We start from the raw sequence: 144,179 nt of genomic DNA, 5'->3' as shown, positions 1-144,179 counted from the left end.
AGGGGTGTTTTACGGTTGATCGTGTGGGACTCTCGGGAGGTTTAGCTTTATTATGGATTGGTGACATTCAGCTACAGATTAAGAGTTTCTCAAGGGGCCATGTTGATTCAGTTATCCTTTCCGACACTGGGATTGCTTCATGGCGTTTTACTGGGTTCTATGGAAACCCGATCGCTTCTCTACGGAATGATTCGTGGGAACTGTTGCGACGCCTTCAGGATCAGATGCATATGCCGTGGTTGTGTGCGGGAGATTTCAATGAAATTTTGTATGCCCATGAAAAATCTGGAATGGCGGAAAGAAGTCAAAGGCAGATGGATGGCTTCCGCCAGGTCCTTTCTGACTGTGACTTAGCTGATTTGGGTTTTGAAGGGGCGGCGTTCACTTGGTGTAATGGTCGGGCGGGGGCTGGTTTGATCCGGGAACGTTTGGATAGATGTGTGGCCAATGAGAGGTGGTTAAATTCTTTTCCGATGGCTCGGGTCTACCATTTGGGAGGTACATCATCTGACCATCTTCCTATATTATTAGATCTGGACGGGGTTAAAGCTCAGATGGCCCACGGGCCGAAATACCGAAAGTTGTATCGTTTCGAAGCAATGTGGTTGAGGGAGGAGGCTTGTGAAGGCATCATTACACGGGAATGGCACCAAGACAGTAATTTCTCCGGTGTTGAGCTTCTGTCTGGTAAATTGCGAGCTGTGGCTTCTCAGTTACAAGCTTGGAACTGGCAGGTTCTGGGTAATATGCAGCGTAAGCTGCATATAAAGTTGGCAGACATCCAACGGCTACAAGCTTTGCCGATTCTTAGTGCTATTGATTTGGAGGCGTTGCGTCGTGCCCAATTAGAGGTGGATGAGCTCCTTGAAAAAGAATCGGTGATGTGGGCTCAAAGAGCCCGTACAAATTGGTTAAAGGATGGGGATAGAAACACTGCTTTCTTCCATGCGAAGGCTTCCCAACGGCAGAAGAAGAAGGCAATTTCAGGCCTGGAAAATGAACGGGGTGAGTGGTGCTCGTGGCCAGCTGACTTGGAAGATATTGTGGTAGGCTATTTTCAAGACTTGTTTCACACCAATACTTCTCAAAATGTGGATGAGGTTGTTGACTGCATCAATACCTCTATACCTGCAGGAATGAGTCACCATTTGGATCGGCCTTTTGTGGCAGAAGAGGTTCGTCTAGCTTTGTTCCAGATGCACCCTACAAAGGCCCCTGGGCCTGATGGTACTCCAGCTCTTTTCTTTCAAAAATTCTGGGATTTGGTAAGCGGCGATGTGTGTCGGGCTGTTTTGGGAATTCTGAATGAGGGGTATGATGTTTCCGAAATCAATAATACTTACATTGTTCTTATTCCAAAAGTGAAACACCCACAATTGCCGAGTCAATTTCGTCCTATAAGCCTGTGCAATGTAGTGTATAAACTAGTTTCGAAAGTCTTAGCTAACAGGCTTAAGGAGGTGTTGGCTACGGTTGTGTCAGTCAATCAGAGTGCTTTTGTTCCCGGCCGGGCTATTACAGACAATGTTTTGACGGCGTTCGAAGTATTCCATTTCCTTAAGAATAAAAGATTGGGAACCGGGTTTTTTGCTTTAAAGCTTGATATGAGTAAGGCTTATGACCGGGTGGAGTGGAGTTTCTTGGAGGCGGTTATGATTAAGATGGGCTTCTCTTTCAAATTTGTTGGATTGGTGATGCATTGTGTCTCGAGTGTCTCTTATTCAGTGCTTCTAAATGGTAAACCCACACGTTGTTTTCGACCTTCGCGGGGCCTTCGGCAGGGGGATCCGATTTCCCCGTATCTGTTCTTGCTGTGTGCTGAAGCTTTATCGGCTCTGATCCGGCGGGCTGAAGTAGAGGGTCGCCTTTCGGGTATTTCTATTTGTCGAGGAGGGCCGCAAATTTCCCATCTTTTTTTCGCTGATGATAGTCTGTTGTTTGCTAAAGCAAATGACCAGTCGTTGAATACCGTTCATGGTTTGCTACGGAAATATGAAGTGGCCTCTGGACAACGGGTGAATTTTGACAAATCCGGGATATGCTTCAGTCCGAATGTACGGTTGGAGGAACAGGTTCGCCTTTCAGCTCTAGTGGGTGTGGGCCAATTGGTGACAAGCGGGAGATACCTGGGGATGTCGTCTGTTGTGGGTCGGTAAAAAAAGGCAGTGTTTGGTTATATAAAGGATAAAGTGTGGCAACGTCTTAATGGTTGGAAGGAAAAGTGCTTATCGGCCGCAGGCCGAGAAACTCTTATTAAGGCAGTTGTTCAAGCTATCCCAACTTATATCATGTCCTGCTTTGAATTGCCAGATGGACTGTGCCGTGAGATTAGTGGCATGATTGCCCGATTCTGGTGGGGTCAACGGGAGGAACGGCGTAAGATTCACTGGTGTAGTTGGCCAACCCTTTGTAAGGTGAAACCTGAAGGCGGGATGGGATTTCGATCTATTGTGGCCTTCAATAAAGCCTTGTTGGCTAAGCAATCTTGGAGACTCCTTCAATCCCCGAACAGTTTGGTGGCCCAGGTTCTGAAAGCCAAATATTACCCACAATGCTCGATTCTTGATGCACCTCTAGGGGCCAGTCCGTCCTTTTCGTGGAGGAGTATTTGGAATGCGCGTTCTCTATTGTTGGAAGGTTTACGGTGGCGCGTGGGCAATGGGGCTCAAATTCGCATTTGGCAGGACAAATGGGTTCCGCGGCCTTTTTCTTTCAAAATCTGCACCCCTCCTTCTCACTTGGACGTTAATGCTAAAGTAAGTGCTTTGATTGATCACGATGTTGGGAATTGGGATGAAGGAATGCTTGGTGCTTGCTTCCCACCCTCAGAGATTGAGCTTATTAAATCGGTTCCTTTATGTCCGCTGTTGGCAGAAGACATATTAGTATGGCATTATACAAATCAGGGCCAGTTTTCGGTTAAATCGGCATACCATCTTGAGATGAGTATCCGTAGCAGATCTCAGCATGCTTCGTCGTCGAATGGTGGGCTGGCTCGGGCTAGCTTTTGGAAGAGTTTCTGGAATATGCGGATCCCTGGTAAGATTAAAGTTTTTGGCTGGAAAATGTGTTTGGAAATTTTGCCTGTGCGCTCTAACTTACGAACTCGTAAGGTTTTAACTATGGCAGATTGTGGCCTCTGTCATCAGGCTCCAGAATCCACTCACCATTTTTTTTTCGACTGCCCTTTTGCCAAAAAGGTGTGGGCCTGCAGTAGGCTCGCGCTGGTTGTTCACCGGAAATGGTCTGGGACCTTGTTTGACTGGATTTCAGAGTTCATTTCATCTGTCGATTTAGTAACGGGGGAGTTGTTTTGGGTAATATGTTGGTGCCTCTGGACACACCGCAACCAAGTGGTGTTCAATAACACGGTCCAAACTGAAGCGGAGCTTGCTCGGTATGCATCTGACTATTATCAAGAATTTTGCACTGTCCAGACTCGTACTCAAGTGCCGCGGCCAGTTCTCCTGCCAATCCGTTGGACTCCTCCAGCAGAAGGAATGGTTAAAGTTAATTTTGATGGGGCTTGTTCTACTACTGATGGCTTCATTGGTGTTGGGATTGTGGCTCGGGACCATATGGGTGCTGTCATTGCTGCCATGTCAGCCAAACGGGGGTCAACGATGCCGGTGGATTGCATTGAGGCCTTTGCAGTGCTGGCTGCTATTCAATTCGCATTGGATCTGGGGCTCCACCACATAGTTCTTGAAGGTGACTCGATGATAATAGTTCGGGCCTTTCACTCTGCTTCGACATCCTTGGCTTCATTTGGGCATTTTGTGGAGCAGGCAAAATCTCTGCTGCCCAGATTCCATTCTTGGGCTGTTCAGCACGTGAAGAGGGAAGGAAATTCAGTAGCCCACTGTCTCGCTCGAATGGCTTTTTCTATGGATAATTTTTCCATCTGGCTGGATAATGTTCCGCCTTCTTTGCACTCCCTCGTTAGGAGGGAGGCGCCTCTTTGATTTGTTTCTTTGTTCCTATTTTGGCAATCTAAAAAAAAAAAAAAAAAAAAACCTAACTCTTATAAACATTTCTTCAACCATAACTCTTTTTTGCAAGCTTCTGTAATGGCGATAAATTTAGCTTTGGTAGTTGAGACAACAACACATTTTTGTAATTTAGATTGCCATGTTACAGCCCCCCTGCAAAAGTCATCAAATAGCCCGAAGTAGATTTCCTAGAATCAACATCATCGGCCATGTCAGAATCTGTGAACCCATCAAGCATCGGCTTATCATTCCCAAAACACAAACATACCTTCAAAGTCCCTTGAAGATACCTTAGAATCCATTTTACCGCTACCCAATGTCCTTTACCTGGATTAGAGAGAAACTGACTCACCATACCAACGGCGTGAGTAATATTCGGCCTTGTACAAACCATGACGTACATCAAAGAACCAACCGCTGAAGCATAAGGAATTTTCTACATCTTTTCCTTGTCTTTCTCACTTGTAGGACATTGATTCGAACCAAGTTTGAAGTGACCCGCAAGTGGACAACCAACCGGCTTCGCTTTATCCATGTTGAATTTCTCAATGAGATCATTAGTTTTTGGCTCCGGTTGATCACATTTACCAAAGTCTTCAATTGTTTGGTCTTCAAGAAACACAACATCACGGCTTCGAATAACTTTAATGTCAACTGGATCCCATAATCTATAACAAATTCATCACGCCCATAGCCAGAAAAAAATGTATTGTCTTGACTTGCTATCAAGCTTGGACCTCTCATCTTTTGGAATGTGAACAAAAGCTTGGCAACCAAACACTCTCAAGTGCTTATAAGACACATCTTTGCCAGTCCAAACTCTTTTGGGAACATTACCATTCAAATGATAGGAAGAAAACAAATTGATCACGTCAACCGCTGCCTTCATTGCCTCACCCCAAAAGGATCTTGGCAATTTAACATGTGAAAGCAGACACCTTGTTCTTTCCACAATAGTGCGGTTCATCCTCTCGGCAATGCCATTTTGTTGAGGAGTCTTCTTAAATGTCTTTTGATACCGAATACCTTGGCTACGACAATACTCATCAAATGGCCCAATATATTCACCACCATTGTCTGTTCGGATGCATTTCAATTTCTGCTTCATTTCTCTTTCAACCATGGCCTGAAAATGCTTAAACACATCTAAAACTTGATCTTTAGTTTTTAGTGCAAAAAGCTTAAACTTTTCTTGAATAATCATCAATGAAAGTAACAAAATAAAGTGCACCACTATGTGTTCTAACTTTTAAAGGACCACAAACATCCGAATGAATCAACTCCAAAACATTTTCTTTTCTAGAAGTAATATTTTTATGAAAAGAAACTCTATGTTGTTTATGTGTACCTTTCAAACTAGGTAGAAGCTCTTTTTTGAACAAAACTTGCAGCCATTTTTCACTCATATGGCCAAGCCGCTTGTGCCACAATTCGGTAGCAGTATTATCTTTAAGTGCATTGACAACATCTTTACAAAATTTTCCTTGCATCGAATAAAGTGCATGAGTCTTCTTGCACTTAGCCACCACCAAGGAACCGTTTGTGAGCTTCCATTTTCCATCACCAAATTTGTTGTTGTAGCCTTCATTATCTAGCTTCCTGGTAGAAATCAAATTAAGGCAAATGTCGGGAACATGCCTCACATCTTTAAGCAATAATTTGCAGCCCAAATTTGTTTCCAAGCAAACATCATCTTTACCAATAATCTTGGACAAACCTTCATTACTCATTTGAACACAACCATAATTTGCTTTGGTGTAGGTAGTGAAGAAATCAACTCGAGAAGTCATATGAAAAGAAGTACCAGAATCAATCACCCAGTTGCTCTTTTGACCCACAAAATTGACACAATCATCTTCACAAACAACCATGAGATCACCATCGGTAGTAACCGCCGTTATGTCTTCTTACTTTTTATCTACACTTTTGTCATGCCTTTTCTCCTTGTTCTTGAGATTTTGACATTCTCGTTTCATGTGCCATTTCTCATGGCAGTAATGACACTCAATGTCTTTCTTTGAAAAAGACCTATCTCTTGATTTGTCACGATTTTGATCACGACCATGAGGAGTCTTACTCTTCCCCCTTGTTTTGCTTCAGCCTCTCGCAACAAATGCTTCTGAATGAAAGGAACTTGTTGATTTTCTTCTAGTATCTTCATTTAATAAGCTACTAGTAACTTGGCTCATTGTGACAACTCCATTGGGTGCCAAATTACTAACTGTCACAACTAATAATATATACCTTGGAATAATAATACTCTTTATTATAGAAGCAAGTTGGCTAACAATACTCTTTATTTCAAAGCCTGCAACTCATCATCAAAAATATTTTTCATAGAAGTAAGTTGGTTAACAATACTCTTTATTTCATTCAAATGTTTCGGAATGGGGCTGTCATCTTTATATTTTAAATTAACCAATTTTCGAAACAGAAAAACATTATTTGTGGTTGATTTTCTATCATAAAGACCTTCTAAGTTTTTCTATAAATCATGTGCCGAAGTTTCAGCAGCAACATAATAAAACACATTGTTATCAATCCATTGACAAATAATACCAACGACTTTTCGATTAAGCCTCTTCTATTCATCATCTTTCATACCATCGGATTTGCCACTATCACCTTCAATAGGCCCAAACAAATCTTTACAAAATAATAAGTCCTCTATTTTAGTTTCCCAAGTTACCCAATTGCTTCCGTTGAAGCTAGACATACGACCTACATTCCCCTCCATTGATTTACACAAATAAATAAACCAAAATAAACCGTAAGCTCTGATACCAGTTGTTAGGAAAAATATATGAATTCCCACAAGCAAATCAATCAATGGAAATAATAACTAATGCGGAAAAATTAAATCAATAACGGCACAAGAATTTTTACGTGGTTCCCTTAATGTGAGGTACGTCCAAGGGACTGAAATTCGATTTCACTATTAACCAAAAAATTTCCAAACGATTACAAACGAAACATGAATGGTCTCACAAAACCACCATTAGGTGCATTCCTAATAATCTCAAATAATTAAAAAGAAAGACCTCACCAAATATATTAACAAAAGTTTTCGAAATAGAGTTGTAGAAGACCCAAAATAATAGACCCAAATCAGCCAAATCAGAAACAATAGCTGCAACTCCACCAAGTCAAACCCACTGACATTAACTTTAGCAGCAAGCACAATTTCTACTACAATAATGATAATCACATCTGCTCCAACACGGAGAAACAAAAATAATACCAAATATATTGTAACCCTAGTTGCTACCAAACTAATTATTAAATACCCATTGAGTTTCCAAAAGTTAGATATAATATATAAAAAATATATTAAAACCAACACCAAACCAAATTAAATATTTTAATAAATCAATTGGGTTCCATACTCCACTAAGGAGGTATACCCAATACGTTTTGATGATGTCTATTTATTGTGTTTCATTGTTATATTTATTTGACACAATATTTATATATTGCACATGATAAAATCCATAAACAAATCATTTGATATTTGTTTTATGCTTAAATAATCTTTATCTAATGCTATTTGGAGTTAATCTTGTGTTTTGAATGAAACTTGAAAGGTTTCAAGAGGTGAAATGTTGCATCAAGTGTCAACACTTTTGAGTAGCAAGGGTCAACACCTTCTGTCCAAGGGTTGACACCTTCAAACAGAATCTTCAAGCAAAAAATGGGAGAGCTGCAACTGTCGACCTCATGAAGCAAAGTGTTAACACCCTAGTTTAGAATTTCGAATCTTTAAGCGGGTTCTGACACATTCCAACGGTTATAAACGGCTATATTTGCGTTAAATGCTCTCCTACCTACCTCTAACGGTCAAAAAAAATTTGAGGGACTATAAATAGAAGATCTACACTCATCTACAAGAGAGAGAGAGAGAGAGAGAGAGAGAGAGAGGATACTCTCCAAAAGAGCAGACAAAATACAAGAATTTTGCGCTCTAATATTCATATATTCTCTATGGGTTTTAATTGTTTAAATCCAACTCTTTAGGAGTTTATTCTACAAAATGCTTTAAGCATTTCTCTGTACAAATCATCTATAAAGGGTTGTTATACCCATGTGCTTTATTGTGAGTGTTTGAGAGAAAAACACTTGAAGGTTTGTATAGCACCAAAATAGGGGCCGTATTGGTGGGTTTGTTTTTGGGAATTTTTTGAACAACCGTACGAGCATCTTTTGCGCATTGCATACGGCTTTACAATAAGATTGACCTTTACCTTCCATCGAACAAAAAGAAAAATAGGATCTATCAGACTCAGATCGGGAAATGATCAAATCACCACCATTCTTTTCGGAGGAGTTAAAAATACTATGATGGTTCCGATGCTTTATATATTTATTATTTATTGTTTTATTTATTTATTTGTCTTTGATTCAGCAATCCCAAAGTTTCTTTTTGATCCGATCAAATAAAAAGTAAAGAAAAAAGTTAAAGTTTGTGACGTTGAACTGGACTCCCGATAGATAAGATAAAATCGGAAATACCCTTTATCTCATAATACTCTCTCGATATATAAATATAATCTACTCTTTTGAAAAAACAAGAAAAAATTTTCTCATATTGAATTCGAAATGCCATGCTATTTTTACTTAATATTCATATTTCATATGGCGAAGGCATAGTTTTTTTTTTTTTTTTTTCTCAAAAAAAAACCTCATTGGCGCCAAGCGTGAGGGAATGCTAGACGTTTGATAATTTCTCCTCCAACCAGGAGAAAAGATCCCATTGAAGCAGCTAATCCCATGCATATTGTTTGTACATCTGGTTGCACAAATTGTACAGTATCATAAATGGCTACTCCAGGTATTATCTATTCACCAGGAGAGTTTATAAATAAATATAGATCTTTGGTATCATCTTCGATACTGAGATATACCATAAGACCAATAAGTTGATTCGAGATTTCGCTCTCAACCCCTTGACCTAAAAAAAGTAATCTTTCTCAATAAAGTCGGTTGATTAGGGTAAAATTGTATCCCTTAAAAACCGTACATGCACCTTTTGAGGCATACGATTCAAAAAAAAAAATTGCGAAAAAAAGAATCAATGTGTAGATTCCAGTCCTCTTTCTTTTTTCATAGTAGGCTCTTTCTAATAACGAAAGGACTTTTTCTTCAATTTTTCTATAAAGACGTTTTTTGGCTTCTTTGCTTATAATAAAAAAAAAGAATTCAAAACTTATCGAATTAACTTCTCATTGATGTATTGTTTCATCGAGATCCAATCCAAATCACGATGTCATTTTCTTGTTCCTGAATAGGCCTCTTCAATCTTTTTAGGTTTATACTCTACTCCGGGTAAAGATATGCTGGGAATTTTTTGAACAAAATCCTTGTTGTAAAGGACTTACAAGAACCCAGTAAACTTGCTAGTGTAAATCTATTCGGAGAATAGTAAAAATATTTGAGGGGAAGCCTAGAGAAGTGGATGTAGACTTGGGTTGAAGTCAAACCACTATAAATCTTGTGTTTGTTTCTCTCTCTATCTCTCATTTATATTTATACTTGCTGCTCTATTTTGCTTTTACTTGATTGCTCACACACATTATTGCTCATATTTTGTATTCATTCTTGTATTTTGTTTGAGTTGAACAAATTATTTTTATTAGGTTATTTTAGTTTAAGTTATATTTATCGACCAAATTTCCTCATCTTGTGTTGCCTTCCTAGGATAACACTGTCCATTTTTCATTTGGATAGATAGTTTAGAAAGGGAAGTAAAAAGATTTAGAGGGATAAAATTAGTTAAAATCATGTTTGGATTAATTTATAGGGAAAATTATTGAAAAGTCCCATTTTGGAGAGTTTTGATCTGAATGGTCCCTCGTTTTTTTTGATACACCATGAAGTCCTATTCGGGAGGAATATGACCCAATAGGTCCTGAAGGGGAATGTGGTGCGGATGTTGGTGATGATTTTGCCCCTTCATTGTTAGGGGTGGCACGTTTAGCAGGAATTTTGATTTCCTTCAATCATGTTAGGATTTTGATTTCTTTCCAAATGTTACTAGTTTATTTTTCAAACGTGACCAATACAGAATAAATAAATAAAAATTTAGTATACTTTTTCAAACGTGGCTAAATGTGGCTAGTGTTTCAAACGTGGCTAATACAGAACAAATAAAAAAATCAAACGTGGCTAGTGTATTTTCCAAACGTGGCCCTTAGTGTATTTTTCAAACGTGGCTAATATAGTAACAAATAACAAATTTTTTAGTGTACTTTTTTCAAACATGACTCTTAGTGTATTTTCCAAACGTGACACTTAATGTATTTTTCAAACGTGACTAATGCAGAATAAATACAAAAGCCTTTAGTGTATTTTTTTTAAATATGACTAGTATATTTTTCAAACGTGACTAATACAGTAAATCACATGGGCAAATATGCCAATTCCCATTCAATGAGACTTTTGTGTTTATTAAAATAAAATTAGGACTAATTGATCCACAAGTTCACTTTTTAGAATTTATGGGTCAATTACCCTAATTTATAATGAGGAAAACGGAAAGGCATGGAGGGATTATGAAGGGGGAAAAGTACAAACATTTTTAAGTCCTTCATTTCCTTCTAAAATTAGAAAGAAAAGAAAAAGTGATGTATTTCTTATAATAATATATTAAAATATTTAGTGAAGTATATATATCTTATTAATTAAATATTATCTAACGAAACAAAAGAGAGGAAACTTTCCCGCCCTTTCCTTCTCCTTCATTTCTTCCCTCAATAATTAAGGGGTTGTTTGAGGTGTCTTAAATAAGTGTATTTTTTGTCTTTTTAGATTAAAAAATTGAGGAAAAAAATATGGATGTTTGGGTTAACTTTTTGACTTTTTATAAAAAAATGTTTATTAAAAAATTGTATAAATTAGTGTGTAGTGAAAAATTAAGATTGGGAGTTGGGCAGCCGTAATTTTTGACTATTGTTGAATAATGATAGCTTTTTAACTTTTTGAATAACTTTTTGACTTTTTAACTTTTTCAGAGTTGCCAAACTTGACCTAACTATTCTCTTCACTTCTCTTTCCCTCAAGCCAAACAGAGATAAGTTACTCATATTGTTTATACGTTTTAGCCTCTCATTACCAAATTATGAATATCATATTTCACTTCAAGTCACACTATATTTTTGTATTTTTATTTTATGTTATTTGTTTTTTAGCATCTCACAAGGGAATGTAAGTGACTAAAAGTGGAGTATAAATACAAGTGTTCAACGTTCTTTCTCTTTTATTTGATTCAATGCCTTGAACATAAACAACAATATTATGATAATTACATTTGAGTAACATATTTTAAATAAAATTTAATACCTAGATTTCACCATTATAGCATCAGTAAAATATAAAATGCATAAACAAATATAAACTAAAAACTCTTAAATACCTATTCCACACCATAAGCGGTTGTCTGGGGTTGGTTTTTTCACTAATTTTTTTTGTTAGTTTTTTTTTTTAATTTTTGAAAATGTTTTTTAAAAGTGATGCACTTTTGGATTCTATTTAACTAGATGGACTGTTCAAGTAATTTTTTTTAAAAAAAATTTGAAAAGGACAAGAAAAAATCCTTTTTTTGTCTCCAATAAACTTTCTTTGAAGTATTTTTTACATTTTAGATTCGTTTGCACAACATGAATTTGAAAAAAAAAAAAATTTGACATAATTTTAAAAACAGATCATTAATAATAAAAAATAATTCAAAAAATAAATATGATTTTTTAGTCATACGTCAAACTCTTTGATTTTATAATTAACAAAAGATGGAATTTTAAAAAGTAAGTTAAGAATGATGGTAGGTCACGTCGAATCACATCACTCACACATTAAGTCCTGTTTGGCAGTCAATTTTTTTTTTATTAAAAATGTTAAAAAATTATAAAAAGTAAAAAGAAATTAAAATATCATATCATCTACGTTAATTAATTATTCTTTTCATAATTATCTATTCAATTAAAAAAATAATTCCAAACACTAACCCGTTAACTTTTTCTCACCTCATAGAAAATTAAGGGGTAATTACCTACACCATCCTTGAGATTTAATGAAATTATAAATTTTTCTCTGAGATTTCAAAAATTACATTTTGCCCTATCGCAATTAACGCCGTTAACGAATATCATAAATTGACTAAAATGCCCTTTTAACAAATAAGGGCAATTACCTACACTCCCTTGAGGTTTAGATAAATTACAAATTTTTTCCTGAGGTTTAACTAAATTACAGATTCCCCTTGAGATTTAGCTAAATTATCATTTTTAAATAAGTTATAAAATGCAAAATTAAAATGGAAATACACTTATCACACTACAAAAAATTAAGGTTTTAGAGACCAAAATTTAGGGACAAAATTATTTTTAAGGGACCAAATATTTTTGATGCAAAAAGTGTTGTTATTATATTTTTAGCAATGAAAATTAAACATTAATGATTAATTATTATCTTTTTGACATCAAATTTTTTTGTCTCAAAAAGTAAACCATTTTGAGATCAAATTATTTTGTTCCTAAAAGTCTATTTATTATTGACATTTTTTAAATTTTATCACTAAAAACCATATTTTTGACTTTTTAAGGCGATCTTTTAGTGATTTTTCCCACTACGATAGAAATTAATCCCTAAATGTCTTTTGTAACAAAATCTTCACTTTTAGAGATCAAAAAAATTAGTCCCTAAAACTCTTATATGTTATAATGTCAAGTGGTGAAAATATCATAAAATTAACAAATAATTAAATAAGTTAAAAACACAAGAAATGGCTTGTCAAAAAATTCTTAGAATATGTTTGATTTGAATTTTAGAAATTTATTTTTAATTTTTTTTAAATTAAAAATTAATTTGTTTAAGAAATAAAAAATAAAAAATAATAATTATTTTTATATAATTTTATCTTTTGAGTGGTTAGAAATAATTTTTACAAATTAAATATATTTTTCATATTTATTTTTATTAAATTAGATTTATTTTTTATTTTTGAATTCTATTTTTTTTTTCTAAGCAACAAATCAAACATAGTTTCAAAAACTTAAATTTTTTTTCATCTAACGTAATTCTTTTGTAAATTTTGCTGATTTATCAAAGGGATTTCAACAGGGGCAATATCGTCTATCAATTTATATTTTGGTAATGTCAGCTAACCATTCTTAACATTTAATTTATGGTAGGAGTTAAATTGTTATGCGGATATAAACTTCGGAGGCGGGATATAATTTCTGAAACCTCAAGGGAAAATCTGTAATTTAGCTAAACCTCAAGGGAGGTGCAGGTAATTTGTCCAAAATTAAAAATTCAAAAACTCACTAAAAAAAAGTCAAGTTGTTAAACGGGCACTAATTCTTTTGGCAACCCATAAAATATTTAATTTAATTTTTTAAAAAAATATATATTTTATTTTTGGAAAAATTACTCATAAATCCTATATGGAGGAAAGTTAAACCATTTAGTCCTATTTTTTGGGCAAATTTTTTGAGTATGATTTGATACCATATGAGTTTACATGAATACCCTTGGTATGATTGGTTTCCTAAATGATTGACTCGATTTTGTGCTGGATAAGGCAATGTTAACGTGTTGGTGGGGATTTTGATTGATTAACATTGATCTAATTGGTTTCTAAGAAAGATTGTGGGGGTATTCAGTGTTTTGTGGGTCATTGGTTCCTGTGATAACCGTTGTTCGTAACAGTGACCATTTGCTCGTCCCACTTACTGGGTTTATTCTGGTGTGTATTACGCCAGCGCAAGTACGATTTGTGGTGCCTATTTGGTGGGGTTTGTACTAGTGTGGATTTTTTCGTCACAATAGGTGAGTGTTTCTTATTATTTGGTGTTTTTTTTTTTACATTTGTATGTTTGTTTTCTAAATGGTGTTGATTCTAGGTGTCAGTGTTTGGGTTGTGGTTTTTGCTGGTTCATTTTTTTTCCTTGCTTGGTGAACTCAATGCGTGGTGTGTGTGGGTGGTTGTTTTAAATTAACATCACGAATGCCATGTGGAATGGAAGTTACTTTTTTGTATTATCGGGTTATTTTGCGATTGTAATGGGTTTGAAAATATCGGTGTCACAGGTATGGATGCTGGAATACTGTTGGTGTGTACTTACGGACATACCAATATTGTTCGTCGTTTGCATCTTGCATTGACGTTCGCACAGATTGTGGATGATATTTGTGAGAAATTTGATGGGTTGGTACTTAGGGTGGTACGTTTGTTTGTTGATATTCCCGAGTATAAGAAGTTTAAGGTTGGTAGTGATGATAACATCCAAAACATGCTGTGCCTTGGTAAATCGTTCGGACTAAATCATATTGAGGTCTTCATTTAGATACGAAGTGTTGGGGTGGATGGTAATTGTGGGGTGGTTGATTGTACAGAGGATGGTGGAAATTACCAGGATGGTATTCAGAATTTTGGTGTGGACAATCAGACGGATTTGTTACCAACATACTGTCCTAATAGATCAAAGACGTTTTTGTCGGCTCAATGGGCGTATGGGATTACCCATGTGCGACAATGTTTTGATGGCGGAGCAAATGAATTCCGTGAAGTTTTATTCAAGTATGTTGTGGAACGTGGATTCCAATTCAAGTACATTAAAAATGATTCCATTCGCATTACAGTTGTGTGTAAGTTTGCAGGGCCCACAGGGTGTACATGGTCAGTTCACGCCAAGATGTTACCACCAAGCAGTGTGTTATGTATTACGAGGTTTGATAGTGTGCACACTTGTGGCGTTGCTATATGGACTTATAGGAACCCACGTACGAGTTCTGATTTGGTATCTAATATTGTTACGGATCGGGTGCGTAATCAACCATTGACGTGCCCTACGGATGTGGTGTTTGATTTGAGAAACGAGTATGGATTGAAGATTAGTTACCAGGTGGCATGGTTGGGTGTCAAGAAAGCGAGGGGTGAAGTGTATGGGGATCATGCTATGTCATTCGACTAACTCAGGTGGTATAGCAATTCTGTTATGAAAAAAAATTCAAACAGTTACATTAACCTTGACTGTGAACAGCATACCGAGAGGTTCGTTCGGTATTTCATATCATTCCGTGCGTATATACATGGATTCAAGCATTGTCGGCCTTTGTTGTTTTTGGATGGAACGTTTTTGAAAGGCAAGTTCAAAGGTAATTTGCTTGCCGCTACTGCTAAAGACGGCAATCAAGGTAATTTCATGGTATCGATATGTTTCAAATTCAAAATTCCTAAAATAAATTTTCCCACACTATATTTTTCTTTAATCAGGTTGTCATGAAATTGACACCATTTTTGGTATTGCAAAACATATTCACATGGTTATTTCATTTTTTTTGAATTGTGTCATTTATGACATTACACATTGCAGAACCATTTATTGTTATAGTACATTAGACATTACACAACCTTTCATCGATATGTAATTGTCTTGCCAACAAACTGAACGTAGGGGTTTCATGTGTTTCATGCTTTGTCTGTAGGATTATTTTCTGTGGCGTTTGCGGCTGTTGATTCCGAGAATGCAGCCAATTGGAAATGGTTTCTTCGGAATTTGGAACAAGTTGTTGGTGGCAAGCGGACATTGATGTTCATATCTAACCGTCACGTTGGACTATTGCAGTCTATGCCAAACATATTCCCGTTGGCACATCACGTATATTGTTTGTTTCATCTCCAAATGAATTTATGAGACCGTATGAAATATGTGAATGCGACCCACAAAATTGGGTTGATGCGCAAACTGGGAGAATATGCCTACGCGCCCACTGTTAATTATTTCAATGAGAAAATGGATGTACTGAAGAAGTGCAGCCTGACTGTGATTGAAGGTTTCATGAAAGACTTGGACCCCAAACATTGGGCTGACGCGTATTTCTGGTAATTCACAGTCCGGCTAATGTACGATAATGAACTGTTGCTTTGTAGGCTCGTTAGGTGTTTTATATATATATATTTTTTTGGATTTTTTTTATCGTGTTTGGAATTTTTATACATTGATTTCGGTTATTTTCCAAGGGGCAACGGTACGGTAAGATGTGTTCAAATACTGCCGAATCCTTCAACAATTGGGTCGGTAAGGCGCGCCATCTTCCTATTACTCGTCTAGTAGATATGATACGGGTTCAAATAATGGAGCAGATGGCAGGCCGTAGAGTTAAATGCACAACATGGGCTGGCATAATATGTCCAAAAATGGAGAAGAAGTTGGTGGCGGCGTATAACGACAGCAGGACATGGTGTGTTAGTCAGGCTATGACGATGTGTATGAGGTTTACTCCCACTCATCGGTGTTTGTTGATGTGGCTATGCAGACGTGTTCTTGTTTTCAGTGACAGATAAATGGGTTCCTGTGCTCCCATGTTGTTGTCGCATTCCGTAATAGCGGGAGGAATATATATGATTTCATAAATTGTGCATTCCACATTGAAACATACCGGTCTTCATACAGCGAAACAATATATCCTATCCCAACAGTGGACAAACTGACTGGTACCCCAGCCGAATATATAATAGCTTTGCCGACAGTGAAACGTCCGCCGGGTAGGCCCAAACGGAAGAGGATTCCATCAAAAAGCGAGATAGTTCAACGTATTCGTTGTGGTCATTGTGGAAAATTGGGCAATCACAATAGGAAAACATGCAAAGAGCCGATGTAGAAAGATTGGTATGCTGTGTGATTAAATATTTTCCACAACGGGACGCTTTTTTGGACTACCGCATTTGTTTGTCGTTATGTTTTGCTAGGTGTTTTTAACCGGTAAACCATTTTATTGGTTTTTAGTTTTAATAAATGTACTGCTCCAAACTGAAGGCTAACATGTTGTGGCCTAACATTGACGCTTGTTTAGTGTATCGTAATTGGTGAGTTACATTTTATTCATGCGCTATGTGTCCACATTGTAGCAAACATGAAACCAAAACCCACTACTTCAGCTGATTTGTTTTACAGACATTCCAATCGCAATGAAAAACTACACAAGTCCAGGTTTATACTCAAAGATCACAATGAATAACCCACGGTGTTTTATTCACGTATAATTTACTCAAAGATCAATACTCAACAAACACGTTCCTTAATAGCATTTATCATTGCGTGTCAAATTTGAAACAGTTCATACCATATTTACATTCATGATGACTAAAAATCACCGAACATACCCACATCGTTTACATGCCTATTCAATGTGTAAACATACCATCAACCACAACTGAAATGAGTACACCATCATTCTCAGTTGGGGGGTGTAGACGTCCCCGAATGCCCCGGCAGGACGAGGTCCCGTTCCGTTCGTATTGGGTTCACTACAGTTCGGACTCTCAAATTGTCACGGTTCTTAATCTGAACCAAAGAGTCCAAATCCGGCAAATCGTTTTGAGAAAAAAAAGATTTTTAGAAAAGAAGTACCAAACATGGACTGCTTTGCCAGATACAGAGTCGCCACCTAAATATTTTATTTTGGAGAATTTAGGAAACCCTGACTCGGTGCCAAAGGCCACGTGTCCGTCATCACCAAAGTTGCCTCGACTCGGGAGCTAGGGTACGATTGGGGAAGGTCAGCTATGAGCACCCCCTCTCGCCCGATCCAAAGATCGGCCTCTACTAATCGTGATATCCGTTTTTGAAAATGTTATGTGTTCTTATCCCGATTATTAGCCTAGAATTACTATGTTATGCGCACAGCACAAAAGTATAGACTAGATTGCTTAATTTGGGAATAAGCATTGCATATCCGTTTGTTTTGGAAAAATGTTTTGAAATTTGCTACTCGCAAGTAGGCTAAAACACGGATTTCAATGAGTTATTCCAACTCAGACAATCCAACCTTCACCCACAGACATTCAAGCAGTTATATCACATAAGCAGCTAGCCTCATGGTAATCATGCTATTATGGCAACACTCATACGCATGCAAGGATGCTAAAGCATAAATACTTACATCGTACTCCGTGCCAAAACAAAGAACTTGTTAGCAATCAATGCATGATCCAAGTCCATGTTTAAATGTCTAATGCAATGCATACGGAATGTCACTAGAGTAGGCTCGGCTAGTCTATGAATGACATGTGAAAATGCACAAGTAGCATGTATTCAAGTTAGATTTGAAATACTAATGCAGTTAGCATGATGCGCCGAGCCCAGTGCATGCAATACTGATGAATGATGCACGCATGCATAGCATAAGGTATGCTAAATTAAACATGACCTATTACTAACCATCAAAGCAGGTAAGTAAAAGGGAGAAAGAAGTGGGGGTTGGAAGACATGCACACACTCACCCACACTTATTACAAATTCGCCCTCGCTCGGAGGAACTAAAAGAATAATACAATTCGAATGATGAATTAACTATCCTAGCTAATTAATTATTACAGACCAACTAAATTAATTAAACAAATTAATTAATTTAAGAAAGCAAGAAAAAGGGCCTCGGGAAGAGGGCTCAATGCACGCGTGCTCGGGTCTTGCTCGGAAGTCCACTGCCATGCGTAGGCTGCCTCTGTTTTCCCTGCTCTGCCCCTCTGAAGACTGCCAAAGTCTCAGGATGTGCTCACTGGATGTTAGGGAATGCCACCGGCTGGAGGGAATCATCATCGGCTGTGATTTGGTGTCGATCGGCCAAAAATGAATCCATCGGCCACATATGGATTGCCGGTCGGCACTCTGTGCAGTCGATCGGCAAAAAGTTCCTGCAGAATCTGTTTGACAGCAGCAGAGGACAGGGCTTTGCATGGCAATGCATTTCAAGCAATGTATGCACCGACCATATCCCTTGTCATGTTTATGACTCAAAGGGACATGGTCCTTGGTTCTCGGACCATCAAGCGCGTATTTCAATGCGTGATAGCCCAAGAGACCAAGTTGTGCATTTTTCATTTCAAATGTAATGCAATGCACATAGTCAAACCAAGGGGCTTCTACCTCTATCATGACTCACTTCAAGAGGCGAGGCAATGCATGCACAATGCAATGCAACCTAGGCATGCGAGCTAAGGATGCAACATGGCAATGCAATGTGTACATGCAAGTATGCAAGCAACCATGCAAGGTGAGCATGCAAACAAGCAAAGAGATGGATTTAAACATGATTAGGCAATTCTCAAACAAGCCTAAATCAGTGGCCAAAGTGCTCAAACATGGAGGCCAACACACGCACACACATGCACATGTTAAAGGGCTAATACTTAAGCACAAAAGGGCAACTCTCAAGCACACTTGAAAGAGACATAACATGGACAATTAGCATGTAAATTAAGCTTTGAAAATCATGCAAGAACATGGTGCCAAACCAACCCAAACAATGCAATCAAGGTATGCAGGCAAAGTCCAAGATTCAAAGCAAGCTAAAGGGGTATTGAACCACACTTAATAAGACCAAACATGGCATGGATTCAATGACCCAAAACAGAGTTTTATCACATAAAACAAAGCCCAAAAGGTTACTTAGATGGCATCTAAATGACTTGAATTCAAAAGCATGCACAATGACCAAAACATGGAGCATGCAACACAAGCCTTTGACACATCAAAGGGACCATGAAATGCAAGCATACAAGCATACTAAGTGGACTAAAATGACATGGAAAATGGTCCCAACCCACTAAATCAAAGCAAGTAATGCATGCTATATGTTCACACCCTTAAGGCCAACAAGCCAAAAATGCAAAGGGGCTATACAATGCATGCCAAAGTCGATCTAAACACCTAAGGACAGACCTTAATCATGGCAAAATAAACATGAAAGCTTCACAAAGCCAAGCTTAAAATATGCTAGAACAATGGTTTACAACCTAAGGCATGTTAAGGCAACAAAATGGCATTACAAGGCATGTATGTTAAGCAAGCATGGTGTACCAAAACTAACTTAAAACAATGCTATTTCATGGCGAAATAAGCATAAATAACAGCTAAGGCATGGTCAACAAGAGCCTTGTCACGACCCAAACCCGGTCCTATGGGTTTAGCACCGTAACCGGCCAGTAATCCGAGATTACCGAAGGCCTGCTTAACAGTAATACAGTAAAACAGAGTACAGGGCCTGGCGGAAGCCAATACAGTAATTAAACAATGTCCAATGAGCTGTGACAGTCTGTATGCCAAAAAGATTTTTCATGTATTCATACATACACAAACAGTACAGTCTATACAGAATTTACAATCACACAGTACAGGGACCTAATCCCTTGATAACAGTACGGTGAACATTCAGTCTATACAGAACAGTTAGACGACAGGCGGGGGAAAACAAACAAAACACCCCCAAGCCATAGCATGGCAACTCGGAACCTCGCAGTGAGGCACAAAGGCTGGCTTGACAAAACTGGAGTTACCCTGACGCTCCTAGCTCCGATCTGGTGCCTGTACACCTACATATATATATGAGCAGTGAGCTAAAGCCCAGTGAATAACATAATGCGTAAAGAGGTTTAGAATGAATGTCCTTACAGTAATGAAAACAGTCCAATTCAATCAGTATTTCAGTTGTTCAGTACAGTAAACAGTCATATGTGGTACATCCATTAGCATAACAGTAACAGTAGATCTTGAAAGACCGAACAGTAATGATGGCCATCAGTCAGTAAACAGTAGTGGCTCCACGAGGGAACCGACAGAGATCTCTGTAACAGTAACAGTAACAGTAAACAGTAGGTACTAAGGATGCCACAGTACAGTTCAGAAATAAAGGACATACATTCATTCAGTAATACCAGTTCAGTAAACAGTTCAGTTCGGTATTCAAAAGATATCAGTTGAACATATCTTTACACAATTGTTACTCACAGAGTTTGGGCTACAGTATGCTAGAGCGTGTCTCCCCAGTCGCCAACCCTACACAGTTAACAGATTGAACACACTAAGCCACACAATTGGGAACGGTAATAACTTAATCCCTAATGCCTCGGTGTGTTCTACATCTATATCCTCAACAAGATGCCTTAAACTAGGCCTAAGAATGCCTAGAATGGGATGAGGATGCTAAGATGCACATTTAAAAGCATTTTCAAAATTTTCAGGAAAACAGAGTTCCGCTCGAGCTCAGGTTTCCCCGCTCGAGCGGTAATGCAACAAAGGTACACGCTCGAGCGTAAACTTTTCCGCTCGAGCGTACTGTGAAAGTACTGGATGGGTGAAATCTCCGCTCGACGCCCGCTCGAGCGTGAGACCTGACTCCGCTCGAGCGCCCAATCCTCCGCTCGAGCGGACTGTAAAACAGTGCAGAGATACTGGATGCTCGAATTCTACGCTCGAGCGGCACTTCCTCCGCTCGAGCGGAAGTGCAGAATCTGGAAATTCCAGATTGCACCTCCAAGCCAAAAACCAAGTTCAAAAGCATTAAAACCGATCCTCTTGGGCCCATTTTCTGGAAAACATTTATAAACACATAGAATAACATGTTTCAAGCTCAATTTGAGAAATCAAAGCCCAAGGGTGTTTAATTCAAACTCAATTTCAAATCATTTTCAAGAACAATCTTCAAACATGACATGCATGATCTTAAATCATTTTCAAAGCTTCAATTTGATGCTCTAAGGAGCCAATTGTTTCCAAAACATGTTGAAAGCTTGGACCATCACAAGATCATGAACATGCATGCACCATTTTACCATGAATTCAACTCAAAACCCATTAATTCAAACATGCATGCGTGAAATGAGCTTCAATTCACCATTAATGAACCAATTCATGACTTAGTTCTACAATGAAGCATGAATCATGCAAGAACAACTCAAAACATGAACACGAAGACAATGGAGCTACCTTAAGTCTTGAATGCGAGATGAACAAGCTCAACTATGCAATCTTATGCTCTAAATCCTTCAATTTCCAAGCAATTCTACAAGTGAACTCAAGACTCTCACTTCCTCTCTCTCTCTAAATTCGGCTGAGTGCTCAAACAAGGCTGAGGAAATGTTTTGATAAAGCATACACAAGGCTTCAAATATGAGTAAACAAAGGCCCCACTAGATGGCAAAAGTGTAATTACGTCAAACTCTTTAATTGGCTTATTTTAATCTAATTTAATCATACCTAATCAGTTTTCAGATAATTATACCATAAAATCATATTAAATATGACGATCATAAAACACCAATCAATTTCTAATTCGGCCGCCGATAAGGCCTTCAATTAGCAGTTTAAACATATAAGCATGAACAGATATTCATACAGTCAAATAGATAGAATGCAATTTAACTAACATATACTCAAACAATTCAGTTCCAGTTTTCAGTCAGTCGTTTCAGTACTTTAATCAGTTCATTTATCAGTCGTAATTAGTTAAGTTATCAGTCATAACCAATTCAGTCATCGGTAATCAATGTTTAACGGTAATCAGTGGTGAGGGTTGTTACAGTCTCCCCTCCTTATAAAGAGTTTAGTCCTCTAAACTCGAGTTACCTTCATTCTGGAAGAAAACAGGGTTCAGTGGAAACAGTTCAGGATATCTTTTAGCCATGTCATCTTCCCTTTCCCAAGTGGAATACACGCCACCGTGGTTCTGCCAGTCAACCTTCACTAGCGGGATCTCCTTGTTCCTCAGTTTCTTGATTCGTCTGTTTACAATTTGTATAGGCCGTTCCTCGTAAGTGTAGTCATCACTTAACACCACATGAGTAGGCTCTATTACATGGAAAGGATCCCGGAGGTAGTCTCTCAACATGGAAATGTGGAAGACGTTATGCATATGCTCCATTTCAGGAGGGAGCGCAACTTGATACGCCATCGGATTAATTTTCTCAATAATCTCATACGGTCCGACGTATCTTGGTGCTAACTTGCCTTTGACTCCAAAACGAGTCTGGCCTTTCATTGGTGTCACTTTCACAAACACGTGATCACCTACTTCATACTCTCTGTCTCGTCTTCTAACATCTGCATAGTTTTTCTGTCTACTCTGTGCAGTTTTCAGTCTCTGTTGTATCAGTTTCACTTTTTCAGTTGTTTCATACACAATCTCGGGCCCAAGCAAAGGCCCATCTCCGACTTCTGCCCAGCAAATCGGAGATCTACATTTTCTGCCATACAATGCCTCGAAAGGCGCCATACCAATACTCGAATGGTAGCTATTGTTGTAGGCGAATTCAACTAATGGCAGATGATTTTCCCAGTCTCCCTGAAAATCAAGGACACACATTCTCAGTAAATCCTCCAGAGTTTGGATGGTCCTTTCTGATTAGCCATCTGTCTGAGGATGATAGGCACTACTCAGTCTTAGTTCAGTACCCAGTGCAGTTTGTAGGCTTTGCCAAAACCTCGATGTAAACTTCGAATCCCTGTCAGAAACAATAGACACAGGCACTCCATGTAGTCTAACAATTTCATCAATATAGATAACAGCCAATTTGTCCGCATTATAAATCGTCTTGACAGGTAAGAAGTGAGCAGATTTAGTCAGTCTATCAACAATAACCCAAATTGAATCCATACCTTTTCTGGAACGAGGCAATCCTATAATAAAATCCATCGTGATATGCTCCCATTTCAATTCTGGTATGGGTAGGGGTTGCAATAATCCGGCAGGTCATTGATGTTCAGCTTTGACTTGTTGGCAATGAAGACATTTGGACACAAAGTCAGCAATTTCCTTCTTCATTCCCTGCCACCAGAAATTCTGTTTCAGATCTTGGTACATTTTCGTATTCCCCGGGTGGATAGATAATTTCGAATTGTGGCCTTCTTGCAGAACCCTTCTTTTCAGTTCAGTATCATTCGGTACACACAGTCTTTCATGAAATTTCAGTACATTGTTCTCAAATTTGAATCCCGGTCTCGGTTTAGATTCTCTTTCTTCGATGATCTTCTTTAAGAAGTCATCCAGTTGCTGTTTCTCTTTAATTTCTTCAATCAGTGCCGGTTGAGCAGAAATAGCAGCTAAGGTTCCACCTTGTTCTCGTAAAATAATTTCAATTTCAGATTTTTCAAGGTCACAAAGCAACTCTTTCTGTCCGGTGAGCAAACATGCTAGATTTCCAATCGATTTCCGGCTCAATGCATCGGCAACGGTATTGGCTTTTCCCGGATGGTACAGTATCTGTAGGTCATAATCTTTAATCAGTTCTAGCCATCTCCGCTGTCTCATGTTCAGTTCTTTCTGTGTGAAGAAATACTTTAAACTCTTATGGTCGGTGTATACTTCACATGTCACCCCGTACAGATAGTGACGCCAGATTTTCAGTGCAAATACTACTGCAGCAAGTTCCAGATCATGGGTCGGGTAGTTCTTTTCGTGCGGTCGCAGTTGTCGGGAAGCATAAGCAATAACCTTCCCATTCTGCATTAAAACACATCCCAAACCCTTATGAGAAGCATCACTAAATACAGTATAACCATCCGTACCTGAGGGTAAAGTCAAAACTGGTGCAGTCACAAGTCGAGTTTTCAACTCCTGGAAAGCAGATTCGCTTTGGTCAGTCCAGTCAAATGGTATCCCCTTCTGAGTCAGTTGAGTCAACGGTAAAGCAATTTTGGAGAAATCTTTGACAAATCTTCTGTAATATCCAGCCAATCCCAAAAAGCTTCGGACCTCAGTCACATTTGTTGGTCTAGGCCAGTTCACTACGGCTTCAATTTTCTGCGGATCAACAGAAATCCCATCTTTGCTAACAACATGCCCCAAAAACATAACATGGTCAAGCCAAAATTCACATTTAGACAGTTTAGCATACAGTTTCTGTTCTCTTAAGGTTTGTAGGGCAAGTCTCAGATGATGTTCATGTTCTTCTTTACTCTTGGAGTAAATCAATATGTCATCAATAAACACTACAATGAAGTCATCAAGGTACGGTTTAAAGATTCTGTTCACAAGGTCCATAAATGCAGCAGGGGCATTCGTGACTCCAAAAGGCATAACTAAAAATTCATAATGGCCATACCTCGTTCTAAAAGCAGTTTTATCAATGTCTTCCGGTTTAACCTTCAGTTGATGATACCCTGATCTGAGATCAATCTTAGAAAACACTTGTGCACCCTGTAACTGATCAAATAAATCATCAATGCGCGGTAATGGGTATTTATTCTTCACAGTTACCTTGTTCAGGTCACGGTAGTCTATACACAGTCTCAGCGAGCCATCTTTCTTCTTTACAAACAAAACCGGTGCACCCCAGGGTGAAGTACTGGGCCTGATAAACTTCTTGTCTAACAGTTCCTGCAATTGCACTTTCAACTCCTTCAGTTCAGTTGGAGCCATTCGGTAAGGAGCTTTCGAAACTGGCTGTGTTCCGGGAATCACATCCACGGTGAATTCAATCTCCCTGTCAGTCAAATCCCCTGGCAGATCATCTGGAAAAACATCTGGGAATTCTCTGACTATAGGAATACAGTTCACATTAACATTATCATCAGTAGATACAGTCAGTACAGAACACAAATATCCCTTACAGCCCTTTCTAATCAGTTTAACAGCCTTCACAGATGAAATCAGATACGGGGGAGGTACTACTCCAACCCCATTAAACACAAATTCAGGCAGACCAGGTGGATGGAAAACAACTTGCTTGGTCACACAGTCAATAGTGGCATGATATTTTGTTAACCAGTCCATTCCCAATATAACATCAAAATGATCAATGTTCAATGGCAGTAAATCAATAAACAGATGCATATCCCCAACAATAATTTCACATGCGGGGTACATATAAGCACATGTCATGGATCCCCCTACGGGTGATGATACGGCTAGCAGATAGTTCATGGGTTCTAAGGGTCTATTCAATTTCCGTGAGAAAGCATGCGATACATAAGAATGCGTAGACCTCAAATCAATCAATACATATGCATTTTGTGTACAAATAGAGAGAATACCTGACACAACGGTCTCGGTATTCTGCACATCTCCCGGTACTAGTGCGAACACTCGGCCTTGCCTCACAGGCTCTTTCCCGGTAGCTTTAGGGTTAGGCTTTGGTGCTACAGTTGATGCTGCTGCGCTTGGCGTAGCCTTGCTATTAACTTGCGGTGCAGAGGGACAATCTTTAACCATGTGGCCCACCTTGCCACACCTGTAACAAGCTCCAGATAATTTGTGACAAACCCCCTTGTGCTTGTTGCCACATACAGAGCACGGTGGAATGAATCCACTCCCTTGGCTGGGGCTAGTTGTCGACCCCGTATTCTGTTTCTTGTTGGCCGGGTTGTGCTTGCCTTTCTTGAATTTAAAACCCTGCCTTTTACCATGCCATTCAGTTATTGGTGTTTCAGATTGTTTCACTGCTGCAATGTTCGACTCGGCCATCAATGCCCGGTCGAGAACACCCACAAAAGTCGGTAGTTTCAAAACATTTATTCGGTCAAGAATTGCAACATTAAGGCCGCCTTCAAATTTTCTGGCCTTCTTATATTCGGTATCCACCATGTGTGGTGCATATCTGGAAAGTTCAGTAAATTTTGTTTCATATTCGGCAACCGACGTGGTGCCCTGTTTCAGTTGTTCAAACTCAGTTACTTTCCTATCCCTGACACACTGAGGGAAATACTTTTCAAAGAAGGACTCCTTGAACTGAGCCCAAGTTATAACAGTATTTGTATCACGGATCAACATCCACCACCTTCTAGCTTCTTCTTGTAGGGTGAAGGTAGCTAACAATACTTTATTCGCTTCTGAGCACGGAAACACTTCAAATAATTTCTCTGTTTCAAGCACCCAAGCTTCAGCCTTTAGCGGTTCCAATCCTCCCTGAAAGGATGGTGGTTTCATCTTGCTGAATTTATGGGTGAGAGCAATAATATCCCCATCATTCACATTCGCATTAGGTTCCGGCTGTACCGGAGGAGGAGGTGGGGGTTGTTGGTTCTGTTGTTGCTCCAGTCTAGCAGTTATCAGTTCCATCATTCTTTCCATTCTTTCCATTCTTGCCTCGGTAGACGAGGATTCAGGTTCATTTGCATTGTCCATTTCACTATAAGCAGTTATAACAGTTATAGCAGTTGTAACATATACAGTTGCATATTTAGACAGTTATCTCATCAACATGTATTCAGTCATAACATAGCCACACACTTTTCAAGTTCATGACATGCCCTAATCACTTTCCTAGGACACCCTATAGCTCATTTGGACACGTGTGTGCGGTATAACTCGTGGTAAGTATCGCTCTGATACCACTCTGTCACGACCCAAACCCGGCCCTATGGGTTTAGCACCGTAACCGGCCAGTAATCCGAGATTACCGAAGGCCTGCTTAACAGTAATACAGTAAAACAGAGTACAGGGCCTGGCGGAAGCCAATACAGTAATTAAACAATGTCCAATGAGCTGTGACAGTCTGTATGCCAAAAAGATTTTTCATGTATTCATACATACACAAACAGTACAGTCTATACAGAATTTACAATCACACAGTACAGGGACCTAATCCCTTGATAACAGTACGGTGAACATTCAGTCTATACAGAACAGTTAGACGACAGGCGGGGGAAAACAAACAAAACACCCCCAAGCCATAGCATGGCAACTCGGAACCTCGCAGTGAGGCACAAAGGCTGGCTTGACAAAACTGGAGTTACCCTGACGCTCCTAGCTCCGATCTGGTGCCTGTACACCTACATATATATATGAGCAGTGAGCTAAAGCCCAGTGAATAACATAATGCGTAAAGAGGTTTAGAATGAATGTCCTTACAGTAATGAAAACAGTCCAATTCAATCAGTATTTCAGTTGTTCAGTACAGTAAACAGTCATATGTGGTACATCCATTAGCATAACAGTAACAATAGATCTTGAAAGACCGAACAGTAATGATGGCCATCAGTCAGTAAACAGTAGTGGCTCCACGAGGGAACCGACAGAGATCTCTGTAACAGTAACAGTAACAGTAAACAGTAGGTACTAAGGATGCCACAGTACAGTTCAGAAATAAAGGACATACATTCATTCAGTAATACCAGTTCAGTAAACAGTTCAGTTCGGTATTCAAAAGATATCAGTTGAACATATCTTTACACAATTGTTACTCACAGAGTTTGGGCTACAGTATGCTAGAGCGTGTCTCCCCAGTCGCCAACCCTACACAGTTAACAGATTGAACACACTAAGCCACACAATTGGGAACGGTAATAACTTAATCCCTAATGCCTCGGTGTGTTCTACATCTATATCCTCAACAAGATGCCTTAAACTAGGCCTAAGAATGCCTAGAATGGGATGAGGATGCTAAGATGCACATTTAAAAGCATTTTCAAAATTTTCAGGAAAACAGAGTTCCGCTCGAGCTCAGGTTTCCCCGCTCGAGCGGTAATGCAACAAAGGTACACGCTCGAGCGTAAACTTTTCCGCTCGAGCGTACTGTGAAAGTACTGGATGGGTGAAATCTCCGCTCGACGCCCGCTCGAGCGTGAGACCTGACTCCGCTCGAGCGCCCAATCCTCCGCTCGAGCGGACTGTAAAACAGTGCAGAGATACTGGATGCTCGAATTCTACGCTCGAGCGGCACTTCCTCCGCTCGAGCGGAAGTGCAGAATCTGGAAATTCCAGATTGCACCTCCAAGCCAAAAACCAAGTTCAAAAGCATTAAAACCGATCCTCTTGGGCCCATTTTCTGGAAAACATTTATAAACACATAGAATAACATGTTTCAAGCTCAATTTGAGAAATCAAAGCCCAAGGGTGTTTAATTCAAACTCAATTTCAAATCATTTTCAAGAACAATCTTCAAACATGACATGCATGATCTTAAATCATTTTCAAAGCTTCAATTTGATGCTCTAAGGAGCCAATTGTTTCCAAAACATGTTGAAAGCTTGGACCATCACAAGATCATGAACATGCATGCACCATTTTACCATGAATTCAACTCAAAACCCATTAATTCAAACATGCATGCGTGAAATGAGCTTCAATTCACCATTAATGAACCAATTCATGACTTAGTTCTACAATGAAGCATGAATCATGCAAGAACAACTCAAAACATGAACACGAAGACAATGGAGCTACCTTAAGTCTTGAATGCGAGATGAACAAGCTCAACTATGCAATCTTATGCTCTAAATCCTTCAATTTCCAAGCAATTCTACAAGTGAACTCAAGACTCTCACTTCCTCTCTCTCTCTAAATTCGGCTGAGTGCTCAAACAAGGCTGAGGAAATGTTTTGATAAAGCATACACAAGGCTTCAAATATGAGTAAACAAAGGCCCCACTAGATAGCAAAAGTGTAATTACGTCAAACTCTTTAATTGGCTTATTTTAATCTAATTTAATCATACATAATCAGTTTTCAGATAATTATATCATAAAATCATATTAAATATGACGATCATAAAACACCAATCAATTTCTAATTCGGCCGCCGATAAGGCCTTCAATTAGCAGTTTAAACATATAAGCATGAACAGATGTTCATACAGTCAAACAGATAGAATGCAATTTAACTAACATATACTCAAACAATTCAGTTCCAGTTTTCAGTCAGTCGTTTCAGTACTTTAATCAGTTCATTTATTAGTCGTAATCAGTTAAGTTATCAGTCATAACCAATTCAGTCATCGGTAATCAATGTTTAACGGTAATCAGTGGTGAGGGTTGTTACAAGCCTAAGGTAGGTGCTCCCTCTAGAGGCAAAAATGGTCCTTTTCAAGGACAACAAGGAGAGGGGGTGGCCCTCTCCTTCTTGGGACCTCAAGGCACCATCCTTACCACTGAAATCCCTCAAGATTTCAGTGGTGAGGAGGCCCAAACACCAAAGTCCCAGAGCTCACACAAAATAGCACAAAACAAGGGCCAAACAAGGCTTAAGAGGGGTCAAACAACCCCAAAGCTTAAAACACTCTTAACAAACTATTTAGAGGCCTTAAAAACAGAACTTTTATGTATTATATGCAAAGCCAAAAAACAGTTGCAAGATAGGTAAAAGTAGTGTGCAAAAATGGGGTAAAAAGGGGCTAGTTTCTTATCCTTGAAGTCCTCCTTCACAAATGATGATCTTGTTGCCTCCTTGAGCTCAAATCCAGTCAAGAACACCAAGAACAACCCTCTGGTCCCTCAACAACCAAGAGAAGGTGTAACACTATGTGTTTGTATGCAATAGTATGGACAAACACACACTAGACACACACAAGAGAGAGATATAGAGATAGGAAATATGTATCAACCCTAACCCTAATCCAGAGCTCCCTCTGAAATTTTTGTAACCCTAATGCCAAGAGAGGAGCCCTCTTCTTATAGGCAGCTCCCTCTTGTAAGGCTTCCAAAACAAGCCATCCAAGAGGGAAATCCCTCCATACACGTGTATGGAGGGGGAACAGAGTGGGTGCCAGCTATCACAGCTGGCACAAAATATCTACTAAAAGTAGATGAACAGTGATCGGCCATTCAAAATTTTCATTTTGGCAAAATAAATGGCCGACTGGCAACAAAGAGTGTCGACCGGCAATATACATTGCCGATGGCATAAAATCACTGGCCGGTGGCCTCAAGCCATGGCCGGTGATGTGTGGGGATGCCTCACAAGGCATTCCCTGTCCCTCCAAGGCAAAACACAAGTGTTTGGTGTAAAACCAGACACAACACGGTCGAGTCGAGAGATCCTGAGGCAAGGCGCGCAACCGAGACCTCCGGGAACTCAAGACGAACACAAACATGGATGATCACTGAGTGTTCAAGCGGTGACGTCCAAGTCTTGAGGACGGTCAAAAATGGGGTGTCTATAGGGGGGTTCACAGATAATTAATTTGACCCACAATATGTTCACTGTCCAACCAACCAAATACCATAACACGATCATATGTCCGCATCTACTTACAAATAATATGTTACACCCATGCCCAATACGTGCACTATTGTTGGTAAATTACCCGAAAACTACCATCATCGTTCCACTAGTACGTACTGGACTGCTCCTAACGTAGATAATTAAACTACCATTCAGAAGGACATTGACATAGCATTATGTAAACATTTCACAATGTATGTCACCAACACATTTGTACCGAATAATATTGCAGAAAAGATAATGTTTAAATCATTAACAAAACTAATATCACTGGTTAAAAACAAAAATTAACCGACCCACTACCAACAGAAAAGCCGTTAATCCAACATTCAGAACGCTGATCAAGTATCATATGATAATTAACTAAAAACATAAGCGAATATTACGTTAAACATTCGCACATGGAAAAATATTTGTTTAAGTCGCTACTTCAAAACAAAACTGTCAGTTTTGGGTTGTTGTTCGTATTGGTAATGTGGTTAGTGAACACATCTTACAGTGTCCTCGCGTGAAGTCCTCTTTCTGGGGCATTCAAGAATATTTCCATCATCGCAGCGCGGATACCAGTGGGAGTAAGACCATTCATTTTGTTATTGACATCTGCCCCGCGAATGTACTGCCTGATAATGAAGCAGACAAAAATCCCGCAGTCTGGCCTGCTTTCACAGATCTTGTTAATGAACTGCCACCATACAAATTCACAGTAACATATAAAAGAAAATAGAGACAATACTTACGACTTCAGACTTGTTGCGAGCAATCCATAACAGATGCAAGAGTGCCATTAAAATCATCTGACTAAACATCATTAGAGGCCACTCTTGGCTTCACAAATTTGTTATGATGATTGGCCACCCATTGTTTTTGTTTATCAGATAAATGTTTATTTCAGTTATGCGCGAGGCAATGTAAAAAATTACAACATAACTATTTATCACACATGCATATACAAACTCAACAGGGCAAAACTGCCATGTCAAAATCCCCAAAAAAAATAATAATCTTGCACTAACCACTTTTAGAGCCTCTTTGTAATGCTCATCTTGCACCCCACGTCTTGGTCTCATTGAGTTGTAATGTTTCCAATCTCCGCTCTCTGAATCGTATACCACGACAGACCAATGGTTGGCATGGTATATCGGGTAAACAGTGTATCTGCAGCTTCGCGCAGTCTTTGTGTATACGTTCAAGTATTTAGTTCGCTATAAAGCGCTTGTATTATGCATTATGTCTTGCACATATGTTCAACATCAACGCACCCCCATCATTTTAGCCTTCATACTAATTTAGGGTGGTGTGTTTCAATAACAATGCAGTGGTAGGGGAATAACGTACCGAACACACACTACTGTATACATGTGTCGCTCTCCTATGTTCTCTTCTTCTCGACACCGCCTTATGCATTTCCGTTAACAAAGCGGCGTAATCATCGATTACCTACACCACATGTAAACCATTAATATTTATTTGTACTGGTTGAAAAAATTTGTTACTATTTTGTCCCACAGTGCATTGTGTGATATCATTGCAAAATTGGATATGCCGTCAATCAATGTCCATATGTCTATAAGGGTAGCAAATGAAACAACGAATTCAACTAACAAAGGTAGAGGTAAGCGTACATTCCCATTGATCGAGTTCTGCTGCACCAAGTCTATGATGTCAATGAAGTGGATTTGTATCCCATTGTCACCTCCGTTCCATACTATTAACTTGTAAACCATAAACCAAATTTAAAATAAAAAAAACCAAACTACATCATTTGCAACTTCAAAATAAAAACATTATACAATTTTCTACACCTACAACTTACCCGTCTCTATGTAAGTTGTACATTTTCTCTAGTAGTTTGGCCCACACAACGTTCCTCCTACTCATACCAAAATCGTTCCATGTTTTATGATCCACCTCTACGTCCTCCACAGTGTATATCACACCGGGTTCCGTCGACTTACAAATCTTTACTTTGTCGCTCAGTTTGCCCCACCTATCTATGGGGGGATACTCATAGTCATACAGCCTGTATTCGCGCCTTGGCTTGTTTTTCACTCGTCTTACTATTGACATCATTTCAGCCTAGAACTTAGTTTGAAGTTATTGTCATGACAGCCATCTTCTACGCCACCAACATCACCACCAATTCCAGTAAACATAATTAGACCTGATTGGACAAAAAAAGGTTTGCTAGAACCATCTACACTTGTAATATTCAAACACACATATCCATCGGTACATTCAACACTCACTTCATCAGCCCAATCAATGCCTTCAGCAAGTTCCGGAGTTGTGATGGGGATGTTTTCGGTTCGTCCTGCAGTTGAAGATGATTACTACACAACTTCGCCACTCGTCACCTTGCCCAATCGATTCATTTCCTCCGACTGGATGCTAGTAGGTGGTTACTGCTTGCATTCATCATTCGCCATGGATTGCGTCACTACGTGCACCTCACGCTCATCAAGATTGTCTTCTAAATTGGTTACTTTCTCCTCCAACTGATGGACCAGCTTATTATGTCGTGCAATCTCAACATCCTTCCCAAAAATGACACTGTCAAATGCTATGAACATATTAGCAGTTTGTGCCCCAAGCTTTTTCTCCATTGATTCTACACGATCTTCTAATTCACGTACCCGTGCAGACTTAGTTCCAATTTCCCCATCCAATTCACTAATTCTTATTTTCAGCTTTGCCAACTGATCTTCTATCCTTGTTGGTTGGGTACGAATGACGTTACCATCTGGTGTTCTTGACAGTTCTAGAAGATCCGGGAAAAAAACTGGGCATAATTATGTAGATGCTAACATCTTCTCGTCCATTTTTTTCCTTACTGTTTGGCGTCCCGTCGTTTTTAGCCTCGGACTCAGACAATCCTTCTAGCTTGATGTGACCACCATTTGCTGAACTAGGCTGCCAAGAATTGAAGTTAGGCTCCGTAACGGCCACATCAGTCATATTGACATCAGTCCCTCGTCCATCCCCCATGGTATCTGGATCCACATATAGCATATTTGTACCACATTCAGTTGGCTCGTTGTCAATCACCACAAGTTTCACAGAATGACACTCTTTAATCGTTTCGAAAATTTTACTACAGTTCACCTACAAAAAACCCTAAACATTACACATTATATACCATATATGAAAACCAAACAATGTTTTTGCATCTGTTTTTTTGGCATACCTGAATACAACCTTCAACCCACAAGTTTATCCCTTTTAACCTTAGAATAAGTGTGCCAATATTCCATCGACAAAATCTGGGCATCACATTAGGCCTTTCTGGGGTCACAATGGTCGAATGTTCACATATGAGAAATTGCAAACACCGTAAAACACAAATCATTAAGTAAAGCCGTGAAAACCGTACAACATCGTATGTGTACCATGCTGCAAACTAGCATACAAAATGAGGTACGTACCAGCAATGCCACAACGCAACCAGTTACCCTTTCCGGCCTGCTGTGTATCTCATTTAGTGAACCAACTAGGGTGTTCCGGATTGTCGCAGTCCAGTCGTACAGTCTCAATGTTTCCAACTTGTCAATCACACGGACAAATGCCCACCCTATATGCTCGCTGCTAGTTGCAAAAAATAACTTTGTGCAAATGTAAAGACAAAGAAGTTTCGCCGCGTCTTCTTTATCACGCTCCGTATGACCATGGATTGCTTCTATTAGCTGATCCTTAATCACTTTCAAAAATAACCAACCAACATTCGGGCACCGTTGTTGCATGAAATCTGAAGGCCCTTTGACATATTGTGTCAAATCCAATTTGTCTTTCCCGCATTGGACCCCAAAAATCAATTGAATGTCATTGTTCCTCAATGGTAGCTTAGCACCACCAATGTAAAACTTCTCATCTTTTGGGTTGTAAGTTTGTATAATTCGGCACACTGTGGCATCACACTTTTTGAACGACTTTGGATCTAGCTGGTGAACACAGATAGCGTCAATCATCACCCAAAAGGGGGTTTTCTGTAATTGCCAAATATGCCTGTCACCCAACTCTAACTCAAGCACAGTGTTAATCACCTCCAATATATTAGACCAGTACATTAGCCTTGACGGGTCAACTTCAGCCTTATTACGACTACCAGTAGTCACTTTTTGTTTTTTGAATGCCAGTCATGATTACCTCTTCGGGGCCAATCTGGTTGAGGTTTGGCCAGACTGTTGCGACCATGGTATACTAGCATTGCTTTACCCATTTCTCCTCCCAGTACTACCTGAAATGTGCGTCACACATACATGTCAGTTTTTAATTCAAACCAACACCAACATCTTCTAAACATCATATCTAACATTACAACAACCCATTTAAAAAAAACAACCCCCTTTTACTCTACCACACATCCAGTTATTACATGTGAGTTAAACGTAAAACGGATGGTAATAATATCACGCACAACAACAACAACATATGCAAACCACCATACCTAACATTAGTACAACATGCCAAAAATCACGTTGTAGCGTTACTGTTGCTTGGGAATAACAAAAACTGAAAAACACATCACGTAGTAAATTCGATAATGTGGTGCACAACGTATACGTATGTTCAATAACTTAAAGTACATTATTTACATTATCACATCATACATTTCTTGTGAAGATCCACACCGCATACATTCACACGAACACTAAATGCAGCACGCTTAATCGACCAAACCAGCGACGATTCGAATTAATTCACTTTCATATGCTCGTTACCCTTCGCACGAACTCCCGCTCCAATGTTTGATAATGTGAAAGAACAATTTTTCCCAACTGCTTGCCATTTTGATTAATTAAACCCGCGCTATACATATAATTGCAAGCAACCATATTTACTGACAACATTCGTACTATGCTAACATTACATCCAGAAAACAACGCCAATCACGCAGCACACAACACAAATGTCAGGACGTTTCCACATAACACAACACATCCACCCAACCCAAACACACACTAATAGATAACTACATAACAGCCCAAATCACCCAACATTCATACACACCCCCAAAAAAACCCCAAACACATTGCACCCCCCCAATTATGTCACACTACCATTGACCTACCCACTATCCACCTACACACTAGCCCCCAAAACAACGAACATCACTGTCATTACAGTAACTTAAATCTGTCACACACCAGCCCAATACATTGCACCATTCACATTACAATTAAACACCCCAACCACACCACATTATAATAAACTCACAAATTTCAAACACCATTAACGCGGACTAACAACGCGACACAAATCGCATGACAACATGCTGTTAATAAGATATCACAGATATCAAAATACTCTCAAACATCAATCTAAAACAACAAAAACATAATCAGTGGTTCATATAAACAAATGAACAACCCTCCACATTGAAACATGTATCAATCATGCAGTTCACAAAACCCACTCCTACCATTGACACGGACTAACAACGCGACACAAATTTCACACTAACATATTGTTAATAAGATATCTCCAACACCAAACTGCTCTTAAACATGAACCATAAACAACAAAAACATAATCAGTGGCTGACACAGACAAATTAACAGCGTACCTGCCACCATTTGTAACAAACACAATCACCGCCGTCAACGAATAGAGGTTTTTTCGACCGGCGTACGACAACACAACAGCGACCCAGGCTCTCCAACCCTTCGACGTAAACACATTACCAGAAAAGGAGATCCGTATTTCCTAAGGTTTACGACGAAAACAAATTGGCACTTTACGATACCACTCTACACTGATTCAACATTGTAACAATCTAAAAATTTAAATTGTCCCTTAAATTTTATATTAGTATTATGGTTGTATGTGATAATATATTATTAAATAAATAATAATAAATATAGAATCTAATTTGGCATTAGATTATCAAATATGAGATTAATTAGGGATTATTATTTGGGGCCAAATTAATAAAAATATAGAATTATAATACTAATTGGGCCAAATTAAAGTTAAAGATAGTAAATAAATAAATATAAAAGTAAGAGTAAATAAATAATAATAATAATAATAATAATAATAATAATAATAATAATAATGGGTCTGGTAGTAAAATAAATAATTATTTTTTTGTTAGTATACGATAGAGTATAATTTAATTAGGAATTAATTTATTTATATAGTTATATTAAAAAATTGGGTCAAAATGTAATTATCTTAAAAATCTATTTTGATAAGTATAAATCATGAGCAAATCTTCGAGCTGCCACGTGTTTGGCCGGATGTGGCTTGTTTAGGGAGGAGTTGATCAACCTGTGAAAGAGAAAAAGGAAAAAAAAAAGAGAAAGAAAGGAGAAAGCAACTAGAGAAGGAAAAGAAAATAATGGAAGTTGAGAGGGTCTTTAATAGTAGAAGGAAAAGAAAATAATGGAAGTTGAGAGGGTCTTTAATAGTAGAAAGAAAAAGTGAGATATTAAAATTAAGGTGAGTTATATTATACTTTGAGTTACCATAATATATTTTACGTATATTTTGACTTAACATAATTTATTTTATACAAGTTATGTTTTATAAATTATTATAAATTATATTAATATTCCAAGTACGTGGATTATTTTCTGAACTCTATTTGCTTAAAATGAAATTCATGGATATGTTTGTTTAACTTTTAATGATTATTTGACTATGATCTTATAAATAATTATGTTTTGTAAGTACCACCACGAGAGTCCCGTGCCAATAAATTGTATTTTATTAGTTATATTAATATAAGTTATATTTTATAAATATTTCAGTTACGTGAATTAATTTATGAACTCTATTTATTAAAATGAAATCCATGGATATGTTTGTTTATATTTTAAAGAATATTTGACTATGACCTTATATACAATTATGTTTTGTAAGTACCACCACGGGGGTCCCACGTCTTGGGAACTTAAATAACCATTGATCTTTGTTTGACCACTTTGTGGCCCTCTGTTGTCATGGATCTATTGACCTCTGATTTGTGCGGAGCAAAGTGATATGCGGAAATAAGTGCTACACTATTGTGGGAGCCACCTTTATAATCCGTATGAGTCACCTCTTGAATCCGTACCTCTGTTCTGACTGTCACTCCTGTGACCTCTGTTCTGTTCTGTTTGGTACCATGGTTATGGTTGTTTATTTACATAATCTCAATTTTGTTACTTAAATGATTATTTGTTCAGACTAAGTTATCTTAAATATTTTAGTTACATAACTATCCGTGGTTATTTTGTGTCCCTTATACTCTTGGTATAATATTTCTCACTCTGCTATGTGCTTATAGTTGTTTACCAATTTTCATGAAACAATGCAGTTCAGAAATAACTTTTGGGAAAGTCGGGTTACGGAATAGACACACACAACACTTTTATGATATTTTTATATGTAAATATCGGCCTTTTGGTCAATAAATTTTGTAATAAAAATAGAAACTGCAACGATTATTTTGGTACCCTCACTTAACTATTATTTTTGCTCGCGTTTATTTGTTTGTTCAAGAATTGGCCGGAGGTAACTTCAGTTACTGACCATCACGATGCTTAACCCTTGGGTACAGAGAGCGGGTCGTGGCAAACGTTGCATATTACCAATGAATCACAAACTTGCCAACATTACACCATTAACATCGGAAATTATAGTTATTTCCATCTACGACTCTTCCATTGAAATGGGTTGGATGGAAAGCAACAAAACATTACATTAACGTTTTTGGGCATAGAAGTAAATTCCACATTGGGAAAACCCTCATGTACCCCTTATTACAAGTTGCCACACCCGGGGTTACACATATAATTTGGTCATTTACATTGGATTGGGACCTATTGGTTTACAAGATATAAAATAGGACCAACTGGATCAAAAGATGGGGATTTAGAATTTATTGGTGCATTTCTCTTTATTTTTTTATATATTAGAAAAGAAAAGAATAAGAAAACAGAACGCGCAACTTGAAAAAAAAAAACAAAAAAACAAAACAAAAACAAAAACAAATTAAGAGTTAGTTTGAAAAGTGATTTTTTAATTAAAATATAATGCGAAAAAAACTTAAATATTTAGGAATGATTCTTTAAATTTTTACAAAAAAACCCCTATAAATAGTAGACAAAATAAGAACGAATTCTTAAAAAAAAATTTTAATGAATTTTAATTTTTTAACCACTTTAGTTAATTGCCAAACTACTCCTTAGGTCTTATTTGTTAATAGGCTAAAAAAGTTAAAAACTCATTATAAATTATCACATTACTTTCTTTATTTATTTTTTTATATCTTTTTTATAAAAAGTTAAAAATTAATTAAAATAGTCAATTTTGAAACGAGCAAAAATCCAAAAAGATAAAATTGTAGAAATTTTTTTTATGTATAAAATAAGGGTTTGGTTTCTTTCAAGTTGGCCATCTCAATTTGAGAAAGCGTTTTGACTTGGTTGGCTTATTTCGGGATCAATTTTGATGATCTGAACTATTCACTTTTTAAGACTCGTTGAGTAGAATATTCATGCAAAAAAGTTAAGATGATTGAATATCGATAGTTATATATTTGAATCCAATTTGTATTATAAAAACCAGATGGTTATTATTAAAATTTTATTTCTCGTCATTTTTTTAAAATAAATATGATTCAAATATATAGCTATCGATGTTTAATCATCTTAATTTTTTATATGAATATTCTACTAATGAGTCCTAAACGTTGAACAACTCGAATTATCGAAATTCGTTCTAAAATTAATGTAATAAGTCCAAATACTCTTCCAATGACAATTTGAGAAAGATCAAACTCTAAAAGCAATTTTTTCATTGGATTAGACTTGTTTCCGGTCCGAATTAGATTAGAGCGTATTGTTGGGTCCATGGGACCCACCATGAGTTAATTTTAATAATTCGAACTGGTTAATGTGCAGGGATCGTCAAGTATTTCATCCCTACAAAAAATTACGTTGATTAGATATTAATAACTACTTGATGAGACCATATTTTTATCAATTATAAATATGTTTTTAAAAATAAATTATTAACAAAAATATGTTCTGATTAAATAATAATATCTGATTAATTTAATTTAATTTAATTTTTTTCACTTAACAAACTTACACATTAATCCGTAATGAGCTCCACACTACCAAACAACACGACTGGAGACAATTTGGATACGTTTTTATTCTAGGAATGTGCATAAGCTTGGCCGAGGACAGCGGGCAGTACTAGTAGATCCAGTCCAGAGAATCAAAGATCTATTTTAGGGAGATGATTATCATCAATTTTTTATGTGTGAGAAAAGTAAATTATAATTTAAAAATGAATTATAACCACTTCTCAAAAAAGTAAGTGAAACCAAATGGAACTAAGGTTAAGTTTGGCATAAATTAAATAATATAAAAAGTTAAAAAGTCACTATCCTATTTAAATCACATCATCTTATTTAAATCACATCACCTCTCTAACACATCATATCAAACCCAACCCAAACCCAACCCATATAAACCAATAAGTCAAAAAATAGATTTTTTTAGAACATCCCAAACCAACTCTAAATATCCCTATCTGCGAAAAGTTATTTGCTACTCTAACACTGCACTCATAATTGGTCACTTCACAGCTTATCTTTTGCAATTCAAAAATAACTTATTGTGTGAACTAGGGCCGGGCATTGGGTCATCTGACCCGCTCAAATCGCCCTATTCGATTTGAACCGCGCATGTATGGGCGGTTTCGCAAATACATTAGGGTAGGGTGCGGTTTAGATTTTATCTAATTTTCGAGTTGCGGGTGGGTTGCGGGTTTGACCCGCACCCGCCCAACCCGCCCGCATAAAGCTCTTTTTTTTTTAAAAAAAAAAAAAATCTGATTATTTAAAAAAATCCTTTTTTTTCCCTTCAAATTTGATCGTTAAAAAAAAAAAAAACACAATTTATATTTTTTTTTGCAAGGTTCATGAAAGTTGGATTGGATGATTCATGATGAAGTTTGATATCTTAAAAATGTTTTTATTTTATTTCATGGGCTTGAATTGAATGAAGTTTGGCAACAATTTTTTTTTTAATTACATTTTGGTTTTGGATGAATGTAAGTTAATGAATTTTATTTTTATTTATTTTTTTGCATTTTGGATGAATGTAAATTAATGAAGAATTACTTTCTTTTTCTTTTTCCTTTTGTATTTGGGTTAGGAATGATGAATGTAGGATTTTTTAATTTGGGTTAGAAATAATGAATGTAGGATGAATGCAAGTTAATGATGAATGTAGATTTTGAATGATTTGTTTAGGTTACGAATTGAGATGAATGCAAGTTAATGATGAAAGTAGATTTTGAATGATTTATTTAGGTTACGAATTGATTTTGTTGTGTTTTTTATTTTATAAGTTTTTTATAAGTTTTAATTCATTAATTATTAATGTTAGAGCATTTTAGAAAATGGGAGGAAAAAGGTCTAAAAGAAATATTGATAAAAAATAGAGAAAAAAAAAAGGTTTAACAAAAAAATTATGAAAAAAAATTCAATCCGCAAACCACCCGCAACCGCAAATCCTATCCGCACAAACCGCAAACCGCATTGCAGGCGGTTGCGGGTTGACTTTTCCTCAAACCGCATACATGCGGGCGGGTCTAAACCGAACCGTAAATTATCCCAAACCGAACCGCGGACACCCTGGTGTGAACCAATATGTGGAGCATCACGTGTCAATGTCCAAACTATTAAAATTGGGCTGTGGTGTTTATATTATTGTGTTGTTTTGAATTGTGTCAAAATTTTCTTAATACTGATTCAATTTATTTATTATTTTGTGTTATAGTACCATGTCATTTTCATTTTGTATTTAGGTCTTGTCGTATTAATGTGTGATATCAAAATTTTTTACCATTAATTAAAAATATTAAATGTATGAAAAAGATTTAAAAATTTCTTCTTAAGTTAAATTTAATAAAAATAATCTTTATTAAATGAAATTATTTATAAAAATATTTGATTTCAACTTAATTTCATTTTCTTAATTTATAAGAATTATATTTTATTATTATTTTTTTACTAGATTAACTCAAATAATAGACAAAAAAAATATATTAAGTTCAATTAAAAACAAAAGCAAAATTTATATTCATTTTACATACTTTTTAATAAATTAAATATAATAATATAAGAGATTAAAAAATATCAAATACTCTTTAATGAAAATAATATTAAAATTTAACTAATTTTTCATTATACGGGTTATTCGTGTCAATATTGTGTTAACAAATTTGACACTAATCTGATTTGTTTAATATACATATTATTAAATTGTATTATATGCATATTTTTATCAAAAAATAATTAATCTGAATTCACTAATTTCATTTGCGATTCAAGTCGTATTAAAAGTCACACCCTTACAGACTACCCAACCACTTTTCTCAACAATCCACAGATCGTTTTTATCGTTGTATGCCAGCGTCGGTGGTGGCTTCGTGCGGAGAAATGCGTGTCATAAATTATTATATATATATATATATATATTAACCATTAAATTTAATAAAAAATAATATTTTAAATATTTTATATACATACATTAATGACTAAAATAAAATATTATTTTAAAATTGATTTTACTTAATAAAAATAAATTAATGGTTTAAATTAAAAATAAATAAAAATATTATAATTTAAATTAACAAAATTAATATTTTATTTTGTTAAAAGGTTCAAACTTTTGAGTTTTTTTTTTTAAATGTAATTTCTCCTAAATAAAAGAAAATGAAATCTTGAACTCATATAAATTTATAATAAAGTAGATATAATGAATTTTTCTCAACATTTTTTTTTATACAAATCCTAATATCAAATAATAATATATGAACATCTATAAACATTAGTCTTATAAATACAGATCTGGCTAACAAGTGCTGTTTGAATAATTTAACAAAAAAAAAAATTAACGTCAAATGCATACGAAACTTTTTATCAATTTAAAAACACTTTTTGTTAAATTTTTTTCTTCTTCTAATTTTCTCATCATTTAAAACTGTATACATAAATTGTAATATTAAAAGTTTGTTTGTTTGTTTGCTTTTGTTTATTTTTGTCAATGATTTTTTTCTTTGAAATTTAGGCTTTTAGATTTTGTTCTATGAGACCAATCAAAAAGTGAAAAAAAAAAAAATCAAAAAATTTTAGAAAAAAATAAAAATAAAAAATAGTAATTTTTTTTGGCTTATTTTGATTTTTTTAAATTTTCTTTATAATTTTTCAATTTTTTTGGTATTTTAAATTTGTATAAATAAAGAAAGTAAATATTTTTCAATATAATTTTAAAATGGGGAAACTACCATTCAAGTAGGAATTTTTGAAATTATTACACACTAGTAAAAAAAAAGTTTATGTTTTTTTTATTTTAAAAAAAAAATTTCTAGGGGATTTTTTTTTAAAAGTCTCTAGTATTAAGATTTTATAATATAAAGCACACCAAATATTTTCATAATGTCTAAGGTCCCTCAATTTGATCTAGAGAAATTTCATCCAGAGAATTTCTTTGGACTTCCCAGAGAAATTTCTCTCCAGAGAAATTCCCATCCAGAGAAATTTCTCTCCAGAATTTCTCTGGACCTCTAAGTGTGAACGTGGTAAGAATGCAAGAATCAAACAACACTGATTTGCTTCTATTTCCCCTAACAGCAACAAGTTTAACTATTGTATCAACATCAAGGATACTTCTGCAAGCATGTTTGTGCACTTCATCCCATCATGTTTTCTCTTTTCAACATAATTTCTTGAAGCAAAGTATATCTATGCATGATTTGCAGCTAGAGAAATATTTTTCAACAAGGAACACTGATATTGTTTTGTGGAAGTTTGAGACCACCAAATACTACTGCATTGTCATTGATGCTCCTGGCCATCGTGATTTTATCAACTCCACCACTGGTAGTTTTGAAGCCGGCATTTCCAAGGATGGTCAGACGCCTGAGCAGCATGCTTTACTTGCCTTTACTCTTGGTGTCAAGCAAATTATGGGAATTTCTCTGGCCTTTTCCAGAGAAATTTTCTCAAGAGAAATCGGGAATTTCTCTGGAGAGAATAAGAGATGAAATCGAACTGCTTGAAGATTAGTGAGATGGCGTAGAGATCAAGTAGCGAGAGAGAGAGAGAGAGAAAGAGAGAGAGAGAGAGAGAGAGAGAGAGAGAGATCAACTTGAGCTGTGAGGAACTCATATTCATTTTCTCTGTATATTGGATGAGTCACATTATCTAAAACCCAATCTCTTTTGAAGAGGGGTTCAAACCAGAGAAAATTACACATGACAGAGAAAATTAAACATGGCAGAGAATTTCTCTTTAAAGAAATTCTAAGAAGGTCAGAAAAATTTTGGACTCCAATCTAGAGATTTTCTCTGAATTTTCTCTGGATTTCAAGTGAACTATAAAGCATTAAGTTTGTTTGGTTGCCAAGAAAAATAAGTGAAAAATAATTTCCATCCACAGAATACTATGCTAATTGATGATAAATACCAAGTTAAACCACATCTTTTTCCCTTTTCAAGCACAGTATTGTATCTTCATCATCTCAGAGAAATTCTCAAACAAACATTTTCAGAGATTCTCTCACTCAGAGAATTTCTCTGAACTCCACAACCCAGAGAAAATTCTCAAACAAATATTTCCAGAGAAATTCTCTCAACCCAAAGAATTTCTCTGGACTCAATAACCCAGAGAAAATCCCAGACAAACCTTTCCATATTGCCAGCACTTGTATTTGAACCCACAGTTGGAAGGCCATGGGAAAAAGATCAAGAGGATTTGCATTGCGTGTCCACTGGAAGGCACTGTTGGTTGTGGAGAAAAGCAAAACCCTTCACACTTCGCTGAGCCTGATCCATCTTATCGATCACCACCTCATCTTCACATATTCATTATATATACACAATTATATATATGTATATTATTCCTGTAGTTCATCAATCTCAAAGACCATTTTTGTGCAATTGATTCAATTTTCAGTGTTATGCTCCAACTTTGCTTCGAAATTTTTGCGAATTTCGTCCAAGTGAGGGACAATTTCTATACTTATATACATACACATAGGTATATATGTTGGAAGGTCGGCGAAGACGGTGCTGATTAGCGAGCTGCTATGGTGTCGGTGTGAGCCAACAATGACTTGGGTCGCGGTGTCGGTGTGTTCGGAGTTGTTGCGATGGGCGGTGTACAAATGATGGTGAGCCTCAGCAGCGGTGGGAGATAGACGAAGCACTGGTTTGATGTAGGAGAGAGAGAGAGAGAGAGAGAGAGAAGAGACAAAGAGTCAAATTTCTCTGATATATATTTAGGGACCTTAGATATCAAAAAATAATTTTGTGGATCTCTTCCATTACTAAAAATGGGAGGGGGACCTTAGACTAATTTTTCTAAATTTTTAACTATTCTTGTGTATAGAAATAAAATTACTTAGATTATTAATTGAAATATATTTTTTAACAAAATTAAAAATTATTAATTAATTTAATAATTTATTATTAAAAGAAGTCATTTGTTATGAAATAAAAATTTAGTATAATATAATTTTTAAAATTATAGAGGATAATTCATATTTTAAATAAATTAAAAAATATATATTTATAATTTATTCCTTTATTTATTAATATTTATGAATATTTTTTCTGAAAACTGATGTATAATTCTCTCTAAAAAAAATCACTAAAACATATTTATAAATATTATTAAAAAAAGCACCGACAGATGTAGATGGATGATCGTGCAACACACGATTGCGTCAGTGGTTCACGGGGGAAAGAGCCATACAGTTGGTGGCACACTGCACCGTAGTAACAGGACAGTATAAACCCGTGACGGTTTGAAGCGTTGAAGGAATCTCATTTTTTTAGGTCTTCCACGGAATTTTTAAGTTTTTTTAGGCTCAGGACTAATCTGTTGAGAAAATTGCCGGACGCATATGCGGATCCTCTTTCAAGAGAGTTTACAACATCCACAAAGGATCGAATTTAAAGCCTTTACTTAAGCGATCCAAGTTCTTTTCCGCATGGACCATCCCATTGGTAAGGAATCTCATTAATGCCTTAGTTTTGTGTGTCCCCTTATCTCTCTCTCTCTATGTGTACCAATTCGGAAAAAAGATCTGATTTGGAATACGGTTAAAAGTATCTTTCACATTTTAATAAGTGTTTGACATGTATGAAAAAAAAATAATTTATATATACATATATTTATGGGTGATGCACCAATAATTCCCAAATTAACAATTTATACACTGTTTAGTCCTAAAAGTTTTCTTATAGACTGAAATGTCCCATTATAGGGAAATTGACTATAGAGGGCATATACATCAAACATCATCATAATCAAAACAACATCATCATCATCAAAACAACATCAAACATCACAACATCATTATCAAAATAACATCAAACATCATCATCAAAACAACATCAAACATCATAACATCATCATCAAACAACATCAAACATTATCATCAAAACAACATCAAACATCACAAACATCATCATCAAAACAACATCAAACATTATCATCAAAACAACATCAAACATCACAAACATCATCATCAAAACAACATCAAACATCACAACATCAAACATGGGTGGACTAATTTATGAAAACAACATCATCACCATCAAAACAACATCAACTACACAATCATCATTAAACAACATCAAACATCACAACATCAATTTTAACAGTCCTACAATAAACCAGAACATTTGGAAAAAACATAAACTTTTCTAATACTGCCAACATCATATCAATCTACAAGTAACATTACATTTTCTCTTTTGAATCAAAAAAAAAAAAAAGGAGTAACATAAACCCAATGAGGTAGAACGCTGCCACTGTGTTAGTTTCAACCACAAACATCAGTTTCAACCTGCAAACAACAACAGAGAACCCAACATCAAAAATCAATGACTGCCACAAAAAAAAAAAAAAAAAAAAAAAACCTATTAAAAATTGCCCAGCCCTATGAACACCCCCAAAAACGTACACCAGAACACCCTCTTCGTTCTCGCCTGCGTTCTCATCGTTGCTTTGGGTCGGTTAGGGTTTGGAGTCCTCATTAGCAACATTCCCAAAGTTCAAATTCCCAGAAAATGAAGAACCCATTTCCATCTGAGAAAATGAAGAAATCGAATTATCCGAAACGGGTCAAAACGGATTAAACCCATCAACATTATTATCAAAACTACAAACAAAGATATCGTAACCAACATCTGAGAAATTTATTTCAAATTCTCAATTGCAAAAAAGAGAGGTTGGTTATGGTATATTTACATAAATATATATATATATATATATATATATATATATCAGCACATCGATCGATCGTGAGGCTCTCTCTCTCTCTCTAGATTCTCACTAAAAAAAAAAAACCTCTTTTTGATTTTCTGTTTCAATTCGGAAACAAAAGGATTGAAGTTATAACGGAACGATGATCGGAAGTTTGCCGGCGGAAATGGAGGTTCCGGCGAGATCAGGCATCTTTCGGCGGAGGAAGGTTAAGATCGAGACCGTGGAGGAATTTGCTCGACGGACTACGGCCAGCGTCTCGAGTGTTCGAGATTGTAGATTTCCATGATAGTAGGGATTGATCTGCATGCTGATCTGAAGAAATCAAACACTCGAGCCCTGCCCTCCTCCAGGCTATCAAACATCAACATCAGATGTAGGTTTGAGGGAGACGAAGGAGTTGCAGCTATGGAGTTAATGTTTATGTTGATGTTAGGGAGACAATGTAGTTGATGTTATGTTGATGTTTATCTTGATGACATTAAATAAACAACATTACCAAAATAAAATGGGACTAAATGGTGCATAAGAAAACATTTAGGACTAAATAGTTCAACTTTTCAGAAAATAGGATTTATGGGTAAATTTTCTTATATTTGTTTGAATTATGTTAATTAATATCTATTAATATTTTTTTTTGACTTTTTTATTCACTTTTTTTTTTGTTTTTTTACATATTTTTTTATTATAAAAAATCAAAAAATACACTTATTTAGAATATTTCAAATCACTCCTTAATTTCTTTTAAGTTATATTATTTTCTATTTTTTATATATTTTTTTTAAAAAAAAATTAAAAAATCAACTTTTAACTAATTTCTCAAAATAATACAAAGTTGTAAATACTCTATTGGATGAAGTACTTTATTTTTTATTTTTTTTACTTTTTAATGAGGAGGATTCTTTTTAGTCGAGATTTTAGATTAGATGGCGTTATTTGGACTTGTGGAGTCCATCACGGGTGTCATTTCGATAATTCAAATCGTTCATTTTGTCTGGTACTTCGTGTATTTCGTTAAAAAAAAAACAAGGTCGATTTGATAACTGTAATTTGTTTAATTTATTATGTTTGTGACAAAAAAATGTATGATTTATTTTTAAAAATATAATTGTTGTCTATTTTTTTAATGAAAAATTAAACAAGTTATAATTATCAAATCGACCTAATTTTTTTGTGGATAAAATACACAAAATATTCGATAAAATGAACTATTTGGATTATTGAAATGGGGCCCGTGGTAGATCTCATAAGCTCAAACAATGCCCTCCAGTCCAAAATCTAGACCGGTGTATCCTTCTCCTTTTTTATTTTATTTTATTGATATGGTCTCGGTATGTTATCGGATACCATTTTAGATTTATTGTGAAAATATTATATATGTATTAAGAATATTGTTTAGTAACAAAAAATTTAACAATATATATATATATATATATATATATTATGGATCATAAATTTATATGTAAAATATACTTAAAAACATATTATGTCTGCTAAATAATACAAATTAAGGTACTTCAAAGAGAGTATGGAAAATAAGTTTCTACCATTTTAATATTGCAAGTAACTACTAAAAAAACAAAAAAGGGGGAATTGTCTAGTATTTTCCTGGTATTATGATTTCCAGCTAGTATTGTCTAGTATTGGCTTGTATTTTAGGAGGGACGAAATTGAACTCTGCAAGTATCGTTTTTCTTTTGAAATAGTGCGATAATATTGCTTCAAATATTTTGCTCTTTAGACAAGTTAATTATATAATGTTTTGATTTGAATTTGATTGGTTAAAATAGTATACTCTCTCCGTCTCAAAATATTAATTGTTTTTATAGTATAATTATTATACTTCAAAAATTTTAATTTTGCAAAACTGCGATTTGGTAGTACAATTGTCATAATTATACTTTTTTGTTTATATTAATGTTAATAAATTTAAAAAATTGATAAAATAGAAAATTCATATTATTTTAGTTCTTGATTTTTGAAAAGTAATAATATTTTGAGACAATGAAAATGAATTAAGAAAATAATATTTTGGGACGAAAGGAGTATTATACTGTGCAGTCCCATGAACACTCTCTAAGGGGTATTAGAAAGGTAAAGGCTTCCCTCCAGTCCTTCATTGGATTGGAGGGTACTGTTGGACTCGTGAGAGCCCATCATGGGTCTCGTTTCGATAATCCGAACCGTGTAATGTATAAAACTCGTCGAGTACTATATGTCTGTAAAAAATCATATTGATCGGATATCTATACCTATTTGATCAAATCAGTTTTGTATGAAAAAAATGGACGGTGAAAAATAAACGGCAGACAAAAATCTGATTTAATCACATAGCTATCGATATCCGATCAACATGATTTTTTATAAACATATAGTACTCGTTGATTTCTACACATTGCACGGTTCAAATTATCGAAACAAGACTCGTGGTAGGCCCCCAAGGGCCTAACAGTACCCTCCAATCCGATGAAGGACCGGAGGGAAGCCATTCCGTATTAGAAATTATTTAGTGATTGCTTGCGGTTTGCTTATTTAGTAGTTTTTTTTTTTTTTTTTAATAAAAAGATGTATAAAAAAATAGAGAAATGATATAACAATTTATAGTAAATAAGCTGAAAACTAGGAAAAAAAAACCAACTTATTGGCTTATTAACTTATTTGGATCACATTACTTCTCTATTTTTTTGCATATTTTTTTTTTCAAAAAAAAAAACCGAAAAAAACTAATAAACTGACTTTTTTTTTTTCCCCCTAATTCTCAAAACAACCCAAACCACGACTAGTTGGTCAGAAGGATCATGTGCCTAACTTTCCTAATTCTCAAAACAACCCAAACCACCACTAGTTGGTCAGAAGGATCTTGTGCCTAACTACTGATATATTGTGATTTATTTACTAGGTTTTTTTTTTTAATAATCGAATGTCTGGAACAGTTGAGTATCCACTCTTTTCTTATTACTAGTTGGCCCCCCACGGGCGTTGCGCGTGGGAGTCGTTTTACAGTTTGAATACAAATATTTTTAAAATTGTATCTTGTTTATGAATATGAGAAATTAAATGTAATTAGATTTTATATTTCATTTGTCGTGGTGTTTCATATTTCTTCATTAATCATTATTTATCAAGCTCTTTTAAGATCATGTATGTATGTAGCTGTTGCATTGAAACAGATGTAACTATGGGAGAGTGAGGTACTGAGGCTAAACTGCAACATAGCCGCTCCTTGTCAATAAGTAAATTATATTAAAAATTAACTTATTTTATTTAATATTGTTATTATCAGTATTATTAATTTTATGTCAGTGACTGTATGCAAGGGAAATAGCCCTTCCTTGCCAAAAAACCCCCTTAATTTAAATGAAGGTAGAAATTCTTATAGTACTAACAAGAGCTTTACCAAGCAAATTGGCATCTCTAGCGACTGGATGTCATGACTGTAACTTCTTTTCTTTCATATCCATAGTATATATCATCAAAGAGTATAAGTAGAATTTGGTGGATATGATACATGACAATGGAAAACATGGTGAGGACAACAATGACCAAACTAAGTTGCCTCTGTGTCACATTTCTAATCTTCTCCTTATGTCCCTCTCTATAAATGCTTGTGTGCGCATGTATGTGCATGTGGATATATCATGACCTTAAAATTTCTGCCTTTGGTTGCAGCTTTGAGTTTCAGAGAAAATGAGTAATGGCTCTTATGTGCTAGTACTTGACTGTGACATGTACCGCAACGATCCAATCTCAGCTCGACAAGCAATATGCTTCCATCTTGACCATCAGATCTCTCAATCTCTTGCTTTTGTTCAATATCCTCAAATCTTCTATAATAAAGCCAATTTCTATTCCTTCTATGTCCACTCTTATGTCTAAAGTCCATGTGAGCTTTTAATTTTTTTTTTCTTTTTTCACAAAATCGCTTACACTTCTGTCCAATTTCTGTGAAAGATAATTCATTTATCATTTTTTCAATCATTTTTTATTTTTATTTTTCCATTTTACAGATACTTTTCTTCACGAGTCAGAAAAAAGCAATGGAAAGAGAATTGTATCAAGTTCAATATTAATAGAAGAAGCTAGGAATTTGGCCTCTTGCACCTTTGAGAAAGGCACAAAATGGGGTAATGAGGCAAGTTTATTATATATCCCATGAAATTTTTGATAATCTTCTTGAACATTATTACGTTGTGAGATGACATTGAATTTTTTGGTTGGGTGGATAACAGATAGGTTACTCTTATGATTCTTTGTTGGATTTGAGGGTGGAAATCTGTTTATCTTTATCCCAAAAGGCCATGTTTCTTAGAATGTACCACAATTGACATGAAAGATGCCATGGTGCGATAACGTAAATGGTGTTCTGGATTGGTTCAAGTTGGTCTTTCAAAGTTCAGCCCTCTCACATATGGTCTGTCAAGAATGTCTATTCTTCAGAGCATGTGCTATGGATACTTCGCATTTGTATCATTTCACTCTCTTGCTTTCCTGCTATATGCAACCATTCGTCATCTTTGCTTGTTGACTGGCATTCCAGTGTACCCAAAGGTAAAATTCTCATCACATTCTTTATTTAGGTTTTATCTTAATTTCATGCACACAAACAACAGATAGCTTCACAATCATACAATCTCGTCATGCTCAGATGCTGCAATCTTGGTCAACTTAATTTTTATTTATTTTTTTTTTTTCCAGCTTTCAAGCACATGGGTTGCGTTATTTGCAATCGTATATGCATCTTCACTTAGTCAACATTTAAACGAAGTCTTCTCTAGTGGTGGCTCAATTAGTTTATGGTGGAATGAACAGAGAAACTATAAGCCGATGTGATTACTTGAATATTACTCCTACTCAATGTTTTTAGGTTCATAAAACTTCACAAGTGGCCCAAATAAAGAAACTATAATATCCCACATACGAAACGAATTCTTCTCATTTGAAAAATTTTTGTTCTTTAATATGATTTCAATAGACTATATTTTTAATTACAAAAAAAAAAATAGTAGATTATATTTCTTGTTTATTGAAAGTTTTTTTTAACATGTGATTATCGATGGTTTTTAAACCAAAGGCCAGATTAAATTTTTTAGGGTCATTACATGACCCATTAAATTTTGAAGGGAAATCCTTACACGGAATGGGCTTTCCAAAATTTTTGGGAATGCCATATTTACATTATGTTTGGTAACTTATGAGAGAAAAGTAAAGAAATGATTAGCTAAGTTATAACTTATAAAAGAAATAAAAAAGAAAAGATTGTAATTTCTTTCCATTTTGTTTGGATAGATAAGAGAGAAAAGAAAAGAAATGATATGATTTCTTTCCTATCTTGTTTGGTTAAGTTATATAAAAGAAAAGAAAAGAAAAGAAATGATATAATATTATATTACCAAATTAACCTTTTTATGTGTCTATCTTTTTATTTGTTCCATATCTAAAAGGGTAGTTTTGGTATTATAACAAAATATTATTTAGTTGTTTCATTTCTCTCCACTTTTGGAGAGATTGAAATAAGGGGTTATGAGAGAAATGTGTTTCTCTCCATTTCTCTCATATTAAACAAAGGATTGAAATTTATGTCTCTCTATTTCTTTTCTTTTCTCTCCAAATCACTAAAAGCAAACAAAGTGTTTGGGTTTTTTTTTTTTTTTTTTTTTTTGAGGGTTGCGCACTCATCTAAAAGTGGGTTTCCTCTAATTTTTATAGGGGCACCTTCTTCTGCCCCTGCTTGTGCATGTACAGTAGAAAATACACCACTTCATGCAACAAAGAGGGAAGGAATTGGCAAATTGTAACTGGCAAAATATAATGGACTTGCTATTTAGGAGTGGACAATTTAGTCTAAGTTTGACAAAAAATAGACAAAAAGCAGCTGAATGAATGCCACATCCTCGTTTAAAATACAACATTGCAGAAATTAACAAATTAATTTTGAGCATGCAATCAAAAAAATTGGTCTATCACAGATATTTCCAAAGATCAAATGCAATTTACCATGTTTGTGGTCATGGTGATGGTGGTGTTCATGATCGTGTTCGTGATCGTGATCGTGGCTACCATGATCTTCCTTTGAAGCTTCAGTGTTGACAGCACCTTCGATTCTGGCAAGGGTCAAACAAAAGTAAGCTCATCATCGAAAAAATTAATATATGAGCTCAAAAAGGAAACAAAGAACAAAGAAGTCATCACAAGCTGAAACTACAAAGCTTTGTATCATGTAATAACATAGTACATCAAATTGATACTAACTCTATTTGTAAACAATGCTGTACAACAAAAGGTTATGAGCCTAATTCAGTAAGTTAACACAAAGATCGAAAGTTTTATAACCTCTCCAAATCAAAGCCTCCGATCCCAAGCACATAGTCCAAATCAACTTTCCCAAATTGGGTCCGCTTCAGATGAGCCATACGGTTTATGTTCTGTGTTCAGCCAGTTTAACATCGAAGTTTAGACTCAGAATTAACCAAAAAAACAGAAAACTATAGACATGTCAAAATAGGCAATTTGTGAGTGTACTAACCCTTATCCGCTGAATTAAAGAAGCAATGTTTGGCTCACCAACAAGATCAATCTGGCAGAACCATGGTAAAACAAAATACTTAGAGAGAGAGAGAGAGAGAGAGAGAGAGAGAGAGAAAGAGAGAGAATTATCAAATCAGAAAGTAACAGCTGCATCCTATAGATATGTTCCCTTTTTAAGTGATCATATTTAACAATTACAGGCTCAAAAGGAAGCTCCTTTGCTCGGTATTACCAAAACCAAAGATGTCTTCCAATTACAATAATTTAGTTCCTGACCAAACAGAAGATTACTGAAATTGGTAGTGTACAGGGAGCAAATATTTAGGCAAGCCCGTACTCCTTTCTTCCAAGCTCCTGCCTGTCCGATCGACCTGCGAGCACAACGGCGGTGAGCTACCCGGCGGTGTGTGGCCGGAAAACTCCTCCGACGATCAAGTTAGAACACACACCAGGGGAAAGATAGAGAGACGGGAGAGAATTGAGTGTAAATACTTCTCTTACCCAATGTTCATCTGTCCCAGCATGGGGGGCGCAGATATGCTTATATACCTTCTGCGCCCCAAATCCACCTCCCATTAGTCTCTCGACACGTGGTGCTGCTATCCCAACTATCAGCACAAATCCAGCAATCACCACCTAACCAAACTGTCAGGCTATCTTGGTGAAGCTTGGCAGCCCGGCGGAGTCACCTTGGCCTTCCACACCAAAGCTACCTTTCACGACCATGCTCCGCCAGCCGAGCTCAATGACGACTGAGCTCGGCTGCATTCCGGCATAGCCGAGCCCAAGGCAGGTCGAGCTGGTAAATCGAAGACCTTTCCAGCCGGGCTAAACGCGCGAACCAAGGAAACCGGAGCGTCTGGCAATCATCTCGACCGAGTGGCTCAAGTAGCTCGGTCCCTATATGGAAAAGCCCAACTAGCTCGGCCCCAACAAGATCGTGGGGCTCAACCGAGCAGAACCATCTCCAGACAAGCCCAAGCTATCACGTCCCAAACATGCTCGGCCCTTAACTTGACCGGCTCTTACCGTAGCCCATTCCAGCTCACAAATCTCCCTCTCAATTGCCCCTTAATCCCGCCTGCGCTAGCGTGACTGGGATTACATTACAAGGTCCGCTCCGCAACTTCCTTCTTGGCGAGCAAGATCAGCAAAGCCAAGGAACTCCAAAGAAGGCGAGCAAGATCCGCTCCGCGACTTCCTTCTTGGCGAGCAAGATCAGCTCGGCCAAGGAACTCCAAAGAAGGCGAGCAACGTCCGCTCCGCGACTTCCTTCTTGGCGAGCAAGATCAGCTCGGCCAAGGAAAGGCAGCTCTGGTGTGGAAGGCTGAGGTGACTCCGCCGGGCTGCCGAGCTTCGTCAAGATAGCCTGACAGTTTGGTTAGGTGGTGATTGCTGGATTTGTGCTGACAAATGGGATAGCAGCACCACGTGTCGAGAGACTAATGGGAGTGGATTTGGGGCGCAGAAGGTATATAAGCATGTCTGCGCCCCCCATGCTGGGACAGATGAACATTGGGTAAGAGAAGTATTTACACTCAATTCTCTCCCTTCTCTCTATCTTTCCCTTGGTGTGTGTTCTAACTTGATCGTCGGAGGGGTTTTCCGGCCACACACCGCCGGATAGCTCACCGCCGTTGTGCTCGCAGGTCGATCAGACAGGCAGGAGCTTGGAAGAAAGGAGTACGGGCTTGCCTGAATATTTGCTCCCCGTACAATTGGCGCCGTCTGTGGGAACTTTGAAAGACAAAACCTTGTCTTCCAAGCTCATCTGATCGCCGTCCATGGCGAACAACGACGAGATTCCGTTGTCTGCCATCGATGGAGTTACCCCGGAGTCAGGCAGACGGAGAGAAGGACATCCCGCCATTCCTCCTATGGCGAACCTGGAAACTTCTCCAGGAGGACATTCAAGAGACGCGCGGGATAAACGCGGAAGAAGCTTTGGACATTCACGGAGTCCAGACGGTCACCAGCGGCGGAGAGAATCGCACACCAGGCGACTGGAACACAAGCTAAGGGACCAAGACGCCATCATCCGGAGAAGGGCGGCGGAGATGGAGATTTTAAGCGACATGTCAAAATGAAGGGTGTAACTGGAGTGGGAGACCACAGTGAGCGTACCCAACCCCGCCGTTCAGGCAGTCAGAGCCAGCGGCGTACTTCGTCCATCTCAATCACCAGAAGTTACAAGGTTGGAGATTCCGACGAGCACGAAGAGAAGTCCAGCGCGCAAGACAGCACCTATCAACCCTTACGTCCGGCGACGACGTCGAGGTATTCTTATTCCGCTCGTTCAGAGGATTTGCGGGTAATCTTGAAGGAACGGGCTCGCCGGCGGGCGGCTCAGAGGGTGCCAGTGTTCCAGCGGCTATCCTATAGGGTTCACCCCGGTGAAGAGGTCGGAATGCCTTCACCTCGCCTAGCTGCGCCTCTCCTTCTGGACACAGACTTGGCAAGGCTGAGCACCACCCCTTTCTCCGTGGAGATAGAAACAACACCGCTTCCCGCGGGCTTCCACCAGCCTAAGTTCATGCTCTACGATGAAAAAACCGATCTTTATATGCATGTAAGCCACTTCCGACAGGTCATGGCCGGACATAGGCAGAATGACGTGCTTATGTGCCTTATCTTCCCGTCAAGTTTGGACGAGCTGGGCTTGAAATGGTTTGAGAGGCTGCCGGAGGGAAGCATAGGAATGTGGTAGCTGTTGGCCGAAGCCTTTGTGACGCGCTTCAAAACCAACACCAAAACGCCCAAAGAAGTTGACCACCTTCTCAGTGTCAAGATGGAGCCGAGCGACACACTGAAGGCATACAACTCCAGATATTGGGAAACCTTCAACGAGATCTTGGATTGCCCGGTCAACCTGGCAATCACCCAATACAAACGCGGTCTCCCGGTCGGACATAGGCTGAGGGCCTCGCTTACAATTAACCAGCTGCCATCCATGGGGCAACTAATGCAGCGCATCAATGAACACATCCGAGTAGAGGATGATGCAGCGGCGTCCACCGCGAAGACAACCCCGGTGGCAACAAACAAAAAGGCCTTACAAGATAACCGGTCTGGTCGGTAAGGGGGCATACCACTTAGAAGATTTGGATGGCAAAAGTGTACCCCGGCCATGGAATGCGGCTAACCTCAAACTATAATATTCTTATCGTTCTTAAGTAATTTTTTGAGGAAGAACTTGTTTCCCCTACACTTCTGAATGTGATACTCTTTTTGTCAATGTAATAGAAGTGAATTACTTTTGCTGAAGAACTTTTCTGATTCAGCAGAGATGGTTTACTCCGGCAAAAGGAGTTGATGTTTTGCTCAACTCTGAAGTTTCAGCCGAGATGATGTACTCCGGCCAAATGAGTTGATGTTTTGCTCAACTCTGAAGTTTCAGCCGAGATGATGTACTCCGGCCAAAGGAGTTGATGTTTTGCTCAACTCTGCAGTTTCAGCCGAGATGGTTTACTCCGGCCAGATGAGTTGATGAGTTGCTCAACTCTGACGTTTCTGCCAAGATGGTTTACTCTGGCAAAAGGAGTTGATGTTTTGCTCAACTCTGAAGTTTCAGCCGAGATGATGTATTCCGGCTAAATGAGTTGATGATTTGCTCAAATCTGAAGTTTCAGCCGAGATGGTTTACTCCGGCAAAAAGAGTTGATGTTTTGATCAACTCTGAAGTTTCAGCCGAGATGGTTTACTCTAGCCAGATGAGTTGATGATTTGCTCAACTCTGACGTTTCCGCCGAGATGATTTACTTCGGCCACATGAGTTGATGATTTGCTCAACTCTGAAGTTTTCGCCGAGATGATTTACTCCGGCCAAGAAACGCAGAGGATGACGGTGCAAACAACCATGGAAGAGATCTAGGGAGTTTGGTTCTGGAAGACGTCAATCAGAAAGCCGAGGAAAAGGGGCAATTGGCAATCATTTTGATGAAAAGATCAGAATTCCTTACCGAGCTGATCTTGCTCGCCAAGAAGGAAGTCGCGGAGCGGACCTTGTTCGCCTTCTTTGGAGTTCCTTGGCCGAGCTGATCTTGCTCGCCAAGAAGGAAGTCGCGGAGCGGACGTTGCTCGCCTTCTTTGGAGTTCCTTGGCCGAGTTGATCTTGCTCGCCAAGAAGTAAGTCGCCGAGCTGACCTTGTTCGCCGACCTTAGAGTTCCTTGGCCGAGCTGATCTTGCTCGCCAAGAAGGAAGTCGCGGAGCGGACCTTGCTCGCCTTCTTTAGGGTTCCTTGGCCGAGCTGATCTTGCTCGCCAAGAAGGAAGTTACGGAGCGGACTCTTTGGAGTTCCTTGGCCGAGCTGATTTTGCTCGCCAAGAAGGAAGTCGCGGAGCGGACGTTGCTCACCTTCTTTGGAGTTCCTTGGCCGAGCTGATCTTGCTCGCCAAGAAGGAAGTCGCAGAGCGGACCTTGCTCGCCTTCTTTGGAGTTCCTTGGCCGAGCTGATCTTGCTCGCCAAAAATGAAGTCGCGGAGCGGACGTTGTTCGCCTTCTTTGGACTTCCTTGGCCGAGTTGATCTTGCTCGCCAAGAAGGAAGTCGCGGAGTGGACCTTGCTCGCCTTCTTTGGAGTTCCTTGGCCGAGCTGATCTTGCTCGCCAAGAAGTAAGTCGCCGAGCTGACCTTGTTCGCTGACCTTGGAGTTCCTTGGTCGAGCTGATCTTGCTCGCCAAAAAGGAAGTCGCGGAGCGGACCTTGCTCGCCTTCTTTGGGGTTCCTTGGCCGAGCTAATCTTGCTCGCCAAGAAGGAAGTCGTGGAGCGGACCTTGCTTGCCTTCTTTGGCGTTCCTTGGCTGAGCTGATCTTGTTCGCCAAGAAGGGAGTCGCGGAGCGGACCTTGCTCGCCTTCTTTGGAGTTCCTTGGCTGAGCTGATCTTGTTCGCCAAGAAGGGAGTCGCGGAGCGGACCTTGCTCGCCTTCTTTGGAGTTCCTTGGCCGAGCTGATCTTACTCGCCAAGAAGTAAGTCGCCGAGCTGACCTTGTTCGCCGACCTTGGAGTTCCTTGGCCGAGCTGATCTTGCTCGCCAAGGAAGAAGTCGCGGAGCGGACCTTGCTCTCCTTCTTTGGAGTTCCTTGGCCGAGCTGATCTTGCTCGCCAAAAAGGAAGTCGCGGAGCGGACGTTGCTCGCCTTCTTTGGAGTTCCTTGGCCGAGCTGATCTTGCTCGCCAAGAAAGAAGTCGCGGAGCGAACCTTGCTCGCCTTCTTTAGAGTTCCTTGGCCGAGCTAATCTTGCACGCCAAGAAGGAAGTTGCGGAGCGGACCTTGCTCGCATTCTTTAGAGTTCCTTGGCCGAGCTGATCTTGCTCGCCAAGAAGGAAGTTGCGGAGCGGACCTTGCTCACCTTCTTTGGAGTTCCTTGGCCGAGCTGATCTTGCTCGCTAAGAAGGAAGTCGCGGAGCTGACCTTGCTCGCCTTCTTTAGAGTTCCTTGGCCGAGCTGATCTTGCTCGCCAAGAAGGAAGTCGCGGAGCGGACCTTGTAATGTAATCCCAGTCACGCTAGCGCGGGCGGGATTAAGGGGCAATTGAGAGGGAGATTTGTGAGCTGGAATGGGCCACGGTAAGAGCCAGTCAAGTTAAGGGCCGAGCATGTTTGGGACGTGATAGCTTAGGCTTGTCTGGAGATGGTTCTGCTCGGTTGAGCCCCAGGACCTTGTTGGGGCCGAGCTAGTTGGGCTTTTCCATATAGGGACCGAGCTACTTGAGCCACTCAGCCGAGATGATTGCCAGACGCTCCGGTTTCCTTGGTTCGCGCGTTTAGCCCGGCTGGAAAGGTCTTCGATTTACCAGCTCGACCTGTCATAGGCTCGGCTATGCCGGAATGCAGCCGAGCTCGGTCGTCATTGAGCTCGGCTGGCGGAGCACGGTCGTGAAAGGCAGCTCTGGTGTGGAAGGCCGAGGTGACTCTGTCGGGCTGCCGAGCTTCGCCAAGATAGCCTGACAGTTTGGTTAGGTGGTGATTGCTGGATTTGTGCTGACAGATGGGATAGCAGCACCACGTGTCGAGAGACTAATGGGAGTGGATTTGGGGCGCAGAAGGTATATAAGCATGTCTGCGCCCCCTATGCTGGGACAGATGAACATTGGGTAAGAGAAGTATTTACACTCAATTCTCTCCCTTCTCTCTATCTTTCCCCTGGTGTGTGTTCTAACTTGATCGTCGGAGGGGTTTTCTGGCCACACACCGCCGGGTAGCTCACCGCCGTTGTGCTCGCAGGTCGATCGGACAGGCAGGAGCTTGGAAGAAAGGAATACGGGCTTGCCTGAATATTTGCTCCCCGTACAGGTAGCATGTTGCTTTTAAGGGCTGAAACAGCATTTCATGAGTTAAGCCTAGCAGCCACACCAAATGGGCCGGGAACTGAGCAACTAATTTAAAACCCACAAAGAAGATATGAATGGACCAGTGTTCAACGGTCCGGATTATTTGTGGTGGCTGAGTGGTATTTGTTGTAGCTGCGCTCAGTGATCCATCAGTAAAGAAAGGGGTCTTAATTAAACTAAACCAAAAAGGAATAATACAGACTAAGTCATCCAAGAATCCTTCAACTGATACACAGTGCATAAAGATGTGAAATTTTGTACCTTGTTTACTATAATACGGTCAGCATAAGCAATTTGTTCTACTGCTTCATTGACCACTCCCTTTGGCTTAACATCATCCAGGTGAAAATCAGCATGTTTGGCATCAACCAAAGTGACTACACCATCTAGCTTAACTTCATTAAAAATCTGATCCTGAGCATAAAATGTTTGAATGATTGGTGCCGGATTTGCTAATCCTGCAAAATTGCAACAAAACATATGAGGCACAATGACAACCAGAGAAGTCCAATGCATCTAGCTAAATGTGAACAAATGCCATATTGAATAAATCTTCACTACCTGTAGTCTCAATTACACTATGATCAAATTTCCCTTTTCTCTTATCGACTAATTCAGCAATCATCCGCACAAGATCACCTCTCACCGTACAACAGAGACACCCATTATTAAGCATAACAATGTCCTCAGCCCCAGCAGCTTTTGCTGCAACCAAAGAACCGTCTATGTCTACTTCACCATACTGCAAATACAACAAATAGCAAGAATTATGCATTGCCACAACACACAAAAACCAACTATGATATTATTTATTTGATTTCTAACTGGGTCTGGTGTGATTACTCACTGTACATGTTCTGGAAGAAGTTTGACATAATGGTGTGGACTTTGAATTTTGAATTTCCCAGCCTCCATTGAAAGCATTGTGCTTTTGACTTTTGTATCAAATAATGGTTTTCGTTGTTGAGAAAGATTGTTATTGTGATTTTGATTTTCCTTTGTTTAGGGAAAGATAAGACCATATTCATCATAGTTATGCTGTAATTAGTGGGTTAGCCAGAAAATTAACATGCAACCATCAATCACAACCTCAAAAACTTTTTCCCCATAATCTACAACATTAAGATAAGCAGTCATTTGGCATAAAAAATCACAACCCATTCTAACCACACAAAATTAGTATGCCACTAAAAAAAACATAAATAAGTAAATAGCTCAAGGAAACTAAACTACTCAACAAACAGAGCACAAATCCAAATCCAATAAATAGCTCAAGGAATGACATAATTCTTAACAAACTTATTTGCATAAGCAAACAGCACATATTGATTCTCAATTCCCAATAATATACATTTAAAAACACATAATCTTATTGTTCCTCAATGATCAAGGAAGCACGGGTGCGGGTACGAGTACGGTACGGGTACGAGTGCGGGTACGCCGATTCGGCAAAACTCAAAAAAAGTACGATACGGGTACGGCTACGGTACGCCGATATTTTTTTATTTTTTTTTAAATATAATTTTGATTAAAGGATCCAACCTACAAATTAAAATTAAATATCAAAACTAAAAAAAGAACTACTCATTTTCCTATAATTTAAAACCATTAAGCGTTAAAAATAATATTTGTGAAATCTCTCACTTTGATATGTTATGCACTGTGAATTTGTGATCATAATTTATTTTTAAAATCTTTCTTTTTGCTCATCAATTTGCTATTTTTATAGGGTGAGACCAAAGAAATAACAGGAGACCAAAGAAAGATTTAAAGTTAATTACCAACAATAAAGGAAAAAAATTCTCAATTGGTGCAGGTTGTCAATTGCAATTTGCATAATACATAAAATTGCATCATTTCCAACAACTACTAATCAACTAATACAGTATCAATTTTTAATGTTTTGTGCATAAACTTTAAAAGTTTGTTATGATTAAAGATTTTATAAAGAAATTCTAGGAGGATCTAAAGCAAAAGCATAATGCATAGTCATACACAGAACTACCCTTTATAGGCCTTGTTATTTTTTTGGGTCCAAATTGCTTTTTAAAAACATTAAAATCATTTGTTGATATGCTTCTACAATTTATACAGACAAACAGGACAACAGAGAAACATCAAAATTACTGATCTGCAAGGGCACCAAAAAAAATAAAAAATAATAATAATAATTGCTAATTTGCAAGGGCGAAAAAAAAAAAAAAAAAAAAAAAAAAAAGGCCTTGGCGTACCCACGCTGTACCCATGGCGTACCCGTGGCGTACCCATGCCGTACCCGAATAAGCCAAACGTACCGGACCCTCTTTTGCCGTACCCGGTACGCGTACCCGCACCCGGTAAGTACCTGGTACTCGTACGGCACTATTTTTGGAGTACTCGTGCTTCATAGTCAATGATATACTAATATTATTGCTGTCAAGAGGATCCAATTCATCTTCTAGATCAAAATAATTTTGCTGTGAACAAGAATTAGAGTTCCATCTTCAATGTCCACTTTTGATACAACAAAGAATAATATATAGACAACAAGAACTACTTACACAGAAACAAAAGGAATTAAAGATTGATCTTGAATCTTCACTTTTGATTAATGGTTTTTTGTGAATGTGTGTGTATGAGAGAAAAAGAGAGGCACATAGCATCATAAGGAGTAATTAATCACAATGTTTTTGAAGAATAGAGAGTAATTAATCACAATATATAAGTGCAAATGTTTTTGAAGATTGAAAAATATGTCAAGTTTTAGGAAAAAAAATTAGCCAACATAATTTTACACAAAGTACGTAATTCATTGAGTACATGTTATTGTGGTCAAAATAATTCATTGTCGTCAAAATTGACTGCATGTTACTTATTGAATTATTATATTATCTTAAAAAGGAAACATTGAAAACAAAATAAACAAATGGACAAAGCCAACAAATTCAAAATAAATTAACGTGACACGAAGTAGAAGAAGCACTGGAACACAAACCATCATAAGGAGTGTCTGGTGCTCGACACACACATTCCTTAATATCACTGACAATAACCCTCTGCAACAGTAAAAGAGCATTGAGTAGAAAAAACAGAGAGGTGATGAATGAAAAGGGAAAATTCTGGTAAACCACACACCTGGGAGAATAGTTTGTAACGTTCAGTTGTGTTTGGCAAATCAAGATCCACTGTCTATGAGAATTTAAAAAAAAAAAAGAAAGTAAATTTGAAAAGTTGTGAGGAAGTCAGTCACCAACTGAATAAAGTAGATAGATGCATTAATGACATAAGAATAACAGGAAAGAAGATCACATGCATCTAAGAAAAACATAGATTTTCAGTAATAAAAACTCACATATAGGATATTAGAACAGCCTAAGGGCAGTCTTTTTTTCATTTTTTTCTTTGAGGGGAGGGGACAGTAGATGCGTTAGCTGGGTGAATGGCCGAGTATGTGTCTTTGTACTTAAGAAGCACAGACACGGACATGAATATATGACATGAACAGACGCGGACATGAACACGGACACAGACACACCAATAGACAAATTTTTGAAAAATGAAGGACACAACACCTGAGTGATACGCATAAAAACACATAAATTTATATATTTATTATGTCATACATTTGAATATTTCATCCAAAGATAATGAAGTAAAATTAAATCACCAAACAACAGCTTGACTACAATATTTACACTGAAACTAAAGAGTTAGGAAAAGATGAAGAACTCTAATATAGAAACCATGGTAAGTGGTTTAGAAAGAAAGAGAAATTATTGCATGACATGTTGTGAAGTTATCTAATTCATCAGGATCATGAAGAAATGACACCACTGAACATGAACCATACTGCAAATTTCAAAGGACTATATTCATAATTCTTGAAAAGGTAATAAAAATTAAGTATAAATAAAAGAAAGACAATAAAACAAGTAATAAAACAGGCCACTTCTGGGCCTTAGCTTGTAAGACAGCCATTAAGGCCACATTAGGTTTGGCTTAAAAAAGGATTTTAAGGGAGCTTTTTTTGTCTTATTATCCTTTTTCAATTAACATTCATTTTTTAACTTTTTAGGGGCTTTTAAAGTGGGTTTTTGAATAAAAATAGAAACTCTTTCATTATCACTAAATATCACTTCAAAACAATACATTTAGACCATAACTATTAAAAAATGAATAAATAAATCAATAGAAACGGTACAAACATTTCCCTGAAAATGATACATTTTTATAGTCAATGAATCCAAATGTACAAGTTAAGTTCATTTTTCAAGGAAGGCCTGTTCTGTTTAGATGGCAGCCGCATAGATTTAGGTTTGGAATTGAATTCTGAGTTCATTTACATGTTTATGTCTTTCCACTTCCTATTCAAGACAAACCAAAGAAAAAACACCAAAATCCAAAGCCAAATTCAAGACATATAGATATCAAACTCCACACCAAAACAAATTTACATGAAAAATCATTTTAGAATAATAATCATTCCAATCAATGAGGGAATCCAATTTTATTGCTCTGTTTTTGGGTTGGTTGTCTTCTTTATGATTCCAATATGTTGCTTTATTTGCCTAACATCTACTACTATTCTGAACAGAAATTTGGAGTTGGAGTTGTTTGACATGGAGGTTAATACATTAAACTCCTATAGAAAGTGGTCCCTCACCTTAAAAATCAAGGTCCACTTTTGATACAACAAAGAATAATATATAGACAACAAGAACTACTTACATAAAAACAAAAAGAATTAAAGATTGATAGTGAATCTTCACTTTTGATTAATGGTTTTTTGGGAATGTGTGTATATGAGAGAAAGAGAGACAGCACTTTTGACAAATTTAAATTATGTCCACTGTAATTTTTTTTTTTTGGTATGATTCTTTTAAAGGAAAACCAAATTTTCATTAAATGAAGACTAAATAAAATTTACATTAGATTTTCAACCAATTTTTTCACCACTTAAATGTCATTAAATAATCAAAACATAAAGAGTTGGACACATCTTATAAATAATAGAGTTAATTATCTAAGAGTTATATTTACAAATATTAGAGTGTTATTTTGCCAAATTCTGTTGTTGTCCAGCTTATCGTCATCTAATCTATATAATTACATAATTCTAATTATGAGGTGATGGCTTGTCCCATGTGTTTCATATGACCCTAAATTCTCTCTCTCTCTCTCTTTCTTAATGGTTTATTCTAAGGACTTTAAAGGCTTACCATTTTTTTGGTCTTTGGAGATTGGCACTCATTGTTTTGTTAAAAGCTGTATTTTGGGGCTTCCTTCTACATGGAGATGACTACTGCTGGATATAATGAATCTAAAATTTAGTTGTTAGGAATAGGGGCTAACTTGGTGGCTCCATTTTTTAGATTGTGGTGGCAATGTAATATGTTTTTTCTCTGACCTGTTGAACAAGGTACAGTTAAGAGAGTCTTTGGAAGTTGGCTGACTTGAACATCAAGTTGTTTTTCATCAAAACTATAGTTCCATCCTTATATTTTCCTCATCAGAACATAAACAGCTGGACAGTTGGACAAATTAAATTTCATAAACATATCAAAACATAAACAGTTGGACATTTTCATGGATGAGCAATTAGAAGCACCGCACACATAAACATAGTTAAGCTTGTCAAAAGGCTGTAGAAAATACAATGGAAGACATAAATATATTCTTCGAATTTTATAGGCTTCCAACAGGTTACTTATATAGAAACTCTTTCATCATCACTAAATATCACTTCAAAACAATATATTTAAACCATAACAACTATTTAAAGATGAATAATTAAATCAACAGAAAAGGTACAAACATTTCCCTGAAAACGATACATTTTTATAGTCAATGAATCTAAATGTACCAATTAAGTTCATTTTTCAAGGAAGGCCTGTTCTGTTTAGATGGCAGCCGCATAGAAATAGGTTTGGATTTGAATTCCGAGTCTATTTACATGTTTATGTCTTTCCACTTCCTATTCAAGACAAACCAAAGGAAAAACACCAAAATCCAAAGCCAAATTCAAGACATGTAGATATAAAACTCCACACCAAGACAACTTTACATGAAAAATCATTTCAGAATAATAATCATTCCAATCAATGAGGGAATCCAATTTTATTGCTCTTTTTTTGTGTTGGTTGTCTTCTTTATGATTCCAATATGTTGCTTTATTTGCCTAACATCCACTACTATTCTGAACAGAAATTTACTGCTACCATGTGGAGGCTGCCACTATTTGTTACTCTTGTGTTGACTCTGATTGCAGCAAGTAGAAATGCAAAGACAAACCAGAAAACATCCTTCAATCTGATCAAAAGCTCAAACTATTTTACACTTGAGTTGGAGTTGAAGTTGTTTGACATGGAGGTTAATACATTGAACTCCTATAGAAAGTGGTGCCTCATCTTAAAAATTTTCTATCGTGTTTTATATCATATTATCTATTTGATTATACATGCTGTGAACCACAGAACATGGAGCCTGCATTGGCGATTAGTTCCCTTTCAATCTTCGCACTCTGGTAATTCCACATTTGTAATTAGTTTCTTTTAAAAAATTTCTGCAAAATCAGTCTAGACCTATCCTAAATATTCAACTTAGCCAATACCTCTACATCAATGATTGAAGAAGCTCAATTAATGGCCACCAAAAAAAAAAAATAAAATAAAATAAAATTAAAAAAATTGTAAAATACTATTTAATCTCTAACTATTAAAAATGGTGTCTTACATTCTGTCTAGTTTTGATAATTCAGTATATGATGTAGAATCAATTTAGAAGATAAATTGATAAAATTAATCGTAAAATTCTTTATACTAAAAAAAAATTCATTAATGATTTTAAAAATGATTAAAGAAAAGGTGTATGTTCTATGATTTATTTTGATGTTATGAAAATGAATGTATACACTTTAGTTAGTTAAGTCCTATGTAATGTATTATTAACTATCAAAAGTAGAGAGAATGTAACAAAGCAGCTACAATAAACTAAAGAGGCAACCAATTTAGCAGAAGAGCAATTGCTGCATGGTAAGGCTGCGCAGCTTGTTAGCAAAAAAACATCTATTGACTGAAGCATCACATATGGATCTCTAACAAACTGTTTGAACACTCCAGCTGTAGATCTTTCAAAACATTTCTTTTCTTTTCTGTTCAAGAAGAAGGAAAAGAAAAATTGTAGTTGTTGTTCATAGGTAAAGGTTCCAACTTTTGAGTTGTGTCTTGAATTCTGTAATTGAAATGTGGAAGAGAAGTCAAGCCCTTGCCTACAAAATGGATTGTGAAGAAAACTGAACATTTATAATTTCCTTTGTTTGAAAATTGAAATGTGGAAGAGAAGTCAAGCCCTTGCCTACAAAATGGATTGTGAAGAAAACCGAACATTCTCATCACCTGGGTGAATGTGTGTTGTACGCTTTTGTAAATGAATGAATAATATATGTCAATATTCAGGTCGGTAGTGATAGATATGAAGGCTCTAACAATTAGAATGAGTAATGGATATTTTGTAGGTTGGAGTTGAGGCTGGGTTGGTTGAATTATTATGTTTTCATACCACCAAATTTGAAGGATTCCGTGCTCGTTGATTCGATACAAAAATTAAAGTTGATTCAATAGTCATATAATTAGATTATATTTATCTTTAAATAATTTTAAAACTATATATATATATTATTCACAATCATACTTGTTATTTATTTTTGTAAATATGATCAACCTTCTTTTTTGCATAGACAATCTGGAGTGGATTCATTAATACCCAACAGTCCCGACTCTGGTTGAATAAATGCATGAAATAGAAGAACCAGTTCCAATCATTTCCAGAGGAAAGTAATTTGATTCACTTCCTGAAAATAGTCTACACAAGTAGCAAGTGGGTTTTAGACAATTTTCAAGATTCACAAGAAACATGAATCACAAACTTTCCCCCATACAATGAAGCTCTTTTTGTAATTAGACAAAACAAAATAACTTCAAAATTACACTGTTAGAATAGTGTGAGCTTGATGTAGCAGCCATCAATTCCAAATCATGAGAGAGAGAGAGAGAGAGAGGGAACTAATCACATGTAAAAACAAATAGCACAAATTGATTCTCAATTCCCAATAATATTTGGGAGTACACATTTAAAAACACATAATTTTAGCACAAAATCAACTGTAAAATCAACAAAAATTAGAAAACTTATTTTGTATTTGAGAATAAATCAAATTAATCTTGTTGTTCCTCAATGATATACTAATATTATTGCTGTCCAGAGGATCAAATTCATCTTCTAGATCAAATTAATTTTGCTACGAAGAGGATCTACTACACGTTTTGGTTTTAGGATCTACATCTTCTAAATCAAATTAATTCATCTTCTACACGTTTTGGTCATAGATGAAACCTAATTTACTTCCAGAAGTTGCTTTTAGAATCCCAAAAAAATTTAATCCATTTACCCAAAGAAACCTGACACGTTTTGGGTTTTTAATTGCATCTTCTTCATCCTTGAGTTTTCATTTTTTAATTCCATCATATGGGTTTTCATTGTCTAATAGTTTTTGGATTTTCATTTTCTTTCTTTACTCGTTTTATATTCCCAAGTCATATATCAGACATGTCTCTTCATTGGATTGGAATTTTCAACTTATGTTGTGTTTGCTTGGGGAATTTGGAATGGGATTTGGAAAGGGAAAGGAAAAAGGTGTGTGAAACTATGTGAAATATATGCATGATTTATTCACATTTCACCTACTTTTTTCATTTCTCTTTCCAAATCCCTTCTTAAATCCTCCAACCAAACACAGCATTAGAAAATTGGATGGGTCTTCTTTTTGATTCAGAACATTCAGCAGCCGAATTCCTCAATTAGTGAGACCTATTAACAAACACGTGGTGTGCAACAGTGTGGTCCAATATTGTGCAACACAGTTTTAAATAGTAGCAATCACATTAAAGATATAGAAATCACAGGTGTACGTACCAGGATTTCCAACTGCAAGACCAGAGCTTTGGATGCCAAATTTTCACAGCGTTACGGCAGGAAAAGGACCGACAGTTATGGCAAGAAGAGGACAACAAGCACTCCGTCGACAAGATATATATTATATCTATATATATATATATATATCTCTTGTGAGAAAGCCCATCTTCGAAGGGGCAAAATTTGTTTTCTTCTTCCTTGTCGGTCAACCAAATGTGGTAGGGAGGAGCTCTGGGAAATAGAGAACCCGAAGACCACCGTTTTGGGGGATTTCTAGGATTAATGATCTTGGAAATGAAGCAGCAGCAGCAGAACGAAAGTGGGCATTTTTACAGACTGAATGATGGAATCTGTTTGTTTCTGTTTTTGGCTTAGCCGAACCACACGTAGCCAGCCCAAATCTGTTTCGGAAACAAAAAGCCATAGACTCACAACAGAGGCAGATGCACAAAACGTGACACCATTGCTTTTAACATATGTTATAGATTAGGAACATATATTTATTTGGTCACCTATTATTAATTGAACATAATCAATATAATTTTTTTAAAACAGAATAATTACTCCCAGAGTGAGGCACCGGCCCACTTAGCTCATTTATCCAACTTTATGTATTTATTTAAACAAGATCTATGTATATAAATAGATAGATTTAGATGCATTCCTTATCTAGATAACTATTTGTGTACTTCTTAGCAAGAGTTTGGGTTTTTGATGTGTTATTTCTTGTAATATTCAATAATATACATTTTATTTTTGGGTTTAGGGTTTATTGTGTACTATATGCTTTTGTTTTGATGTTGGTGATATTTGGTTATGATGTATTGTAATGTTAGTTATAACTCGGTTATGACTCACTTGTGACTCAGTAGATTATTATTTTAGGTATAATTTGAAAGATCTTGGGTTTATTTTATATTGTATTTGATTATAACTCATTTTTATTTTGTAATTATGTTTGAAAATAATTTAATTATAACATTTATGACAATTAATATTACAAATGTCATAACTTACCTATGATATACACCATTTTGAGAGTGTGCACTCTAGTATGACCCTTATTATAAACAGGGGCGGAGCTGTGATGACTGGGTACGTAACCTGTCTCGTTCTTCTTTTATTTGTGTTGGGATTACTCATGTTAGAGTGTCGGGGATTAACTTGAGGCCTTGTCGACTGCTTGGGTTTATCGTTTTTGAAAACCTTTTTCAAATTCTTGTCCTTATTTTATTTCGGTGTTGAGTTTCGCTTGTTTCAGGAGGCGTGAGGTTGGATCTGGGATGTCTCGGTCCAGTCGGTGAAAATTATGGCTGGGAGGTAGAACCACACGTGTGGGGGCTTGGGCCCACGTGTGGGAGATGAGGCCGCACGTGTGGGAAATGAGGCCATACGTGTGGGAGATGAGGCCGCACGTGAGGTGAGTAGGGGCTGTCGAGGTGCAAGACTGAAATAATTACACGTGCAATCGCGGGTGCGGGGAGTGGGCTGTACATGCGGTGAAGGGCGCGTCACACGTGCGGGAAAAGGTGTGCACATGTGGGAATGTGCTGTGTCCGAAAATTTCCTCTTTTTCTTCTCCTTGGGCTGAGTGTATATCACTTTTTTTCATCTCTCTCTTTCTCTCTCTCTCTAAAAACACATTTTCTCCTCCTCTCTACTTTCCCTACACCAAACTTCACTATATCCTTAATTTTTCCAAATTCATTAAAGTTTTGACCCTAGTTCCTTCATCAAAGTTGGAAAACTCTTCGAGGGCTACATTATGTGCGGTGGAGATTGAGTTTCGACACCGTTGATTTTGAGGCTTTCTTCTCTCTTTCCTTCAAGAACTCGAGGTAGGGATTTTCTTAGAGTTATATATATATATATATATATTTGCAAGATTATGTGGATTTTGGAACTCCCTTTTGTGGTATTGAAATTGGATTTTTAGCTCAAGAGTGTTGATGATTTTAAAAGTGGGTTCACAGCTTGTTTTCAAAAAAATTCTTGAGAGTTTGAACTACATTGTTAAGGAAAGATGTTTTGGAGAGATTCTTTCAAAAATGAGGAAATGTCTAGTTTTGGTGAAAACCTAGAAATTGGAGATTTTTTGAGAGATGTTAAGAATTCATGAGTTTTTACTCGTTAAAGTGTTAAAGTGAATGAATGATTGGGAATTTCATATCGTTGTATGTAAATGAGAAATTTCATAGAATATGAGAAATAGTTGGTTTTTTTAAGTTTCACTACAGGAAAACATAGCAAAAAACACGGAGTTTTTAGCGACGCCGCGCCCCCCGTCGCAAAAAACGGTTTTTTGCGACGGTAACTTCACTTGTCGCAAATAATAGCCTTTAGCGACGACACTTACCCGTCGGTAATGAAACTAAGCGGAGGGGTCGGAAATGCGGAAGTATTAGCGACGGTAAATAAAACCGTCGCAAAAAACCTTTTTTTTAGACGGCATATATCATTTGCGACGAAAATTTGCCGTCGCAAAAAAAGATTAATTCAAACGGCGCCGTTTTGCCTTGTATTTGCGACGGTCTACATCATACCGTCGCAAAAAGTCCAAAAAAAAAAAACCCCCTTCTTTTTCCTGTTGCCGCTCGATCCTCCTCCCCAAATCCCTAACTTCACCCTCAAATTTCCCAAACGGGCTACGAGGAAGACAGCGGTGGTGCGGCGGCGACGGCTCCGGCAACAAGAGTGGTGCTCCGGCGACGACTCTCTCTCCCTCTGCGTATGCTCTCTCTCTCTCTCTCTCTCTCTCTCTCTCTCTCTCTCTCTCTCTCTCTCTCGGTCTCTGTATATATATATATATAAATCTGTCTATATATATATATATAGATGAATGTCTGAAATCTGTCTATATATATATAAATCTGTTTATCTGAAATCTATATATATAAATCTGTCTATATATATATATATAAATTTGTCTATATATATATAAATCTGTCTATATATATGTATATAAATCTGTTTATTAATAACATACTTTAATTAATAACATACTTTAATTAATAAATATGTCTATATATATGTATATAAATCTGAAATCTGTCTATATATATATATATATAAATCTGTTTATTAATGTAATTGGGTTTGGCCCCCTTGGTGAAAACGAAACAACAAACCGTGAGGATTCATCTTTAACCTCAATACTCTTCACTATCTTTGCCATTGGCTTGCTGTACAACTATTATCAATTAGTGTTTTTAATTTTTTTAATTATTTTTATGGTTGTTTTCATTTATATCTCTTCAACTATTATCATTTTTTTTTTCTATTTCATCCATAAATTATCAATTTTACCATTCAATCCTTCAAGTTTTTTATTTTTTTATTTTTTCCAAATCATATGCTCTAATTAGAAATAGTTTGTCAAAATCAGTAACAGTAGCAACCTAACATAATGTGAAAAATTTTAATCTTATAATTTAGACAACCACATCATCCGGCCAAACAACTATTTTCTTATTCATATTATATTAGAGCATCTCTATCAAAATAGTTATTTTTATTTTTTTAATTAAAACAGTGATTAAATCACTAAATTTCAACTCCATTGAACTAATAACTATCAAGTTAGCTATTTTAGTTTTCGTAGTTTTGGCTCAGTAAATACAGTTAGTAGTTTCAGCTAGTCAAACATTAAAAATATATTATTTTTGGTATTTTTTAGTTACTTGTGTTGAGTTTACGAACTTAAGAACGAAATAAATTAAACTAATACTTTAATTGTTTAAATCGTCTCAAATTATATTGGTGTTTAAGAAGATTCAATTACAAATAACCATGAGACAAACTCAATTATAAAGTTTTAATAATAATATAAACTCAATTATAAAGTCATGAAGTTTTATCTTTAACTAATGGGGGTGTTTTTAACCACGGAAAGTCAGTGGAGGTCTGAAAAAACTTTACTAACGAAATAAAATTTTGACAATGGGGGTTTGATATCATACACATGTAATGGTTCGATTACAAATTTAAATTGCAAATGTTTAAATAAGTCATAAAAATATTTAAGAGAAAATAAAAAAAATACAAAAAAAAAAAACAGGATTTTAACCCTTATAATAAAATAAATCTTAAATTTTTAATTTAATTAATTTAAACCTTAAATAGGAATTTTAGACATTTCGTTAATTTGCTAAATAGGATGTCGAGTGAATATTTATGTGTAGGTATTATATTTAGAGTTACTTTAGTGAGATATTCTTGTGGATGTGTACAGATGATGGATAAGAGTTGGATTGATTTGCCAAATAGGATTTCGAGTGAATACATTAATGGGATTGATGAATTCCTTGTGTTTGCCTACACCAATAGGGTTGAAGGTTCGATGATCAGTTGTCCGTGTAGGAAGTGTGAGAATCGATACTATTTTGTACGAGATGGTGTACGGGAGCATCTGATTTTGAATGGTTTTTTTAAAAAATACAAACAATGGATTAATCATGGGGAATCTTACATATCTCTGCATAGTAATCGAGAGAATGAAACATTAGCTAATTTAGACATTGGAGATGATATGATTGGAATGATACAAGGGGCTATGGGAAATCCACATGCCGGTACAAGTGTTGAGGGTGATGAACCACAGGGGCCTGATCCCCGTGCATCTGAACCCCAGCTCGGTCCAAATGCAGAGACTGCAAAGTATTTCAAACTTCTTCAAGATGCACAAAGTGAATTGTATCCGGGTTGTCAGAAGTTCACATCTTTGTCATTCATTGTTCGACTTCTACATTTGAAGGTGCTTAATCAGTGGACGGACAAGTCTGTTGACATGTTGCTTGAGTTATTGAATGAGGCGTTTCCGTTGGGTGTGAAACTCCCGGACTCATATTATAAAGCTCAAAAGGTCACAACAGATTTGGGCTTCACGTATGAGACGTGGGATGCATGTCCCAACAGTTGCATGTTGTTTCGAAACGAGGACGCCAATCTTGATAAATGTGTCATATGCAACAGTTCTAGATGGAAATCAAATGGTGATGGTGGTTCAAATGGTCCTAACACAGGTGGCAAACAAGTAGCTGCAAAACAGATGAGGTATTTTCCTTTAAAGTCAAGGTTGCAGAGGTTGTTTATGTCATCCAAGACGGCCAAGTTAATGAGATGGCATGCAGAGGAACGAACTGATGATGGTGTCTTCAGGCATCCTGCTGACTCCCTTGCATGGAAAGATTTTGACCGTCGGAATATTGACTTTAGTAATGATTGCCGAAGTGTAAGGCTTGGCTTAGCATCTGATGGTTTTAACCCATTCAGGACGATGAACATAGTTCATAGCACTTGGCCTGTTGTGCTCATTCCATACAACTTGCCGCCATGGATGTGCATGAAGCAACCATTTCTAATTTTATCTGTGCTTATTGACGGCCCGAAAGGACCTGGTGACAAGATTGATGTTTATATGCAACCGTTGATTGAGGAGTTGAAAGAACTATGGAATGAGGGTGTGTCAACATTTGATGCATCAACAAATCAAATGTTTCAAATGCATGCAGCTTTACTGTGGACAATTAGTGATTTTCCTGCATACGCAAACTTGTCAGGATGGAGCACTAAAGGAGAATATGCATGTCCTTGTTGCAATAAGGAAACTACATCGTGTTGGTTGAAGCATAGTAGGAAACAATCATACTTGGGTCATCGCAGATTTTTACCTACTGGCCATAAATTCCGGAAGGATAAAGTATCATTTGATGGTAGTCGGGAAGTCAGACTCAAACCAAAATTGTTGTCTGGAACTGAGATGTTGCTACAATTAGAATCTGAGGGTATTTTAACCCAATACAATAGGGATGACCTTAAGGAGAGGCATAGGAGACAGGTAGAGAAGGAGAAAGCTGGACATCGCACCCATAGTCGGAAGAAAAAGAGTATCTTTTATGAATTGCCATATTGGGAGCACAATCTAATAAGACACAACCTCGATGTGATGCATATAGAGAAGAATGTTTGTGACAATGTGTTGTGGACAATATTAGGGGTTGCAGGAAAATCGAAGGATGGTGTTAATGCTCGGCGTGATTTACAAGATATGAATATTAGAAAACCCCTACATTTGCAGTTAAGAGGGTCGAATAAAGCCTATTTACCACCAGCACAATTCACGATAACCAAGGATGAGAAAGATTTGTTCTTGAAAGTGTTAAAGGAAGTAAGAGTTCCCGACGGGTATTCATCCAATATATCACGTCGTGTGCGCTTACATGATAGAAGCATTGGGGGTCTTAAGAGCCACGATAGTCATATTCTGATGCAACAACTTATTCCATTGGCTATTCGCAGATCGTTACCGAAGAATGTAATTGAACCCTTGATTGAATTGAGCAATTTCTTTAGACAATTGTGTTCGAAAGTGAATCGTGCGACGGATTTGCAATATATTAAAGATCGTATCGCTGTAACACTTTGTCATCTAGAGAAAATATTTCCTCCGAGTTTTTTTGATATAATGGAGCACTTGCCTATACATCTAGCTGATGAAGCGTTATTGGGTGGAGCGATTCAGTTTCGATGGATGTATCCAATTGAGAGGTATCTTCTTACTTTGAAGCAATACGTGAGTAATAGAGCTCGTCCTGAAGGATCAGTTGCTAAAGGATATCTTATGGAAGAATGCATGAATTTTTGTGCACAATATCTCAGTGATGTGGAAACCAAATCTAGTCGACCCGTGAGGAACTATAGTGGTGCTGATAATTTGGGTCATGCTACTGGTGAAAACACAAGCTTTTATCTTGATAATACTTCCTGGGTACAAGCTCATCGGTACATCTTATGCAATACAAGCGCGGTTCAACCATTCATAAAGTAGGTTAAGTCACTCACTCAATATTTTATTATGTTTTATTGAATTTTCAACTAAAATTTTTGTATGGCTAAAATTTCAATCTACACAGCAAACACCTTGAAGTACTTAAGCTCAAAATGCCTCGTGTCGACGATCATTAACTTCGGCGTGAACATTTTGAAACTTTTCACATTTGGTTCAAGGAACATGTATGTATTTAACTCTATAGATTCTAGTTACTTAAGTCGATCTACATTTTAAATTTTACATTTCGTGTTAAATAGGTCCAAACTTTGCGAAGGACTACTGATGTCATACTTTCTGAAGAGATTATTCTATTGGCAAATGGTCCTCATAACCTGGCAAGGAGGTTCAACGGGTATATACTGAATGGGTTTCGGTATCGAGTAAAGGCCATGGATGATCGTCGAGCCACACAAAATTGTGGTGTAGCTTTGAAGGCAGACACCATAAGTTATGCTAGTCGAAAAGACAAGAATCCTCGTCTGGGGTCTGTGTACTATTATGGACAATTGACAGATATTGTTGAGATTCGATATTCCAATGAGAAGAAACATGTGTTGTTTAAGTGTGATTGGATTGACAACATTCACGGAAAGAAAGAAGATGTCTTCAATTTCACGTTGGTGAACTTCAATCATTTGTTGTACCGAGATGATCGAATTACCAATGAACCTTTCATCTTGGCGTCCCAAGTAGAGCAAGTTTGGTATGTTGCAGACCCGTTACAACCAGACTGGCAAGTCGTGGTGAAGATGTCTCAAAGAGGTTTATTTGATATGAGTTCAACTGATCCACAAATCGAGCCATACATGAGCCAACAATTGGAAGAAAATATAATGCTTCGTGATGAAGAAGTTGGTTGGGTGAGGGAAGCCGCAGAAGGGGAAACAGTTGATGTTCAAATAGGCTGATATGTAATCAACATTAGTAATTCAATTAAGGCCAAGGTTGTAGTTAATCATCAATTTCTTAATTTACTTTGTCTTTGTAATTGTATTAGTTCAATTCATGTCATATTATAGTTGATGACAAACCATTGTCTATGTTTCTAATGTCAATTAATGTTATATTGCTTGCAGATTATTATGGGAAGGAAGAGGAAGCCTGATCATCCCCGGCGCATGATGTCTGATGTGCTACATAACAGGACATCAGTAGCACCACCATTAGAAGAGGCATCACATCGGCCAGCATCGGAGGGGCCATTACCACCGTATCGACCACCATCAGTGGCACCACAGCAGCTACCATGTACTCGGCCTCCACGCCTACCATCGGTGCGTCCACCATCAATGGCACCACAGCAGCTATCATCATCAGCTTATGAGCCATCCGCAGGTATTTAAATTTGCTTTGATTTGCATGAAAATTATTTACACATACATTTATTTATGCTCATTATATATAACTTGTTTATTCTCATTGTATTTTGCAGACCCTTCGACTTCTTCACAGCCCACATCAGGTTTATTTGATATGATTTGTATTCACATTATTTAAATTTGCATTTGGTTGTTACCATTGCATATTGTTTATTATTATTGTATATCGCAGGTCATGTTAGTTCTTCATCAACCTCGACTAGGCGTGGTAGAGGATGTGCCAAGGGCATTAAAGAGTGGGGTACTGGTAAAAAGCTGCACATACAATTTGATGGAAATTACTGCCCAATAGGGGATAACGTGGCCAAGTTAACTAGTCAACTTGGCATTATTGTCCGGAATGGTAACATTGTTCCTCTTACTTTTGTTGACTGGAACAGTGTGCCTGATGATATTGTTGATGCTATCTGGAAGGATGTGAAGGTAAAAGTATATTTTTGTCCACAAATTCGAATTCCAAATTTGTGTTATACTTAGCCTTAAACTTTGTGTTTTATAGGACAATTTGAATATATGTCCAGAGGAGTACAAGCCAATCTGCATGAAAAACTGCAACAGCATATGGAAGGATCACAAGAACAAGCTTAAGGCTAAGTATTTCAAGCCTAGAAGCTCTGATCCTAATCTGAAGGATGATGTTCCTATGAACGTTGTGCCAAGCCAGTGGGAACAACTTGTGGAGTATTGGCGTACTTCCGATGCTGAGGTATACAATTACGTTATATTTATGATATGTAAACATACAAATCATATTTACATACTTACATTTGTTGAACTTGTTATAGAAAATTGCAAGTAGGAACGCTAAAAATCGGCGAGCTCACGGCATAGCTCATACCGCAGGGCGTACTACTTTCTCTCAGATACGGCATGAGGTTTACATTTTATTGTTTTATTTTTCTATATAAATAAACATTGTATATTTGCAAATTATTTGGATTCTAATTTTCATATTTCTAAAAAAAATTTAGATGACCAGTAAGGGGGAGTCTACTGATAAGATGAATGTTTGGCTTATGACACGTAGAGTAGATGACCCAGAGGTTATCCAGACCTTGGTAGTTTCCAAACACCTTTGATTGTATTTAAAGTTTATTTTTTGTGTGTCAACCATCTTAATTTGGCGTATACTTGTGTGTCTTATTCAATACAGGATGAGTTTAATCGTCAACTCTCTATGCTACCTGAGGATGGTCGGACTTTGGAGGCTAGGAATGCCATTTTCCATGAGTTGATAGGTCATGACAGACATGGATATTGTCGCACATACGGGAGAATCGTGCCTCGGAGAGTGGTGTATAAGGATGGTGCTGGGCCATCACAGTCAACACCCCAGCCATCGACTATTGATCAGATCACGCAGCAGGTTCGTGCTGAGCTAAGGGATGAGTTGAGGGAGGAGCTGCGAGCAGAGTTCTCTACACATTTGCAGCAGATGAGAGCTGAGATGATGGCCCTTGTGTCACAGGGGGCGAGTGTGGATCCCAACAGACAGGTTCCATATAAACATCACAATTGTTTGATAGTTCAATTTTCACTCAAGATTATGTATGAAATTCGAATATGATTAACACATTATGCACTGACTAACATAGGTTCCTGATGCATCGAGTGGCCACCGGGCATTTAGGGAATCTGCAGAAGACGAGAATCCATATACACCACCACCAGAAGATCAGGTATAAAATGTATCTTTGCATTCTAAGCTAAAATGCATCTTTGCGTTCTTTACTTGAATTCGAGGCGTTAACGCCCCAAAATCACCAAACGGCGTCGGTTTAAGACAAAACTTGGCACACATGACCGCCTAGGCACGAGAGACTTGTGGGAGAAGACGGGGCTCGAATCGGGTTCCCGGTTTGGGAGTTAGAGTCGGATTTCACTTTAGGCAAACTACTTCTTTAAGAAACTTCTTTTCGAGGCGTTAACGCCCCAAAATCACCAAACGGCGTCGGTTTAGCACGAAACTTGCCACACACGACCACCTAGGCACGAGAGACTTGTGGGAGAAGACGGGGCTCGAATCGGGTTCCCGGTTTGGGAGTTAGAGTCGGATTTCACTTTAGGCAAACGACTTCTTTAAGAAACTTCTTTTCGAGGCGTTAACGCCCCAAAATCACCAAACGGCGTCGGTTTAGCACGAAACTTGGCACACACGACCGCCTAGGCACAAGAGACTTGTGGGAGAAGACGGGGCTCGAATCGGGTTCCCGGTTTGGGAGTTAGAGTCGGATTTCACTTTAGGCAAACTACTTCTTTAAGAAACTTCTTTTCGAGGCGTTAACGCCCCAAAATCACCAAACGACGTCGGTTTAGCACGAAACTTGGCACACACGACCGCCTAGGCATGAGAGACTTGTGGGAGAAGACGGGGCTCGAATCGGGTTCCCGGTTTGGGAGTTAGAGTCGGATTTCACTTTAGGCAAACTACTTCTTTAAGAAACTTCTTTTCGAGGCGTTAACGCCCCAAAATCACCAAACGGCGTCGGTTTAGCACGAAACTTGGCACACACGACCGCCTAGGCACGAGAGACTTGTGGGAGAAGACGGGGCTCGGATTGGGTTCCCGGTTTGGGAGTTAGAGTCGGATTTCACTTTAGGCAAACTACTTCTTTAAGAAACTTGAATTCGAGGTGTTAATGCCCCAAAATCACCAAACGGCGTCGGTTTAGCACGAAACTTGGCACACACGACCGCCTAGGCACGAGAGACTTGTGGGAGAAGACGGGGCTCGAATCGGGTTCCCGGTTTGGGAGTTAGAGTCGGATTTCACTTTAGGCAAACTACTTCTTTAAGAAACTTCTTTTCGAGGCGTTAACGCCCCAAAATCACCAAACGGCGTCGGTTTAGCACGAAACTTGGCACACACGACCGCCTAGGCACGAGAGACTTGTGGGAGAAGACGGGGCTCGAATTGGGTTCTTGGTTTGGGAGTTAGAGCCGGATTTCACTTTAGGCAAATTACTTCCTTAAGAAACTTGAATTCGAAGAGTTAACGCCCCAAAATCACCAAACGGCGTCGGTTTAGCACGAAACTTGGCACACACGACCGCCTAGGCACGGGAGACTTGTGGGAGAAGACGGGGCTCGAATCGGGTTCCCGGTTTGGGAGTTAGAGTCGGATTTCACTTTAGGCAAACTACTTCTTTAAGAAACTTCTTTTCGAGGCGTTAACGCCCCAAAATCACCAAACGGCGTCGGTTTAGCACGAAACTTGGCACACACGACCGCCTAGGCACGAGAGACTTGTGGGAGAAGGCGGGGCTCGAATCGGGTTCCCGGTTTGGGAGTTAGAGCCGGATTTCACTTTAGGCAAATTACTTCCTTAAGAAACTTGAATTTGAGGAGTTAACGCCCCAAAATCACCAAACGGCGTCGGTTTAGCATGAAACTTAGCACACACGACCGCCTAGGCACGAGAGACTTGTGGGAGAAGACGGGGCTCGAATCGGGTTCCCGGTTTGGGAGTTAGAGCCGGATTTCGGTCCAGTCAAAATTATTTACTAAACTATCTTTCTAATTATATAGTAGTCAATTTTTTTTTATATTTTTCTATAATTAAAATATTAACACATTATATGGTTTTTAATTATTTTTATCTTGTTTTTTTCAGATATTTCCTGAGTAGCAGTTGGCTTTTTCTAGAATGCGGGCGTATCAAGATTATGACCAATTTTTGTTTTTGTAACCCACGAACGAATGAAGACGAAAACTTTTGGTTTTGATTTTGATTTATGTTATGTAAATTTGTGAGCAACATTATGTATGTATTATGCGACGTTATGTAGTGGCATAATTTTTATTGTTATGAATTTTTATTTATGTATTGCTATGAATGGAACAATATTATTAATTTTCATTATTTTTCAATTTTTGTTTATGTACGTATTTATATTATTCTGTAATTTTTCAATTTTTTATACTTATTTTTTATCTAATACAGGTTATTTTAATTTTTTTTAATAATTTATCAGTAGGGTTTTTTTTTTTTTTTTTTGAGACGGGAGATGAACCCGTCGCAAAAACCATTAATAGGCTTTTGCGACGGTACCAACACAGTCGTAAAAGCTGTCTTATTGGAATGTACAAGACACCTTTAGCGACGGTAACCGTGCCGTCGCCAATACTTATAAGATGCCAGAGCCTTTAACGACGGTAATGTTCCCGTCTCAAAAACTCACTTTTAGCGACGGGAATTACGTGCCGTCGCGAAAAGTGATTTTTTTTCCCATTATTTGCGACAGGAAAAGTACCGTCGCAAAAAACACACCTTACCGTCGCAGAAACTAATGGCGACGGTACTTACCGTCGCGAAAGCTCTTTTGCAACCCCATCTGTCGCGACCCCCCCTTACCGTCGCAAAAAGCCACATTACCGTCGCAAAAGGTATTAGCGACGGCTTCCGGGAGCATTTGCGACGGCCATTTACCGTCGCAAAAAACAATTTTTTTTGTAGTGTTTGTTGTTCAAAATATTAGTATAACCATGAGATGACTAAGTTGAAGAGCATGCATGAAATGTGGAAATGTTGCTACTTCTCGATTATAAATGAGTATATGTTTATCTTGTGAAATTACATTGGAAAGAGAAATGAAAATTGTGATCACAATGGAAAATTGTGTAGAAGAATTGAAAATGGAAGAATATTATAATGCTTTGATATAGTTGCATTGGCATTTCAATTCATTTGGTTGTTACGAATTTTGAATTAAGATTTGAAAACTTTTGCATTGAGAAAGGAAATGTTTATGAAACAAGATCTCATTGATTTGTTTTTGGGGTAACGTTGGTAAGTTCGGATATGGAGTGTAGTTGATATTGGTTAAGTTGGCCTGAGTGTCTAGAGTGAAAGATCGAAAAACACGCGCGAAGGAGGTACCACGTGCTTTCCGTTTAGCTACCAGTAAAGTGGGGATTTGGTAGTGCTAGTTATGTCTACTTGCAGACACCAACCTAGAGATTACTTGAGTCGTATTTACCGCCCCTTGAACTTGATTGAAATTAATGAACTGTTGAATTTTCAAGATTTCATTGTGCATGATGGCTTTCAAAAAGATGAAGATACGACTTTCTTTTAAAAACATAGCATGGCATATGCATTCCATCTCATGAGAATTGTACAAAATGTATATACTTTGTTAAGAATTTTCTACTGGGTTTTGTGCTCACCCTATGGGATTTTGTGCAGGAAAAGATGTGGTGATTCTACCAAATTAAGGGCGTAGAACATATTTTGAGAGCACAAGGCTCTTGTTTTGTTGTAATTATTTTTTTGCTAACCAAGGGCTATTTGTGTGTGAGTTCGAGCAATCATTTTGTGTAACAGGGCTTAAGCTTTGGACTTTGTAGCTCTTGAGGGCATTTATTTACTCTTGACTGGTTATGTCACATGCTATAGATTCATGTACTAAGGTCGTTGAATGTATATTCGCATGTGAGACCTCCTTTTGTAAATCTCTTATGATTATGATTGCTAATGTTGGAGAATTGGGGTTGACATGGATATTGGAATTTACTTATGTTTACCGTAAGGATTGGCAGTTGGTGTATCATTATTATGTTTTTTTTTTTTTTTTTTTGTGGCGTTACAATTTGGTATCAGAGCTACCTGGTTTGAATACTTGGGGCTCACGGGGAGTGGTCGTTTTTGCCATAATGGATTCATTTTGCTTGATTATGAGATGTTCCATATTTTAGTGGTTATGTGATAACATGCTTATATGACTAGATGGGTATGAGATTGAACCTTTGGGATGTGGTTTGCGCCTATTAAATTCCTTGAAAACTTATTAGAAGGGTATTTAATCAATACTTATTCTATTAAGAATTTTTGGTGTTCCGTGGGACAAATTTCGTCGTGAATGAATAATTCACATGTGTTTATGTGACTAAGTGCTTATGTGGAGTGAAACTAAGTGCTTATGTGGTAAGGAAATGTATAGAATTGTTGTGATCGAACGTGTGAGATAAGTTGCGAGCACATTCAAGTTCGTGTACTAAATTGTTTACTTTTATCCTTAATTAGGATGTCAAGAAGGAATTTAGCCCGTAGTGGTAGAGACGGGAGGCGTGGTAAGCCTTGTTGAGGTGTACATGAAGTATCGGTTCATGAGGTCCTGGTGCAAGAGGAAGGGTTCGACTAAGCTAATGCAGCCAAGCAAGCGGGCCAAGCTAATGTGGCCGAGCAAGCGGGCCAAACTAATGTGGCCGGGCAAGTAGGGATTCTAGAGCAAGCGGGTCAAGTTGCAATGGGGGCCCTAGCCCGAGAAATGATGGGGGCCTTAAAGGAATCAATGAATTTGTTAAGAGCGGAGAACCATGCCCGAGAGAACACCGTGGAGTCAAGGGTGAGTTTTCTCACAAGAGAGTTCTTGCGGGCTAAGCCAGATGAGTTCCATGGTGGCCTCGAGCCCAAGAAAGCAGATAAGTGGCTCGAATAAACGATGAAGACATTTGAGATGCTTCACATCGAAGATAGTGAGCTAAGAGTGACTCTAGCAAGTTACTACCTCAAGGGAGATGCGAGCCAATGATGGAAATTCGCCAAGGGTAGAGTGGAACCAACAGAGGAAGCTTTTGTGGTTCCTTTCCAAGACAAGTATCTACTTTCTGCTGCTAGGGAGAGATTGAGGCAAGGGTTTCAAGACCTCAAGCAACTTAACCTATCTGTGGCCGAGTTTGAGGCGGCCTTCACAAGTTTGTCCCGGTTTGCACCGAAGTAGGTGGCAACGGAAGAATGCTGTTGCATAGAATTTGAGAAGAGGTTGAGAACTAAGATTTTGTTCAAGGTTGACGGAAATATGATTCGGAACTATGACCGTCTTGTGGAGGCGGCAACACATGTCGAGATTACTGTGCAGGCCGAAAAGGAGAGACTTCGGAGTTCGAGGTCTAGGGGCCAAGAGTCATAGGGGGATTATAGACCCAATAAGAAGAACAGCGGCACCTTTTCATCCCAACCCCAGTCATAGCAGTCTAGATCTACCTTTCCTTTGCCTAGTGCGGGCTCGGGGAAGAATGCAATAGGTAGTTTCTCATGTTTCAAGTGTGGTCAATTGGGTCACAAGGCCAATTCTAGCCCACAAATGGAGGACAGTAGATGTTACTGCCACCACCACCTACTCAATCTCAGGGTTAGTCCCAGAGTAGAAGGTAAGGGCCTACTTGTTTTTAGTATAGCCAGTCGGGGCACATGAGGAGGGCTTGTCCGCAGTTGGGAGGCGCATTTGGCACATTAGGGTCGAGGTAGACTTAGAGCCACCAGCAGGCTCATTTAGTTCAGACTTCACGAGCTAATCAGGGAGCTGCTTCGGCTTAACCAGTGTAGCATGCCTATGCTCTAAGAGATGAGCAGGTTGATCAGAGGCCACAGGGGCGCGCGTATGTTATTACCGCGCCAGAGCAGTTATTAGGATCCTTAGTTGTGAGAGGTATTTTCATTGTGTGTAATTCTTCAGTTAATGTGTTGATAGATACAGGTCCGTCACATTCATTTATATTTACTACTTTTGCGTCTATATTGGGGTTAGGTGTGGCATGGTTAGCGTCTCCGCTCAGGGTAGAGTCACCAATTGGGGTATGGTTGACTTAGACCAAGGATGTCGTGGTTGTGAGATAGAGGTTGCTGGGCACTGACTTCCATTTGCTTTTGTGTTGCTAGACGTGTCGGGTTTTGATGTCATTTTAAGAATGGACTGGTTATCTTCGTATCATGCTATTATTGACTGTCATCGTTAGAGAGTTACAGTGTGCACCTCGAGTGGTGACTATTTTTATTTTCTGGGGGATCGAGCTGATAGGGTCTTGTCGTCAGTTTTTGACCCTCGTGGTAAGGGCGAGTTTAGTTGTCTCCTTGCAATACTCTTGGGTAGTGAGAGTAATGGGGTCCGTGTTGAATTGCCAATGGTAGTTTGTGAATACTCAGATGTCTTTTCCGAGGATCTTACTAATTTGCCACCTCATTGGGAGATCAAGTTCTCAGTTGACTTAGTACCTAGCACGACATCGATTTTCATGTCACCTTATAGATTTGCACCTGCTGAACTGCATGAGTTGAAGATTCAACTCTAAGAACTTTTAGACAAGGGCTTCATTCGCCCTAGTACATCACCTTGGGGAGCACCGGCTCTCTTTGCGAAGAAGAAGAATGCGTCGTTGCGGTTATGTATTGATTACCGCAAGTTGAATCGAGTTACCATTAAGAACAAATATCCTCTACCCAGAATAGATGATTTATTTGACCAACTTAGAGGGTCTCGTTGCTTCTCGAAGATAGACTTGAGGTTGGGGTACCATCACTTGAGAGTTTGGAAGGAGGACATCCAGAAAACGGCCTTTCGCATGCGTCATAACCACTATGAATTCCTTGTAATGCCTTTACGGCCTTTCGATGCATATCGCACTGTCTTGTGAATTCCTTGATGCATAAGACAGTGTGATACGCAAGATAGCACGATTGAATTCGAAATTGCACAAGACAATTCATTGCGCAAGATAGCGCGATTAAATTGAAATGCATAAGGCAGTGCGATGCCAAGATAGCGTAATTAAATTGAAATTTGTGTGGTGGGTGCTCGAAGTAAGATTATTGTGCAATAGATGCACAGAATGAGATTATTATACGATAGATGCACAGAATTCGAGCCAAATACCGTATACATATACCATATACAAAATACCAATGCGTATACAAGCATACACAGGCAAACTATACATCTACGGAGACACACTCAAATATGCAGTATACATATACACAGACATATATGGTATACACAGATTCATGTACAGACATATACACATAGACATATACGGATATATACATAGACATCTACGGATATATACACAGAGATATACAGTATATGCACAGAGACATACGGTAGATGACAGAGATATATGGTATATGACAAAGATATACGGTATATGCATACAGATATATACACATAGACATACGGTATATGCATAGCTATATACGGACATATACGACATATATATATGTGGGAAATATTCCACTTGCAGTTGTCAGTGGGAATATGCCGTTACTAAGAAGGCATATTCCATTTGCTGACGTCAGCACACGTACTCAAAACATGCAAAAAGAAAGAAAAAACACAAAATGCATGGATATGGGGTTTCGACCCTCTGATCTCAAACTTGGCCTCCAAGTCTTCAACCACTGAGCTATATATCATATATTTCTACACTTCATACATACTTATGCATATATATTAATAAACAGTATATACCATTAGATTTAGTACAAGTAACCAGAAATTAAGCAGAATCATGCAGTGCATAAAGCTTGTCATCATCAGAATGCCAAGATATAACATGTAGAGTTTTTTGTAAGAAGTGTGCTAGGTTCCATTTTGTTCAAGTGAAATTATTTCAACAGAAACTTCAAATTCTGTGTAAAAATCATAATAGAAAATGAAAATTCGCATACTCAAAGAACTACATAGGATTACATGTATCTTACCAACAAAAATAAAATAAAATAAATTAACAGTAGTACAACTAAGCACATGGTACAAACCTACGCTCCTTTTTCGCAAGAGTATGGTCTAAGATGACACTATAAGCCAAGTCAGTTGTTGCCAGTGCTGCAAGATAGTCCTGCCATTAAGAAAGAAAAATAATTACATTTGATAACATTCCAACAGATCTGGTCCAAGTTTCACTGCCAATCAGAAGTGTCATCAGATGGACAAATCATATAGTGGATTATGCACAACGCAAGTTACCAAACTGCCTCTTTCTTTAACCACCTTTCACGTGGATCAAATTACTCCTTATAGGAAAATTATAAGAAGAAAGTAGTATATCAAACTGAGTAAATTATTGGTAATATTATAAATATTAATTCGATGCAACTTGAGATAAGAATATTCCTTTGAGTATATATATTTTCATACCATAATGATAATATATATTCATATAACATGCCACCCAGATCACTCTAGGAGGGTCTCCAAGCTAGGCTAATAACCACTCTCTTGTTTAAGTAATTCAATTGCCCAAATTAGTCAACATTTGGAAACTTTAAACGAAACTACTACAACTGTTAAGCACACAGAATAACAGGGTTTTGCAGAGTAATCTTTAATTATACATTAGCATTCATGCAAATATGTTACTCCTGTGGATTCATCATCACTCCTTAGTCCCAGACTTCCAGTTAAGCATAATTGCAAGGAGACCTTTTCACAACTAATATTCAAAGATGCAAAATATCCTTAGTAAAATGGCACATTCAGTAAATAACATCAAGTAGATTTGTATTTTTGAAAAAAATAAATAAGATTCATATTGGCAATTCAAGAACTCTTCAACACATAGAAAAAGAACAACATTAATTTCACTCAACCTATATAACTGAAAGTATAAAAAAGGGGCATTTCCAACGAAATCAAACAATATATACAGAATTTCAAAAGCCTTACAAAATTAAATAGTAGCAAATTTCATTGACTATCATCACTATCATAATCAATCATATCATCATTGACTTCATCATTTTCAAGATTCTCCTCATGGAATTCGCCATCAATATCAACACATATCATTTCCATGTCTTCTTTGCATAATTCTATGGGTTGATCATCCATGTGCACTGCATTTCCAAGACCAAATGATTCAAATTCTTGGTATGGTTCATCATTGTCTTTTTCTTCCTCTTCGTCTTTCTCTTCCTCTTCATCCCTTTTCACTAGAATGTCATATATTACCCGAGGTATTATTCTTTGTACAATTGTTACCAAATTTCATGTCCTTCATATAAAACACTTGTACAGCTTGGCATGCTAACACAAACAGTTCATCCTTGTACCAAGCTCTTGTAACATTCACACTAACATATTTATAATCATCAAATTTCATTCCATTTTTTTCATTGCCAACATCCCACCAATCACACTTAAAGAGGAACACCCGATTTCTCCCTAGATATTTCAACTCGACTATATCTCTAACAACTCCATAAAAATCAATAGCTTCTCCTTTATGGTCACCCTTAACAACCACACCACTATTTTGAGTTTTTCGGTTCATGTCATGATCTTGAGTGTGAAATATGGTCCCATTGATAATGCAACCACTGTGTCGTGTCACTCGACTATCAGGACCTCGGTCTAGGTTCATAAGTTGATTGGAAGCGTCCATGGTCCGTTCAAGTTTTTGCTTTGTGACCTAATTCCATTTATGATGTGAAATGTATTAGCATATACTTAGCTACATTATTTAAATGCACAAATAAGGTTAAAAATTTATAGCTCTTACGTATTTTAGAAACCATGTATGAAACTCTGATTCCAACCTCTCTTGCACATTTCTCAAACCTTGTCTCTCAAGTTCATCCATGTATTGCCTATAAATTATTACACAACATTATTTGACACATATAGTTGTGAAAATAGTAGAATTCACAATGAAAAATTTTCAAGTGAATATAATCATATGGTGGTTTCTTACCTCACATACGGTTGAACTTCATCACAATTATTCAACACATACCATCGAGCTTTCTTCAAATCTTTTAAATTCAACACATCATTACCTGCAGCTCCTATTCCACGTACTTTTTGCTTAAATACAGAAATATTTCCATCTTGTGTAGCTTTAATAGGCCTATCATAATTCCGCTCTGGTCTATTAAATTTTGTCTCACCTTCGTTGAAGTACATAATGCAAAAGGTAAGAGCCTCATTATCAATGTAACCTTCAACAGTAAAGCCTTCTGGATGGGCTTTGTTACACACATAGCCCTTAAGAATATGCATGTACCTCTCAAATGCATACATCCACCGGTATTGCATCGGTCCTGCAAGGATTGCTTCACGTGATAAGTGTACGCATAAATGGATCATAATATCGAAAAAAGATGGTGGAAATATCTTCTCAAGCTTGCACAAAATTAAAACAATATCTTTCTCAAGTTGTTCTAAGACATCAACTCTCAATGTTTTTGCCGATAACTCCTTAAAGAACAAGCAAAGCTCAATTAAAGCCTTGCTCACATCCTTTTTCAAACATCCACGTAGGGCAACAGGAAGAAATCTTTGCAAGATAACATGGCAATCATGGCTTTTCAACCCTGTAATTCGACAATCACTAGTGCTCACACAATGTGATATGTTTGATGCATAGCCATCTGGCAACTTAATTGTACTCAAGAATTCACAAAAACTCCTTTTTTTCAGTTAGAGAGAGCATGAAGCAAGGAATGGGTAGGTAGGTTTTTCCATCTACTTGCCTTGGGTGTAATTCAGGCTTTATACCCATAGCCACTAGATCAAGACGAGACTTGTATGAGTCCTTGGTTTTTCCATCAACGTTCATCAATGTTCCCATCACACTATCACATACATTTTTTTCTATGTTCATAACATCGAGGTTGTGGCGAACTTTGAGGGTTTTCCAATAAGGTAACTCAAAGAAGATGCTTCTCCTTGTCCAATTTAAATATTGAGGAGAACGTTTTCGCTTCTTCCTACGTTCATCTATCTTCCCGAATACTGTCAAGTCAAGATGCTCCAATTATCCCAAAACCTCCTCCCCAAACAACAACTTGGGTTCCGATCTACGCTCTGGCTCACCATTGAATGCTTTGCTTTTTCGTAAAACATGATTATGCGGCAAAAAACGACGATGTCTCGTGTAACAAGTTTTCTTCCAATGATGCAAGTATTGGTGAGATGCATCCTCATTACATGAAGGACAAGCCAATTTCCCTTTGGTGCTCCAACTGGATAGGTTACCATATGCAGGGAAATCATTGATGGTCCATAACAATACGGCACGTAATTGAAAATTTTGGCCATTTGATGCATCGTATGTTTCTACCCCTACCTCCCATAACGCCTTTAACTCATCTATCAATGGCCGTAAAAACACATCAATGTCAAACCCGGGAGCCCTACGCCCAAGAATAAGCAAAGGCATCATAAAAAATGGATCCTTCATACATTTCCATAGTGGTAAATTGTATGGGACAAGAAAAACCGGCCATATGCTATATGAATTACTCATGTTTCCAAACGAGTTAAAACCATCGCTAGCTAATCCGAGCCTAACGTTACGCGGATCTTTAGCAAATGACTCATGCTTTTTGTCAAAGTCTTTCCATGCTTCAGAATCAGCCGGATGACACAATACATTTTCCTCCTCTACACGTTTATCCTTGTGCCACTTCATATCAGTAGTCGTCTTCCTTGATATGAATAGCCTTTGTAGCCTTGGTTTTAAAGGAAAGTATCGCAGAACCTTGTGAGGGATCTTTTTACCTTTACCTTTACGAACTTTGTATCTTGGCGCTTTGCAAGTAGGACACTCATTTTCATTTTCATACTCTTTCCAAAAAAGGTACTCAATCGTTCTTACATACATGTATTTTTTGATAGTCGAGGCCCAAATCTCGAATTATTTGTTTAGCCTCATTATAAGAGCATGGAAGCGTTTCACTAATGGGAAGTGCCTCCTTCAACAATTCCAGCAACATCGTGAGTGATTTGTTGCTCCATCTATTAAATATCTTTAGATGTAGCAACTTAACCATGAATGATAGTTTGGAGAATCGTTGGCAATCCGGATATAAATCTTGCGCCGCATCCCTCATTAATCTTGCAAATTTATTTGTTTCTCCACCACAACTACTAGGTAAGTTGGGATTACGACTACTAGATGCTTCTCCCACATAACCAAATGTGGTTGTTCCACTTCGTATGTCATGAATAACTTCTCGCACCTCAGTATTGGGGCAATTTGACTTCTCTATCACATTGTCGAGATATTCGTCATTTTCATTTTGTGAGTCATCATTGTCATTCAACTCATAACCTTCCCCATGATACACCCACATGGTGTAAATCGTGACCACCCCATATGCATACAAATGAATTTCAACTTCTTCTATGGTTTTTTGAATATGGTTGTTGCATCTATAACATGGACACCAAATCTTATCTGCACCTGGTTTCATATGATCATGAGCAAACAAGATAAATTCCCTCACCCCATCAATGTACTGAGGTGACCTTCTGTTATGAAGTTGCATCCAACTCCTATCCATGGTGCAAAAGAACTAAAGGGGAAAAAAAAAAAAAAAGGGGCAAAAGCTTAAAAAATAGGATATACTAAAAATATGAAATATGATGCTACAACTGGATGTCAATCAATAATAAATAATTAAAATAAACAAGTCATTAACATTTAAACATAACCCAAATGAAGTATAATATTATTTAATGCAAGCCAATACAAATTAAATCTAACTCCAGCTTAAATATAACCAATACAAATTAAATCCATTAATACAACCAATACAAATTAAACTAAAGACTGCATGACTTAGCTGACTCCAATTAGAATTAATAAATGGCTAAACTTTATTAAAAAACCACTATAAAAGCCAACTCCCAAACAAGCTCTGTGTGGTTGCTTGTGTTAAGATGGTTGTTAGTCTCATCTTGTTTCTTATTTAATGCTTAATAGCATACCTGCTTAAAATTCATATTAGTGAGTTCAAAACTGTTTCTTCTTTCCATTTTATTGTATGTTTAAGTTTTAATGACATCAATTTTCTATCCTATTAATGTTAAATTTTTGTTTGTTATTATCTTTGAGTTCCCCTGTTATGTAGTAGGCTTCATACTTTAATTTTGCAACATACTAAATAGCCAAAAAGTCACTACAAAAAAATCAACTATTCTCTTTCCTTTTCTGTAGGTTTTTTCGTAAAATGCTAAAAAGCTAATTAAAATAATCAATTCCCAAAACAACTTTACATAATCCATTCAAATTATAATGGCGTGGAACAGTTCATGTTTTGTTTGACATGTAGAGTAGTACAGAAGTTAAGAGAAACAAACTATAGAAACCTATCAATATTTCATTTTTTATCTATCTATCTTCTATACTATTATAAAGTGAACACCTCTTACGGTGTCTTGAAGCTTTGTTTTTTATGCTGCCACGTGTTCATTTTTTTTATTTAAAATAAAAAAAAAGATAGATGAGTGGTGGGGACTTGAACCTTAGACTTATATCAAATGAATAAGACTCTTACCACTTGACTACCACATAATATATAGTAAATTTTTTATTTTATTTTTATTTATTTGAATAGCATACGTATCGCGTGTGGCAACCGCTAGTATAAATAAAATTGTGTAAGTAGAACAGCTCAAGATCAAAAGATGGAACCCAATCTTCACCTCTTCCTACAATCTGAACTATGTCAAAGTTGATTGCCAGATAAATTTGAGTAAAAGTTTATCTAAAAATAGAACCATGTCACTTAGAACTAAAATAATTTGTTCTCTAAAATAATTAGAAAAAAAAAAAACCACAGATCAATGTTACAATAATAGATCCTAATGTTCGGAAAACCAAATTCAAGTATAAATTGAAACCAAACAATACGAGTTCTGAGCAAACAAACTGAAGAAACACAATCTCTCGAATCAATGTCATGCCGAAATAAACAAAAAGAAATCTGAACTGTGAGAAGCGGAAAAAGTATCAAAAAACGACGATTGTTCGTCTAAATTTCTCAACCGTAAATTTACAAGAAATGAACTAAAAATGAATGAATCGAAGATATAAAAACATCATTGATTTCGTATAAATTTTAGCTCAAACGAATAATCGATTAATCGATCAAACCTGTGATTGAAATAGCTGAAATAACTGTCGAGAGAGATCAGATTAGGGATCGAAACTATCGGGGACGAAATCCACAAACCACCGATCAGAGTCTCTGAGAGCAAGGATGAAATCAACAATGAAATTAGGGATGAGAGAGAGAGGGGTGTGGAGAGGAAATGAAATCCCCATTACAATTGTGCAAAGAGTGAAAATATAATAAAAAAATCTATGAGTTAGGTTTATTGGCAGCCAACTAAAGAGTTGTGCAAAAAGTCATTAACTCATTTGCAACCAAATAGCTTCGTTTTAAAAATAAAATAATATGATTAAGTATTTCTTTTTTTTAAATTCCTTTATCTTGTCTTTAAAAGTATAATTTTTATAGATTTTGTTCTTAAAATTTTTTCTTTAAAACCTTGATTTCTTGTAGTGACAGATCTGTTATGAGCTTCTAATATATCAAAAATTTGACGAGCAGCCCTGGGAATGACACCTGCATCGCTTGGGAAGTGACCATTCTTTTTCCTTCCTCCTCCTTCCATTCCTGTCTGACCATAGGCAAAAATAGTGCAGTTATAGCCCTCAAGAAATTCAAACACTAATGGAGACACAGCTTGATCATACAAGTCCTTTTGTTCTATCAATCTGCTTATTAGCTATGTTCTGAATTGCCAGCACTTCTCTTTTATTCTCCTCACAAGAAATCACAACGTGCGTGTGCAATCTCGTTTCATCCTCACTTAGTGGCCTGCATCGAACAATAACCTGAAAATTCACACCTTTATCCCTATCATACTTACCGTTCGAACTCCCATCCCCTACTGTTTGAGAGAGAGATAGATATATAATAGTTTTAGAGAGAGAAAGTAGAGAGAGAGAGGGTGACTCAATGAAAACCAGCCAGCCCCATCGCCATGCGAAGCTTGAATCTCCATCTTTCACTCATTTCAAATAAGTTTGGAGAAAAACAATTGGTCTCTGTAGTCCAATCGATCCATCACGTGTATGTCTGTCATAACCCCGTGTGAATCTGTGATGAGAGAGAGAGATTGAAGGCCAAGCAGCCAGCAGGTTTGAGGAATGGGTCTGGTTTTTGTGGTGTTGGTGGCCTGCTGTTTCAGGCCATGCAGGGGAGAGAGTTGATGGCGGTGGTTCGGTGCAGAGGTGGTGGCTCGGTGCAGAGTGGGTATGGGACTGGGGTGGTGCCGCAAGAGGGGCAGTGGTTGGCGAGATTTGGCCTCTATGGTATATGCGTGTGCATGCCGAGGCTGGAGAGTAAGAGAGATAGTGCCTTGTGTGTATGTTTTCTTTTCCTAACAGCCCCTCTCCGTTGCTCTCTGCTGAGCTCTTTTTTTTGTTTTTTTTTATCACCAACGAAAAGCCAGTGAGAGAGTAGAGATGATGATCATTTTTAGCCAAACCACCCCACCCCCCTCGGATTCCCTTCGTTGTTTTTTTTCTCTTTTTTTTTTTTGACCTCCTTTTCCACTCACTCTCTTTGTTTTTTTGTTTTTTTTCAAACAAATGCTCTCTGCCGACCCCCCCTCTAAAAACATCTCACACACAGGCCCCCCTCACCTTTTTCTACAAACTTTTCTTTTTTAAATGGATCACCCTCTCCCTCTTTTTTTCTTTTAACTGAAAGAGAGAAATGGTGATTTTTTTTTTTTTTTTTGGTTTCACATGGCTTTGAACCTCTCTCTGTAAACAAAATATTCCCCTCCCCCACCAAAAGAAACACCATCGTTGACCATACACCCCACGTTATATCTACTCTTTTTTTTGTCTTCTTTTCTTTATTTTCTTATTTTTTTATTTTATTTTATTTTTTTTTTGTATTTTTTATTATTATATATATATATATATATATTTTTATAAAATATTTATCAATTTATATAAAACACACCTAAAACGAATGTACACGCACAAAAATTTATATAAAAATGTATAAAATTATAAAATGCTACAAATTAATAAAATATTAGTGATGGCCAAAATGCATAAGGTTTGAGATTAAAATTTCAATTTGATTTTCATCATGGGTGGTCAAATGAAAGGGTCCAAGTCTTAGGGTCGGTCAAAATAGGATGTCTACACAAGCCAATGGCTATATATGTGTGTGTTCAAGCAACCATTTTGTATAACCGGACTTAAACCTTAAACTTTATAGCCGTTGAAGGCATTTATTTACTCTTGAATAGTTATGTTATATGCTATATATTCATGTATTAACATCGTTAAATGTATATTCGCATGTAAAACCTCTTTTTATAAATCTTTTATAATTATGAACGCTAATGTTGAAGAATTGGGTTGACGCGAAATTTACTTATGTTTATTATAAGGATTGGCAGTTGGTGCATCATTATTACGTTTTTATTTTTTTTTGAGGGGGGTATGTGGTTACAGGAGCCACCTAAGGCTTGGGGGGTCACGTGCCATCTAAACTTTCAATATTTATATTATTATTCATATAAATAAAGATTATGTATTATTTATTCTTTATAAAATTTAATAGTGACCATTCTTAAATTATGTAAAATTTTTTGTATTTTTAAAATTTTAAATTTTTTGTATTTTATTATTTTTATTATTCTTGTACACTTTTAATTGATAGGTCAAGACAAGAATTGAATAAATTAATAATTCATTTCTTATTATGGAATTTGTTTAGTTGTTTATTTCTCCTCATTGTGGGACACTTTTTTTTGGGTTGATAGGATTGAACTTATTGATTATTTAATTAATAGAATTTAGTTATTGATTGCGGATTTATAAGTCATGTTAATATAAACCTTAAGATAATTGTAATAAAAATAAAAATAAAAATGTATAAATTTAATAATATCGTTGTTACTTGTTATGGGAGAAAAAAAATTTAATATTATGATTAATATGTGTCCCCTCTATATTAAATCTCTGTCTCCGCCACTAATGGTAAAGAGTGCATCAAAGAAATCGTATTATCATGAAGCATAATTTTCAAGTTGATATTTTTATAATTATACTAAGGAGTGGTTTGAGATGATCTAAATAAGTATACTTTTTGACTTTTTATAAAACATAGATTGAGTATTGGTTGGGTTTGAAGTAATGTAGTAAAGAAGTGATGTGACTTAAATAAGATGATATGACTTAAATAGGATGATAACTTTTTGACTTTTTGACTTTTTTAAGTTATGACAAACAAGGCCTTAAACAACAATTTAAGGAAGATATAATGAAATTGCTCATTCCCAGCCCATGTTTGGATCCTAGGGATAATTATAGATTCTTTAAAATTGAGAATATTTATAAGGCCTCGTTTGGTATCTACCTATTTTAGCTTAAAAGTCAAAAAATTATTAATAAAATCAAAAAATTTATAACATATACCAAAAAGTGAAAGATTCATTTTTCTCTCTATTTTTTGCATATCTTTTCGTAAAAAAATCAAAAAAAGTCATTGCAAACATACTAATTTTTTTTACCTAATATTTTAGTCAAAAAGTCAAAAAAATATTAAAATAGCCTGTTTCCAAATGAGGCCTAAGTTTGCAAATAAATTTTGTTTCGTGAATTTCACCAAGTAAGACAAATCTTAGGCCTTTTTTCAACAAAATAAGTTGTTTATTGACTTATTAACTTATTTCTATTATATTACCTCTCCACTTTTTTACACGTCTTTCTATGATAAATAAAAAAATCAACTTATAAGTCATATTTAAAACAGCCCCTATCAATTGGAAAACATAAGCTTGATAAAAACTTATTTGCCAAGTGTTAGTAAAAATAGAAAGTCAAAAAATTGTTCTCTTATTAGTATATTTATTCATAATGTATTAATTTTTTACCTATTTCAACCATTAAAATAGAACATACTTTTTATGATAATATTATGGAAAAGTCTACAATGTGCACCTTTTAAAAGGGCATATGATATGCACTTATTGTGTGGTTCATATTGTGCCACGTCATAAAAAGTAACTTGCTAAACAGGTCATTTAACAGGTTACATGAAAGAATCATAACGTTTTTCAAATATCATAACAATACTACAATGAATCATAACAATGTCATAATATTCACCAAAGTATCATAACAAAGACACTATAAATCATAACAATATAATGACAACTCATAACAAATATAGTTATTTCTAATTAATTATCATAACATTTGAATCATAACATTTCTTATTATGATTCACCATGACAAATCATAACTTTTGGTGGTACAAGTCATAACTTTTACTGATGAATCATAACCATAACACATTAAGTATAACTTTTTTTCCCACAATCATAACGACATTAACAAACTATCATAACTTTTATCAATGAATCATAACATATCATGTTGGTTGTAATTTTGTCCAGAAAATCATAACAACATTAACAAAACATCATAACTTTTAAAATTTCAAACACAATTGATTGTGTAATCAATTGGTATAGCATATTGGAGTGAATGGAAAATCATAATTGATTGCAAAATCGATTGGATTGAAAGACCACAATTGATTAAACAATCGATTAGTGGCTAGAGTTTTGAACTATCACAATTGATTGTACAATCCATTGGAATATAAGGGATATTCAAATATCACTATTGATTGTAGGGATCCTTTATATAATAAACCTAATTGATTCAATAATCAATTAGTTTTCATAAGCCACACTAAACCAATTAATTCCCAACTTATTCATAGTTCCCAATCAATTAGTAAAAGCCTAATCATTAATATCAATTTAGTCAATATTCGAACAGTAATTGATTGGTTGATCGGTCGCCATTTATGTGTAATTTTGTTGTTGTGTTTTCATTACCTCAAACATTATCACTGACAAAAACGCATGACACTCTAACTACGTTTCTCGTTTTACAATTCTCCCTTTCTCTCTCTCTCTCTCTCTCTCTCTCTCTCTCTCTCTCTCACACACACAGCCATTATCGTCAATGTTAATGTTACCTAAAATGTTGTTGCTATGACTATCTCATCGACTCTCGTTCTTTCTTTCCTTGTCATTATTAGTGAATTAGACAACAATGTTATTGCTACCAACTTCAATTAATCATGCCTTTTGATCCATTGAAACACAACTATCATCATCGACTTAGGCTATTATAATAGCATCGTTGCCACTACTAGTGTTATGTTGTCATTATGTCCAAATGATGACGTTGGGTATAAATGACTTTGACACATTTATAACTGTTGCCTATTATTTCGTAGTCGGTCACTACCTTTTTACCATCACTCATTTTATTCTTAGATATATATTGTTTGTCATTGTATCCACCTTAGTCCCTATATTATTTGTCTTTTCTTATTTTTTAGTTCGATTTGCTAACTTCTGAAGATAACTGTAGAATTTAAAAAAATAACATTCCTACTTTGATCACTTAGAAAACTTTGTTTTCCCACTTCAAAATAGATACACTACAACAAATTACACTTTTGGCGACTAAATTTTTAGTCTCCAAAAGTCATTTTTTTAGTCGCTGAAGATTTTTACCGACTAAATTTTTTGGTCGCCAGTTTTGTCGCAAGATGATTGTTGGGAAAGGTATTGGCGACTAAATTTTTTTTTGTCGCCAAAAGTCACAAATTGACCACTAAAAATTTAGTCGCCCAAAAGAAAATATTTAGTCGCCAAAAAGAAAATATTTAGTCGCCAAAAAGAAAATATTTTCAATCTTCAATTTTTTGGCTATCAATTTTTTAGTCGCCAAAAACTTCCATTTTTTTGGCTACTAACTGTTTTGTCGCCAATAAGTTCATTTTTATTTTTTGGCTACTAAATGTTTAATAGCCAAAAGCTCAAGCTCTATTTATTAATTTTTTTAAAATGCACAAATTGAATATTTTTCCTTAATTTTTAAATTATATACATTTCATTATCAATGCAACCTGCAACCTGTACGTATACAGAATAATACATCTATCAATTATAATCTAAATCCATTATCAATAATACTCATTTCATTATCAACTATTCAAAAACTTTAACTTGTAACATCATATTCTAAATATCATATAAATCCATACAAACCAAGTATAATCCATTTAAATTAAATATTACATACAAAAACATTAGATTTTCAAAACAGAGAATTGTTTCAAAATAAATGTCTTCCATATACAGAACAAATGCTCTTCGTACACATCCACAATAGTCCATGCAAAAGCAATCTGTAAAAAAAGAAAAAAAAAATTAACCATTAGCACTTATTCAATAAAATTGACGTTTCAATTTATAACAATTATAAAATTAATGATTTAGATATATTAATGTACTAGAAAATTCTACAAAAAAATGTAGGTGAAGGAAATTCAGAAGTGTACAAATAAACTAACAGGAGGCAACCATTAGGATAACAAGAAAAAAGCAAAATGAAGAAAGCAATACTACCCACAAAAGCATTAACTACAAAAAGCCCTAGGATTTTTAATGGCCCTTTTGCATCAACTAAAGCATTTGACGTTAAAATTCAAAAATCTAAAATGAGGCTATTAGGGGGACAAAACAAAAGGGGCAATTTTCAAGTATAATGACATGATTCTGTTCTAGGATTATCTGTTATGGACTAAGTTGGCAAGAAAGCCCGAAAATGCTCACAATCTCTGAAGTAGAGGAAAGCCCGAAAAGTTGGCAGGAATAGGTCCAATAAGATTGTTGCCTGATAAATCACTGCACATTTTTTGTCAATGATTGGTTCAAAAGTCCAAAAAATTATTAGTATCATGGATAACTAGAATTTTCAAGGATACAGTCACTGCAGGAATTTTTGGCATTAGTGACGTTTGAAAAAACGCCACTATAAGTCTCAAAACGCCGTTAAAGGATAAAGTGATGTTTGTAACTTGCGTCGAAGATACGGCCACCATCTTAAGTATATGATGTTTATCAAATGTCACTAACGACTTTGGCCGGCGCTTTTTAAAACGCAGCAATTTCTTAAACATCCGTTGTTTTTAAACCGTAACAGTTGAATACTGACGTCATATGACAACATTTAGTGACGTTTTTCCAGAAACGCCATCTTTTCTATTACAGTTATATGCTGACATCATATAATGACATTTAGTGACGTTTTTTAAAAACGCCATCTTTTCTCTTTATTTTTAAAAAAATAAGGCCGTCTATTTATAGAAAGAAAAAATATAAATAAATTTCTTTTGCACTCACTAAATCTGCAAAATAAGGATTAATTGTCAAATTGCACTATTAGCTAAACTAAAAACAAAAGTCAAAGATTCTATACAGAAGCACATAAACTAAAAACAAATCAAACAAGTTTAATTCCTCTTTCATCCTCTTCCAGATTGTTAAAATATTACATTTAAATTGTAACATTTCCTACTTATTTATATTTAACCACAAACCATACCCCAAAAAATGTTAAAAAACCATCAAAATATTGGATAACTCATTCATGGGCCAATGCTTATTTCAAGGAATAAACTGGCCAATGCTCCTACAAAAAACCACTGGAATCAGTCATAAAAAAATAAAGAAACTAACCCAAAAATAAAAATAAAAAATAAAAAGTTAGCAAATTATAATCATTGCCAATCCCTCCGCAGTTTTTACTATACAATATTAATCAACAAGTTTATGTTTCAGAAATAAGCTACAACACAAGTTTTGAATAAGTCTAGGCATCAGTAGAACCTCATGTTGATGTAGACAAGCTTCAAATCTTCTCCTATTTCTTTCTGTAGTTCCAGAAAGCCAGATGAACCGAGCCCAATATCTTCAATTTCCAGTGCTTGAATACCTATGCCCAAAAATTTTCCCAAAGGTGCTCCAACTTTGCTGGAGGACAGCAATATCAGAACCAATACATCTGGAAATGAAATAACAAGAGTGGAAGTCTAAACTCTGCTAGACTGAAACTACATAAGCCAGACTAACCTGCCAAGGCCATTTTCTCCAATAGATAGAGAATCCAGTGGCCTCTTTAAAGTTGAAAGAACACCTACAAGTTGACTCACTCCATTACATGAAGGCTCGCAAATTTTCCACTTTCAAATCAGCAAAGTGAGAGTCCCTTTCAGACATCTCAACAAAGTAGGGGATTAAACTCCTGAAAAGTCTGGAACAAGTTGTAAGACTGACTGAACTGGACAAAACTTTGTCCCAACTCAACAACAAAAAAGAACATATCACTATTTTCATTAAAAAAAATCAAACTAACTTGATTCCATCGTCCTGAAGAGGATTGTCACTTACATCCAGAATTTTTAAGGTAGGCATATGAGCCAAGGCATTTTTAAGACTCTCTGCATCATCTTTGTGTTAGATTATTCCCCCTGAAAACAAAGAAGTAACCTTGTCATCCACTAACAATGTTTGAAACAAAAGAAAAAATCCCCTGAAGTTCGAATTGGATTTGCAAGAAGACACAGAGATTCTACATCAATGGGGGATACCTTAGATTGAGCACACTTAATGATTGCAATGACTTACCGAAGACAAGGACCTGCCACCAAAATGCGATGAGCTTTAGTAGTTGCAAACACTCCTCTGACCAAGTGAAATGCAACCTGATGTCCATGATGACATATATAGTTTAACGAAGCTTAGGCACATATCACATGTTCAGGTTCTCACTAAACCAGCAGAACTGCACTGCAAAAAGCACTGGAAGAGAAAACCACAATATGTAGAAAAGTGAAAGGTGCAATTTCTAGAACTTGGATGGTTAAGCTGATCTTGGTTGTCTCCCCATACACGGTGTTAACCTCTGTCCTTGATTTGGTCTTCATCTTTATCCTTTTTGCCCCTCTCTCAATGACTCTAGTGATAACAAAACCCTCTCTTAAAACCAACGAGTATCACACTGGTTTTACACACTGTCTTTAAACCTATTCAAACCCTAAAAGTACCACAAATCCTGACCAAGCTTGAAGTTCTTAAACTCAAGTAGTATTATGCCAAACTGGTAAAAAAGCATAAACAAAAATATTAAACAAATAAATCCTTCTGTAATTTGTGACGCTAAATCCACAACATTAGATATGCCATTTGATGCCTTATGCGATGGAAAAGCTACCCTATTTGAATAAACATATATACCCTGCTACATCATCCTTAAAAGTTTCACATTTTTTTTTTTATAAACATGAAAGAAAATTTTATTAGAGAACATGCCAAGGGGGCACAATCTCCAACTTTTTCTTCAGAAAAACAATTGTATCATGCTCCCCCCAAGTTGAAAGCAGCTCTAATGGATTGCTGGGGATTAGAAATTGAACATTTCTGCAATAGAATTTTCAAATGATAATGAATAGTTGGTGAACCCAGCAACTTGAAATTTATTTTAAAAAAAAAAAAGAAAAAGAAAGAGAGCAAGCTTGATGTCATGCGAAGTTCAGTAAGCCCTGGATTACATTAGCAAAAATGTATATCAAGCTTAGGACAATATGGAACTGGAACTTTGTTTTATGCTCGTAAGGTTGTAATAGATTGATGACCATACAGAAACAATTTATATTTTGTTGTTGTATTCTCATATAAAGAAGAGAATTAGCCCAGCAGGAAGAGTGTTTCCTCACAAAAGTAATCAACTTGAATTTGAATTATTATCGACCTAGTTCACCATGAAGTGCCACTACCAACACTGAACAAGCCCAGCTGAGCTCATAGTGACGGAGCCAAAGAACTCATCGCACCCCCTTCCCCTCTCAACATTTATATAATGTATAGATTAATTCATTTACCAAATTCCGAGACATGCAAAACCACAATAATAAAATTTAGGCAATTGTAGAATGCTAATTCTTTCCTTTATTATTATATAGGCATAATAAACTACATGCTGAATTCAAAAAAGGTTAAAAGGGCTGCTGCCAAAAACGCCCTTCTTACATTGAAACTGTTTTGCCTATTGGTGTTTCAAACTCACAGGTTTAAGAACAAAAACAAAGTATGGTCTGCTTCTTCCTCCCAAGATTCAAATTTCAAAGTATGGTCTCGGGCAGAGAAATAATAATCCCAGGTAATCCTATAAGGTGTTGCAAAAACATACAGATCCATACAGGTCCAGCTGTGAGCTGCAGAAGTTTGTGGAAACAAAAATAAAGTTAAGAAAACCAACATTGAAAGAGTAGCATGACAAGCAAGAAAATTAGGCATATATTCAAAATTGAAACTCATAAGTCCAAAACAAACTCTGAATATATGCGAGTGTGGAGGCTGTTGTAGATGCAGCCAATTGGCTGTGGATATAGGCTCATACTTGAATATCAAATTTTAATTTCAAAATGGTTAGGCCAGATACATTAACATGGTCATTTTTGCAATTCACTTGATATTCGTGTTACTATTGTAAGACATATTGAGAGAGGGCCTACCTCATTTAAGTTATAACTTGACTCTCAAAGTCTCTCACTCCAGAAATTAATGTCCCAGTGGGTCAATTCTTCAGATTCTACACAGCACCTTGACTTTTAGCAAAATCTTTGAGCTCCTGCATGTCTTTGATAATTGAAAGAACAACCAGGAAAAAAAATAATTAATAAAGAGGTTGTTAGGGAAAACTTTATTTTTTGGTCAAGAACAATTCCATAACTAGAGCATCAACCAGAGAGCGTCCAAGATATCTATATGATTGATTGCTATAATCAGGTAAGTGAAGAAAGATTCTACACTAATAAACCTCTATAATGGATACATACACCATTAGGACAGAAAAATGGTTGAAGATATGAAGATACCAACCAATAGGTAAGATGTACCATCACACAAAATACGGCTCCGACTAGCAAAATTCGATCGGAGAGATTGAATATTACCATAATAGCAGACACAAAAATGGAGGCTTTTAACTATATAAGACACAAAATGATTTCGTAAAGATGCGTAAAATGTCTGGAGGAGCCAATTGGCAAGTAATTAGTGCCATAATATCTGATAGCTACTCATGAACTTACATATAAGCAAGGTGTGGTATCCTGCTCAGGTCAGGGATTGGTCCTTGCAAGCTACAGTTCCTAAGACTCCTGATACAGTCAATAATACTGATTCATAAGCAATCTCAAGAAGCACTGAAACATATGCATATGCATGTTCCTCAATCTCATAAGAAAAGAGCATAAAGCTTTCAAGGAAAAGAAAGGTAGTCAATAGATAGTTGACGTGTCATGAACACTCTGTCTCCTCTAAATGTAGCTTAGTTTTTTATTTAAATCAAAGAAGAAAAAAAGAAGAAGAGGCATTATGAAGCTAAAGCATCCTGCCTCTTGGCTTACATCTCATGCAAAAACAGAATAGATAAACATGACACTTTGCCTCAAGCTTAAACATTTTCTATTTACTTACAAAATCATAAAAAAGCATATGCACTTACAACTTCAACAATCGAGACATGTTGCCATAAGAATCTGGTATTGTAGCCCCATCAAAGTGGTTGTTGTCCAGTTGACTGCCAAATGAAAAAAGAAGAAAATTTATGAGGCATTAAACACAAGATACTTTATGCTCCTTCAATAGGCTAAACATGGTTTCCTCATTAACATAATGAAGAAAAAATCAAAAGCAATATTACAGAGATAATCTTCATGGAGGCTGACATGCTATTTTTACACCCATACACATTCACATTCACATGTATATATATATATATATATATTCTTCTTTACAGATGCATTGTGCACACCAACTCAACAAAGCCTCAGATCCCAGATATCCCACCTAATTGGGGTCTCTGCTCTTGATGTATAACACATATACAAAATATAATGTACTCAACCTTGTATTCATTTATGAGGAAACTAATAGAGTGATTTTGTATTCTAATAACTACAGAAGCAGAAAACGTACAGTATCAGTAGACTAGGCAGATTGGCGAGCTCTCGCGGAAGATGCCCTGATAAATTATTATTGTCAAGTAACCTGCAGAATTTTACATCATTCAGATAGAAAGGAAAAAAGAACGGATTTTGGTACCCCATGCCATGTGAGTCAATTAAACAAAAATACCTTTAGATTGTATTTGAATCTTGAATTTGTGGACAAAAAGGAAAAACAAGGAAAAAATGACAAAAATTTAATAGTTTAGTACACCATGTCATGCGAGTCAATTAAACAATAAGTATTGATAGGTTATGCTTGAATCTTGAATTCGAATACGAATTGTGAATAGAAACGAAAGTAGACCAAATTAGACAATTTTTAATTCATGCCATTTTTTTACAACACTAAATGGTGGAACAAAGAAGTGGATGATCCCATAAAAAAAATATTCATATGATTATGATGTTACTAGGCAAGCGCGCTTTCTATTGCCTACCTTGCTGGCCATATCAATAAAAGATGCATTACCTCCATGTTCACAGTTAATACATATTTTTGTATTTTCAAACAATGTCACAATCAATTTAAAAGGCTGTTGAGGCTTATGGATTAAGACTCACTTCGAAGATCAAGGAAAGCAGCTTACAACAAAACCTTGCGGCTTAAAAAACCAAAGGCTCGAGCCCAAGAAGCAAGGCTCTTATAAAAGACAAGCATCACACTTAAACTGATCTTATGCCTGCAATGCATGCTTCTCAACCTAGCCCAATGCAAGCAACCTATACCGATCATCACAAACTTACTTTTTAATTGTCAGTCTTGCTAGTTTATTTCAACACATTAAGATACACACATTCTACAAATCACACCACCAGTTATAGATATCACTATTTTTACTTCTTTGCACGGTCAGTTAGAAGTTTAAATCATAACAACTTGGTAGCTAAATTAAATTTCTATGAACTTTGCACAAATAATTTGCTCCTCAAACATAGAATCCCAAAAATAGTTGTAAGACATTGGTGTCCTCATATAGTTTTAAAAATCTCATCATTTCATAACTTTTATTCTATTGTTAATACCTTGTAGATTTTCTAATTAGGCCTTAGTCCTATCAAATTTTGGCATTTCATCGTCTCCAAGGTAACTCATAAACCATTTTAGAGCATCTCCAACCTTTCACCAAACTTTTCAACTAATTTGATTTCAAATTTGAGTAAAAAAAACTTGACTTTATATGAACTACTCAAATGCTTTCATTAAAATCTTTTTAAAAACCTTCATCTTATCCAAAATTCCCCTTTTCATCAAATTGATCAAGAAAACCCATCTCCACTGCTTCATTTTTTTTTTCTCTCATCAAATTCAAATTTACTTTATTGGTTCTCAATTTGATAAAAAAAATAACTCTCCCTTCATGAGATTTGATGAAATAATTAGAGATAATTTTTTAACACTTTTGAAGAAAAAAAACAAAAATAACTAAATGGGTATTCAACTAAGTCACAGTAACATCAAAATATCCATTAATTTCTCACTTTCCACAATTCCCAAACAATTGCTAAAGGTAATACATCCCAAACCACTGTAATTTTCTTTCTAATAGGAAAAACAAGCCACCACAAGAGTAATTGTTACAAACATAAACAGATTTCAATAAACAAATAAAAAATTACAGTCTTATATCAGTTACATGAGTACAAAATTCAATTACCCACACATCAGATTTTACTCACTCAAGCCAAATTTCAAGTATATATATACATATGAAATCAAAACAACTACCAAAGCAAACAAACATCAAAAAACTAAACCGATTCAAATCATATTTTCCTAATTTTATAAACCAACCTAGTGAGTTCACAATGGTGAAAGGGGCAGTTTCGAAGACGGGGATTTCAGTGTAGGGTTTCATAGAATGGAGATGGAGAAAGGGAGAGAAAAAGTTGCAGCGAGAGAGAGAGCGAGAGAGAGAGAGAGAGAGAGAGAGATACCTTGAGGCGAAATCGAGGGCACGTTATGTTCACGGGATAGTCTTCGAGGGCGAAGAACAGCTTCAAAGTCGTGTCCGAAGAAAGCTCTGGAGTCGTGTCTGAAGAAGGCGAAGAGGAGCTTCGAAGTCGTCTCTGAAGAGAGCTCCGGAGTCGTGTCTGAAGAGGGCGAATAGGAGCTTCAGATTGGTCTGAAGAATAAGGGTTTTGGGAAAACAAAGTGAAGAGAGTTTGTGGAACATACAACAATCGGTGAACAAAATTGTAACCGGTTGAGACGGTATTCAATATTTTCAATCAAATTATTTGATGGTTGAGATTAATTTATAAATATCTAATGGTTTAAAACAAATGTGTACATGATATGCACTATTTTATAACGTGCACATCTTAACAGCTCCCTAATATTATTCATTTTTTCATTTGTGTTAATTCAATTACGTAAACAAGGATTATCTAGTTGCACATTTAATGGTAATATTTTTCACTTTGTAATGTTTGTAGAAATTAATATTATACTTTAAACTCTCTCATAGAATTTTCTTAGTTACAATTTACTTATACTTTACCTTTGAAAATCATCCGAGAGTATTGTATAAGTGTACTGGCTTAGTGCTCCAAAATTATTGAATAATTACTCCTTAATTGTGAATTAGTCAAGTTCCACCAATGTGAAGCCCATCCCATATCGAGTGGGAATAAATATGTCTAATGCCATATAAATGAAGAATTTGAGCTAGATACGGGCTATCAAAAAAAAAATAAAAGGAGTAACAATTTGGGCATTTTTAGTACAAGAGACCTTTTTCCAAAGAACTTGGAGAGAACGAAGTTGTGTGTTAGCCATGTGGACATGCATGTATGGGTGTCTGCATTGCTCATGAAGAAAAAAGTAGTTAATATTTTATGAATAACGGTAGAAATCTCAAAAATTTTATCAGATATCTCACATGAATGTAAAATCCACAGTATACTCATATGAGATATTTGATAAAAAATTTGATAAAATTTTTAAAAATTCTAACATTTTTGATATTTTATTTGATGGGTTAGGTCATTACAAGTTTGATATCAAAATTAACCCTCATCTCATTAAAGGATGTTGGGCAAAGGGTTCAGGGTTATGTAACTTGTGCCCGCGTGGCCTACATAGCAGACGATATCCTACTACTATGCCTACTCAAAACTAAGGGCAACTATGTTGGTTCTATTTTTGTTTTCATTTTTTTGTGTTTTTTTATAAAAATATATATATATATATATATATATGAAAAGTTCAAAAGACACTTACTATTTACATATCGATGTCATTTTTGTACAATTTTTTTTGGAAATCATTTTCCGATATAAATTGTAAAATAAATTGTGTTTTTCCAAACCAAAAAAACAAAACAAAAGAGAGCCCTATGTTTTCAAAAGGCCTTCATAGTAGATCCACCATGAACTTCCCTTATGGTGAGTGAAGTTCAAGAGCAAGTTATGCACCTTGGAAAGGCTTTCTCTTACTGGGCTCGGGCTCGGGCTTGGGCTGTTTCTATAAAGGGCCAATCATCATCCAAAACAATAATAATAATAATAAGAATAAATAATCATCATCTAAAAGAGCCAGAAGCAGCACATAAATAAAATAAATTAAATAAAACAAATTAAAATGACTAAATTAAATTAGGATTCAGATACGCAGAAATAATAATACAAAATAATTGGAAATAACTGAAAATAACTGAAAAATACAGAATTGTTTACTACAAGTTTTTTACTGAAAGTAACTGGAAAATACAATTTCAACATGCATCCTTAAAAACTAAATTTTAAGACAACAAACTAGAATTTTTTACAGAAACTGAGAGAAACTGTGAAAGAAAATTTTAACTCTTTCCAACTCTAAGTTTGCCTTACTGAGGAGCTTCTTTTATAAACAAAGTGGATGACTGTTAAGCTTGTGAACTGGGAACTGTGAGGCCCATGGCTAGAGCTGTAAGGCTTGTTACTTCAGCAGCTGAAAAATACTGTAAAACTTGTGATTTCAAAGGCTGAAAAATAAGAGGCACATGGGTGCTGAGGGCATCTTTCTGTGATTGAGAACTTTTTTTCTTTTTTCCTTTTTTTACTTGCAGTAAGGAAACGTGACTGCACAGTTGACTGATGGAGAATCAATATATATATATCATCAGCTTTTCTCAAAGCAAGAATAGTGATTGAAGCTGATGTATATATATGGAATCCAACGACTTTTTTAGGTATATGGGTCTTGAGTATCTTGGAATTGTGGACCATATGGATCATGACTGGTTGAGACTTCAGAGGAGGTTGAATCATCCGAGGTTTCATCTTCAATTTGTGACTTTGCTTGGGCCATCAATAATTTGGCCATTTGGATCAATTCATCACTAGTGGTTGACTTGGGCTTTGCTTTGGGCTTGGCCTTTGAAGACTTGGATTTGGAAGGCTCAATGCTGGTTGATGGGCTTCCAAGTCTGACTGTAGTGAGAGGAAGTGGGCTTCTTTGTGTGACTGAAGCATTTGGGTTTCGTTGAGACTTGACCATTGCAGAAATTGGGGCATGAATGTTAGTTGAAAATTCTAGCTGGACTTGTTTAATAATACGATGGGCTTTGAATGCATCCCACCATTTAACAAAATGTTGACGACTGACTATGTTATTGGATAGACTGTATTGCCATTTAAAAATCCAAGGGACTTTATATTTAGACATAAAATGGAGTAACCAAGAAAACTGACTTTTATGCTGGTTGAGCTTGTAAATTGAAGAGAAGTAATTGACTTGTTCTATTAACTCAGAAGGAATGATTTCTGGGATGGCACCATATTGTGACCACCATGTCAGGAACCAAGAAGGGAATTCTGATCTAAATTTGTGGTCAAATGAGAAAAGCCAAGAATGACTATATGATTCATTTTGATAGAGGACGATTTTGAACCAAGCATCCATGTAATCATAGTAACTATATTGTATATCATGGTTAGGAAGGTCTTGTAGCCTAAAAGGAAGACCCCATTCTTCCATGGAAACAATATTATGAATATACAAGGAATGGTAAATGATTTTACTGGTCTGGACTCTATCATAAATAGGTTTAATGACTATTGACTTATGGTGGACAAGAATTTCTATATAAAAGGCTATTGACTTTTTGGGATCAGAAGGAATGAAATGCCATCCATTAGGCATATATAATTTGACTAATTCAAGAACATTGTGAATATTTTTATGGACTGGTTCTTTGTAAAAAAGGAAGAATGACTGTTTATGAACATAATCTGCTCTTGAGGTAAACTTGTTAGAAGGCATTGGCGTAATTGACTGGCAGGCAAAAGGGTCTGAAGCCATAGTCGAAATGTAATTAGGTTTATGAATATTACCAAGAATTTGGGATCGCTTAACTAGATCAATTGGAGGTGCAGCAATGAGTTGAGTGGTTGGCATAATGACAAGAGGTTTCGTAGTAGGTTTGTGACTTGACATCTGTAATAAAAATGACAGAAGTAAATTAGCATCCACTGAGAACATCTAATCTATCTATATGAAAGTTAACCAAATTAGTGTAATGAGCAATGAAATTGCAATAACTTCTAATCTGATTGAATTGAAGGTAAGGGTCATTTTGTAGTGATTTTAAATAGGATATTTTAAACTTGTAATAGCTAATAATTTTGCGGTATTGGGTGACTTGTAACCTATTTGTAGAACAATAAGTAGGCATAATGCATTACCCGCCCTATTAAAATTCTCGGGTAAGGAAATCAATGATAGAATTTTGACTACAAAGAATATATTCAATATCAAAATCAAAAATACTTAAAATAGATTGCCATCGAGCAAAAATATGTTTACTAGCAATATTTTGAACATCCTTTTTCAAAACATATTTAGCACTTTTGCAATCAACACGTAATATGAATTTTTTATTTAAGATGTCATTTTGAAATTTACTAATACATAAAACAATAGATAAAATTCTTTTTTTAATAGTACTATAATTTTCTGTACTTTGTTCCAAACACTAGAATGAAAACGAACAATTTGTTCAGATGACTGGAGAGTGATTTTCTAAAGGAGAATGCCACTATAACCAACATCAGAAGTATCAGTCTGAATAATTTTCAATGAATTTTCAATAGGAATGTCAAGACAAGGCAAGGTCTTGACATATTTTTTGACTTGTTGAACAATAAAAGTAGGAGTAGAAGACCAAGGAGGATGGTTATCTTTCAACCTATCAAAAAGGGATTAACAAGTTTTCCTAAGGTCTTTGTAGAATACAGCAATATAATTTAAGTAACCTAAAAACTGTTGTAACTGGGTTTTGCCTAAGATTTCATCAGGGAACCTAGAAGAAAATGCAAGAGATTAACTGATAGGAAGAATAGTACTTTGGTGGATATCATAACCTAAAAATCAACTTTAATTTGGGATAGCTTGATCTTAGGAGTAGAAATGACTAGACCATTATATTTGATAATATGAAGAAAGGAATTAATATATTTCCAATGTTCATCTATTGACTTAGAGAAAATGAGGATATCATCTATGTAGACAATAGAAAAATGACTAAAGATTAAAAATTTCATTCATAATGTTTTGAAATTTACTAGGAGCAGTTTTTTTTATCCAAAGGACATGACATTCTGTTCGTAATGGCCAAAAAGTGTAGTAAAGGCAATTTTATAACGATTATCAAGATGAATTTGTATTTGTCAAAATCCACTTAATATCAAAATTACTAAAAATGACAGCTTGACTAAACCTTTTAATGAAATCTTTTTTATTAGGAATTGGATAGCATATCCATTCTAAAACTCTGTTTAACGGTTTATAATTAATGACTAATCGTGAAACACCACGTTCAAATTCAACATTTTTATTAACATAAAAAGCAAGACAAGACCAAGGCGACTTACTATTACTAATGATGTTATTTTTTAATAATTCATTAATCTATTTTTTACACATTTCTACTAATTCATGATTCATTTGAATAGGTCGAGACTTAGTAGAAATTTGTCTTTCACTAAAATTTTTAATATAAGAGAGTGTAACTATATGTTTTTTCCTATGCTAAAAAACACTAGATAAAGTGGAACAAACGGTATTTTCTAATTGATTTTTAAATTTATCAATTTTGGATATAAGGATTGGATTAGTCAATTAATTTTCAATTCTTTTGTATTTTACTTCTTCTTTAAGAAATTCGAATTGTTTGGTTAATCGATTAATAGATTAGGATATAGAATATTCTTTTAATTGATTTAATTCTTTGACTTCAAGACGAGACAAGAATTCAAAAGTCACTATTTGACCAAAAGCTTGTGTGGTTATTCCATCCATGGTTAGTAGTGGTAAATAGATATAGTAAAAAGATAAACAGAGTTCCTAAGATGACTTTGTCGGTCATATTTCTAACTAAAACAAAGGATGTTTTAAACAAACATTATTTTGACAAATATGTACTTTGGGCAATTTATATTTAATATGCATTTGACTTCCATTAACGGAACTTAATTGTTCACTAGTTTTACGATAATATTTTGTAGGGATTAAACCTTCTTGAATACAATTTAATAGACAATGTTAGTATTATAAAAAAAAAATACACAACCAATCATCATGTTTCTCAATGAATCTCACCACTTTAGGTGGGAAATGAAACCAAAAAAATAAAGAGAATTATCTTTCTCACCATTTCTCAACATTTTCTCACCTTACGTGTAAACCAAACATGAGAAAGAGTTCTCTCTCTCTCTCTCTCTCTTCATTTTTTTTTTATCATTTCTCACCAAATCAATCCATCCAAACGGAGTGTAAAAGAATAAAGAATTGAAATTGAGTCCCATCACTTACAGCTTTCTGAACGGCCTCATTGGTCGCCTGTGGGGAGGACTTTCTTGAAGCCTGAGCAGCAGCATTTTCAGAGAAGAATGCCTGAAATTGAAACCATATAGTTAGCAACGTAGACTTCGTATATCATTAGAAAGCATAAAAACTAGAATAAAAGCTCATTTTACATATGCTAAAGCAAATAACAAAAAACAAAAATAATTATACCTCATCCTTGTGACCAGCCAATGCCTTTGCCAATGAACTGACTTCAACCACTTTTTGAGCAGCAAATGCCAAACATGATTTCAGCTCTTCGTCAAGCTTAGTCTCACTAACTAAATCAACAGCAGTGTGGAGAAGCGAGCAAGAGGTGGAGACAACAAGCTTGTCTGCAAGGAAGAATTATAATTAATACTACATACCCATAATATTTACCTATAATTTTACTCAAAACATCAATGTGGTTCAGATTCATGGACTGCACAATACACCAATTAAATCTCAAACACATTTATGCATCCATGGTAATTTTCTTGACTGTCTGCAGGCATTCAACATTATTGCCATGCAATAAAATGGGTAGACAATGATACCTTTACCCACGATGCCCTCAAGAGTCTGCAGCAGGCTGAGAGATGCAGCAAGATCATTGGCCCATATGTTTCTTCCATCAACCACTCCAGCAAAGAGGTATTTTCCTGACGGGAATTTACTTGTGATCAAATCAAGAGTTTGTGCTCCACGAACCAGATCAAAACCAAAACCAGTGACACAGTTCAGGCTGGTAAGGATTTTAAATGCCTCAGCTGGAACATCAGCAAAGTAAGTCTCGACAATAACATTCAGGCCCGACAAAGCTGATTCTAGCCCAGAGTAGGCAGCAGTGAATGCTTGCAATTGGTGAGATTCAAGATCCTTCGCAAGGGTGGGCTCATCAAACTGAATCCATGATGCACCAGCGGCCTTTAGCTCGGCAACAACTTCCCTGCAGGAGATTTTCTCATTTAATAGCATATTGGAAGAGTCACATGAATTATGCAAAAACTGAATAACGGTATTGATAAAGTGGTTCAATTCTTTACTTATAGATTGGAAGGATTTTGTCTAGAAGGGAGAGAAGAGAAAATGATTTCTCGACACCCTTTGCAGGTTTTGAGAGCAACAAGTAGGAGACAGGGCCAACAAGGACTGGAACGGTATCTACTCCAAGCTGCATGAAACAAGAGAGTAAACATGTGACAATTAGTAACAATTCAAAGGTTATATTAGCCATGTAGTAGATTCCAATTAGAAAAAAAGACACAATGTTACATTTAGGTAGCCGACAGCCAACACGTAAAAACGCCGCTCGGATCCCTTATGAAAATGAATCTTACTTTGAATCGTTTAAATGCTAGGTCATTCCCCTCAAGTGACGCGTTGCGCCTGCCTCCGGGTGTTTCGAAAAGTGAGCAAGGGGCGCCGCATCGACGCCTGGGTGCGGTGAAAAATGGGCAAAGGTTTCCGCGTTTTTCTGGACTAGCGTGGGTAAAGAAGCTAGTCCAAGACTATAGGTTTAGGATAGCCACTTGGAACATAAGAACCTTAACTGGTAGGACGATGGAATTGGTAGATGTTATGATTAGGAGGAGAGTTAGTATAGCTTGCATACAAGAAACTAAGTGGACGGGAGAGAAAGCTAGGGAAATTGAGGATACTGGTTTTAAACTTTATTATAGTGGTAAGGATAGACGCAGAAATGGGGTAGGAATCATAATTGCCAAGGGTCTTGTGGAAAGTGTGGTGGCGGTCACTAGGAAAGGAGATAGGATTATGCTAATTAAACTAGTTATTGGAGGGAATATAGTGAATATTATTAACGCTTACGCCCCTCAAGTAGGGTTAGATGATCAGACTAAGAGGGATTTTTGGGAGCAAATGGATGAGATCTTACAAGAGATACCCGTAGGAGAGAACCTGGTTATAGGTGAAGATTTTAATGGCCATGTGGGCATAGATAAAGTAGGTTATGAAAGGGTGCATGGTGGATTCGGTTTTGGTGACAGAAATGAGGCTGGAGAGAGAATCTTAGATTTTGCGTTGGCTTCTGACCTGGTGGTGGCCAATACTATGTATAAGAAGAGGGAGGAGCATTTGATAACCTTTAAGAGTGGATTAGTTAAGAGCCAAATAGATTATTTCTTAGTGAGAAAAGTGGACTGCCTAAAATGCAATGATTGTAAGGTGATTCCTGGTGAGAGTCTGGTCTCTCAACATAGGATTTTGGTACTAGATTTATGTTTTAGAGGGCAATACCAAGTTAGGAAGGATGGTGGGCGTCGTAGGACAAGATGGTGGGACTTAAAAAGGGAAAAATTAGAAATATTTAAGAATCGAATGGATAAGGAAGGTACTTGGGACTTAGAAGGTGATGCTAACACTATGTGGAATTCGATGGCCAATTGTATGAGGAGAATCTCAAGGGAAGTGCTTGAAGAGTCGAAAGGAACGGGACCCAGCTCTAGAGAAACTTGGTGGTGGAGGGAAGAGGTCCAAGCGGTAGTTAAGCCAAAAAAAGAGTGCTTTAAAAAGTGACAGAAGGATAGAACTGAGGAAAAACTTAAGAGCTATAGATTGGCTAATAAAGAGGTCAAGAAAGTAGTGAGAGAGACTAAGTTGAAAGTTTATGATGACCTATACACTAGACTAGATAGTAAGGAGGGAGAGAAGAGGGTATACAAACTTGCTAAGATACGGGAAAGGAAAACAAGAGATTTTAATCAAGTAAAGTGCATCAAGAGTGAGAATTCTAAGGTATTGGTGAAGGATGATAAGATTAAGGAAAGATGGAAGAATTATTTTGAGAAATTGTTAAATGAGGAACATGGAAGTATGACAATAGGGGAAGAAATAATCAGTAATACGATAAACCAAGACTATAGATTCTATCGCAGGATTAGAAACTTTGAAGTAGAAATTGCACTTAAGAAGATGAAATCAAATAAGGCTTTAGGACCTGATGATATCCCTATTGAAGCTTGGAAGTGTTTGGGTAAAAAGGGAGTTGCTTGGTTGACTAGGTTGTTTAGCAAAATTTTGTTGACTAGGAACATGCCAGATGAGTGGAGGAAGAGTATTTTAGTACCAATCTATAAGAATAAAGGTGATGTCCAGAATTGTAACAACTATAGAGGAATTAAGCTAATGTGTCATATAATGAAAGTGTGGAAAAGGGTGATGGAACGCCGATTGCGAGACATAACAGAGGTGTCAGAGAATCAATTTGGGTTTATGCCTGGTAGGTCAACAATGGAAGCGATCTATCTTTTGAGGAGAGTTATAGAAAAGTATAAAGAAAAGAAAAGAGACATTCATATGGTGTTTATCGACCTTGAGAAAGCATATGACAGAGTGCCCCGAGATATAATATGGTGGGCGTTAGAGAAGAAAGGGGTGACAAAAGGCTACAATGACGTGATTAGGGACATGTATGAAGGGGTGGTGACCACTATTAGATCGCCAGCTGGAGAAACAAATGAATTTCCTATCACTGTAGGGTTACACCAAGGATCTACCTTAAGTCCTTATCTTTTTGCTTTAGTTATGGACGAGTTGACGATAAATATTCAGGATGACGTGCCATGGTGTATGCTTTTTGCAGACGATATTATGTTAGTGGATGAGACTAGAGAAGGAGTTAATACAAAGTTGGAGATTTGGAGAAAAGCTCTTGAATCTAAAGGTTTTCGGATAAGCAGAACTAAGACAAAGTACATGGAGTGTAAATTTAGTAATAGTAACAATGAAAGCAGAGGAGAAGTGAAGATTGAGAACCAAGAACTGCCTAAGAGTGAACATTTTCGTTATTTAGGGTCGATTATCACAATAGCGAGAGAGATTGATGCAGATGTGGCCCATAGGATTAAGGCGGGATGGTATAAGTGGAGAAGTGCGTCTGGGGTATTGTGCGATAAACGAATACCCACTAGACTAAAAGGTAAGTTCTATAGAACGACTATTAGACCAGCTACGTTGTATGGGACGGAGTGTTGGGCAACCAAGAAACAATATGTAGATAAGATGAGTGTGGCTGAGATGAAAATGCTAAGGTGGATGTGTGGTAAGACTAGACAGAACAGGATTAGGAATGTGTATTCGGGAATGGGTAGGAGTAGCACCGATAGAAAATAAGTTGAGAGAGAATCGTTTGAGATGGTTTGATCATATTCAACGGAGACCAACAGAGGCAGTAGTGAAGAGATGCGATGCTGTAACGATAGATGGAAGTGTTAGGGGACGGGGTAGGCCTAGATTAACGTTGACTAGCATTATAAATAGAGATATGAATCTACTTAATTTGACTAATGAAATGGCCTTTGATAGGGCCGCGTGGAGAAGAAGGATTCATGTAGCCGACCCCATTTGATGGGACTTAAGGCTTGGTTTGGTTTGGTTTATATTAACGAAGACAATGAATGGATTTTGAAATTGTTGGGATGTCTTTGAGGCATTTAAGTTCTGTCGGGTTTATTACTCATTTGAAAATGTGAAATACCAAAAAATCTAATGAAAGGAATATTTTATTTGGAATTGAGAGGAGTATTCACAAATCAGCAAGAAGATTGTCAAACACTCTGTTGAGTTTCAGGTGATAGTGGCAAAGTATGGATAGGGATAGCAAAACAAAATCAAAATCTGATTTCTGGAACATTCCTGTGGGTAGGTACTTTGATTGGACCTCTAGGCATGAAAGATAGTAAGGTATAGATCAATGGAATGCAATAAGAAATTTAAAAAAGGAAAAAGGAAAAAAGAAAAGGGTATGGAATAATAGATGTGAAGCTCACAAAAATAGTTTAGATACTGATACGAAATTCTCCTAAATAAACTTTGAATGACTGGAATAGGATAGTTTATGTTTTTCTTTGTCTCTTTTTTTTCCTTCTTTTTTGTTTGATGATCGAGTTGGATAAATGAGTGGATAAATAAACTCTTCAAACTTAATTAATATAAGCCAAGTCTTTAAGTCAAATATATGCATGTCTTTTACAAACTTCTCTTTAACCTAATACCACTTCTCTTCACAACTCATTATTAATTCAAGTTACCAAATGCTGAATTAATAATACCAAAAATGGACAATTATAGGATGGAAAGCATTCCAATAAACATACCGCCTTAGCCTCCTTATATTCATCAACAGCCTTGTGGGAAGCATACGAGAACTTGATCTCAGGTCCCAACTCAGGGACAACGAAAAGGCTGGATCAACACATCAACAACAATTCATCAGCATAAAAGTCAAAATCACCGAAACAACATTTTTTGGTAATCAAGATTGATTCATTACTTACTATTTGGTGTCGAACCACTTGGTCATCCGCATAGCAGGCACAGACGCATTTCCTCCAGCCATGGAGAAGTAAGTGTCAAACCCAATCTCACCACCGGTCCACCCATATCTAGGGGGAACAGCACCGAGCATCACAGTTGTATCAAGCACTTGATCAAAGTAAGAGAATGTGTTGCTAGGAATATACTTGATGCCAGCACTGGCCATCTGTTTCCAGATGGAAGACCTCAGATCGGCTGCGACCTTTTCCAAATCCTCAGCACTGCTCTTCTTATCCCAGAAAGATTCCAATGCAAAGTTGAGCTCTCTCTTGGGGCCCATGCGAGGATATCCAACAATGTGGGAGGCCATTTTTCTGGTTCATCAAGATTCAACAAATCAAACAAAATTTTAATTGCCAGCATACAAAACAAATTGACCCAAATTCTAACGTATACATATAACACAATTTGATGACATAGATTATCTAATTTATATGCAAAATAACAGAAACAAAAAGGTGAAAAAAAATAATATTGAAACCAATGCTATACGTCATGATCCAAGATCATTTTTTTTTCATTCAATTTCACTTGTACAACAATATTAAATAGCTTCATTTATTTAAAACTTCCTTAGCACATGAATAATGCAAATTTGCACCATCAACTTTACTAGCATTTAGATCAAAAGAAAAAAGGGCAAATTACATATACACCCCTCGAGGTTTGGTTAAATTACAGATACCCCCCTGAGGTTTCGGAAATTACATCCCGCCCCCTGAGGTTTGTATTTTCATAACAATTTGCCCCCTGAGGTTTATATTTCATAACAAATTACCCCCTAATTTCTTATGCAAATATAGCATTCAGGGGGGAATTCGTAATTTCTCAAACCTCAGGGGGGCATCTGTAATTTAGCCAAACCTCGAGGGGTGTATATGTAATTTGCCCAAGAAAAAAAAATAGACATATTATGTGTTTCCAGAGCATACCAAACTTAAGCATGAAGTATAAAAAGATTACTTTAATGTAAAAAAGGTGTTACAGCACATTAATCAAGGCTTAGCTATTGATAGAAAATAATAGACAGAAATAAAAACACAAGTCAAATGGAATCAAAGCCAAGAAATTAAATCAGAGGGGACACTTATTAATTACAATATTAAATTTTTTTTATAAAAATATTTAACATAAATTTTTACCATTAACTTCAAGAAAGATAAAAAAAAAATTAATCAGTGTGTTTAGTTTTAGTTTTCTGAATTTAGTTTTCTGAAAACTAAGTTTTTTATTTTTCAATTTTTTTTTATTTTAGTGAATATTTTTTAAATTTTAAACAATTTTATTATTTTTTTAGATGCATATTACTTAGATATGTATCCAAATAGTAAAATATTTGTGAAAAAATATTTTTAAAAATTAATAAATACACAAAAATATGAAAAATGTACTGAATTTTCATATTATTTTTATATTTTTTGGTATTTAGTGTATTTTTTAAAGATTTTTTTCACAAATATTATACTTTTTAGGGATATTTATGTTAGGTGTATCTAAAAATTAAAAAAATTTGCTTAAAATATTAAAAAAATTTATTGAAAACATTAAAATACGGAAAATAAAAGTATAGAATTTTTTGAAAATTGTTTTCTGAAAATTAAAACCAAATAAGCAAAATATTATTTGTAATTAGTGTATCATGGACAATATTAAAAAAAGTTATGGATATAAAGTTTTAAAATAAAATATATAATGATAAAGTAATTTTTTTATACATAATATGCGTAAAAATTCAATATAATAGTTATACCACGTTATCATTAACATGTAATATCACCAATCAATAGTAAAAAAATACATAAAAAATGCACGCTACATGTCAAATGTAACTAATAATTCAATAAATTCTATATTTTCATTGAGATTAATTATATTTGCATGTCAATAATAATAGAAATCACCATCACATTAAAATTTTTATAGATAATAATATCATAATCACTTTATTTTCAATCAAAATAATCATTATTATTCTTATTATTTTAAAAATGTCATTGACATTTAAAATAGTATTTTTATAATCTTTTTTATTTAAAGTATTTTCTCTATGTTTGCTTTTAAAAAAAAAAAAATTGCAAAACCCGGGGGGTGGGTGGGCACGCAACCCCCTGGCCCTTTGATAGCTCCGGCCCTGACTGTAGACTGGCCTGTTTTGGCAAGAGGCTATTTTAGCCAATTAACCAAAAAGTTACTAAATTAGCCAAAAAAGCCAACAACCCATACCAAAAAGTCAAAAAATTTCTTTTCTCTCTACTTTTTGCAATCTTTTCGTAATTAGCCAAAAAGTCATCCCAAACATACAAGTTTTTTTACCTACCTTTCTAGCCAAATAGCCAAAAAGTTACTAAATTAGCCCGTTCCCAAATAAGGAATGTAGATCTAGAATAAAAAAACAGAGCAAATGTACAGAGCACCTAATTCAGACAGTTTTTTTCCCTGAACCCATAATTCTTAGTTTTATATCAGATCTATTACATATACAAGATTCAAAACCAGATCTACATGTTCCAGCATCATAACACACTTGATCTATCACATATGTATCTAGACATGGATATGTAAAACTACGACAGGTCTGCAAAGCCCAAAACACTGATCAAAACTATTACCAAATGAAATGAAACAGACAAGCAAGGACACTGGTAGATCTAAATGTGAAAATACAAAAAAAAAAAGCTACGAACAATATGGGTATTGAAGATTGACTGAAAAAGAGAGAATTGTGAGTGACGGAGAGTGTAGAGAGACGTGAGGGAGAGGGCTAACCTTTAGGACGTAGAACAGGAAGAGAGAGAAATCTGCGACTGGTTCTTGGTGAGTGAGAGAGAGAGAGAGAGAGTGAGAGAGAGAGACGAGTTTGGAAAGGTTTTTATAGACTAGGTGGTTGGCGGTGGATCTTGGAATTTCATTTTCCCAGCTACGCCCCTTGGTAGAAGTGTGGATTTATCTCTGCAATTTCGATGGAAAATTATTTGTTTACTGTTAGGGTTGGTAAAGTAACTTGGTCAATTTCGATGGAAAATTATTTGTTTACTGTTAGGGTTGGTAAAGTAACTTGGTCAATTTCGATGGAAAATTGTTTGTTAACTGTTAGGGTTGGTAAAGTAACTTGGTTTTATTATTATTTGTTGGTGTTCGGGCAGGTAATCTAACTTGGTTTTTATTAGTTAAAATAATGTGATTTATCAATATTTTTTATTTGATTTTTTTAGAAATAAAATGAAGAAATTATTCAATGTTCTTGGCTAATCCTTTATTTTGTTTATACATTGATAATTGAAAGTGGTGGATTTTATAATTTAGATTAACAATTATTCATTTAAAACACCACTTAAAGAATTAAATAATTTCTCGACAAAATGTCGTAGAGTAATGCTCCAATGCCCTGTTTTTGATTAGTTGGAATATTAGTGATTGGCTTAACAATCTCATATGATTATGTGTATGGTTGTTAATATCTATCCTTTCTTGAATTCAATATATTATAAGTTTGTAAGATTAAAAGTCCTACCAATTATTAAGTCGAATGTCATTGGTGTGCTTAAAAAACAAAAATACAAATTTAATAGAATTAACAGTATAATCTCATGTTATTATTTTGAAATCAAAGAAGCCACAAATCACTAAATAATTTAGTAAAAGAGATCCATGTGGTTCTATTTTGAGGAATTTTCAATAATTGGTAGTGCCCTCTCTTTCTCTCTCAAGATGAGATATGCTATTATGATATGAATTAGTGAAATTTGAGACAGGAAAATTTCTGTTTTCAAATAATGAAATTTCATTGTGTAAAAATTTTACTAATTGAATGAAAGTGTCTTCATTCATGTGTGTATTCCTCAATTTGAACCTCTTAGGTTTTAAATAGGAATTAAGGTCTCAATTTGCAGTTTTGTTCTCAATTTGAAATTTCCTTCACTAAAAACAGCAAGCTCAATGGACTTTTGACTGCATTTTGTTCTTTAGAATTTCATCATCACAGGTTTTGTTTTTATAGATATTGAGGAGAAGATTCCAAATATATAAATTTTACAAAAAATAAAAAAATCAACAGTTGTTAAATTTTTAAGTTTTGGAATGATTTAAAAAATGCTTGCTTGTTAGAACTTGGTACTTGAAAAATTAGTGGACTTGAGATAGGAATCTCTATTTGATATTTGATCATGCAAACAAATCCATATAGATATATACTCTATAAATTGAATACATAGAATGAATTTTTTTTGTGTGTGTGTGTGTGTGTGTCAATGTCATTAAAATCAAATCACACTCATTAATAGTCATGAGTATCACTGAATTGTAATTAGGCTATAAATGAGGCGAATATTAAGTTGTTCAAAATTGATATAAAAATTTAACGAGTTTTAAATTTATTTAAATTTTGCTTCTTTACACGATCAATTTCGAATGAATGGTTAGCAAGTCAAACACGAATCAAGTTTAAATGATTTTATTTTTATAGTATAAGCTTATCGAGTCAAATAATAGATTATTTAAATCTAGTTTAACAACTTACTAAATTTTTAAAAATATATTTAATTTTAATTTGCTCACATAATTAAAGGATATTAAACAAATTTTAAGCTGGTTAGATTAATGGCCATAATTGTAATTTTTGCTAGTTGTGGAAAAGTAACCATGAAAGTTATTGGCTGAATGAAGTTGGTTGATGGGGATTGGTTGAGAGGACTCACAAGGCACCATAGTTGGACAGCTTAAAATTTTTAATTAACACAACATATTTTCTCTGCCTAAAGTAATCCTCTCGGTTAGTGCCAAATGACTAAGGTCAGTAGGTGAGGTGGGACCACCCTCAATACAGTATATACCATACCACTTTTAAAAATATTTGGTGGTAATTTAAACAAAAAAAGATTGGTAACTCGAAATGTGAGGCTCGAATTTGGCCCGACTTTTATAGCCACTCACATATCTATCTTTGTACACCCCCTTTTGTTTTGTTATTCATCTCAGGTTTTAAACAACTTACTAAATTATTTAAATCTAGTTTAATAACTTATCGAGTCAAATAATAGATTATTTAAATCTAGTTTAACAACTTACTAAATTTTTAAAAATATATTTAATTTTAATTTGCTCACATAATTAAAGGATATTAAACAAATTTTAAGCTGGTTAGATTAATGGCCATAATTGTAATTTTTGCTAGTTGTGGAAAAGTAACCATGAAAGTTATTGGCTGAATGAAGTTGGTTGATGGGGATTGGTTGAGAGGACTCCACAAGGCACCATAGTTGGACAGCTTAAATTTTTTAATTAACACAACATATTTTCTCTGCCTAAAGTAATCCTCTCGGTTAGTGCCAAATGACTAAGGTCAGTAGGTGAGGTGGGACCACCCTCAATACAGTATATACCATACCACTTTTAAAAATATTTGGTGGTAATTTAAACAAAAAAAGATTGGTAACTCGAAATGTGAGGCTCGAATTTGGCCCGACTTTTATAGCCACTCACATATCTATCTTTGTACACCCCCTTTTGTTTTGTTATTCATCTCAGGTTTTAAACAACTTACTAAATTATTTAAATCTAGTTTAATAACTTATCGAGTCAAATAATAGATTATTTAAATCTAGTTTAACAACTTACTAAATTTTTAAAAATATATTTAATTTTAATTTGCTCACATAATTAAAGGATATTAAACAAATTTTAAGCTGGTTAGATTAATGGCCATAATTGTAATTTTTGCTAGTTGTGGAAAGGTAACCATGAAAGTTATTGGCTGAATGAAGTTGGTTGATGGGGATTGGTTGAGAGGACTCCACAAGGCACCATAGTTGGACAGCTTAAAATTTTTAATTAACACAACATATTTTCTCTGCCTAAAGTAATCCTCTCGGTTAGTGCCAAATGACTAAGGTCAGTAGGTGAGGTGGGACCACCCTCAATACAGTATATACCATACCACTTTTAAAAATATTTGGTGGTAATTTAAACAAAAAAAGATTGGTAACTCGAAATGTGAGGCTCGAATTTGGCCTGACTTTTATAGCCACTCACATATCTATCTTTGTACACCTCCTTTTGTTTTGTTATTCATATCAGGTTTTAAACAACTTACTAAATTATTTAAATCTAGTTTAACAACTTATCGAGTCAAATAATAGATTATTTAAATCTAGTTTAACAACTTACTAAATTTTTAAAAATATATTTAATTTTAATTTGCTCACATAATTAAAGGATATTAAACAAATTTTAAGCTGGTTAGATTAATGGCCATAATTGTAATTTTTGCTAGTTGTGGAAAAGTAACCATGAAAGTTATTGGCTGAATGAAGTTGGTTGATGGGGATTGGTTGAGAGGACTCCACAAGGCACCATAGTTGGACAGCTTAAAATTTTTAATTAACACAACATATTTTCTCTGCCTAAAGTAATCCTCACGGTTAGTGCCAAATGACTAAGGTCAGTAGGTGAGGTGGGACCACCCTCAATACAGTATATACCATACCACTTTTAAAAATATTTGGTGGTAATTTAAACAAAAAAAGATTGGTAACTCGAAATGTGAGGCTCGAATTTGGCCTGACTTTTATACCCACTCACATATCTATCTTTGTACACCCCCTTTTGTTTTGTTATTCATCTCAGGTTTTACGTTTCATTTCAAACAAAAAAAAAACAAAAAAGATGAACAGAGTAGAGAAGAAGAAAGAGACCCAAATCGCAGAGAGAGAGAGAAGAGAAGAGGAAGAGAGAAGAGGAGAAGGAAGATCGGGGTTGATGGCGGTCGATGATGGCGGTCTCTCTCTCGGTGATCGGCGGTGATGGCGGTAGGTGATGTCGGTCTCCTTTCTAGTAAATCTGGATTTGAGGATGAAAGGAATTTTTTGTTGACGTGATCAACAATTTTTTTTTTTTTTGATGTTGACCCAGATCTTGTTGATGTTGATGAACAAAAAAAAAAAATTGTTCAGAAAAAAATTTGTTGATGTTGATCAACAAATTATTATTTTTTTTGTTGATGAACAAATTTGTTGATGTTGATCAATAATTTTCTAAATAATTTGTTTCTAAACAATTTTTTTGTTAATGAAAGAAGAGCTAGAGGTGTTGATGAAATTTTCTGAATGAACGCAGTTGATGTTGGTTGATGAACACATCCAAGAGTATGGGTTGGTGGCGAAGAGGTTTACCAAATGATTTGGTAGGTACTAAGAGGTTATGTTGATGAACCCAGCTCCTTATGTTGATGATCGGCGTTGATGTTGATGAACCCAGCTTCTTCTTCTCTTATTCTTCTTTTTCTTCCTCTACTTCATCTTTAGAAAAACGCGAAGAAGAAGAAGAAGAAGAAGAAAATTTTTTTTACCAAAACGACGTCGTTTTGGTGTCGAGCCACTCTCGAGCCACCCTCTTTCGAGCTACAAATTGGAGCTGTAATTTAAATTGTTCGAATGTATTAAAATAATATTATTTTATTTTCAAAATGATGTTATTTTGAGCCATTAGAATCATTCGAGTAATGAATTTTTTAATCACCAAGCATTATATGATAGATCATATATATATATGATGATGATGATGATAGGCCTTAGGCACCGTATCATATACATATATATGATCATGATGGTCGCAAAAACTGACTTTTTTGGGGGCTAGTATGTAAAAATAATGATTTAATTTAAAAATAAATTTAGTTAGTGATTATATATTATGTAAAAACAATAGCTTAGTCATCTAATATTTGATAAGTAGGTGAATAAAATTCTCATTTCTAATTAGTTAAAACGGAAAGATGATTTCATTCCTAGCAATAAGCTCTGCTGTTTTAACGATTAAAAATGAGGGTTTTGATTGTTCAGTTTAAAGGAAAATGCAAAACAAAAAATAATAAAATAATCCCTTTTCAATTTAGTGAATCTCAATTTGGAAAATCCTTATTAAAAATAGAAAATAAAAAAATTGACAAAAGGGTTCATGTGGCACGACTTTTTCGCGCCCTCTTTTGGAAGACGAATAAGCCCTACAGTATCGGACTCCCACGATTCTGAATCTGATTTCACAAGTGTAATGTGAAATAAATAATCACCAAAGAGTTCAAATCCAACAAATCTTTTGGAAAATCGATTTTGAATCGAATTGTCAAAAATAGACTGCTTTGCTAGATGTAGAATCACCACCTAAATATTTTATTTTTGGGAAATTTAGAAAACCCATGGCTCGTGCCAAAGGCCACGTGTCCGTCATCACCAAGATTGTCTCTGCTCGGTAACTTAGGTACGAGGGGAAAAGGTCATGAATGAATTGAGCACCCCCCACTAGTCTGATCAAATATCGACCTCTACTAATCATGACATGATTTTTATTTACATTATATGCTCTTGTTCCGGTTTATTAGGCTAGCATTACTATGAAATGCGCATGCGCACACACACACACAAGTATAGACTAACTTTGCAAAAATTGGAACATTCGATTCATGTTGTTTTGAATATGTGCAACTTGAAAAAGTGATCGCATATGAACATTGCTCAAATTATTCAAATTCAAGCCTTCATCCACAGGCATTCAAGCAGTTTATCAATTAAGTAATTAACCTCATGGCAAGCATGCTAGACATGGCAACAATCACACACATGCAATATGCTAAAGTGAGTAAAGGCTCACCTAGTACTCCAAACCAAAATAAACGAAAGAGTTAGAAAAATGCATGATCCTAACTATGCACTATGACTAATGCAACATATGCAATATGCAATTACTAGGCTCGGCTACTAATATGACATATGAATCACTTTGATAACATGCGATCTAAGCATGTATTAAAAGAAGTATTAAATTAACAATGCAAGTTATAGCGATCCCGGTTTTTCCTTTCTTTGTTTATTGTATTCCGGACTCGGTTCCGTAGATATGTTGTTGTCTTATTCTCATTTCCATCCTTTACTCTTGGTATTTGAGTTTTAGGTTGTATTGGGCAAGTTTGAAACAGGTTGGTTGAGCTTTGGTCCCCATTCCTGTTGCCCAAGTTTTTGGTGATCCGCTCGAGCAGGTCTTCTTACGCTCGAGCGGAGTTTGCATCCTTTCAGCATTTTGTGCGTCTGCAAAAATACTACAGGTGTGTCTTTCACGCTTGAGCGAAGTTCTTTATGCTCGAGAGGGTCGCGCTCAAGCAGGTATCCTTGCTTTCGAGCGGGTGTTCGAAGTCTGTAAAAATACTAGAGGAGTGTAATCTACGCTCGAGCGGGTTTTCCTTTACGCTCGAGCGGGTCCAATTTTTGTGTTTGACGCTCGAGCATCCTATTCTCCGCTCGAGCGGGTCATACGTATATCAAATCTGGACTGTGTTATTTCAGATCACTTTTCACACTCTCTTTCTCTTTCTTACTTTTCAAAAACCTATTTTGAGAGCTTCTCTCACTACATTTCACCTTCTCTCTAAGGTTTGATCTAGTTTGAGTGATCTTCCACCCTAGTGTCTTCGTAAAAAGCGTGGAGCTTTGCTTGATCTTCATTTGGATCTGAAAAATCATTGAGTTTGAAGCACATTCGAGTTTCTCATCTTCTCCATTAGGTCTTATCTCTTGAGGTAGGGATAATTACTCATTTTTATGATCTTTGACATAAACTATTAGTCATTTTGATTTAATGTTGAAGTTGAAAAATTTTGGGTGTTAAGGTTTCAAAATGTATAAAGAGGGGTTTTGTTCTTTGGGCCAATACATGTGTATATTGGGTCTCAAAAGGGGTTATTGTTGTTTGTTGTCGATATTTGAGCCTTTGGATCAATGTTGAGGAAAGGGAGAGAAAAATCCTAATTTGTTAATATAAATTAATTTGTATAATTAATTTGGGAAAGTTATGGAAATGTGAAATTGAGTTGGAAATAATGAAATTGAGAAGTTATGAGAATGAATGGTGGGGTTGGATTTATAAATCACTCACCTTTGAAAATATTGATAATTTATCTGTTGATGCATTTATTATCTGTTTATAAATAATTGCTTTGGGCTATCGGTGGAGGACAGTCTTGATTGTTGTAGATACTGCATGATGATTAGGCGAATTAAAACTAATCAATTGAATATGTCATTGAATATGACGGTTGGAATAATACATCGAAATTGTGTATTGATTGATCTTGTATATGATATGTGTTTATATACATTGTGTTGTATGAGAGGAGATAAGGGATGTACTCCACGGTATGGGAGGAGATAGGGGATGGACCCCATTGATACAGCGAATCTGTGTATCATTTGTGAAGTATGGAAGTGTTTTAATGTGACATTGATACAGCGAATCTGTGTATCATTTGTGAAGTATGGAAGTGTTTTAATGTGATATTGATACAACAAATATGTGTTTCTATTGTGAATTTTGGAAGTGTGTTGATATGAGTTGTTATCTCGTTTAAAAAGGAAATGTTTTAACATGAGATGTAATCTCATTTAATTTGTTTGGTCAAGTTCTGAACCATGTTTATAAATTGAAACTGTATAAGTAAAGGAAAATGGAATGACACATAGATTATTTGTCATGGAACTAGATTGTTTGCATGTTGGGTTATGTAGATTAAACATTTGTCAAATGTTAATGTTTTAGTTATTGCTCATATTATGTTTAGCATATCTCTACTGGGCGTTGGCTCACCTTATATGGGACATCATTTTCAGGTGCAGGTGACATGCCACCTCCAAGGACGTAGCTTGGGAGGCGTGAGGCTGTTAGACCCTTTTGTTGTTCTTTTGTATTACATGTATATCAAGCCAAGGGCTTATTTGTGTAAAGAGTTAGAACTCTATTTTTGTTGAACCCAAGTGTTGACTTGGAAAGTTGTAAACTCGCAGGACATTTCTTTTGTTGTCAACATGTAATACTTTTGGACTAAATACTCTGATGAATGGAAAAATGTTTATTCTCTCTTATGTTTATGGATGTCTCGAATGTATGATTTATGGGTTTATTTTGAGGGCGTTACATGCAACATATGTGATATGCAATTACTAGGCTCGACTACTAATATGACATATGAATCACTTTGATAACATGCGATCTAAGCATGTATTAAAAGAAGTATTAAATTAACAATGCAAGTTAGAATGATGAACCGAGTCTCGGTGCATGCAATACAAATTGATGCAAACATGAAGTATGCTAAACAAAACATGAAGTTAAATAAAAGGGAGAAAGACGTGGGATTGGAAGACATACACATTATTACAACATTTCACTCTCACAAAGGAGAGTCCGAATAAACTAACTAACTAGCTAACTAGCTAAAGTTAATTAATTAACTATTACAAAACGAAATGAATAAACTAGCTAAGCTACTTAACTAATTATTACAACATCATATGAAATAACTAACTATTCTAACTAATTAATGATTACAATACAACTAGTTAACTACTTTAACTAATTAAATAATTACAACACAAGTGCAATTAAAGGAAGTAAATAAGCTAAACAATTTAAGCACTTAGCTAACTACTCTGCTTCGGGAAATGAGAGATGTTCATGCGCATGCTCGGTTTCCACCGAAAAAGGCCACCGTTTTGCTCCGGAGAGCCTCTGTTGCACAGAGAACACTTACACTGTTGCCCACTTTTAGAACAACTCTGTTCTGCCTAAAAAACATACTGCTGAATTTTACATCAGCGGCCTGTCAGCCACTGCTGCAGGGTTCCACTTGCTGCAACAGAGAACAAACAGAGCATGCATAGGGTATTTTCAAGTGTTGCATGAACAAATCAAATGAGAAGTAAACTTAAGTCACAAACCACCAACTCAAGCAATTTCATTACATGATGGTTTGTGAATCAAAGTGTGCAAGTTCAATAAATGCAACGAAATAAGACTCATACCTCCTCCCTTTCATGAATTGATTAAGGAAAGTGGTGACCTTGGAAACTTGAATCATTTCATCACTATTGAGTATGAAATGCCTCAAACTTTCATGTGTTCAATTAACGTCCGATTGAACACAACTAAATTATTATCTTTCATCATTTTTAGCTTCAATTTTATTACTTCATTTTAGCTTACCAACCATTCTTAATAAATTGAGTCCAATGGTGAGTTTAAGTCCTCTAATGGAGTGAAGTACCAAACCAAGAGTTAACTTAAGATGTGAAAAAGATGTCATGCCGTTGATAATGAATCCCTAAAAGGAATTAAACCATTAAGCATGACAACCTTAATCTCATGCTTAAAAGAACAAAAGGTTTGAAACAACTCTCAAAGCAAAACAAAAGCCAAGAAAGGAGGGAGGTTGCAGAGATTATTAGTGGTGAAAATAAGTGAGAAAAGCATAAATAAATGCTATCAACTCAAACAAGATGGTATCTAAGGCCTAGAACACCAATTTTATGAGGACAATTACACTACGAGCATGCAAAACAAAGCTCAAATGCAACTATCAACCAAAAACAACGCTAAAACAGTCTAGAAACAGTCCCAAGACATGCTGGAATTAAGCTAACAATAGCTAGATTAATATGCTAAAACATGACACAAGCTAAGCTAGTAAGCAAGACACAAGGAGGGGAGGCTAATCCCTCCAAATTTGGACTTCAAAACATGATTTTGGCCACTGAAATAACTCTAAAATTCAGTGTTTAAAAGCTGAAAAAAATATAGTGAAATGATGGGAAACACAAGGGTAAAAGCCTTCAAAGCAAGGTACAAAGAAAGGTGAACCACCCCTCAACCTTTAATGGTCTTAGCACTCAAGTTTCAGCCCAAAAATACAGAGTTTTATAGCCCAAAAACATTTGAAAAATTGCAAGAATAATAACAAATAAAACAAAGCAACAAGCAAAGCCTTATACCTCTTGAAGAGAAAACCAATTCTAGACAACAAATCAAGACAACACACCCTTCAAGAGCTCAAACCAAGCTTAAAAGTACCCCAGCTCAAAAATGAGAAGGTTTGGTTAAGGGTATATGGGCAAAGGTTAAGGATATGTAGGCTAAAGTGTAAAGAATTGCTAGAGAGAGAGAAAAAATTTTGCTTTAAAATTTTTCTAACCTTTAAAACATGAAGGGAGGTCCTCTATATATAGAAAACCATGAGCCTCCCTCAAGAACATCCAGCCCTACACGTGGGGGCAGATGCATGCATATGTGCAAACAGCTAGCACAACTGTCACAATATATTTGCAAAAGAGACTGGTAGCCGGTCGGCCATCACTGGTGGCCGGCAACCAAGAGTGATGGCCGGCTATCGGCCACCAGAAACTGCAGGCTTGAAAAACACAGGGTTTGGTCCAAGAACAAAGGCAACAAGGGTACAGGGTTTGAAAGGCTCAAGGTTGTGGCATTCCGCTGAGAACTTCGAGACTTGACAAGTATATAGACTCATCATTGGGTATGCATGCGAAGACATCCAAGTCATGAGGACTGTCAAAAATGAATTGTCTATAGTTGGTGATGCCATGACATTTGAAATTTGACTTATGCAACAAAAAGTTGGTGAAGTCTCTCCAATAAAAAGTACATGCCATTGGTCTATCTACATTTTTAGGGTAAATTACACTTTGAATATCTGTATTATTTGACTTAAATTTTATTTTAATCACTATGATTTAAATTAAATAATTTGATCCTGACAATCTAATTTTAATTTTAATTTGATGCTTTCACTTGAGTTGAAAGTTAAAACTAACGATTTTGAAACACTTATTGATTTTCTAAAGTGCACATATAGAATAAATTAATAAAAATTTAGACTGAATAACTAAATTAAAATAGGACTTAAAGTATAAGAATCAAATTATTAAAATTAAAACAATAGCAATCAGAGTAAAATTTGAATCAAATTATGAGAATGGAAAGTGTAATTTATATACAATTTCATTTTTTTGGGAGGGTTAGTTTTGAATGTTATTGTCTACCTATACAAAATGAAGTGGGTGTCACAATCTACATGAACTCTCTAAAATTGCTTGAGATCTACAATGACTAGTAATCAAAATAGGGTTCCAATTTAAATAAAGAAATGATATGGCTGGATTGATGTTGAGTTGAGGCATCTCCAGCAATAGTAAGTGGCCAATTGTTTCTCGATGTAACATGTGTTGAGTGCTTCCTTGGAAAATTTAACATGTTTTTTAATGACATTTGCTGCCATCATCGAACTATGACTACCAGAAAAAATAACGTTAAGTATTTACCTATCAATACTAAATTGTATAATATTAAAAATCAATTTTATAAACTTTTTGTGTATTTAAAATTATTTTTCGAACTGTCATTTGTACTGTTATTTTTCCAAATAAAAAAAAAAGAAGAAAAAAAATCATTATGTGATATATAAAAAGGTAATAAAGAAAATTTTTTGCATGGTATAGGATGCTCCCAGGCCTTCATTTTCTTTGACCGGTCTTGAGATCTTCGGAGCTTAAGGTGAAATTTTAAAATTGGTGTCCTTTATGTATATATATATATAAATATTTATTCAAAATTTTACCTTAAATAATGAAAATTTAAAGTTAGTTTAATACGAGCCATACCTAGAATGAATGAGATATATAAATAATTTTTTGAATTAATTTTTAAGAGTATATAGTATTAATATATATAAAATCACTAAAGAAATGGTAGATAAAACGGTAATTAAGTACATGCAATTTTTTTTTTTTTTTACTAATACCCACACCCTTTCATTAAATGTTTATTAAATCATATAGATGTTTTTTTTTTCCCATCAAATTTGATGAAAACAGAAATTTGCGGAAAGAGAATAATTTTTAAAAAGTTTTTTAATTTTTTTTTTGATGAAATGATTGGAATAGTTTATATCAAATTAAGTCTTTTATTCAAATTTAGAATCAAATTAGATAGGAAAAAAAAAAAGTAATGAAGAGTTGGAGATACTCTAAGGATCTTTAATTTGAATTTTGAAGTTAAATTAGTTAATTTGGGTCTTTATTTTTAAACTTACTAACGTCATAAGAGCTAAAACTAATTGGGGGCTCTTAAAATTTGATGAAATTTAAGGCGACCACCTTGCTTGCTTTGGGCCAAGGCTGGTTCTGGGGGGCACGTGATCCTTCATTTTCTGAAGATTATACTAGTACCCATGAATACAAAGAATATCTTTAATATATCTCTTGTAAAATTATTTTAGAGCCCCTTCTTAAAAAGAACCCCCTATATGATGTTTTAAGAAAAAAGTAATATTATACAAATGTTTGTACAAAAATTCTATACAGAATGAGCTGGGATTTTGTGATTCACTCATTTTCAATCAAAACATTCACTATAATCTTTGGAATTTCACAAATGTCATTGATACATCACTTTGATGAATTTTTTTTATGAATTTTAATTAGAGCATTTGGCATAGTGATTGTGTGGCACCTTGTAATGTGAAATCTCAAGTTTAACTTCTATGGGGAGTAGTTTGATATCATTTATGGTGATTGGTTTATTTATCTCATGGGAGTAGAAAGTGCCTCATATATCAAATTCCTATATCCGCCATTAACAAGATGTGTTTGTTGTAGTTTTTTAAAGTAGTAATTTTTATTTTATTTTAAGAGTTTGTGCCAAAATATTTTTCTTGTAGTTTTTTTTTTATCCATATAAAATATTATAATGAAATTCAATAAATTATAATCATGCAGGTGAAAAAATTCGAATCACTAATTTCGTAGTGAGGTGTAGAAGTTCTTAACAATTAAATTAACCCCATTGATTACTTATAATTTATTTCTTAAATAATTTAAATAACTTGAAAAAATTTAGAAAATGAATGTTTATAACTTCTGCTTATAAAATAAGAGTAAATTACACTCACATTTCCCAAATTTTTGATAAAAAACACTAACCCTACATTTTAATACGATTACACTAATTTCGCCCAAAATTTTAATTCACAAAACACTTGATCTTTTTCAAGTGAGTTGTATGAATAAAAAAATATTGTTGTTATTTATTTATACTAAACTGTATATTTACCCTTCTTTATTTTAGGAGAGATTTATTAGAATTTTTTTTCCCCAAGTGTTTGTATCCCAATCAGTCCATAAGATATTCTTGTATTTCAATAAGTCCTATTATTTGAATATTTGATCTACCAAATCATAATTTTCATATTTAAGGTATTTTATGGATATTTCTACTATTACAAATATTTTTTTGAACGGTTAACAATTTGGTGATGTGAACATTCATATTTTACAAGGTGAACATTCACATTGACATATGAATGTTCACATTGATAGTGTGAACATTCACATTGACGGTGAGAATATTCACATCATGAAACATTCGCACTGTAAATGTGAATATTATTAGGGGTATTTTGATAACTATGTCACCCATAAGACTTATTGGAATATAAGAAAATAATGTGGACTAAATGGAATATAAGTAGGTGAAAAGGGATTTATGAAAAAGTGTCCCATATTTTAGTGTCTACCCTTTTCTGTATTAGTTTTAATCGCATCAACTTTTTTAAAAAAAGAAAAAAAGAAAAGATCAATATAATTATATTAAACTTGTAAGACTAAGTATATTTTTTTGAAACCTAAGTGGCAAGTGTAATGTACCTTTAAAATAAACAGCAACAAATTAACAATTCCATTGTTGCATGCAAAAATTAATGTTAGCCTATCACCCATTGACATTACTAACATTTCATACTTCAGAAGGTTATCCAGCATCATCAAGTACAGCCTGTCTGTTTGATTCTTGAATTTATACAAAAATTTGTACAATAATATAGTAAGGAAGGAAAAAAAATTTAACTCTAAATTTACTTCACTTTCCTCTGCAAATTTAATATCCAAACAAAACTTCAACAAAATATCTCAAATTATGGCTAAATTGACCTGTTTTGGCTAACGAACAGCATTGACATGTTGCCATCAATGTGGGCAAACCATGTGAGAGAGGAAAACATGTAGATATCAATCGAAGCAAGTGGTTTGTGTTCCCCAATAAGAAAAAAAAGGAAAAAAAAAAAAAGTTGTTAAATTAAATGTATATTGAAAATTAAAATTTGAATGATAAGAATAAAAGTTTGGTTATTTCAACTTGAGAGATTAATTGGGATTTATAGGCCCATTTTAGAACCAATTTTAGGCATATGATCTGTTCACTTTTTACGACTAGTTGAGCAAAATATTCATATAAAAAATCTAGAAGATTAGATATCAATAACTATATGTTAAATCAAATTTGAATTACAAAAAATAGTCAACTTTTTTAAAATTATATTTGTCATCCATTTTTTCTAAAACAAATATGATTTAAACATGTAACTACCGATATCTAATTATCTTAATTTTTGGTATGAATATCGTTTTCTTAAATTAAGATGATAACTTGAGAAAAATTAAACTAAACACAAAAAAAAAAATTAATTAGAATTTTAACATTGTTGATATTACAAGTCATGTTAATGGTGGATACATTTATGGTAAAAAGATAGAATTCAAAACCTCATTGTATCTGAATAATTTTTGAGCATTCAATTTTAACATTCATTTATGTGTCAATACTATTAACATTTTTGGCTTAGGTTGTAATTCTCAATATATATAAAATTAATGATAAAATTTTAAATATTGTGAGCTTAATTATTATTTTTTTATTACTAAATGAAATTTGAAATTCTAATAAAAAAGTAGATAAATCAAATTTGTACTTGATAATGTAATGCTTGTTAAAATAAATAATTAGAAATAATTTTTTCCTTCTAAATAGTGAAATCATGGGAATTCAAAATTGCATTCATGTTTCCGGCAAGACTTATGTCATCTGAACTTAGTCATATTTATTCTAATATTACAGCAAACTTTGTCATTAATTTGGCTCATTATGTTGACCGTGTTTAAATCAATGATATGATTTTCAATCCAAATATAACCACATATCTTTTGGGTTATCCATGTAGCTGAGGTTGTTAGTCGAGGTGTCACGTGGATGAACCAAGTCACTGAGATATGATGTGATCATATTTGAATTCGAGATTTTCAGATAGAGGACGAAAGTCCTAAATGGTTTCAGGCTCTCTGTTTGGATAAAAATATGACTCTTAAGGGAATTCATTTTAATCCAAATAAGAGGAATCTTGGATAAGTGATATTCTTGTAAAAAATAGAGCCTCATGAAGTAAGACTTGTAAGAGAAGTTAGACATTGATCATTATATAAAGAGAGCATCCCAATAGGTTTAAGATAAGCTTTAATTGAGAATTGTTTTATTTGTGCTAATTATGCTGATATCTTGTGAGAATGTTTAACTGACTTAATCGTTGGAGTGCTCCCGAGTGGACAAGCTATCGTGGTATTTCTTACCTACTTGTGTGCAGGTGTTGGGCTTAGGCCTCGTTTGAGAACAGGCTTTTTTAGTATTTTTTTTTTGGCTTTTTGACTAAAATATGATATAAAAAAAACTAGTATGTTTGGGATGACTTTTTAGTTTTTTACGAAAAGATGTGCAAAAAGTAGAGAGAAAATGAAATTTTTGACTTTTTGGTATAAGTTGTTGGCTTTTTGACTTTTTTAGTAACTTTTTGATTTTTTGGCTAAAAAAGACAGTTGCCAAACGAGGTCTTAATCTATTCTTCCGTGTGATCTCCAGCTAAGCTCTCTAGATGTGCAGGTTGGGCTTAATCTATTCTTCTGTGTGATCTCCAACTAAGCTCTCTAGATCTCGGTCAGGAGACCTGTTTGGTTGTGAGATCGGAAATCAACACCCACAATCAATAAACACAATTATAATTGAAAAATACTTGAAATGCCTAATTTATCACTGAAAAATGTTTAAGACCCATGTAAAACTTCCCACAATTTGGCCTACACTGATGTGGCATGCTAGATGTTAACATTTCATTTGTCACACACTCAATTGTGTAGGGTCTACCTCTCTTGCCACATCATTGTGCGTGAATTTAGGGGTCAAAATTTTGGGTCTTTAGCATTTTTCTTTATCACTCATAAAAATCACCTCTAATGATGTGTCTGACAATTGTCAAATTTTAATTTTTTAAACATTCTATCATATGGGATTTAACTTCAATGCCATATCACTAGGAGTCATTTGGGGTGATAAATTAGGGATATATAGCAATGTTGATTATAATTACAGTCTATTAGTTCTAAGTCTTGGTTTTGATGATGTTTATTTATTGTGTTTCATTGTTATATTTATTTGATATTATTTGACACAATATTTATATATTGCACATGATAAATTCCGTAAACAAATCATTTGACATTTGTTTTATGCTTAAATAATCTTTATCTAATGCTATTTGTATCTAATGCTATTTGAAGTTAATCTTGTCTTTTGAATGAAATTTGAAATGTTTCATGAGGTGAAATGTTACATCAAGTGTCAACACTTTTGAGCAGCAAGGGTCAACACCTTTTGCCCAATGGTTGACACCTTTAAACAAAATTTTCAAGCAAAAATGGGAGAGCTACAAGTGTTGACCTCATGAGGCAAAGTGTCAAACACCCTAGTTTAGAAAACCTACCCAGAGTAAAAATTACCCTAATTTATAATGAGGAAAACGAAAATGCATGGAGGGATTCTGAAGGTGGAAAAGTACAAACATTTTAAGTCCTTCGTTTCCTTCCAAAATTAGAAAGAAACATAAAGAGAAAGGGCAAATTATCAACACCTCTCGAGATTTGACTGAAATACAGATTCTCTCATGAGATTTGAGAAATTAATCCAATCCCTTAAGATTTATATTTGCATAACAAATTACCTTATGAGATTTATATTTGTATAACAAATTAGCCCATGAGATTTATATTTACATAATAAATTACCTCCTCCTTTGTTATGCAAATATAAATCTCAGGAGGCAATTTATAATTTTCCAAACTTCAGGAGGAATCCATATTTTAGTTAAATCTCAAGCGTTGTTGGTAATTTGCCCTAAAGAAAAAGTAAAGTATTTCTTATAATAATATATTAAAATATTTAGTTAAGTATATATATCTTATTAATTAAATATCTATATAATAAAGTAGGATGATTTTTTAATTTGTCCTACACATATTTGTCCTACTAGGACATTTGGACGGCTCAAATCTATTTAAATTATAAAACAACGGTTGAGATATATTTTCCAATAAATATCCTACATGTACATTTTCTATTTTCCCGCTTCTCATTCTTACTTTTTCTTTTTCTCACCCATCCTATTATGATCCCATTATCCCACCTTCATCTCTCTTTTCTTTTTATTTTTTTTATTTTCTCTCATTTTTATTTTCTCTCTATTTGTTTAATTTTTTTATTTTCTCATTTTTGTTCACTTATTTTTATTCATATTATATGGAAAAGTCTACGATCCCAGAATTAGGAGTCAGGTTTTACTGTGTGTAGTGAAGATTAAATTAATGAATTTTATTGTCCACAAATTAAATGAATTTGAACAATTAATTAGTATTTTTAAATATATTGAATACTTGATAGATTTCATAAATTTGGACCTTATATGAATCTTCAACATCTATATAATAAAATAGGATGGTTTTTGAATTTGTCCTTGTTGGCTTTTTGGCTTTCGAAGGTTATTTTTGTAATTGTGAGCGTGCTAGCAAGGATCAATCAGTCCTTACAGAAATTTAATTGCCAACCAATTATCAGACGATTGTGTTTTAGTTCTTTCAGCCTCAATGAAGAGGACTTTTACCGGTGACTTTGTTAGGAGAATTAAGCAAACAATGGATAAATAAAGAACAGTGTAGTATTTCATTAAGCAAAATGAAAGACTTACAAAGATCTGAATCAGCTTCGTAGAGGTTTACAGCAACAATCTACTTGAAATCTACTCCTATGAATGAAATACAGTGTAGGAATTTGAAGTACAAAAATGTAAAGAACAAGAAATGTAAAAAATTGTAAAATAATGTAAAGTAAAACTAGTTTTCTGAATCTGAGTCTGGGGTTTTTTCTAGGGTCCTCTATGCTATTTATACTTCTCAGGGAGAACCATCGAAATGTACTTCTAACCGTCGAACTGTTCCTTCATGATCGCTGATCATGTTGCCTTAGAGTTAGCTCCACTATGCCAATATATGCAGTTAGTCTTCCCTCCTGATTTTGAATTCAAATGTGAGTAACCGTCGAAGCCACATCACTTTGCATTTCTTTGTTGATTCAGTACTACGCAGATCTTATGAAAACGAATATCAACTGCCACGTGTATGATCATGATCGAAGGTCTGGATTGTCTTCCCGTATTACCCTCAACTTGCCATGTGTCGAATTGTAATTGGCTTATACAAAATATGTAGCCAACATTACCCCCCGTACTGATATACCCAATACTTGGTGATATTAGTGGATCAAGGTTTTTAGCCACGTCCTAGAACGTGCATGGGCTTTGCATTCTCCCAAAAATGCAACTGTCATTCATTATTTGCATTAAATTTTCTTTTAATCCCTTGAACATCCCCACTATTTTAGTATTCGAACAGTCTGATACATCTTTTATGGCCAAATTAATTCTCTCTGCTATGGATTGATTACACAAAGAGTCATTAGATGATGCTATTTTTTCTCGAAAAAACCTTCATGCATTGATTAGCCACCTTTATCCACCTTCCTATATTCAAGTCATGGAAGCATTTGCGAACTATCAACCTTTGGATTACGCATTCGTTACTTCTAACTCTCTAACACAAAATTTTGTAAAAATGGACATTGGAAGCTCTTTTTCTAAGCCACAATCTTCTGCATGGGATAAAGCCGTGGCTTTTTCTTCCTCCGGGGCTTCTGGTTGGAGAAGCTGGTCAAACTCTGAGAAATGTGAATTAAGAGAGAGAATTAACCATCATTTTGTCGAGTTCACTGATCCTTTAGAGTTCCCTTCCTTTGCGCGAAGCTCGGTGGTCTATCCTTACGTGCCCATCGATCGCCAACGTAGTTTAGAGAATAATCTACTTGTAGCATGGTACACATCATCCATGCCTACAAAGATAGTTCGAGCTGTCCTTCGCCCAGAAGAGGTACAGGGGTATAACCCATCATTCTTAGCCAAAAAGGCGAAGCTTCATCCTTCTGACTGGCTTGATTGTGTCAATGTCCCTCGGTTTCCTCATTCCTTCGAAATGGAGGCCTCTATACCTCCCCCTCCAAAAAAACCTTCATGGATAGAGAGATTGAAGCTTATCCTCTCTGCGGAGAAGGTTTTTCCTCCTTACAAGCCTCCACCTCCTCCTACTCCAGCTCAACAAAAGCAAGCCCAACTTTTGCTTGCAGCCTTTTCTCACTTGCTCTTCAATGTTCTTGAGGACGATGTTCCCCTCAAGAACCTTCGATGGGCTTGTGATATTCTGACTCGGGGCCATGTCTTCAACCCCATTGCCCAAGTAGAACTCCACATGTTCTTGGACCAACTCCCATTGCTTCTCCATTGGCACCGCACTTCTTTGGCCACTACCTAATCCTTGGACCAACTTTCATCCCTTCGAGTTCACACCCAATACAAAGCAGAGAACCTCGTCGAGGAATACAATGACTTCAAGAATAAAGACTATGTGTACTGGGATGACTTGGATATGGACAAGCTGGAACAGGGGTTAAAAGAAACAGCGTTCGAAATAAAAGCTGAAGAGCTCTTTTATCAAATGAGAGCACATCAACTTCAACAACCAAACTTGGAACAAATAGAGGACAGAATAAAGAAAGAACATAAATTTATTGACCATAGCTGGATTAAATTTCATGATCTCGTTATTTATTCTATTCCTTATTTTTATGAACTGGAATTTGTACCTAAAGAGGAACTTTTAATGTAATTGCTTTTATTTCAATACATCCAAGTCTTTTCTCTTTGTTTGGCATGGTTCAAATTTATCTCTGTTTGTCTTTATAAGCAAATTTAGGGCTTCGAATTAACTAATCTCATCCTTCGAATTTGGATTCAATCATCTCAAATAAAATGTTAAAAAACCAACATGAATTTTCCAACTTATGGAATATGGTTAACAATTTTTTTGCTGATTTCTGTTTAGAATCAGCACTTCGAATTTTAACAACCTTGCCCTTTAAAGCTTATTTTAATCATGTCCAATATATGGTCATATGGTTAGCACGATCAATCAGTTTTAAATTTGACCATTTTTTGTTTCGAACAACAGTTCATACTTTCAACAATATGGAAACCCCTCCCTCGAAAGTTGCACTGTTTTAATCCAACAAGCAATCTTCAAACCAACTACTGGTTTTGATACTTCGAACAACAATTTTCATCCTTAAGGGATCTCAAGTCTAACTTCGAAGGATTTTGTTTTACCAAGAAACCTTAAAGCAGGCTTTCAACCTTGTTGGGGCACACAAGCACTTAAGTTTTCTTGCATCCTTAGGAGTGGGATGTGCTCCGAAATTAGCTCCTTGCCATCGAAGCTCTTTGCTGGATCTCGGCGCCAAAATTTGGCTTCGAAGCCAAATACTGTATTTCGAAGCTGATATCAGTATTTGAGATATGTTTCCCTCCAAGACTATCAACATTGAGGGAAACCTTTCGCATCCACATTTTTAGTACTTTTTGTGAATTTTGTCTGTGTCACACGACTAGGTATATCTTTAGACACAAAAGTTTTTAAAACCCTTTTATTTCGTGTTCGGAATTCACCTATTTCCCTACTGCACAAACCCTTTATCTCTACCGACCTTCCACTTCTCTCTACTCCCTTTCCCAACTTCATCCTCTGAGAAAGCTTTCCATCAATGGCCTCTTCTTCGTTGAAAGTACCAGTCGTAGAGCGTACGAGCCCGTCTGTAACCCTGAAAAGGATCATTGAGGTAGAATATAAAAAGTACAAGGCTGGTGAGAAAAACGCAATCGATGGACGCATCTTCATCCCTCGACGTCATGAGCAATAGGACTATGTGCTTGGGCTCATCTTCAAGGAGATTCTTACTGAGCTTCCAGCTTTATACCCACGTCTAGAAGACCATTGTCTCATTTACGAAGGTGGTCTTGACTGGGAAAACTGGAGGATGAACCGTCCCCACCGATGTTGGCCCACGGTGAGACCAAAGTGGCAATAATGGTATGATCGGGTTGTCCCTAACAGGACTCTGGACCTTCAAGTGCTCTGCCTTCTCGATGCCCTCTGACTATCCAGGTTCACTATCTCAGAAGACCCTTTCTTAATACCTGCTGCCCTTTGCTTTTGGAATTCTGTCTTTAATTTCTTTCAATTCAGATGTGGGATGATGGCCCCTACTGTTCTTGATATTTGCCATCTATTAGGATTGTCCCCCATTGGAACCCCCATTGGACCAGATTATCCTAACCTACCAATCCCTTTTCCCTCCCCTCCCTTAACTCATTCTATAGTGACTTTGTCAAGACTGAGAATAGAAGGGAGGGCCCTGTAACTGATAGGGAATTCTTCTCTTTCATACTATACTGGCTTTGCAAATTCCTTTTCTGCACCTCTTCTCAAAGAATCATGCTTGAATTTGCCCCTCTTGCCAAAGCCATTATCCTACAGAAAAAGGTGGCCTTAGCTCCATACATTCTAGGTCATGTATATAGAGTTTGTTCTCTTTTTTGTGAGAAACCCTTGGATGCCAATCAAGGGGGTCCATTTTGGATACTTCAGCTTTGGCTTTTCGCTTATTTTACTGAGTTACAATCTAAGTGCCTTAAATTTTTTGAGCCAAACCGTCCTACTCATGGCATGAGGCTAGCCAATGCTTCACTTTATCCCTCTACCTTTGCGTTTTACTTCTCTTTCTTTCACCGACTTCCAGCTTCCCTTCCTTCTTACAGCTTCCGTCCCTTCGAACCCATTACTATTGGCCCATCTTGGTTGAAAATTTTTCTAAGTGATAGGTTCTGTGCTTCACTTCCTTACAAGGATATATAGGCTTCTATTCTGATCCCCAGAGAGTTATTCATTGGGACTATGAACCCTAGAGCCTACAAATGCATTGTTGAGCCCTATTGTCCTGCTCAATTTACTAGACAATTTGGCTTCTCACAAGGGATCCCAATACCTCTCTGCAGTAACACCAATTTAAGTCTTACCAGTAGGGATTTAAAGGTTCAAAAGTCTAGACTAGAAGAAGCAACTTCTAAGTTTATACAGGACTTGATTGAGTTTGAGTATGTCCCCTTCATTCCTCAAGGCAACCTACTGGAAAGGTGCCAAAACTGGTGGGTGACCAATATGGAGGTATACTTGGCCATTCCTCCTCAAGACCTATTAATGGTGTTGGATGTGCCCCAAGCCAAGCCCAAAGGAGCTGGAGTTGTCACTTCTTCCACTGCTTCTACCATTTCAGTTCCTGTGCCTACTACCACGCAGCCTACTCCTACTGCCTCAACTCCTCCTAGAGTCACTCGAACCGCCTTGAAGAAAGGTATATACCCTTGTTTCTACTCTTTTTTCCTTCTTTATAATGCTTTTAGAAAAACTTATCTTTAGTTCTTCTTTTGTGAAGGTGGTGCTGGTGCCTCACAGGGAGACTCTCATCAGAAGAGCCAAGCTTTAAATCTTATCAAGAGCAAACAATAAAAGAAGAAAAGGAAACTTTTACCTGATCTTGTAGAGAAAGCACCTGAAGTTCAATCAGTAGAAGAAGAAGAAGTAGATCAAGAGCAAGAGACACCCTTACAAAGAAGAAAGAGAGTGACTGTCCCTTCTTCTGATTTGGTTGAAGATCCTACTCATGAGACAATTGCCAGAGTAGTAGAAGAGGAACTCACTTCTGAGGGATCTGAATCCCAGATTGAAGAGAGAGAAATTAAGAAGGAGCAGGAAATACCAATATAGAGAACAAAGAGAAGGAAGATGACTGTCTTTCCTTCTGATTTGGTCGAAGACCCTATTTATGAGGCAATTGCCAAGGCAGTAGAGCAGGAACATTCTAAGGCCATAATTGTTTTTCAAAAAGCTGAAAAAAAGGCGGCAGCAACAATTGTTAAGAGATGAAGCTTCTGATGTTGCTACAATCCAAAAAGAAACTGTAAAGAAGTAGCATACTGCTGAGCACTATTTCCTTCACAACTCTCCCATTGTTGCTACCACTTCTGAAACAAGTAACTTCTTTCATGTCTCTATTCTTTTTCCTTGTCAAATTCTTGGTATTGAGACTTGACATTACTTTGTACTTCTTCTTTTGCAGCAACAACTACAGAGCCTATTCTTCCAATGAGGACTTCCTCAGTTTTAGTCGAAGTGGAACAACCTAAAGATGTGGAGACCATTCAAATAATTCTTCCACTTCCAGGCCCTATATTTTCTATACCCTTCCTAAGGCCAAGTATTCTTACTCCTTTTCCTTCTGGCTTAACTCCATATCTCCCTTATTTATCCTTTGATTTTTCTCAATTTAGTTCTCCTTCGAGCCTCACCTTTTCTTCCTATCCTAAGGAAACTCCAGCTACTATTTCCTTCTTGATGGTAGCTGATTCTTCTATAGAGTGTACTAGTAGCTCTCCAACTCATGGTTTATCACCTCTACCTAGTTCCAGCCCCTCTTCCCTCGACTTATTGGTAACTAGGACTATGGAGACTACTGAAGATGCTCCACCTATTTCTCCTATTCCTATGCAGTCCTTCGTGCCTTCCACCAAAGCTCTTTCTGCACCTTTC

The 144,179-nt window shown here is 36.0% G+C and overlaps 4 protein-coding genes and 2 long non-coding RNA genes across 12 annotated transcripts; 2 read left to right on the top strand and 4 right to left on the bottom strand.

Moving 5' to 3' along the window:
* Positions 1 to 50,171: 50,171 nt before the first annotated feature.
* LOC145804575 (uncharacterized) lies at positions 50,172 to 66,423 on the top strand. Its single transcript, XR_014346572.1, has 3 exons — positions 50,172 to 50,859; positions 50,984 to 51,524; positions 66,014 to 66,423. It is a non-coding gene; the product is annotated as an uncharacterized LOC145804575 (long non-coding RNA).
* On the bottom strand, positions 52,691 to 93,961 carry LOC145804574 (uncharacterized). Of its 5 annotated transcripts, XM_082898979.1 has the most exons (11): positions 93,120 to 93,961; positions 92,645 to 92,738; positions 86,520 to 86,599; positions 62,945 to 62,998; positions 62,805 to 62,865; positions 60,678 to 60,868; positions 60,392 to 60,572; positions 60,092 to 60,288; positions 53,500 to 53,550; positions 53,307 to 53,398; positions 52,691 to 53,077 (listed from the first exon to the last, which is right to left on the bottom strand). In XM_082898979.1, exons 7-11 carry the CDS (start codon positions 60,504 to 60,506, stop codon positions 52,894 to 52,896), a joined length of 639 nt encoding a protein of 212 aa, XP_082755105.1. In that variant the 5' UTR covers positions 60,507 to 60,572; positions 60,678 to 60,868; positions 62,805 to 62,865; positions 62,945 to 62,998; positions 86,520 to 86,599; positions 92,645 to 92,738; positions 93,120 to 93,961; the 3' UTR covers positions 52,691 to 52,893. The 5 variants fall into 5 exon arrangements, with proteins under 5 accessions (XP_082755105.1, XP_082755103.1, XP_082755106.1 ...); XM_082898977.1 differs by lacking the exon at positions 60,678 to 60,868; XM_082898980.1 differs by lacking the exons at positions 86,520 to 86,599; positions 92,645 to 92,738; positions 93,120 to 93,961 and adding an exon at positions 68,780 to 69,475.
* LOC145804188 (uncharacterized) lies at positions 75,782 to 77,820 on the top strand. The gene is made up of 4 exons (XM_082897927.1): positions 75,782 to 76,943; positions 77,041 to 77,070; positions 77,160 to 77,410; positions 77,487 to 77,820. Exons 1-4 carry the CDS (start codon positions 76,667 to 76,669, stop codon positions 77,784 to 77,786), a joined length of 858 nt encoding a protein of 285 aa, XP_082754053.1. The 5' UTR covers positions 75,782 to 76,666; the 3' UTR covers positions 77,787 to 77,820.
* LOC145803671 (uncharacterized) lies at positions 87,448 to 90,175 on the bottom strand. The gene is made up of 6 exons (XM_082896988.1): positions 89,578 to 90,175; positions 89,260 to 89,496; positions 88,454 to 89,075; positions 88,262 to 88,349; positions 87,798 to 88,171; positions 87,448 to 87,724 (listed from the first exon to the last, which is right to left on the bottom strand). Exons 1-6 carry the CDS (start codon positions 90,173 to 90,175, stop codon positions 87,448 to 87,450), a joined length of 2,196 nt encoding a protein of 731 aa, XP_082753114.1.
* Positions 93,962 to 100,193: 6,232 nt separating the features above from the next.
* Positions 100,194 to 107,092, bottom strand: LOC114276611 (uncharacterized). Of its 2 annotated transcripts, none has more exons than XR_014345810.1 (9): positions 106,404 to 107,092; positions 104,437 to 104,508; positions 103,964 to 104,038; positions 103,548 to 103,616; positions 102,969 to 103,092; positions 101,083 to 102,668; positions 100,811 to 100,925; positions 100,528 to 100,708; positions 100,194 to 100,428 (listed from the first exon to the last, which is right to left on the bottom strand). It is a non-coding gene; the product is annotated as an uncharacterized LOC114276611 (long non-coding RNA). The 2 variants fall into 2 exon arrangements; XR_014345811.1 differs by having other exon boundaries at positions 100,846 to 100,925.
* A 1,010-nt stretch (positions 107,093 to 108,102) lies between these two features.
* Positions 108,103 to 120,543, bottom strand: LOC145804573 (5-methyltetrahydropteroyltriglutamate--homocysteine methyltransferase-like). 2 transcript variants are annotated; one of them, XM_082898975.1, is made up of 9 exons: positions 120,382 to 120,537; positions 117,576 to 117,929; positions 117,396 to 117,483; positions 113,325 to 113,452; positions 112,836 to 113,227; positions 112,468 to 112,631; positions 112,264 to 112,344; positions 109,785 to 109,887; positions 108,717 to 108,939 (listed from the first exon to the last, which is right to left on the bottom strand). In XM_082898975.1, the coding sequence occupies exons 2-9, from the start codon at positions 117,923 to 117,925 to the stop codon at positions 108,851 to 108,853; spliced, it is 1,395 nt and encodes a 464-aa protein (XP_082755101.1). In that variant the 5' UTR covers positions 117,926 to 117,929; positions 120,382 to 120,537; the 3' UTR covers positions 108,717 to 108,850. The 2 variants fall into 2 exon arrangements, with proteins under 2 accessions (XP_082755100.1, XP_082755101.1); XM_082898974.1 differs by having other exon boundaries at positions 108,103 to 109,887; positions 120,382 to 120,543.
* Positions 120,544 to 144,179: the final 23,636 nt, after the last annotated feature.

The sequence above is a fragment of the Camellia sinensis genome, chromosome 12 (assembly GCF_055761805.1).
Source record: "Camellia sinensis isolate YWXY chromosome 12, ASM5576180v1, whole genome shotgun sequence".
NCBI classification, from domain to species: domain Eukaryota; kingdom Viridiplantae; phylum Streptophyta; class Magnoliopsida; order Ericales; family Theaceae; genus Camellia; species Camellia sinensis.
Note: the sequence above shows the minus strand (reverse complement) of the source record. Positions and strands in the feature narration are given on the sequence as shown.

Excerpts from the sequence above, each read along its gene's own strand:
- LOC145804574 (XM_082898976.1), bottom strand. The coding sequence starts at position 60,605 with ATGCATAATTCTTGCTATTTGTTGTATTTGCAGTATGGTGAAGTAGAC. Across the intron at positions 53,551-60,091 it reads ACCGTATTATAGTAAACAAG|ATTGATCTTGTTGGTGAGCC; the intron begins GTACAAAATTTC and ends TGGTTCTGCCAG. Across the intron at positions 53,078-53,306 it reads GGAGGCTTTGATTTGGAGAG|AATCGAAGGTGCTGTCAACA; the intron begins GTTATAAAACTT and ends GACCCTTGCCAG.
- LOC145804573 (XM_082898974.1), bottom strand. The coding sequence starts at position 117,925 with ATGGCCTCCCACATTGTTGGATATCCTCGCATGGGCCCCAAGAGAGAG. Across the intron at positions 112,345-112,467 it reads TGGCTGGTCACAAGGATGAG|GCATTCTTCTCTGAAAATGC; the intron begins GTATAATTATTT and ends TTTCAATTTCAG. Across the intron at positions 109,888-112,263 it reads ATGAGGCCGTTCAGAAAGCT|ATGTCAAGTCACAAACCTAC; the intron begins GTAAGTGATGGG and ends TTTTTATTACAG.
- LOC145803671 (XM_082896988.1), bottom strand. The coding sequence starts at position 90,175 with ATGAAGTGGCACAAGGATAAACGTGTAGAGGAGGAAAATGTATTGTGT. Across the intron at positions 89,076-89,259 it reads TCTTGATCTAGTGGCTATGG|GGTTGAAAAGCCATGATTGC; the intron begins GTATAAAGCCTG and ends GTCGAATTACAG. Across the intron at positions 88,172-88,261 it reads ATACATGGTTTCTAAAATAC|GTCACAAAGCAAAAACTTGA; the intron begins GTAAGAGCTATA and ends AAATGGAATTAG.
- LOC145804188 (XM_082897927.1), top strand. The coding sequence starts at position 76,667 with ATGTTATATTGCTTGCAGATTATTATGGGAAGGAAGAGGAAGCCTGAT. Across the intron at positions 76,944-77,040 it reads AGCTTATGAGCCATCCGCAG|ACCCTTCGACTTCTTCACAG; the intron begins GTATTTAAATTT and ends TGTATTTTGCAG. Across the intron at positions 77,411-77,486 it reads CTATCTGGAAGGATGTGAAG|GACAATTTGAATATATGTCC; the intron begins GTAAAAGTATAT and ends TGTGTTTTATAG.